This window comes from Sesamum indicum, linkage group LG6 (assembly GCF_026168435.1).
Source record: "Sesamum indicum cultivar Baizhima isolate 11 linkage group LG6, ASM2616843v1, whole genome shotgun sequence".
Classification (NCBI taxonomy): Eukaryota; Viridiplantae; Streptophyta; class Magnoliopsida; order Lamiales; family Pedaliaceae; genus Sesamum; species Sesamum indicum.
In genome coordinates this window covers 18,617,889-18,748,165 of record NC_142662.1, presented here as the reverse complement: position 1 = coordinate 18,748,165, position 130,277 = coordinate 18,617,889, and the positions used below count along the sequence as shown (strand labels likewise).

Below are 130,277 nucleotides of genomic sequence, written 5' to 3'. Positions count from 1 at the left end.
TTTTTTAAAAAAAGAGTCTTTTTCTATATTATAAATGAATACGATTAAAACTCATGGTAAATGTATACTGTATATTACAATCAAACAAAATCAATACGAAAATTTAAATTTTGACCAGCACTAATATTTTAGCTTTACTTGTACAATGACTAAAATTGTTATCTTGATTAATTGATATTCACCCTGATTATTTTTTTTATGACCACAATAAATAGGGATGATTATATTTGTACTCCCTGACTTATGGTCTGTTTATACATACCATTTCTACCTTTTGGATAATTACATATACATTCATTAGAAGTATTTTTTGACTCAACAGGACCTGCTAGGAACCAACCATGCGTCAAGTCCCCTGTCATTAGGTCACCAATTTTCTTGATCTTCTGGACTAGGTAGGCGTCAGCCCTCATACATGGTAATTACGATTTTAGATGACCTGTATTTTTGGTAAACAGTCGCTCGAGCCTAGTCACTATGACCCCCTTTGTGGGGAGACACCCCTTCTCCTAAAGTTACGGGATCATTTTGCCTAGTTCCTCAAAGAGTTATATCACTCCCTTAGGTATTCTCTCTATCTACCCACCTATATCAGTTTTGGGTACAAGTATCGTTTTATTTAAAGGTGTTCGGGTTATACATATAAAATTGGTTCCAATTACCTAGTGCGGATTGATCAAACGGTCCATCCGAAACTGAAAAAAATCAATTGACAATTTTTTTTCAAAAAAAAAAAGGAGCTGAAAATCAGCCAGAAGAGGGGGGGGGGGATAGGTTTGCCCACTAATCACAATTTTTTCATCTATCTCAATTCTCAAACCCTCAACTAAAATCAAATTCAACTCCTTCTCAAATCTTAAAAGGTAATATCTTTCTTCCTTTTCAAATGTATGCAAATGAAAATAACTGGGATTGAGTTTATTACAATTTATAAAATTATAGTACATTTGACTACTTTTATTTAATTGTTTGTCTATTTAATCAAGATTTATGTTGAGCGTATGTACTTATTATGTTGAGTTGGATGTTTATTTATTTTAAATTTGCTTTTATCTTTTTTGTCTTTTGGTTTAATTAATTTGATATATAATGTATTGCTATATTATATATAAATATATATAATAAAGTCTGGGTCAATCATTTTTTTTAATTCGGTCCGACTGGTTGGACCAGTGACCCAATAGTTTTACTGGTTTGATTCTCAGTCCACTTCTGAAACATTGTCCACTAGAAACATCAACATTATTTACACAAATTACCCTTATTTTTTAAAAAAATACACATATACTCCCCAAAAACGTTAATATTATTACACAAACCACCCTCTTTTTTTTTTTTTTTTGCCATCAGAGGTGGTTTTCTGTAACTGGACAAAAATAATTTATATAAATAAATCATAGATCATGAAGTGTAAATATAATTATTCCTAATAATCATGTTTCTTATAAAGAGTTGCAATAGCTGCAAAAATTAAACACCTCTAAACATGGATATATATATAAAAAAAAAATCAATTCTGTCAACAAATGGAATCCATATAGAGACAACTTTAGGTCTTGGCATGTACACAAAGCAAAGTTCTTTTGTAGAGAATTTAGAACATCACAAACACGTCAAGATTACAAAATAAATTAACTGACAAAAAGAACTCAGCAAACATCTTATTTTCAGATACTACAATTAACAATTAAAAATGAGTCAGATCAGAAGAACTGATAAAGAAATTGTCAGCATTTTCACTTTCCTAACTCCTCTATATGCTTTAACCATGGACGTGTATCAATTTTTGCAACCTTTGAAACCTCATACCTACACCTCAAATAATTAAATCACAATTCATACAACAAGAATTGACACAAAACAGAAAAGACAAGAATCTACGAACTCTACCATCAATTAGCAGGAGGATGAGGAGGAGGATGTCTGTACTCATAATGCTCAATTATAGGCGAAGTTCTTGTCCCTGAAGCAGTAACAGCCCTCACATGTCCTACCATGGACACCTGCAAAGCCTCCTCCTCATAAGCCATTCTCTCCAACTCCTCCATTCTTGCTTTCTTCTTCGCGTTAACCAACATTGCGATCATCAGCAAACTCAGAAGAAAAGCCCCCAGTGCTGCTCCAATCGAGCTCCCGATCGCGATCTTCCACTTACTAACCTTCCGCCTCAATGGCATTAACGGCGACTCCACCACCAGCCCGAAGTGCCCGTCCCTCTTTGCAACGCAAACTCTATGCCGAGCTTGGTTCGATAATGTAACTTTCCCATCCTGATCGAAGCTCGCACATAAAGGGATGATCCCTGAATTCGTGTTTAACAACGTTGTGCTGCTAAAATCTATGGTGATCGGCTTTTTCCCAGCCTGGATTCCGAGCTCGGATGGAATGGTCGTGTTACCCGTGCGGCCAACGTTGTATGCTAGCAGGCCTAAGACGGGCGAAATGAGCTGATAGCCTGATAACTCGTAGTTATCGTAGTACAACGATGACCAGTTGGATCCAAGATTTTGTCGAACGAGCATGACCCTTTTCGTGCAAGGATGGACGTACGTGCCGATGTCTAAGTGGAATTCCTTGATTTTTGCTCCATATCTATGGAGACTGCCACAACGGAACCTTATCGTATCGACCTGTATGCCTGACAGGTTTGCTGGTAGATTGATCCTGTGTAGTTTCCCTGTCCTGAAATTCTTGTTGTATGATCGGAATGTGTAGTCCCTGATGACGAGATCAAGAAGGCGCGCCGATTTGATTACTTGGGATTCGACGTTTAAGGCCTGTAAGGATGCTAGTGATAGGAAAATCATCAGAGTGATGGAAGAGGGGAAGCCCATTTACAGATTCAGACAGGATTGTTGGAGTTAGCTGGTGATGTACTGTGGTGGTTTCTTCTTATGTTGTTTGTGGGATCGAACATGAAAATAGGATGTCGATTTCTTTGTAGTTAAGGCAGCTGAGTGTTAGTGGAAACTGCCTGATCTTCTTGTTCAGAGAGTAGTAGTGGCTGTTGGTGTGTTGGAGAATGAGGAAAAGCTAAAAGGAGAGAAGCTTTTCCAAGTTTTTATTAATTACACATCAAAAAATAGTTCAAGAATTAATTAGTTGGGTGACGATGTTAGATTTAAGACTAGTAGTTGCTTAAAGCTTTAGCACTAGACATTTGATTATGTCCGAATAATTAAGTGGTTCCATTGTGCTTAAATTGTACATCATCACAACCATCAATATCTAATCTATAGATTCTCTCATCAATGTGTACCGTTTAGACACAGAATTTTAGCAAATATTCAAGAGATCGAGTGCACACAAGAATTTCAATTTTCTTTCACCCACTTTAATTCATCTTCAATTTCTTTTAATACATTCAAATTTTGAGAAATTACAATTTTAGTTATGTAAGTAGGTGACAATTTGAATCATGTATGAATCCACCTTCTGTAATTTTATATATCCTGTAATTATAGAAATTTCACACATTGAAAATAATATTGACAAAAAGAGTTCATCCAATTAAGTGCGTTTTTTTGACTGTTTTAGTAAATTCCAGTAACTTTTATCCATAACGTACAAAATTTTTAAAATTATAGGACAACAAATTATCAGAATAAATTTGTGCAAGGCTAATATTGCCATCCCCATACTTACAGAACTAAAGTTGTAATTTCTCAGAATCTTTTTTTAAACATCCCAGTGCTTTATACAAGTATGTATGTATTAAATGCAATAGAAAAGGGACAATTATGTCGCCTTTCCCTGTGTAACTATACGTAGATTCCAGTGGTTTGAAAAATTATATCTATTATTTTTGGTGGTAAAAAAAATATATTTTAATTAAAATACTTTTATAAAGGCGAATATATGCCTCCTCACACGTATTAGTGTGTGAAAATATATAAGGATAATTTCATAAAAAAAGATTTGTGTGACCCGTAATAAATCAGTACTAAGTTAATGGGGGGGGGGGGGTAAATATAGATTTTTATTCATCTTTGTTTGCTAATATAAGTAAATTTGGTGAATTCTGATTACTGGTGACTATATTTGTTAGGCAGAGATAAACATCATACGTATTATATATAACTTTTCAATTTACATAAATTTACGTGTAATTACATCAAATTTCAAATAAGAGCCGTGCAAATTATCTAAAACAATAAAAAAAAAATCAATCCATTATTACATGTATGGCTTTCTTTCTTAATTGAATGCTTGCCTTAAAATGCAATATAGGTAGGAGTTTGAGAAACTAAGGATTAGAAGGAAGGGTTGGGGGGAATGATTTGTGGAGCGTGGGCTAGTGATGATAATTGAAGTCAAAAGATAAAAAGGTGATGATGGGCGTGCTGAGGGATGAAGCTAATTAATTAAAAGTACTCCTCTCTCCTATGTTTGGACATGAAAAATATACTCTAATTAATAATACATACATACTTGTGTTTGATTACATGTCTCCCACTCCAACCACTTTGTGGGCTAGCATGCATCAACATTGCTTGCTCTAACGGGGACCATTCTTCTCCAATTATTTTACTTGCATAATTATTTCACACCCCTCTAGAGCTTTTCCATTAATTACTTGTTTTATTTCATGATTTCTACATGTATATTTCTCGTGATCGATTATTTTGATTTATTTTCGTTGTATCCCCAAGAATCTTAAATTGAAATTTAAAGATTAATGTTTCAATATTTTTATAATTATAAATTGTGAGGATATACATCAGATTATATATTTTACAGTTTAATGGTATTTTAGTGACGTATGTGATATGATCCTTAGTGTACGTAGCATTTTTAATTTTTTCAGAATTTTGAAAAAGCAAATTGAATATTCTCATAATCTAATTAATAACAAAGCAATTAAAAGTTTTATTGAAAACACGAGGATTGTAATTAACTTCTTCGGAGGTAATAATTACTACAACTAGGAGAAATATATAATTACCATTTAACTATATATAAAAAGAGCCTTATTACACTTGGATTCTCATGATTCTCAAAATGACATGTAAAATTGTCACTTCTCTCCATCATTGAGACATTCCATATACATAAGACAATGAGAACCCCCCCCCCCCCCTCCCCAACCCCAAAACCCCAAAAAAGATATCAAAAAAACAAAAAAGAAAAACCCTTATGGCTTAGCCTACATGCCCAAAAAGCATGAAGAGAAGGGAGATAATAACTAGCCCACATTGATATATGATGATCAATGGAAGTTGACATTGGAGCCATAAGTCATGCCCACCTGCCAATTAGCCGGGGCGACATTGTAGGCAATGACAGTTTCATGGGAGGTGTAGGAGGTTATCTTGAAAGACAGGGACTGTCCGCCGAGAGTTGCAAAGGCCTGGTAAGAAGCCCCCCAGTTGTGGCTCATGCTTATCCACCCGGTCTTGCTCCCCTTAACCCACATGCTGGCTATGTCGCCGCCTCCTCCCACGTTCATCACGTACACCAGCAGCCAGTACCCGTTCCCCTGGAAGGTGAACCGGAGCCCGCCCTTTCGCACGCACGTTACTCTGCATTGTAATAATCAAGAAAAATGTTGGTAATTTTTATGACGAATACATTTTCATGATATAAATAGTTTGATCGTTTTCTGGTGTAAGTAAATAACGCATTCATACAGGGAGTGTTTGCGAGTTTTAGAAAAATAAATAATGTAATTTTTGTATTTAAATGTATTTTTATCCTATAATTTAAATTATTTGCAATTTTCGTCTTTTAATTTTGTAAGACAACATTTTTGGTCCTGCATCCTTTAAATTTCGTAATGTTTAGTCATTTTTTACATTAGCTTTACTCGTCAGAAAAATGGATGTGCATCTCACGTACATGACCTTTCAAAATCGGGGTTGTTGTTCCTATTGACTCATTTTTATCCTTTAAATTTTTAGTATAATATTTTTGTTTTGCATTTTTTTAATTATTTTTTGTTGGAATTCACCCTTCTCGCCAGTAGAAGTTTACTCCAACGAAGAAAAGAACTAAAATTACAAAAAATAAAAAAAAATATATCAAAATATTATTCTAAAAAATTATTAGACGAAAACGTCAAATGACTTAAGTATTAAACTGAAAATGCATTTACTTCTATATATTAATTGCACTAGAGATGTAGCAAAATTTGGAATAAAAAATTCAATTCGAATTAAGGAAGTACCTGCGGTACATGACGGGCACGATGCCGCCCTTCCACTGCGCAATCCTCATGAAAGCGGGCTTGGCCATGTCGAAGTGGGAGCGCGGCGGGTTGCACCAGCCGCCGTTGTTGGAGTCCTGCGACCAGTTGGGAGGGCAGAGATTGGTGGCGGTGATGGTGATGCTGGGCGACCCCTTATAGCACCACCGGGAATTCACGCACCGGAGCTGGAAGCACTGCCCGCAACTGTACCCGTTGTTGAACAGCACTGTGCTCAGCGCTGCCGTGGCCGTCCCATAGCCGTTGGTGAACAAGTTTCCATATCCACAAGCTCCACCTGCCATGTTCATCATGATTGGAAAACTCGAGTTAAGCTAAATTCAAATTTATTCAAAATAAATAAATAAATTTATTAGTTGAAATATTAATCATTTTGTCCAACAATACTTAAATCAAATAATTTTAGTTTTATTTTTAATTTTGCTCTTTGTTAAAGCCCATTTCGGCTATTGGAAGAAATTAAGAAGATCACAAGGATATATTGTTTTATGTTATATCATATATTACACTATATAATATTTGTTCAAGAAAAAAAATATTACACTATATAACATAAAACCAATGTTATTTAATTAATTTATTTAAAGAATAATTTATATATACATTTATTTTATTTTGATAAAATTTACCGTTGACAAAAAAAAATACTTTATATGTATGACGTTTGTATATACTATGCATAATAAATGTATTATCAATAAAATAATAAATAGAGAATTACATAAAAAATCGTTCAAGTCTAAAATAATAAACGCACCCATAGTAGCAGAAGCCGTCTCATCGCCATAAAATGTGGCATACGCTAATTTCCAAGCAGTAGTGTGAAACACAGGCGTCGAATATCCAGCGGCCATTGCCCTGCCGACAGCCGCCAGCACCATGATGAGGCTGAGACACCACGAATCAAGCAAAGAAGCCATGTTTTTCTTCTTGGCCTAGGTTTTGGTACTTACTTCTTAGCTCGTAATGTACGAAATTGCAATGCCAAATTGACTTGGAAATGCGATGTATATATACGTAGTTCTAAGGCTATAGGATGAGTACCGTACCTCTACGTGAGTTCACGACATGTCGCATTTTTCAAGTCAAACGCTTGATCAAATTTTATTAAAAGAGGTTGGTTTGGAGGGATAATTAGTTTATGTTGAGACTTGTTCCACGTAGTTCGACATAACATTTGTTTATATGTCCTAATTTGTATGAAAACGTGCGGGCAGGTCTTGAACTTATGTTTTCGGCTACACTAAGTAGAATGTTCAATGGATGGAATTTATAATTAAAACATCAATTGATGCAGCCTAATAATTGAGGTCGAATTTGTCTATTCATCACATGAGTTTGAAATTTTGTTGATGTGTTTAGGGGAATTAAACGTACTTCATGATATGTGTGTTGATTTTCTAACGTAGTTAGCTCTAGATTTTTTATAATAGTAGATCAGTTATAAGGATACTAGCCCGTATAAATGGCCATTAGTCTACCAAAAACAAAAACTAAATAATCTATGACTAAAACTGTCGACTGTGTTTGTTGGCTTGGTTGATAAAATGAAACACTTTCAATAATACAGTGTGTGGATACTCTACCGATGTGACTAGCCGGCATAAATAATGCAGATGCAATCCTTCTTTGCGGATTTGTAGAGTGTCACCCTTATTACCAATAATAAATAAATAAATAATAAAAAGTAAATAGGAATTTATTCAAACTATCGAGATAGACTGGTATTTGTGGTTCAATCGGTAAGAACAAAATATTTTTTAATAATATAATTATGGGTTCAATATGCTTTGCTGATGTGAAAACTATGCTGGTGATTAATTCGTAAGTACTTTTATAAACAATCTATGGTTCCAAAAATATGTCTTAATCTGCAGCCACCCAAATTTTATATAACCCAGAAAAAATTATATATATAAGTTAATATTTATTAATTTTGTTGGATTAGTTTTAGATTATATATTCATGGGAATAATTATCATGTCGGCTCTCAGTTGAACCTAACCCAATTTATATATATTTAATTAAATGCAAGCTCTAATATTTAGGAACCAATTCATGCATCCACCACCTGATCAATGCAATATTGGGACTTTTTATTAGAGTTGAAAATGAAAAAAGAATATTATAATTGAGTTAATTTGGAAAAAAATAGGATCAAAGTCAAGCTCCATTTATTTATATATGAACTCAAACTCAATATAATTATAGTATTTGAATAATGTGATTAAAATTTTCAATTGTTCTAAGTATAAGTTTTAGTATTTTCATTGTTATATTATCATATAAAATTAAGATATAAGTTTACTTATTTATTATATAGTATAGAATAATAAGGATAATTGAATATATTAATGAGGACGGTGGTTAATCGTAAGGAGATTAATATTGTCATTGTCCTTAATATTATTATTAATCGCATTAAATATGGTATAATTTAAAAAAATACAAAAATAAGTGAAAAAAACAAAAATAAAAGCTCACAAAGTCCTCCATTTGACTCATAAGTACACTAAATTCATTTTAGGACCCTATTCTTTGTCATAAACTTAAAATCACCCCATTAATATTAGAAATTTTAAGACCTACTTTTATTTTGTGGATGGGAAAATCATTATCTAGATCGTTTAATTAAACTCATTAAGGCACCAACTTTCTTGATAAATTTATAAGTATTTAGTTTCTTTCAAAATAATCCAGCTTCAACTTTTTTGATTTTTTCTTTTTGTTTCGCTTATACTTTTATTTTTAAATACTTCCAATTTTTACTACTGCTAAACTTGCGGCAACGCCTTTTTAGCACTTCTCTAAAAGTAAAATGCCCGGAAACTATTGTTCATGAAAGCGGCAATCAATTTAGAGAATGCGATTAATGGTTTCTCCAGGAATGCAAATTTTAGTCTCCAAACAATTTCAGTTTCTTATGATGTAGAACTCTCATAAATCTACTATACATCAATGGTTGTAAATGTCTAAACTTCCGCCCGCAACCAGAAATCTTCCAGATATCCTCTAAGAATTATCCGTTTGTTTGCAGAAGAATCAAAATCTGTTGTGTGCCTATATCGCACGGAGAAATGTACAACGGTGTGCGAAAAACTGAACAGCACGAGAGCGAGTGTAAAATATACAGAAAATTTTCCATTCAAACAAGTAAAGCATCTCTCTTCAGTGCCCCAACATGTATAAGTATACATATGAACACAAACACACGACAAAGAACCATTTATGCAGAGTACAGAGCTGTCTGCACAGAAGAACTATTCTCTACATCCTCACATTTACACTAGTTATACGTTCTCTCCATCTTGACATCGACACCAGTGATCATCCATATCTGTATAAAGATCCTGCAGCCATAGTTAGCCAAAATTCAGATTAAGATACATAACTGCACACGCATCGAAAGTAGTTGCTGCTTAAAGTTATTCATTGATTGATAACAGAGCAGATGTGTTTATGGTGATTTTATTCACTTCATCGATGCCCTTCTGGAAAGGGGAACATTATGATACAGGTCGAGTTCACTCACTGCACCAGAATAAGGTTACTATTACAGAAGTTTATTTCTTGTCGGCAAAAAAGACAAGGACGTATTAGGGGCACAAACATAAGTACAAAGGTTGTTTTACTTGTTTAGCGTTAGAGGATTTAAGTTAGAGAGGGGGAAAGGCACCAAGTCGGCAAGTCGTGAGAGGTAGTCTGGGATTCTTGAACATCGAGGTAGTGGGCTTTTGCCACTGAAAGACAGGACAAAGAAAAGAACTTACAACCACTACTTACATGCAAAGGGCAGTGTCAGTACAAAATATAATGGTAATTACAAAATAGTGATTACGATAAAGTCGTCACTAAAGACATCAAGTGACAACAATTTGATTTTGTTTCAATACAATTATTAATGACAAAAACTGCACATAAAGTAGTTGTCCCTGTAGATAATTAGTAGAACATATATAGTGTTTGGTCTATTGTCACATACATGTACTGCATGCACAATTTTTTGCACTACGTATTGCTAGTTACAACTTTTATGCAATAATTGTCACTATTAAGACTGTGTAAATCAATCTAGTAACAAAATAAAATTTTAGTCAATATGTATTCATAATTCACACAACTAAGAGCATAGGTACCTGAACTCATCATGCCTCACTTCCTTCAGGAAGCGTAATCAGTCGTGTCTGGGAATCGTAAACCATCTCCGTCCCACAACTGTCAATAATGCCATGACAATCAAAATCATGGAAGAAAACAAAAGAAAACAAAAGAAACCAACAACTTAAATGCCAAACAGAGAAGCAACGACTTCGCGGAGAATGCCTTATACTTTCAAACTTACTTTGCACATTTCACGTTGTTGACAGAACCCCCACTTGATATTGACAATATGGTACCGAAGAATGAAGTGTTTTCTGTGCCACAGTTTGGACAGGGACCCTGAAACATTAAATGCATTCGTCAATTTGAAGGCTGTGCAATAGAACACTCAATTTCACATATGATTGACACATTTACGATAATTGATCTTACCACCAAGATCAAGAAATCTTTCACAATGAAGTTTGTAATCGTGAAAGATAACCATAGTATGAAGGGCAAAGCTGCAAACCACGTGAAAAGGAAACTGAACGGCTCCGGAAGCTGCAGAGACAACACCTTCGAGTTAATATTCTAAGATAAGATCAAAACAAGATGCAGATGATCAGTAAGAAATGAACGTTCACTTTGATTGCATATCGTTTAACAGTTTCTGGTGGAAGTTGCTGAGATCTTGTCACCGCTGATAGGGGACTGGACACTATTATGATTGTCACAAGCATGTAACATGGTACGCATAAATTTTAGCAGGATATGGAATTAAAACTCATGAAAGTAATATTACCTCTAGAAGATAGGTGATTTCGAATCCAGTCAAGTCATCAAGGAAGAAGAACCTGGAAAAGAGATCAAAGAAGTAAGATTTCTTAGGCCTGGTGTTTTGTGCTCTTGTCAATGAGGCTTATCCAACAAATAAAACAATGTCCAAATACAGTCCCATGGTTTGCTCTCATGACTTGTAGAACATCATGCTTATGTCAAAACTGGGTGTCACTTACAATCCTAATGCGACAACTGCAGCCGGTACATTGAGAAGAAACATCTTGAGGTAGTCGACAGAGAGGTCGCTATAGACCTGCGAGTTAGAAAAAAGAATGAGATTTGAATAGAGATGCACATATGATAAATTAATGGAACACCATGGATCATGTAACCAATAGAAGTAGTTCCATCCCCAAGAAGCATATGAAATCCATCTATGTATCAAATTTCCTCTGACGCATCTCAAAGGAAAATTCATTCCCTATACTTAGAAACACTGAACAATAAGGTATCTCTACCAGGAAACCGTTCAAATTCACTCTACAATGTAGTTATGTGCAAAACAGAGTTAGCTTAGACTTTGTTTAGTTTGAGTTCGTACTTGTATTCAGTGCCAATTTTCGCACGAAGATATTCAGAGGGTGTTTGGCTAAACTTATTTAAAAGATCTTATAAGATGTTTTTAGAGCTTATAAAATGTCAAATCTCGTTTTAAGAATAAGTTCTTGAAGTGTGTGGATAAAATAACATAAGAAAGAGCACAATGACAATTTTGTAATTACACTAGTTAAAATCTTAAAACAAGTTAGTAACTCTTTATTTTTTCAAAAGAGCTTATAAGCTACTAACATGTTATTCTTGGAGCTTATAAGCTTTTTTCCTACAAAACTTACCCACACTTCCTAACATGTTTTAAAGAGCTCATGAACTCACCCAAACACACAATTAATTATTGTCAGTATCATTATTCGGATATTACTTTACAAAAAATATTATCATGCAGGTGTGGGAATTCAAATTGGTGTCTAATGATGCCTGAATCAGTAGTAGAAAACAAAATAAACACCTTCGATATGTTTGCCAGGGGTAGTTGTTTTCACAGCCTTAATCAAGTTTTAAACTTTTAAGTGCCTAGAAAACATGCAATCCCCACAGGCAAGAAGTGACCAAGAAACATCAATTTATAAACATGAAATATTACTATTAAAGTGAAAATATAAAATAAGGAAGAAAACTCAAACCTTTCTACTGCGGAGACTGCATCGAGGACCCTCAACGACGATTTCACTTCCATCTATCTGCAATATACTAGTAAAAATTAACAAATGGAAGTTGGGAAAGGAAGGAAGAAAATGAAGACAAAGAATAAGGCAACAGAATCAAATAATAAATTACCAGACACTGTGAAAAAAGCATTCAAATCCTCAAAAATAGATGAAAAGTAGACATACAATACAGTGGACGCCGAAATGACGGATCACTCAATGATGATTGCTTTATATTTCTTCTGTGATATTTGAAAACAACATTCTTTACTTTCTCGAAGAACTATTGTTTTTCAAAAAGATCATGGAATATTAGATATACTCTCATCATTCATGTACGTCATTTCTAAGTTATCTCGCTTATACTATCCTCACCTACCTTAAGTTTCTGTTTAAGTTTATCAAACTCTTCATCCGTCATAATTGGATTTCCAGATACATAAGCCATTGAAGCTTCCAAGAATCTCTGTTCATCAGCACCTGAATTGAAAAGATCAAGTTACAGGAACAGCAAATTCATCTTAAATCTAAAGCCTTAAAAAGTCAGCAACATTAAAAGCAAAGGGCTGAAGTTGTGTGAAACATTCTTACTTAGCATTACAACACTGCTTCCCTCCCACATTAGTTCTTCCTTGAGATTATCAAATTCCTCATTAGACATGATAGCCTTTCCTTCATAGTAGAAAGCCTGTAATAAAATAGCAGCTGAGAACATTAAATATTGTACAAAAGGTAATAGCCTATTTTCCATCTAAGTACAAAATGAAGATAACTGTCGAGAGTCAATAGTTGCCAGAGACAAATGTTATAAATCAGAACATAGATGTATGTAGTGTAGAGAAAAATTACCTAGCAGAGAGGATTAGAGGACTTTCTATTATTACCTGAAGTGCCTGAAGAAATTCTTGTTCCATCTCCCCAAGTGACTTTTTTTGTTTCTTATCTATGCTGCAATAGGGCAAGACATTGCTATCAACAACTTCATCTTCTTGGACCTGACCTGAATAGACATGGGCTGAATGTCAGTGGGACCTAAAGTGATTGCTGACTTAGTTCATTTTTAAGTATGTCATAGAACAAAACTTTCTCTAGACAGAAAATGACAGCAGATTTGGTAGTGTTACCAAGGGCCAAGGCTGGCACCTCAAGAGTCTTTCATCCTCAAAGGCAAAATATGCATACACGTGGTTGATCCAATACTTCGAGTGTAATATGTGCTTCTTCAAAATTAAACAATTTGTCGATCAAATCAATTTTCAAAGTTTGAGTTGAAGGTTGTTACAAGCCTTAACTCATGAAACTTTGAGAATAGGATGTTACAGGTTGTGTCGTCACTGACCATGTTCACTAACATTCCAAAGACACTCATCTTCATGCTTTCTTAAGTTCCGTAGTACTCTTTTTAATTCTCTTACATTTAAAGGGTATTTGCAATAAATTAATCTAAGTGCTTATCAGTTTCTTTTATGAAAATAAGCTCAAGAAAGTATTTTATTTACAGTATACTTTTGAACTACTTAAATGAAGTTTATTTAAGACAAAAATTTAAGTTTCTCCCCACTAACTTTTGTAGCTTATCACGAAATTATACATCCTATTAAGCTTTTCTCACCCGCAGAACTCCAACTTCAACTTTTTTTCGATTTTCACTTGTATTTTCTAGCACTCCCAACTTTCTGCAGCTAAAACTTAAAGTTCCTCAATAATTTACTCCGGCCACAAATTTTCCAGTTTTTCAGTTTTTCTTCTCTTAATATCTCATGATCTTATGCCCCTACCAACCGAGACACGCAAAAAACCATTCTTAAAATCCATATGATCGTATTCTCATTAGGTGATTGGGGCATGGCACAGAGAAACTCTCCCACAAAAACAATTTGAAGAACAAAAGGAAAAAACACCAATATTCAACTCTAGCATAAATTTACTATAATCAAGAACTACAAAGTAGTACCAGAAAAGTCATCCAATTCTACTAAAAAAGCTCCTAAGTTATCAAAAGAAGAATTCTAAAGATTATGATACTTAGAAACTACTTCGGCTTGATCAACATCAATTTCAGCAGCAGAAACAGTACCTGGCTGATCAGTGGTGGCCTTGGGAGAAAGAACCAACAGTCTGCGCCTAAAAGACAATTTCTTGGGACCAAACTGAACTCCAGGAGCGGAAGACGGCAACAACGAGACAGAAAAGAACGGGTTTCTAAACTGGACAGTGAAGAATCTCGGTTTTGTCACAGTTAACCCAAGTCTGGATGCCATTTGCGGCGGCGTCGCCGGCGGTGGCAGTGGAAGGAGGAGAATGGAGGTCGGAGTTTTGTAAATGGGTGCATTTAAGGATCTGGGCACACGGGAAATTTGATGGGTTTTGGTGGGAAGAGGGGACAGCTCAAAGATAAGGTAAGTGGAAATGTGTGGAGGGGAAATTGGGAGAAGTTCTTAGATGCTTGTCGTCGTCCTAAAACAAAATCTGTTCTTACAAGCATGTTGTAAATTTGCCAGGTCAGCGTTCTTGGGTTTGAAACATCTGAGGTGCTTACACGTGGACAACATACTTTTGCACGTGCTGCTCACGTGAGTTGGGAGATACAAATGTATAGGGAACATTTATTTTATTAATCACTTGCGTGTCCCGAGAAAACTTTCACTATGAAAGTTGCAACACTATCAGAACTGATTATCTATTCTGCTTATTACCATACGATCAGTTAGTAGGTACGGATGAAAATTGAACGAGCATTCTCAAATTTGTTCCTACATATATAATTAGTATAATTTAAAAATAGTATCAGTATTGTTTCTTATCCTTATTCCATGACAGGTGAACAAAATTAATGCATGTTTAACAAATGACATTTCTACATTTTATGATATTGTAGTAGACTCATCACTCATAACTTCATGTGCAAATAACTCAATTCAGTTGCCTCATAACCCGAAAGAGTAAACCACGCAAGGAAACATTTTATATATGCACCAGTTTATTTTTAGAACTTGGAACACATTTTCAGGTGGGAGAAGAGAGAAAACAGATAGGACCCGACGTGGGTACTGTTCCTCAATTGAATGAACTCAAAGTATGTACATTTATTTCATATGGAATGGGCAACATTACATCAGTCATTCTCCATATCTCCCTCAAAGGTTTATTCTAAACAAAACCTTGCAAGTTTTTCCTCTGTTGCAGAGAGAATTTATTGCAGTAAATAAAGTGGGGTATGGACTAATGCACATCATCTAAACAGGGCAATCCCCAAGTATAGATATCATGTATTTATGTATGAGACGCTTACTATCTTATCAATTGAGCTCAACTTCTGCCCGCAGAGGTTGATTCGAGAAGAAAGCTTCCAAGTTGCTGCGGACCAGCTCCTCAAGTGCTGCAAATGAATCCGGAGTTAGAACAGCCTTGTGTGGAGACAAGACGACATTGTCCAATGTAAGTAGCGGTTCGGGAACGTGAGGTTCGTTCTCGAAGACATCAAGACCAGCACCACCAATCTCACCCCTCACCAACAACTCAACCAATTCCTTCTCATCAATCAACGCCCCACGTCCAACGTTAACAATCACACCCATCTTTCCCAGTGCTGTCATCACATCCTTGTTTATTATACGGTGTGTCTCGTTTGTTAATGCACAACAAACAATCAACACGTCGACGTCTGATGCAAGGTCCTTGACGTTAGCATGGTAAGTATACGTGACGTGAGGCTTTTGCTTCCTTGAGTTGTAGGCAATGCTGCACCCGAACGCCTCAAACCTCTTGGCCACCCTAGAACCAATGCTCCCTAGTCCCACAATCCCGACTCGTTTTCCACTCACCTGAAATAATTTGATAACCACGTCAAGAAAACTAGTAAAATTTTCCTTTGATGCCCCACTATATAATTCCATATTGTGGTTTTCTCAACACCAAAAAAACCATCCACAACAGAATCAGTTTGAATCTTCTATTGCAAAGTAGTCAAGGATTTTATATTTCACTTCACACTAGCAAACCACGTAAAATATTTCAGCTTATATGGAAGGATTTAATGAAACCATCAAATGACCAAAAGAATTCAAAATCCATCAATATTGCACAAATCCTTCGTAATATAAGATTATAGAAACAAATTCAAATGATTTATTATTAGAAATTTAAAACTCGGAACTCCAAATTCATCATCCAAAGGCAATGTAATAGTTGCCAATTTTAGAATAAAACACCAGAATCAGAATACTTAGTAGAATTCCCTACCAATTATTATCTAACTTAATGAAAACTAAACCTCAATTCAGCTCATTAGTGAACTTTTTAAGTAGGCATCTCTGTAATGGTGGTTGATCATACAATTGAACTGCATTTGATCTACTTTCAGACCATACATAAGGAATGATCAAATAATGAACAGCAGATTAGAGAAGAATATGATAATCTATATGCGGTCGACCTTTGACCCCAGAGTATACTCATTCTGGACGGGCCAAGACCCAGCCCGAACAAACCGATCAGCAGCGGATACGCGTCTCAGAACATCTATGGTGAGCCCCACGGCGTAATCCGCCACGTCGTCGGAGTAGGCATCGCCGGCGCTTGTGACGCGGATGCCACGGCGGCGGCAGGCGGCCAGGTCAAAGTTGTTGATCCCGGCGCTGGTGCCGAGGACGTACTCTACGGAGGGGTATCTGTCGAGGTCCTCGGAGGTGACGGGTGTGGGTCCGAAGCAGAGCATGACGCGCGCGGACTTGGAGAGCGTGGGGAATGACGGGTCTGGTGGGTCGGCGAACGGGTCGAGGACGGTGTATTTGGTTTGGAGGAAGGGCAGAAAGTAAAGGTTGAAGCTTGGAAAGCGGTGGAGGAGAAGCAGCGGCGGGGATTCTGGTGTTTGGTGCTGATTGGCGGCGGCCGCCATAGGTGGCTGACGAGAGTTTGGGATTGCTGCTCAGTAACCGGAAATCCTGTGACCTGGGGAAGAGTAATCGAGTATACGACTTGGGTTCGCTGCTCATTCCAATTTGTATCCACATGAATAATAAATAGAGATATTACAATTCTCTCTCTCCTATAATTATACATAAATTTTTTTTAATTTTAAAAATTTTATTTAATATTTTTAAAGTTTATTTTCATCTAATAAATTAGTTCATTCTTTAGTCAATATTCACTAAATTTATCGGTATTAATAGAAAAATTGAATGAAAATTGATACATATATCATTGATTGATTTATTACTGACTTATTGTATATTGTATGTTTTTTGTCGAATTAAATAATTGATTTATTACTAATTTATTTTAGGTTCAATAATTTTTTTATAATTAAAGTATCTTCATACATCTTTACACTTTAATGCATGTGAAAATTTTCATTATTTTAAGGGTAATTTAATCCGAAAAACATGTTTGACCTGCAACAAGTCAGTAATAAATCAATTGATGGTAAATATCAATCTTCATTCAATTTTTTTTTATTAATATTAATATTTTCAGTGAATTTTGACTAACGAAAAGAATTGTTTGTTAGATGGAAGCAGACTTCATAGGTGTTAGGTGTAATTCCCAAATTATAGGAGGTTTACGTGTAATTACACCAAACCTCATAGGATGAAAGTGTAATTATCCCTAATATTATCTAGACAATAAATATTTAAAATAAATATAAAATATTATCATCATTAAGTTTATAAAACGATTATGTCAAAAACAATGTAAAAAAAAAAAGATAACTATGTAAAGCAATGAAAAAGTTAGAAGAGTAGGTGTACGTAAGAGTTAATAAATAAATTAATAAATTAAATTTGATATATTAAAATAATTAAAATATTAATTCACCTCTTTTTTAATTATATAAATATAGATTACATCATAGGTGATGTCATTATTATGTTTCAATAATTTATATATTACAAATATAAATTTTCCAACTACTCTTGTCCTTTTTGGGGGGCTTTAATTTTCAAATCCTAATTTGGTAAAGTTTCATTTTCATAACATTTTTATGGTTAATTAGTATTTAAGATTAATTATTCTTCTTAAATTATGCCTCTATTATATAATAAGGTCCGTTTACTTTGATATATTAACCTTTATTAAAAATGTTGGTGTTCTGGCGACCACTACCAAAATTAAAAAATAAAACTTCGGAAAAATTAGAGTTTAAGTGAGGAATTGCAAACCAAAAAAAAACCTAGGAACAAGATTTCGAGGAAGGTCGGCTTTCTCCCGAAAAGTGTATACAGAGGTACATTTTTATTGTTCAAAATATTTAATTGGGAAAAAACTTTTCATGGTGATATAAATTTGGGAAAGAATAACAAAATAGTAATTTTCCAACAAAAATGATAAGGAATTAGGAAAGTAGACATAGGATAAAATTAATACACTCTTTTCAAAATAATTAAGTAAACACCTCATGATTAATATATAATTTTTTAATCATTCATTTAATAAAAAACAGTCTCATCACTCATTTAATTCAATCCTCAAGGTAAATGGGACTAGAAATATTAAATTTAGTGTCATGTGTATACTAATTGGATGACCAGTTCAATTTCTTTGGATTTATTTACTTCTTCTTGTCCGAGCCTAGAATATATATATATATATATATACATATATATATAGACACACACTATATTTTATATATCTATACTAAAATAATATATATTTGGGTGAATAGCAATTTACCACCATGTGATATTAAAAATGAGCACATTATCTCCCTATGAAAAAAATATAATAATTTACCCCCTTATACTTTTTAAAATGAGGTAAATTGCTTCATTTTAAAAATTATATGGGGGTAAATTATAATATTTTAAAAAATATAGGGGGTAAATCATTATTTATTTTTGCATAAGAGGTAATTTACTCATTTTCAATATTACAAGAGGTTACTTGCATTTTTTTTCTATATATATATATACCATATTGGTAAGATTGTAAAATGTGGGTCCCTCCAAATAATGTCGTAATCTCTATTTGGTCCTCATTTATATCTAAAATTTCACTGATGGAGTAATTAATGATTTCTAGAAATTGTTTTGTGTGGTTCCATTAACTATGTGAGATTTTTGGTATTTTATCGGATGCCAGCTAATTTTTCTAAGTTTTCGTTTCTGTATACAAGTTTTTGTAAAGATTCAATCTTGTTCCTGCTCTGATGATTGCCTTAATATCCCATTGACATTGTTTTCTTTGTTTAATTGGTATTTTTTTTGGAGCGGATATTTACATATTTTTAAGAGTCTACCTACAGATAAAATGACGCCTATTTGTAATTATGTGATATTTCAATTAGGTAACTTAAATATTATGACCTAATTGTAGAATTGTAGTTATATGTCATCCTCAGTACAATCAGGTGTTATTTTGTTTCTGTATTAGGGAGTTTCACACTCTCACGTTATACTCCTGAAAATTATTTAGCCACATCTTTTTTAAATATTTGGCGCACTCATCCCATAAGGCGTGTTTGCTTCGTTGCATTTCGTATTTCCCCTCCGGATTCATTTTGGATTGTTAGTTGGATTGTGCCAAATGAGATGGAGTGCTTACCCGTTTACTTCCTCCGATAAACTTCGAATTGTATCCTTGCAATTCTATTTACCTGCATGGATTAAATCCACCATTTATTAGTTCTATTACCTTTTTGCCCCCTTCAATTTGAGAAATTACAGTACGCAGTTGCCCCCCTCCCCATCGTCTTTCCCTTCCCTCTCTTTCTCCAATTTCTGCTTTAACATCGTTCTGACGCGAAAGGGGAGCCTTCCCCCTACCCGTTCCAATCGGCAATTCCAACCACCATATTCTCGGTAAGTTAACCATTATCCAAACATTCTCCGCAAGCATGAACGTCATATGTGTACCGGTTGTATCTTTAGCCGACCCCTTATCTCGATTTTTAGGTTTTCTGAATTTTCGTATTCCCTTCTTGCAGCCGGCGACTTCCGTGGCTTCCTAACCCTTTTCGAACATATTCCCAAAGGTAATTGCTACTCTTTATTCATTTTGTTTACTCGCCTTTATATCCGCAGTTCTGATTTGAAATTTGTTGTGTCAATTTTCTTTAGCTCACCTACTACTACACTCAACACATACAATACTTTCTAACCTCTGTTAGTTATAATTTCTTCAATTTTAAATGCTTTGTTCTTTGTGAAGAATTTGTCTTACACCTGGTACGTGTAATGTTATTTGTGAAATGCGTTATTCCATTTACCTCAGAATGTATGATTTTCTTACTCTGACTACTGTCTAATTTTCCTCTGCGTCTACGTTAATTGCTACGGTACTTATCAATACAAATTACACACATTTGATGCTTAGCTTATCATGTGGTTCCTAATGTCCTGAAGTTGCATCCCTAAACTGTCACTCTCTAGGGCATTTCTAATGGAAACCCTTCGTTCCAAAAATGATTTCAGTAGTAGCGATTCCGAAGGTAGAACGGGTAGTAGGTACCGTTCTTCTGCGTCAACCGAATCTTTTGTTCCGTTTTGCCGCTGTGGATGTTGTCTTACGTGCCTTGTGGACTACCCTAAATCTGGGTCGAAGATTTCGCAGGTGCCTGGGTAACGAGGTTCGTTATTTCAGTACATACTTACTCATGTGCATACAATGTTCATTGGATAATTCGTATATGCTATTCTCAGCGTATACGAATCATTCCTTCACTGTTGCCCATTGCTTATGTAAGACATCTATATATACGCATCACATACCATTCTTTATAATCAGGGTCAGTACTGCGGCACGTTCCAATGGGTGGACCCCCATATGCCGCAAGTCAAAAGAGATCATTCCCGGACTGTTGAATCATATCTCCAAATATGAAAGTCAGATGAAACATTTGAATGATAGCCTACAGGCGGAGGAGACGCGCCGTTGTACATTAATAAATTATTTGATCGTCTTAATCATTGTTTGGCTAATAACTTTTTCTATTGCATTGAATATCTAATCTTGTTTAATCACTCCGACTGTGTATAATTTTTTGTTAGCTCAGGCACTTCATCCACGCTTTAGTTTATGCAATTTTTATTGTCACATGCACTGTAGTCTACAAGTAAGTTCTCATCAATCATACGGTCTAATTTTTATTTAACTATTTCTTCCATACTGTATATGCATGAAATTCCACTTGTTTTTCATAATTGTTTGTTTCCATTGCTTATTAATATCGATGTATTCAAGTTTAATAATGTGATCTTACGGTGGTTTACCTTATCTGCAACACATATGCCATTACACATTCTTTGCATTCCATACGTTATTACATTAATCCAATATATTACCAAAAAATCCAGCTACTCTTGATCTTCCGGGTTAAATATACCTTGTGCCTTATGAGTACAATGCACAATTACAACACTTCACTTTGCACCTACGACTGGGGTGTTCCATTGTATGGTGATGTTTGCATTACTTAATCATATGTATTAAAACATCTGCACCTGTACCTTTTGCATTCAGACAGAATATTCCCACATCTCTCATTCAAATTGTGTAGTGCATTCATTCATCCAACTACCCATCCACCAACTACTTCATTTATTGTGAGATAACTTTAAGCATTAATTGGGGAGCTGCAGTTGTGAATAAATTTGATGCGATAGGCTTAAAATGCCAGTGGCCTACAATGGTTTATATATCTGCTGCACATTCATTTACTGCTAATGCCCGTCATATCCTACACCACTGCCACACTTTGCGATTAATTATTCCCATCTACCTTAATGTAATGCAACATGACGTTTAATTACTAGGGAGTTTACACTTTGTCATACTGACGATTGTACAGTGCTTTCCATCCATTGGCCAAAGCATCAAATCATTATCCCCAACACGGCCTATAAATGTGACTGAATTTTCCATTTTCGATTTGCAACATCCTTTTCTTACTTTTGTACACCCCCCAACATACTTTTTCTGGAAATACCGAATGATGTGGCCCGACGACTTCTACTACCAGCGCTACATGTTCTATTGTTCCAAGTGGACAAAGGATATGGAGAGAACGTTTGTTAGTAAACTGCTTAATCATGCGAAGAAAGATCGTTTTCACCCCGATCATGAGAACAAGTTCACGATAACTGATGCGTTGGAAGCGGTCCATAAATGTCACGGCGTGAAGATTGACCTTGGTTGGGGAAAGTACGTCGTCAAGTTCCTACGCGAGAGACACGATGTGTGTGGGAAGCCGATTGCTTGCCGGGATGTTATCTGCAACACTAGGCTACGTTTCGTGATAGCGTTTGACTCAACTTGGAAGGAGTTCTGCGAGGTGATTTATTTTTTTAAATTTTTTTTCTACATGTTGTTACATTAGTATATTGCGGACAACCATTACAATGTGCACTTATATTGTTTGTGATGTATGACTTTGTATTTGCAGGAATCCCGCGTCGGTAAATGCTACATGAATGCTTATAAAGACATGTGGGACGATCTCTATAAGCTCTTTGCCCAGCCGGTAGACTCAGACTCCGCTTCTATTGACGATGCCAGTCCTGAAATGAAAGAAGGGGATGCCAAGGAACAATCCGATCATACTGTCGCCCTTCCACCTTCCGGGCTATTGGGAGTTGCACCAAAAAATCTTTGCCCGTACGGCTATGTCTTGGATAACCCTACTTTGAGCTCATCCCTCTGGAATTTCTTCGATGATCTCTACGGGTGCAAGGATGACGCCGACTCCTTGCAGCCACTGTCGGGTGCTCCAAGTGCCGGCCAGAAATGCTCAAATATCAAGTGTGGGAACCCTGGCGCTGCAAGGTCTGAAGGACAAGCCAGCTCGTCCCCGTCCAATCGTACTCCCGTGAAGAAGGTTGACTGAGGCATGAATGCTGTGAGTGAGATCTGTTGGAGGTTTCTGTTGAAAGGGTTTTAGGAAGGAGGTTCTGTGGGATGTTTGCCATTCATTCATGCATGCATGGGAAGCTTCATATTATATTATCTAGATATACATATATATATATATATGTAGATATTAATGTACGTATGATTTAAAAGATTGCGGACTTTTCCTTGGGATTGATGTTGTCTGTTGCCAACATTTTCTCATTCCGTCGTAGCTTATTTAACTTTCACCTTTAGAATGTCTATAAATGCTTTTCATTGTGTATAAGACTGTAGGGCACTAATTAGAACTGTCATATAAGGCAGGGAATGTTTGTTCGTCACTGTTGCAGGTTGTCCTTTTTGGTCTCATATGATCGGCTGGGTTCCATATGTTTTTTGTGGACCACCTGCACGTGTTAATCGTACTGTCTGTACTAAAGTATAAATTCTGTTAATTAATCAATGTACGGATGGTTTTATGTACGTAGCCAAATTTCATTTACTTGTACTTTGCAATCTCCATTTCTGTATTCTTGCAAAATAATTTTTTGAATGTGTAATTTGCAATCTCCACTTCTGTATTGTTTTCCATAGAACTCTCTACTAAATACGTAGTAACTCATTATATGAAGGGGGATATTAAGAGCTCATTTGGCTGTTTTTTCATTTTCATTTTCAGTTTTCAACAATTGGAAATGTGTAGAAATGCTTTAATGATTTTTGTGCGAAAACTGAGAATATGTTTGGATTAGTTGTTTCCAAATATAGGTATATAGGTATGAGAATGTTGAATATATGTATATGTATTTTTTATGTGATAGAAAGACAACTATGACAAGCCCATGTGACCTATATAAATTTGAAATTGAGAATTAAAATGGGAATGCATTCTCACTAAAAATGGCTTGACTAAACAAATTCTCACATATACAAATAGTGAAAAGTGAAAAAAATCTCATTGAAAACACAACCAAACAAGCTCTAACTTTTTTCCTTTGTTGTAGGAATGTAAGATGAATCTGTAATTAATTACAACATGGACTTCATATATAAGGTTACTGCATTATCAATAATTTGATTTTATGTATCCACACTTAACCGTACAGTCCAAACACATTTGATTACAACGGCACTATCTATTGATTTCCAATGCAGTCTTAAGTACGTAGTTAATTATGGCAATGTGGCCATTTCTTCTATCATCCAACCCGTCTCCAATACGCGCTCATTTAAAAGGCATGTCTCCTGCCTTTTCCTGTAAAGTCCATCCATCTCTTCACAAACCCTATTCACCTTCTTCCTCCATTCTTTCTCTTCACCCACCGGCATACGCTACTAACGTCTCTATATGCCTCGCCGCAAGTATCCCATGGGTCAAGCGCAGTATTTTTATACCCCCATTTAGACCAAGAAAGTCGACAACGCGTTCTGCACCTACCTTCACATCCATGCGTTTATGGGCAGTCCACAGTCCAACCCGTTACGCCCCGATAACTATGCGTAGAAACTCTGCAGATCGGTGAACGAGTATGCTGGCCGCGCCTGGTCTTACGATTTCTTCCGATCCAGACTGAGCCTTCTGCGTTTGCGATATGATACTTTCGGGAAGCTGCTTCAGGACACTAACATAAGATGGAACGAAGACGTATTTTTGGACACTAACACTGGCGGTGCTCGTTAGCGTATTTTTGGATAGTCGAACGTCAGGAGAATCGATTGTGTATCAAAGGATTCTAGGAGTAATAATAACAGAGCAGGTACTTTTATACTCCAACATGGACCAAAACGGTAGACGACTCATTCTGTAACTATTTGTATTATCACGCTCTTATGGGCAGAAACCACACCGACCCTTCTAACCCGGATTATGGCTCGTTGTGCACCGCTGCCCAGGCCATCAGGGAGTTTGCGGGGCGTTATGGAATTTGGATTTCTTCCGAGACAGACTGAGCTTGTTGCGTCTGCGATACGAGACGTTTAAAAAGGAGCTCGAAGAACTAGGCATCACATGGAACCAACAAAGCAACAGGATGACCAGCGGTATGATCGAGTGGAGGGGGCTCATACAGGTATGGTTTTAGCAATGCTTATTTTGTTCGCATGATGTATTTACATATCATCGTATTTTACTATAAATACGTCCATGTACAGGACCAGCCTTTCGCTAAGGCATACTTCTATTTCGGGGAGCCGAAATGGGAGCAGTTGGAGAAAATTTTTCGTGGGCCTGCGCTTACCCCTTTGCAGACAACTTCCATGGAGATTGATGAGTACGAGCCCAGCGATAAAGAACCAGATGTTGTCTTTTTGGGGAAGAAACCAAGGATTGAGCTGGATGTGATTGATTTGGTGACAAGTGAGGACGAAAGTTAATCATAAGCCTGGGTGGATCAAGCGTTCGGTGGTGGTTGTCTTGTTGTTCAATGTTTTATTTTTTTGGTCTTGTCGTAAGGGAAGGGAAAACATTTTCTATGATCTGTACTGGAATAAGTTTTTAATGTTTTGTTTGTATGAAATACTTGTGAACATCTATTCCATTTTATACTTTGTTTAAAATCATATGTGGTTTTTTTCTGATGATGTATGGAAAGTATTTGCTCCAGTCTTACAGGCAATGTTTGCTGGAAGGGTCATCACAAAGATGCCAGTTTTCAACTGAAAAAAAACGCATTTGTCGAAGGTGCTGATCTGATGCGTTGCATACAGAGACATAAATGACTCTTATACGTCTTTTTTATTAGTTTTGAGGTGGTAATTTTTTTTTTAAAAATTAACTAAAAATGGCTTTCAACGGTCACATTGCTTGACACATGAAGGCATACGCGGCTTTTGGACGTGAGGCTTCTAACCATCTACTTGCTGCTATTGCTTCACAAACATCAGCAGATTACTCTGTTGCTGGAGCTGGTGTTGTTGCAGATCTTATGGATCGAGGATAGAATGAAAAGAAGAAAAACAGATCGTGGTTTGTATAATATAGGCGCATTCACATTTTACTTCATTTTGTTGGTTATTTGTACAGTCGAACTACACATCATTTATTCTTCATATGATTGGGCCACGTCGTATGAGCTGGCGCTTGATAATTTGTTAGAGAGTTTGTTGGTAGAACTTGAATATTTAAGCACACTTCGTCTGCTTCTTTAGCTCTATAACAGAACACAAAAACAAAATGCAAACCATGGCTTCATTCAGTTTTTTATATGAACTCTCTTGCACTTTAGTTGCTTTCGGAAACTGGATATTGTACAGTGATTAGCCTTAATCTTAAGGCTGTCCGCATGCCAGAGCTTTTGGCTTGTACGCAACAAGCCAAATTAAAGACTGGTGCATCAGGCTTTGTGTAAAGGCAGCCGCGACTAGCCTTTCTTTTAAGGTTGTGCCCAGCAAGCAATGGGTCACTCAATGAGACCCATCACTGTAAATTTTACTACAAAACCTATAAAAAAATCACCACCCAACCTTTATAAATTCAGCGCATGAGGCTTTCACTTCTCACTTCACATTCACAATGAAACTTTGTATTTTACTTCCGTTGACACAACTTTTCTTCGGATCATTTGTATAAATATTTCTTGTTGGGGTTCACAAGTCTTTTTTCTCATGCAAATGGGTATACGCTTTGTGTACGACCCTCGTGACGGAAATGTATTATATCAAGAAGCCTAACATAGGTCCAATGATATTCCCGAAGGTGACCTAGGCGACATAATGAAGATGTCTATGGTGGATATACCACTATCTCATGGAATCGTTAGTGGATATACCACTATCTCATGCGATCCTTGGTGGATATACCACTATCTCATTCAATCTGTCGCCAAACGTGCATGATAGTATGTCCATGGAAACATATTCACCCAAACATCTTGAAACTTCATTACAAGTTCAGTTTGGGAGAATTGGTTTCAGCAGTACGATCAAAGGTACTACTAATCTTGCCAATGGATCGTAAAGGGGGGAGATGAAAGAGAATTAAGCTAGAGACGTATAATCGATCGCATGTCAATTTCCTTATAAGTGATGAAATGAGTTTTTCTTGTCGGCGAACTGGTCATCGAACGGTCAGTTCGGTGGCGATGAAAATGAGGAGCAAATTGAGATAGTGCAAACTGTGGGCAAGGTAATAAGGAGAAGTTGGCGTCAACGCATCAGACGCAATTGTAAAATGGGTGGACATTTGTCCCCTTAATTGTAATTATTTAATTGAATGTCATTTCAACATTATAATATTTTTGGCCTTTATTATACTGTTAAAAATTATTTCTATATACGTGTGTGTAAGACTGCAAACTTTTTTCTTCCCAACGTAGTTGTTGCTGGTGGTAGTGAGGTGAATTGGTATACGTATCACGTCGTTCACACAGTGCTGTAATACCTTAAGGTATGTATACATAAGGCTGCCAAAACGACTGCTTGTTGGAGTGGTGAAAGCAGCAAAAATACATGAAAACTAAAGCAAAAACAGACAACACTCTTGTTTTTTTCCACCTCCAAATGAGCTTATGTGATATCCTAATGTACGTATAGGTAAGGCTGCCAAAACGGCTACTTGTTGCAGTGGAGAAACAACCAATAATACCCAAACAAAAAAATAAAAACATACATCACTGTTGTTGATTACCACCGCCAATTGAGCTTATTTTGTGACAGTTGGCATTGAAAGTGAACGAAGCAATTATAACCTGAATGAAAACGGACACAAATGAGGTGTTTTTTATGTACCTGGTCACCGCCCTCATGTAGCCGTCCATTAGTCTCCTCCGCAACCCTTACCCAAAACACCCGCCCTTTCCTTCCTTCCTTAACACTAGCCCCAAACACAGACGTTTTTTCCTCCACCGGCAAACGGTAAACCTTATTCAGCCATGCCGAGATGGAGAGTTCCAATTGCACAGAGGAGGTATCTTTACACTCGGACATGGACTAAGAAAGTGGACCAACTTTTCTGCGACAGCCTGTATTACGACAGTATGAGGGGGATTACCCATTCGGACCCCATGCACCCGCATGCACCTGGAGAACGAGTCTTTGCAGAGTGCTGGCGATGTCGTTAACAAGTTCGTCGGGAGATCATGTCCATGGACTTCTTCGGAAAGAGGTTGAACCTGCTTCGGCTGCGCCACGATACATTTGCAATGTTGCTGGAGGAACCCCACATCGCATGAAATAAGGAAACGAACTGGATGTCGGGACGGAGACATTATTGGAAGGATATCATTTGGGTAAATTATTCCTGAATCCGGCTTGGTAGTATTTTTTTATGTAACCAATAGTTTTTGTTTGTTGGAATTTTTTGGTTCGTAGGCAAATCCATTTGCGAAGGCGTACTACTACGTCGGTGAGCCAAGATGGGACCAGTTGAGTGAGATTTTCCTTAGGGCCCTGCTTTCACCTTGGCGTTCGATGAGCAATGACATTGAGCCTATTGAGAATGGTAGGAATGTTGCAGATTTTGAATTCTTGGGGATGAAAGATAATGTGGAGCTTAATGTCATTCAGGCGGTGCCCAATGATCAGGAGAAGTGAAGGAGGTGGGATGATTTTTGTGTACAAGGATTGATGCCGGTGGATTATCGATAGAAGACGACAAAAATAAAAAAAAAAATATTTTGTACAAGAAAGGCGTTATGTATGGTCATGAAGTTCCTTTTGTAAGAATGTATTTGGGTTATGGAGATTTCAATGAATATGCTTGCAACAATGATCTCTTTCGAAAGCCTAACATGCATCAAACCCTATGTTGTGTTATATATGAATTGCATGATTTGTTTTAATTGATATTTGATGTTAATGAAGCTTGTCCCAGTACAAACCACCCACGCACGTAAGGAATTACAGAAATCATACGGGACGTAGAGTAGCACTAAATAACCGTTGATTACTAATGCACGTAATGATAGTCTGAATCCTCATCAGAGACGCGCCTAAAGAGTAATAATTGCTCGGCCTTGTTGCAGCAGTGAGGGAAGTTGGGCATTCTTCCAATAAATACGGCATTCCATCGCATACCGCGTACTAAAGCAACCCCAACCAATTTAAAACTAATCGACACTTGAATCTGGAAAAATTATTCTTCAGTTTTTGAACAGCCATTGACATAAACAAAATGCCGAGACGCGGACATATGGGCCAGGGGCATTACTTCTACAGTTCAAGGTGGACGCGAAGGTTGACGACTTTTTCGTCGACGCACTCGTATACCAGGCTTCCCTGGTCTCACGAGGCGCCTATCACACAGCGCGTCGTGTGGCTAGTAGTCCGCTGACTACGTCCGCCAATACCTCCGCTCGGCACAAATGCAGCGCGCCGAATATATCAGAGTCGAGAGGAACAAATCACAAAACAGTAAATTGCGCACGCGGATTCAGAAAACCAAATTGCATTGAACTGAAAATGCGTATACAATGATCAACGATGCTAGAGCAAGGGGTTCGCCTTGAGGGGGACTCCAACACGTCACTAAACCAAGCTTCTTGAACTCATTCCCCCCTATAATAGGCTTAAAAAAATAAATCCTATTGTCTACACTAGACACTAGAAAAGCTGAAATTTGCAACTCAAGAGGTACAACGTCCCCTTGAGGAATCTAAACAACAGAAAGCAAATAACAAAGCAGTAACAAAGCAATAAAATGCCTACACCTAGGACTCTAAGACTAGTTGGTTGTCCAGCGTCTGTCGATGAAGGCTGAGTGGTCGGCCATGTAGAACGGTTGAGTGGCCGAAGTGCGCGTCACGGGGCCTAGTGAATGGGCAACCCGTGACATTCTCCCCCACCTGAGATAGCGACGTCCCTGGCGCTACGGAAGCATGGTACGCTTCGACAAGAGGTAGAAACGCCTTTAGGTTTGTCACTCGCTCCCAAGTGTTCTCCTCGCTGCTGCATCCCCTCCATTTCACCAAGTACTCTGTGTGGTCTTCCTTCGCGGTACTCGTCACTCGGTGATCTAGGATTGCTTCAGCCACCTTCTCCTTCGTCTTCTTCAATTCGAGTTGTGGGCGGCTGGGTTGATTGCGGGTATCGTCTTCCTTGTCTGCTGAATACTTCTTCAATTGGCTGACATGGAAAACGTTGTGGATCTTCCACCACGGCGGCAACTCCACCTTGTACGCCACCGTCCCAATACGCCTACGGACAGGCAAAGGACCAACATATTTCTGCATCAACCGAGGATCTCTCCACCTTGATGACTTTGACAATTTCGGATTCGGGACCTTCACCAGCACCAGGTCTCCCGCATTGAACTCAATGAAGCGGCGATTCTGATCTGCATACTTCTTCATCCGCTTCTGAGCTGTCTCCAGGCAACTTCTAACGATATCAACATTCTTCTTCCACTCCTGGTAGAAACTTCGAGTAAGAGGGGATCTCACACTTTGTGGGGTGTCAAGAGTGTGAGGAAGGAGCGGCTGCTGCCCAGTAACGATTTCAAAAGCGCTCTTGTTGGTGGTGGAAGAGCTCTTTTGAACATTGAAATATAGCTGAGCGACATCCAAGAGCTTCACCCAATCCTTCTGCGTACCTCGCACAAAGTGCCGAAGGTAGTCCTGCAACATAGAATTAAAGCGTTCTGTCTGACCATCGGACTGTGGATGATAGCTCGAGCTCATGGAAGGTGTGGACCCGAGAAGTTTGAACAACTCAGTCCGGAAGACGCCAGTGAATCGGGAGTCACGATCACTGACAATATCTTTTGGCAGTCCCCAATGCTTGACGATGTGCTTGAAAAAGAGATGATCTGTCCCTTCTGCTGTAACGTGTTTGGGTGCTGCGATAAATGTAGCATATTTTGATAAACGATCTACCACGACGACGATAGAGCCTAAGTTCTCGACCTTAGGTAATCCAGAGATGTAATCCATGGAGACGCTCTCCCATGGACGCTTTGGGATGGGAAGTGGTTGCAGCAGACCGGCCTTCTTCTGATGGTCTGCCTTGTCCTGCCGACAAATTAAACAAGTGCGGACATGCGTCTCGACATCGTCCCGCATCTGTGGCCAATGATAGGCCCTCCGCACCGAAGCAAACGTGCGCTCCTGTCCTTGGTGTCCCGCCCAAAGTGTGTCGTGGCATTCGGAAAGAAGTGATTTCCGTAGGTCCCCGCCTCTCGGAACGTATATGCGGTTTCCCTTGGTCATCAACAATCCATCCTCGATCCAAAAGTGTCGAGCCTTGCCCTGCTCGACAAGCCGAATCAGGCGTCGCGCCGCGGGATCTCTCGGTAGTAACTCCCGCACCTGATCCTTCGTAGAGATAGCAGCCGCGCTAGAAGAGAGCGCTGCTATCGACTCCAAGTTCGCCAAGTCCGCCCTGCGGCTCAAGGCATCTGCTGACTGCTTCCTAAGCTCCACAAGCTTAGGTTGCGGTATTCTGTACGGTGCCCTAGCGAGCGGTCTCGTGCCAGGCACCAACTCGATCTCGTGATCCACTGCCCTCTTCGGTGGTAGCTTCCGAGGCAGCTCGTTTGGCATCACGTCTTCAGACTCCCCCAATAGTTTCTTACTACCGCCCGGGGTGGGCCCTGACACCTCTTCCATCTCTTCAAAACAAAGGGTACCCAAGTAGGAGATCTCGTCCTGCTTGTGCCCCTTCTCAAACTGCATGGCCGACAAGTTTTTCTCTCCAGTACGTCCGGCCAAGGTAGGAATGACACACGGCTTCGCCCCCAACATCATCAGCGAATCGGCATGAGGTAAGACAGCAGTGCGTGTATCCCGTAGAAATTCAAGCCCAAGGATAAGCTTGAAGTCGTCCATTGCCATAACAGAAAGATTGGTCTTGCCCTCATAAGCACCAACCTTAATCAGCACAGACTTGGCTACACCGGCAATGGGTTGTGCAACCGAGTTGATCGCCTTCACACGCCCAACTCCCTTCTCCAGCACGAGCCCGAGTCTCTCCACTTCGGCGCTCGCAAGGTAGTTGTGAGAGGCTCCAGTGTCGATCATGGCTCGAATCGGCTTGCCATGAATCTTCACATCAACGAACATCAACCCTTTCTTCCTAGGAATCCGGGGCTGAACTTCTTCTTCTTTCTTTTCCGGCTGTTCCACAGTAAGAGCCGGGATGGTCTTTTTCGCAAGGGGTGGCGCAACTCTCTTCGCCGCCACCGTAGAGAATGTGTTGCACCATTGGTTCACGGCCCCCAAGTTGTCCTCATCCTCCTCCGTGTCATTCTCACCACCTGCCTCTGCTTGTGGCTCCACACTCTTTGAGGACGACACCTTGTCGGTAAAGGTCGTTGCCAATGCATTCAACACCTGTCTCTTCGGGCAATCCCGATACATATGCGGACCATCGCAGATCAAACACCCTCTCCTCCTCTCGGGTGCTCCCTGCTTGTTCTCCTGGGGCCTGTTCCTGTCTGAACTGCCCTGTGAGCCATTCTGAGAGTGGGGCCTCTGGTCTCCCCCACCTCGGCTGAAGTTATTTCTGAACGATTTCATCCCATTCCACTTACTCCGCTCAGGACTAGGCGTCGCTTGCCTATCCTTCTGAGTCTCCAGGTTGAAATATGCCAAGCGTTCGGCCGCTATAATAGCCGAACTCAAATCAGTCACTCGTTGCCTCTGCAACTCGTTTCTCGCCCACTGTTTCAAGCCTTCCATGAAAGTGAACAGCTTGTCTGCCTCCGACATGTCTCGGATGTTCAGCATCAGCGCTGAGAAAGCTTTGACATATTCCCGCACGGAACCTGTATGTTCAAGCTTTCGCAATGCCCTCCTGGCATTGTACTCCACATTCTCGGGGAAGAACTACTCTCTGATCGCCTCCCGTAGAAGAGCCCACGTGTCGAGCTGTATTTGATGTGCCTGGATCTCCGCAAACTTGGTCCGCCACCACAGCTTTGCGTCACCAGTCAGGTACATGGTCGCAGTCGCAACCTTCCTTGCCTCGTCCCGCACGTCTGCCGCAAGGAAGTACTGCTCCATGTCGAAGAGGAAGTTCTCGACCTCCTTCGCATCACGCTCACCGCTATAGGCCTTCGGTTCTGGTATTCGAAGCCTAGCACCGGGGTCGTGAGCAACCATAGGCGTGCTACCCACTGCACGCTGGAGCAACCCAATCTGAATGGCCATTTGCTCCATGTCACGCCGCATATCGGCAATGCTGTCGTTTCCGAAGACGCCAGCCATCTCCTGAATCACCTGCCGACATTCGTCCAACTCCGAATTCAGCACCGTGATCTCAGATTCTAGGGAAGAGACCTTCGTCTCCAATTCCACCAACCGGGAGTGTCCGTCCTCCGGGTTCTCAGCTCTCTCGCTGGATGAAGCTGCGGCATGTCGCGGGCTTTCCGGATCTTGCCCCGATGCCTTCGCAGCAGTAGCGGTGCGCCTCGGCCCCATCGTGGCACGAGGCTCTGATACCACCTCTCACGAGGCGCCTATCACACAGCGCGTCGTGTGGCTAGTAGTCCGCTGACTACGTCCGCCAATACCTCCGCTCGGCACAAATGCAGCGCGCCGAATATATCAGAGTCGGGAGGAACAAATCACAAAACAGTAAATTGCGCACGCGGATTCAGAAAACCAAATTGCATTGAACTGAAAATGCGATCAACGATGCTAGAGCAAGGGGTTCGCCTTGAGGGGGACTCCAACACGTCACTAAACCAAGCTTCTTGAACTCATTCCCCCCTATAATAGGCTTAAAAAAATAAATCCTATTGTCTACACTAGACACTAGAAAAGCTGAAATTTGCAACTCAAGAGGTACAACGTCCCCTTGAGGAATCTAAACAACAGAAAGCAAATAACAAAGCAGTAACAAAGCAATAAAAGGCCTACACCTAGGACTCTAAGACTAGTTGGTTGTCCAGCGTCTGTCGATGAAGGCTGAGTGGTCGGCCATGTAGAACGGTTGAGTGGCCGAAGTGCGCGTCACGGGGCCTAGTGAATGGGCAACCCGTGACACCTGGGCAGGTCCCAGTCGGATCGACGACGGACGAATATGATGTCGTTGACTTACGCTGCCGCCCAGGTGAATAGGTTCGTCGGAAGACAATGGCTGATGCATTTTTACAATAAAAAACTTCGCCTCGTGAGGTTGCGATACGATACCTTCAGAAAAGTTCTGGCGGATCGGTGTATAAATGGAATGAAACACGAACTGGATGAGTGGCAACAACTATGACTGGAGGAGAATATTCCGGGTATGTGTTTCAAACTTCGCTTTACAAATCTGTATGTCGAATCGCTACCATACCAACGACTTTGTCAAATGTACTGTTCTCATGCCATAACCCGACCAACTTAGGCCACACCATTCGCTAGGGCATATCGGTACGTGGGCGAACACAGGTGGTGGGAAATGAAGGAGATTTTCTATGGCGATGACATAATTGCATCTGACGCAACCACGTCTGAAGACGGGGATGAATGCAGCCACGGCGGATCTGGGTCACATTCGAGGAGAGTGCAAGTGGAAGGGGAGATTGAGGTAACTGATTTGGCGACAAGTTCGGAAGACGAATGACGATCGCCGATAAAGGGTGGAAGGCAGAAGATGGCCGATTGTTTAGGAGCGAGGCAAATTGCGTAACCCATATTATGTGCATGAAATTATGTCTTTTACGCAAACGTTGAACAATATAAACGTTATCATTACGCAACTCTGCACTTGTATGTACAGTGGTTGAGGGTTTTTGCTTAACACTTGATGCCTCTGATGCATTTTGGTTTAAAAGGTATATTAGTATGTTGTATATTTCGAAATGACATCCCGTACTCCATAAAGATGGTGGTACCAGAGTTACGCGTGGGATGTATTCCCACAAAACACTTTGAACAAGTGCCAAATAGATAAAAAAAAAAAAAAAAACGGATGCTTCTATATTGTAGGATGCACGCATAACAAATGAACAACAAAAATCGCCGAATACATTAGTCATAAGCGTCGGTTGCACCATTCTGCAAATATTGTTTAATACATAAATGCAGACCAAACAAGAAGTAAAAGTTCAAAAGAAATAGAAGGAGGATGCTAAGTTTGTGCATAGTGAGCGATGGGGTATATAGCATAACATAGTGACATTTATAGCCATCCAACCCATTCCAGCCCAATAGGACGTTAGGACAACCTGACACAGACTGGATATTCTTCAACTAGGTGAACCACAAGCATGCATGTCCGGAAGAACAATTCCTGAAGTTACAGAGACACAAGCGTTGGTTAGAATAAGATTAAGATATGTTGATATATAAAAAAGTAGCTTCTTTTTAATGATAGTTGGTTATTCAATATAGTGCCATAACTAGGACCAAATGGAGTTTTGGGATCAATTACCCAACCATCAATATATGAAAATGAAAAAAAATCTCCATATTTTACTTCAATAAAAGATTAAGCTTGTGCGTCAAGGACATGTTCATGAATACAAAATGGAGAAACACCTCTCAATGTCACTGGTAAAGATACACAGTCCAATGTCCCTTCCATCTGGGATAAACTCCTGGAAAAAATTGATCCAGAATTCTTTGTGGGGAAGCGATTGAAAATGAAATACTCTAGGCATTTGCTTTGAAGATTCATAGATCCTTTTATGAACTCAGGCAGGAGCATGAGCTTGAATTTGATATCTAGCAGACCATGTCTACAATCACCCTGGAGAGCTGAAGCTTTCCCAAACAAGTGGAAAGGAAAAAGTCATTATGCATGTGAGAATGCAAACCATAACAATTTATTTGCAAACTTCAAACATGATTGGACAATATGCGGGATGTCTCCATGTGACTCGTCTCTCACATATTTTTCCCTTCTAGCACAAGTTTTAAAGATGACTTAAATGATGTTCACATGCATAATTAAATGAATCTAGAATTTTGCAACCAACTCAATACAAAATACTTAATAGAACCAAATAAAACTGAGTACAACTAAAAAGCAAAATTGAACTGAATACCGAATTTATATAAAAGTTAAAATGGAAATCAAATGTCTTCACTCAAGTTTCAATACATACCAAATTTTATATTGCTCTTCGATTTGGTTGATTTGTTACATTGTGAACTAATTATAAGGTCAAACAACATTATTTGGGTAGACTTATCTGAGAAAGTGGAGCATCCCACATTATACTTTCATTATTATCTTTTTAGATGCAGACTGTAGAAGTTCTCCAATCTCAAACTTGGAAAACATATACTCATCCATAAACCCATGAGAAGAATTATAGTTGCCTTAGATCCAGTGTTTAGCAACTCAATCACACTTTCTCATATAGTGATTATCTACAAAATCTGCAAGAAAATATAGCCTATGCAGCTCCTTCACTTTCTACATTATAGAAATTACAAGAACTCTCTAATTAGCAGGGGCTAGTTGCATTTTACCTCACAATGAAAACATTAATAGAGATCAAAACCTTTTTAACCAAAACAAAACAAAAAAATGGTACCACAACCCCTAAACTTTTGAAGAAAGCTCACTATCACCCACATCAGGAAACAAATAGAAGAAAAAGAAATAGAGAAAATTTTGTCACACACCTTTAGCACACTTCCACATTATCCAAGAAAAATGAGATTATCCAAGAAAATTCTATCACACAGGCCTTTAGCACTTACATTCTGAGTGGCTTGCATCTTTAGCACCATAAGAATGCATCAGGCTCAAATAATGTTACCAATAATCCCCACAAGAGCAAGATCCATCTCTAAAGTGGGGGAATCTGTTGATATCTCTTATAATGATTTCTCTTGATTCGATCTTGCAAATGTACTTGAATGCTGAATGGCAATCCAAACAAATATGAAGGTTCTTTTTCACCCTAATAGGAGCTCCTGGTGGAGTAGCAATCAGTCTAAAAGCCACTGCGAGTTTTTCACTGTGATATGAAAGAAGCAGCTCCTTTTCTTGCTTTTCAACATCATGCAGGTCAACCTCTAATTTAGGAACATACCCAGCCTTGACCATTTGTTCACCTAACTTCTCGAGTTTTGCATATATCTCTTCTAGAATGGCTTCTGTCTCCGACTGTGAATGTGTATATGCTATCTTTTACCTCCATCCAGCTCATCCCTGGTTCCTTTTTCACTTTGCTGTCTTCATCAATCTTCGCACCTTTGCAACATTTTCCCATAATCATGCTGAAGCATAAATATTTGCCAGACGAACATGGGTACCAGATTTTTCGGGTTCAAGAGTATATAGTATCTCGGCAGCACGTTGCCCTATTTCTACATCCTTGTGAATTTTGGCAGCTCCAAGAAGTGCCCCCCAAACCATGGAATTAGCTTCAAATGGCATATTATTAACGAGATGCATTGCCTTATCCAATTTCCCAGCTCGACCAAGGACATCAATCATGCAAGCATAGTGCTCTTGTGTCGGTTCAATGCCAAACTGCTCTTTCATTGTCTCAAAATACCATTCAGCTTCATTAACAAGACCACCATGATTGCACGCACTAAGGACACTGACTAATGTTACATGATTGGGAGAAATACCATCTTTCAACATCTCATCGAACAAATGGAGGGCCTCTTTACCATGACCATGTTGTGCAAGTCCACCAATCATTGCAGACCATGAGATAACAGTTTTGTCATAAACCTCAGAGAAAGCACGAGTAGTGTCCTCTATGCTCCCACATTTGGCATACATGTTAACAAGTGAATTCCCAGCAAAAACATCTGACATGAACCCTAGTTTTCAATGCATGAACATGGATTTGCTTCCCTTGTTCATAAGCTGATAAATTTGCACAAGCATTAAGAAGAGAACTGCAAATAAAAGAATCTGGCTTAAGATCCATGTCTAGTAGCTTCAGGTAGAGCTTCAATGCTTCATCACCTTGTCCGTATTGAGCATAAGCTGTCATTATTGATGTATAAGATGGTAAATCATCAATGGGGCATTCTTCAAAAACTCGAGCTGCTTCATGAAGCTGCCTGCATTTTCCATATGAATCAACAAGACTGTTTGAAATGAAATTATCACCGTGGTAACCTGACTTCACAATAAGTGCATGAATCTGTTTGCAGATAGTAATAGCGGCCAAAGCAGCAATTGCATTAAGCACTGCTAGTAAGTTGCCTGGTCAAATTCCATTCTTTTCTTGTACATCTCCACAAATAGGGTTATGGATTCTCTATCCTCGCCATTCTGTGTGTGGCCAGAAATCATGACATTCAAAGCAACCAAGTCTTTTTCTGGCATCAAATCATAAACTGTTATGGCATCTTTCACCAAACGACATTTGCAATACATGTCAATGAGGCCAACACTAACAAAGGGGTCCTTCATTATCTCCATCTTTATCAATTTGGCATGAAACTGCTTACCCAATTCTTGGACACCTAATGCAGCACAAGCTTTAAGAGCACTTGATAAGGTGAACATATTAGGATAAATCCCAGATCTTTTCATATGATCAAACAGTTTCAAGGCCATCTGATGATAATCATGAGATACACAACCAGCAATGGCAGCATTCCAAGAAGCAATATCAGATTCTGGAATATCATCAAAAACAGTTAGAGAATCTCCAAGATCTCCCACTTTTGCATACATGTCAACTAGTGCATTCAATGAGAACGGGTCACGCTCATATCCAAGCTTTATCAGATAGCCATGGACCTTCTTTCCCTGACCAATATCTCCTAGGTCTGTCGCAGCATTCAAAATAGTCGACAAACTAAACTCATCAGGACTAATTCCACTAGAAATCATTTCCTGAAATAACCCCATTGCTCCCCAAAAAAATCACTTTGAGTATAACTTGTCAATAAAGCATTCCAAGAAACCACATCCCTTTCTGGGATATCCTCAAACAACCTCCTCGAATCTAGAAAATGACCACATTTTGCGTACATAACCACCAACGTATTTGCAACAAAAACATCAGACTCAAATCCAGTTACCACAATAATCCCATGAACTTGTGTCCCTAGCATAAAATTCTTTGTACTCGAGCAGGCCTTAAGCACGCTGGGGAAGGTAAACTCATTACACTTAACACCCAATACATGCATCTCCTGAAAAGCCAAAAGGGCCTCTTCCCCAAGTTCATTCTGAGCATACCCAGATATCAAAGAGGACCAAGAAACCAAATCTGGTTCATGACTTTCTTCAATCAGCTTGCGGGCATCAGAAAAAACTGTACACTTGGAATAGAAATTTATCGAATGGTTCCTATGCTTCAGGTCATGGGACAATCAAAGTTTAATTAGATGGGCATGGATTTGTAGGCCTTGGATAAGGATTTGGTTCGGGGTAGCTGTGACAAGAGCTTTGAGTAGGAAATATAAGTTGAGGCAAACTTCGAGACTGCCGGAAAAAGCATATACTACAATTTCCCCAAACTTCAAACTTAATTCGTTCTCAGACCTCGAAGCAGAATTGAGAATACAAAATGATGAAAATTCCAATTCCTCCTCCCCACCATCCCTGATTTTTCCACCCGCAAGCGAAAAGGATACCTGCAGAGAAAATCATTCTACGGTTTGACTTCTTCCACAACATTTCCAAGCAACGCGATCGGCCTCGACTGCTGACATGACACTGTCGTTATCGGCGAATCACAGCTCAAGATCGTCGAAAGCCGCCGTCTGTGAAAATTGGACGACGACCAAGAAGGTGAGGACTGAGGAGGCTGATTGTTTCAGCCGCGTATAAATGAAGTGGCCGGAGACTCTTCAAATGACTCGGCCAATATTTCAGAAGATTCGATTTACATCCGGCTGCCACTGTAAGCGATGACTCAGAGAATGACGTGCCCTGTGACTCATAGGGAGTTGTCATGTGGTAAATGACTGGTTCTAATGACGGTGGTGACGCTGACGAGGTTAACGACTCAGCACGCAGCAATGACGTGTAAGCAGACTCAGCAAATTGGGATGACGTGTGAGAACAACCACCGATGATTAAGCAATATGGGTTGACGTATTATGAATCAGTTGTTAGGATGACGTGCAATATGACTCAGCAAATCCTGGATGACGTGCACAATGACTCAGCAATACTGATGACATGTTCGATAACTCAGCATATTCCGATGACGTGTCAGCTGACTCAGCGGATGGGATGACGTGTCAGATGACTCGACGGATGCGATGACGTGTTGGATGACTCAGCGGTTCGATGACGGGTCAGATGACTCAGCGGATGGATGACGTGTCCGATGACTCAGCGGATCGGATGACGTGTCCGATGACCCAGCGGATCGCATGACGTGTCCGATGACTCAGCGGATCGGATGACGTGTCCGATGAATCAGCAAATTCCATGACGTGTCTGCTGACTCAGCCGATCGGATGACGTGTCCGATGACTCAGCAGATTCCCTGACGTGTCGGATGACTCAGCAGGTTCCATGACGTGCACGATGACTCATCAGATTCTGGGTGACGTGTCGGATGACTCATCAGATTCCATGACGTGCACGATGAGTCAGCAGATTCTGGGTGACGTGTCTGATGACTCATCAGGTTCTATGACGTGTACGATGACTCAGCAGATTCAGTGTGACGTGTCGGACGACTCAGCAGATCCATGACGTGGCTGATGACTCAGTATATTTTGGTGACGTGTACGATGACTCAGCAGACACCATGACGTGGCTGATGATTCATTATATTCTGAGTGACGTGTACACTGACTCATCAGAATCAGGGTGACGTGTATGATGACTCATCAGAATCTGGTGACTTGTTTGATGACTCAGCTGATTCAGGGTGACGTGTTCGATGACTCATCAATCTTGGAGTGACGTCACTGATGACTCATCAACTTGTACTGACGTGTGGGATGACTCATCATTTTGGAGTGACGTGTGGGATGACTCATCATTTTGGAGTGACGAGTCTCCTGACTCATCAACAGTAGGTGACATATATATGAGTCAGGCATTGCTGATTCAGCAGCTAGTGATAACGTGTGCGATGACTCAGCATGCTTCGATGACTGAGTGGTTGAATCAGCTTATACGGATGACGTGTGGGCCTGACTCAGCTAAGCTTGGATGCCGTGTATGATGACTCAGCTTATTGCGTTGACATTTGTGCTGACGCAGCATATTATGATGACGTGCCGCAATGACTCAGAATACGGCGTTGACGTGTAGGGCGGACTCAGCGATTCACTATGACGTGTTAGGTGATGCCTCAGCACTGGGGATGACGTGTTAGGTGATTCAGTAGAAACGACGGCGTGCAAAGTGACTCCGCTCCTCTCCGCCGGCGCAAAGAAGCCATTTCTTCTTCATCTCCTGTATTTCAATCACTTTACTTTTACATCGATTGCTCCACCCAGTAATGGCATCCCACTTTCCCCAACTTCCAAACCCTAATTCTCAATTCTTTGTCGCTCAAACAATCGTTAAAGAATAATCATAATCGTGTTGTTCCTCCCATCCAAACTCTAACTCTAGTTCCACAGCCTCACCGTTATAGACGAGGGTGGCTGCGTCGGCGAAATCATGGAGCTGCGTCGGCGCCGTCCAGAAATCATGGAGCTGCGCGATCGCCTCGACTGGTTGCAGGCTGTTCCTGGCCACGACCCCATGCTTATTCGAGACACAACAAAGCTCAAGATCTAGGAACCCCGCCGGCAAGAAAAGCTGGAGACTCCGAATGTTGTCCTCTCCATTTGATCGTCTTTTCATGAGATTTATATATTGAAGGTAATTGTATGTACTTTCTATTCATATTCGAATAGAAGAAAGCCCATTAATCTGAAAACAAAAAAAAAAAAAGGCTCTTGGCGAGGTGTGCGTCTTCATTTCTCTCCCCACTTACTCTCTTATTTTTCAACAGTATTTTTCCTCTTGCAACCTTGTTGAGAAATTCAAGGTTCACTGAAGAACACTTTCTACTTCAGCTTTTTTATATTTCTAACAAGGCCTAAAGCGACACAAATTGAAATTTTGTATAGAATTACTACAAAGAACATATGTTATGCTCCTGTGTGGACATAATGAGGAATCTACTTGGAAGCGAGCGTTGTGAAGCTACTCACCAAAGAAGCATTACACTATTTAACTTGCATCAATTAGCTTATCGTGCAAATGCCCAAATAATCCGATGGACGTGAGATCTCATCCCTTTTATATTTTATTTTGTCACTTTCATCACTTATTCATGTCACGATGTTATACCGATTCCTTCATAATGATGAACACTTACTACTTAGAACTCTTGAATGGCATGTCAAATGAACACAATGGAATTTTTAGTACACAAAATTATTCATATGTTTCTTTTGTTTTTCTGTCCTTCCTATCCTGTTCCAGTATTCTCCAATCCAGCACAAGCCTCCATTCTGTCCTAAAGTGTAAAACACATTAGTTTAGCTAACTATAACTAAACACCACAACCAAATCTTCACCTATTATCAACTATTTGCAACCACTATGCAAACTACATGCTCTAACAGTACTTCGTGTCCTGCCGAACAAATTTTATAACATGGCGAAGCTTATGGTACATATAGACACATGAAACTTAATGTTAGCAAACATGCTCAAAACAACACACATCGTAAGCCAGAGCTTCATCGGTAACTTCTGTAACTTGGAGTGTACATGCAGCTTTCAGCATACTTAACCAAGTCAGCAGGTCGAGGCAGCTGTGTTGCCAGACCTAACGATACAAACACCTTGTCAAAAAGAAAATATACGTCCTGAGTCAATAAATATACAGTAAAAGGGTAGGCTACAAACCGAGTTCATATGCTTTAGCAGCTACATTTGCAGCAATGTGAGCTGAGATCTTTCTTATATTGGACAAAGGAGGATAAATCATTCCCATATGACAGTGTTCGTCTGTTACTTGACCAGCCAAAGCTTCTGTTGTTGTGCAGAAAATAGTGATGGTTAGTACTAAAATGAGGGTATGTCAATCAAAAGAACTATTAAAGCAGCTTTGATATATAGTGTTTAATGCATCATGGTTCCCTGTAAAAGAAAGACTAACACAAGATCTCAACTTTCAGAAAAAAAAGGCAACACGGTTGGTTCCCTGCTTGGGTGGTAAGGGAGCTTCTTGTTCAAAAGTTCAAGGGTCTGCTATTTCTTTTAATTTTTTGGTTGAGGAGGTTTTGTGCCTATTATTATTTGCACAGAAGGACAAAATGCAATTTACCCTAGGAGAAAACTAAAGAATGAGGAATGTCTTAAGCTAAATGATGGCCTTTATTAGATACATTATTTTCTGTTGTATACTTACAAGCTGCTAGAAGCATATCATCATGCACACGAATAGCACCGGAAATGACCAGCCCAAAACCTAGCCCTGGGAATATGTATGCATTGTTGGCCTGATTCCACACGTTCAGGAGACGCTTAATGAGTACAGTTTGATGATTACCAAGGTGTCGCATGGGAAAAAAATCAAGTGGAAAGTAGGAACCTGGCCTGGTACAAAACGCTTTCCGTTGAATTCCACAGGATTGAATGGACTTCCACTTGCAAAAATAGCACGGCCCTTCAGCAAAACAAGGATAACGGTCGAGTTGATTTAACTAAAAAATGCAAGGGTAATAGATTTACCCATAAACTAAAAGACATCAGCATAACATATGTAATTTAACATTCTTTCTGCTCATCTGACCTCAGTCCAAGTATAAGCTTCTTCAGCAGTGCACTCAGATTGTGAGGTTGGATTGGAGAGAGCCATGATAAGAGGTTTCTGCAGCATTAACTCTTGATGAGACTTGTTTTCTGTTCAGTTATTGGGTGGAGAGAAAGCAGAGAGAATACCTGATTGAAGGAGGCTATTGCCTCAACCACCTCCTTTGTGAATGTTTTGCCAACACCAGATGTTCCAATCAGAGCTGTTGGCTTGATAGCCTAGTAAAGTTTGAAATAATTAAGATAAGTATATTAGAACTAAGTTTCTGCAGTGAAAAAACCAGGCTAAATTCATCTGACCTTGACCGCATCTAAAAGATTGTGAACAGGTACATGCTCATGAGCCCAAGGTTTCTTTAAGTGTTGAAGAGATTCTTTACGAGAATTTACGATCAAACCCTGCAAATCATACAGACATGTCATTGAATTGGAAGACACCAACTAGATTCCTGCTCCACACATATACTCACATAGATATACACGTGTGTGTGTGCATATATAAGCGCTTACCTTTGAGTCCACCAGCCAAATCATTTTACGTGTTTCTTCCACAGGAATTTTACTCTATGCAATAGAAAGACATCTTGGTCAGAGAATTGCGTATGCAAAGAATGCAATTTCTCATTCATCAAGCATATCTCACCTGCTTTGACATTTCAATTGCTATTAGCTCGGCTATACCAGTCCCCGCCTGCAATTACAAGAGTACTCCAAGTAAGAAGGCGAAACACAGAGTCTAGCAGAGACAACAAATGATTGGAAGGGACAAGGTGAAGGTAACAGAGAGAAGCTAAATGTCAAATAACCTTTTCAACATTATTCTAGTTTGTTTCTAATATCTATCTTTGCTCTCTTCATTTTTCTCCCTCATATAGGGGAAATGGGTCATGTTTTTTCGCACATATTTATGTTTAGATTTTCGTTTGCCCAAGTTGGTCGGGACATATGATGGATTCTTGGTCTAAGAGTTATTACAAGAAATAAGGAGACAGGAGGTAGTGTTTGATCTTCATCTTTTTGAGAAGCAGATGGCACTTATTAGTGCATCATTTGCCTAAGACATTAGATCATCAACAGGTTAGCCTGGTCTCTGTCATGCTGATTATTCCTCCTTCTGTAGAGGCTAAAAGTTAGAGGACAAACAAGAGAAAATCAGGAGTAGAGATGTACTTCTCCAACACCAAAGAACAAGAATCTGTAATCAGCCAAGGTACCGCCAAGCAGCTTAAGTGATGCAACAAGCCCAGCAAGCACAACAGATGTTGTCCCCTGCATAAAAAGGATCCAGAGCTGCAGCATAGGCAGAATTCATGAAACAGAATCAGTGTCAACTTACACATTACCTGTATATCATCGTTAAAGACCAAATGGGTAGTGGCATATCTGGCCAGCAGCTCAAAAGCATTATGGTTAGCGAAATCCTCAAACTGCAGTCTCAGTTTAATTTCACTTACTGTTAGAATACTATGCATCTGAATTGTTAGAGCAGTAGGTAATAGGAATCACTAACCTGTATGAGAACTTTCTCACCGTAATTTTGCTTCACAGCAGTCATGAACTCATGTAAGAAGTCATAATATTCCTGAAACACAATATAAAATCAGCTTGTCATTTTAATAAAAATTAGGAGGAAGTTGCATATGATAGATCAGAGGCGAGCACACAGAGACGACATATAACCTTTCCAGTCGCCCGTTTTTGTTTAAGCCCAATGTAGAACTCATCATTCAGTAGCTGCTCATTGTTTGTTCCCACATCTATTGTTATCGGCAAACACTACAAAGGTAAGTCAAAAACTCGTTTTGAAGGATGATGCACCAATAATGGTTTCCAAGTGGTTTTTAGACATCTTATGTCTGTTACCATAAGTATATGCTTACCCCCGAAGGCCTCACTCCTCCTAAGGCAGTGTACAAAGCCAATTTCCCGACCGGTATCCCCATGCCCTGAAACATTATACCACAGTGATAGCCAAGAACAGAAATTTAAACTCTAGTTAGTACAGTAATGCACTTAGTTAGAACAGCTTCTAGGGAAATAGGAGCGAAACACAAGTGCAAGGACGACACCTGGCAGCCAAGATCCCCAAGTCCTAATATCCGCTCACCATCGGTCACAACAATGACTTGGATTGTTCTCTGAGGCCAGTTTCTCAAAACCTCGAGAACTTTTCCCCTGCGTGAATTGAATGCAAACTGCCAGTTTAAACTCGTTCACATGGTAGGCTCAGAGTATAGTGCAGCTAAACAAAACAAAAAACGTACTTTTCTTTTAAACTTATATATAAACCCTGAGGACGTCGAAAGATGCTTCCATATTTTTGGCAAGCTTCACCGACAGTCGGAGTGTAGACAACCGGGAGGAGCTCCTCCACATTATCAATAAGAAGCTTGTAAAACAACCTTTCATTTCTCTCCTAAACCAAGAAAGACAGAAATATGAAATGACAAACAAAAAGAATACACAAAATGAATTCACTTATTCTGCATTATCTACTATCCAATAAAAATCTCCAACTTCTCCCCAGCTATGTTAAGCAAACAAAAATTGAACAATGGAGGGACGCAGAAAACACAACAGTTGGAATCACAAGCAGCTGTCATTCAGCATCAACACGAAGGAAAATTCTGCAAGTTTTAGAGGTACCTCGAGTTCCATCATAGCCATGTATTTGTGCAGAGGAAGGTCATATTGCCGAAGACTGTGCAATAACTTTTTCTCCTGATATAGTCGGATCATGATCAAAGTAAGCTGCCGGATAGGTGAACTGAATAAAAGCAGAGGACATTCGAACCATTGATATAATGAGTCAAGTACCTGAAGCTCCTGGCATATAATAGCTGGAGGAAGAAGGCCACGCAAGTAATGAGCATCTCTCTCTTTCTCATTGAAAGCAAGTCCTTTGTTGTGATGAGGATCTCTCAGCAAACTATACCCGCTATTTCACACAATGGGCGAAATATAAATATCCTACCTCACAAAACACTTTAAATATCTACCATTTTTTAAGAAGTGGGCAACTCTTGATAAATAGGAGAAACCAAAATGTTATCATAAACCTTGCGATCTTAAGGCGCAAATGGAAGAACAACAGAAACTAAACACAAAATTTGTTCGTATAAACAAAAGAAACCAGCAAACATTTCTCATATGCAATTCATCTCAAGATCACATTCATAGAACTTAACTCATAAACAGTGCATTAGCAATTCAACAATCAGAAATTTAAATCAAAGCTTCATTTTTTGCTTGGTATGAAAATAAACCAAAACAACTGTGCAATCCAGAGACAGAGCCAAGGGGACTAGCCAGGCCTGCCCCACAAGTCATATATTCTTAAATATTTTTATGTAAATTAAACTAAATTCAGATTTTTCACTCCTTCAAGTTAGGTAATTACTCAGAAGTACAAGTTAAAATGATCTATTTAGCTAGCCACATTAGGAATCAAGCTCTTTTCTCTACACTGCACCATCAACACATAATCAAACCACCACAAATGATGAAAAAACTTTCATTTATGTTCAGAATTTTCCCACAAAGCAGAAAGAGAACCAGCAAAACTGCCAGAAAAGAAAGAGAAGCAGCAGGCAATTTCACGAATACAACGTTCTGAGGGGAAAACAAATTCAGGGGAGCACAGGATATGATACCTAGCAACGGAGACAGTCCAGGGAGTGACGAGCTGATCCTCCGTTGCACGATCCTCGCCATAGACATCTTCAACTCCTCCCCCTACCGTCCATCTTGGACTCAGGTCCAGCACTGACTCCCCTCCCCTGTGCGCCTTCAGTACACTCTCCATTCTTTCTCCCTCTCACATGCACACACTTTACTAGGTGTCTGCTTCTGGGGTTGGTGATCTGCAGTACAAGCTTGCATATATAGTTGTACAAGTTTTTTGAGGTTAAGGCACAGAAAAGGTGACGAGTCAAGATATACACATGGCGGGCTCCCCTTACATGCTTAGACAGTGAACATGCGAGTACAGTACACGCTCACACTCACCACATCGTTATCTCAATTACATCTACTTTTCTTTCTTTCTTACTATCCGGGTCGGAATTAGCGATCTCGTGAAACAATCTCAACACAAACGACTACCTCCTCCTAGATCAGATTTTGGGCTCCCTGAGAATAAAACACGAACCGTGAGCTCGTCGGGCACGTCCCCGACAATGACCCTCCGATGCTCAAGTTAGGTTGATCGAGAGAAATGTATACTATCTCAATGTTCGATCTCAATAAATGCGTAATAGTTACCTTAATAACGGCATTTCGGGGTCTATTTATAGAGCACAACTGGATACTGTTGACTGGGCCACGTGGCCTTATCCTGCTGGCTTGCGTTCTGATCGAACGGCTGTCATTGTCCGGGTTTTCGGTCTGTTTGTGCGATCCGGGTCGGGTCCTCCGCGACCCGCCCGTTATAAAAGGCGCGGATCTTGATCGTGAAAGGACTTTAATGCCCTTAATGAATGGTACTTTGGTCTTTTCGCAGGGGATAAATGTGTACTCCCATCATTACTCCCTCACTTTTTCAAAGTGCAATGTCGTTGCCTTTGAAGAAGTCGAATAGTCGCATCCGTCGATCGGTTAACCAGGCGGGCACGTGGCAACATCTTGTCGACTGACCCATGGCGCGCATCTCCAGAGGGGTTCGTCTATAAATACATCGGCCATTCAAACCTTTTCGCCTGCCCCACATATAGACTTTCAGCGACCCGTGCTCACAACTTGAAGTTCGCATTCGATCTGTAGCTTCCAGAGCCATCCTGTTCTAAGGTACGATGTCTTCCAGCTCTAGTTCGAACTCTAAGTCGCGCCCTGGCTCGGGGTCTTCTGCGACCCCTTCTGAGTCTGCGTCTGGGTCCGCGTCTAGGTCTGTGTCTGGGTCTGCTTCTGGGTCCGCATCTAGGTCTGTGTCTGGGTCTTCTCATGGGTCTTTCTCTACCTCCCCAAAAAGGAACAAAAAAGGTTCCCTATTTTCAAACTCACTGATGAACAGGCCGGTCCTTCTACTCTTGCAAAATTCCAAGATAGGCTTGCTAAAAACCCCGTAGTCAGTAAAGTTAGGACGCCCGTTCTTAAGATTAGGGAGAAATATCACATACCCTCCGATTACGACATTATCATTCCTGCTACTTTTGATCGCATGCATCGTCCTCCCGAGGGTTTCAGCGCTTTTTCTATCAAACACCTCGATGCTGGCCTTCGATTTCCTTTGGCTCCCCCTATAGCCTCGATTTTGAATAAACTGGGGTTGTGGCCTATGCAACATCCCCCAATTCTATTTCTCATATTGTCCTTTTTGTTGTAATAATGCAATTCCTAGGTATAGAACCCAGTTTTGATAATTTTTGGAGTTTGTACTCTTTCACTACTTCGAAATGATCCGGTAGTAGAGGTTTCTTTTATCTTTCGGCCAAGCCCGACTGTGGATATCTAAGTGCCCTGAAGTTGAATGTAGGGGTCTGGTTAGATCGCTATATTTTCATTCGATCTCCTAGAGGTGTCTGGCCCTTTAAAAACGAATGGACCAAATATAAACCCATTCCAAAAACAAGTGGAGGGGGGCTGGAGGGCGATCAGATAAATAGCCTAACGGCTTATAAATACGACCCCAAGAAGCTTCTCACTGAGAAGGTTTTGCAACTTCCTGGGCTCTCTCTAGCGTCCCTCCACATCGAAGAGTCTTTAGGTGATTTTCTTTTCTAGCACTGCTTTTGTCATCCTGTTCAAACTCGCTTACACGCTTTGATTTTTCTTGCAGAGAGTATAATCATAAGTTCGCGTAATGCTCTACGAATAAAGGCAGCCGCGAATAAAGTGGCCAAGGCCAAGGCCAAGGGAAAGCAGGTCGCTCCTGCTAAAGATCTTCCTGCTAAGGACCTTCCTCCTGTACCTGTTCCTCCACGAGCCCGCGAGCCAGCGAGTCCCGCTAATCATCAGCCTATCCCAGTTGATAGCGAAGAGACTCCTTCCCAACCCCTCCTCGGATATAACACTAGCGACCTAGAGCTGAATTTAGACACTACTAGCGGAGACCAGGGGGGTGAGTCTAAGAGACCAGATCGCGATAGTGGGGAGAAGTCGAAGAAAAGAAAGCGGTCCTTGCAAAAACACGGGCAGGGGGAAGCTTCGAAGGGGAAAGAACTGGCGGATCCTTCTGGTTCTTCAAAATCCAAATCCCAACAGCCTAAAACTCTGAGCAGGATGGCTAGGGAAGCTGCATACAAATCTAGCCAAGAGGACGAGCGAGATAGGTTCCTGAGGTTGGAGCAGCTCGCTTTGCATTGGGAGGAGACTCGGGGATTTGTAAGGGGTCCTCAGTCGCAGTCTTCTGCACCTCAAGGAGATGGAACACCTAGGAGGTGGGATTGCTCTTCCAGCACGGTGCTTTTCTCGGAAGCAGGGGGGGAACCTTTCGACCTGTACAATTATTTGACCTCCCTTCGCGACCAGAGTTCCTTAGTGATGAACAATCCTGTTCGGATCGAGCAATATGGGGCTCATGCCATGCTGCAGGTAATCTCTTGTTCTTGGACCGGTTCGCATGTTCGAACCCGAATAACTTTGCGTGATTTTGTAGGGCTTAAAATTTCTTCGGAGCTTGTCCCTGAAGTGCACATCCTATCGTAAGAACTACATCATGACTGATAGGAAGGTGAAGGAGCTCCAAGCCCAGCTGGTAGAGTGGGATAACCGAGATCTCAAGCACGCAAACGACATGCTGGCCCTCGCAGAAAAGATCAAGAACTTGGAGAGCGAGCTCGATGTCGCTAAGAAGGAGAAGGAGATCGCCCTATTTGAGAGGGATGTTGCCTTGTCTGAAGGCAGGAAGGAACGATTCGAGGCTGGACTAGCCGAAGGCCATACGCGAGGTTTTGAGGAAGGCCAGTCCGGTCGCATCACTCTGGAAGAACACCAAAAACTCCTGGCTGGTTCTCGAATGGCTATCGTCCGCGATTTCTTGAAGACAGACACCTTCACGACTGCCTTGGAACTCAAGTCTGCTGACTTATTCGCCAAGGGTTATAAGACCTGTGAAGCTCAAATCGAGAAGCTTGATGGATTCCAAGAGTCCTTTGATCGCAGCCAGTTGGACATCACTCTCGATGGCGATCTCCAACCTTATCCCCCCGACCCTGATCTGAAGGATGGCGAGTTCGCTGCTTTGCGCGCAGAGTTTGAAGCTGAGGCTGAGGACAAAGATGATGATGTGATGCTGCCTGATCTCCCCTCTTTTTTAATAGGATTTTGATCATATTTTGTATGACCCGTTCTTCCCCCTGATACTTTGACAACATTGACTTGTAAATTTGGGGAATTGACCCTTGGGGCATATTCTTGTGATGAGACTTGTAAATGAAACTTCATCAATGAACTCATTTTTTGTCATCTAGCGTGTTTACTTCCTTCTATTTCCTTTCACTGCTTTCCTTCATTTGAAGATTGCATCTCTTTTCATATCGCATGTGCAGAACGCATTTCAGTTCGCATAACAAAATGCTTCTTTTTCAGTTAGAAAGAAGGATGCGTCTTTTTCGGATCGCATAGTTGGACGCGTCTTTTTCAGTTCGCGTTTAGTTGGATGCGTCTTTTTCAAATCGCATAGTTGGACGCGTCTTTTTCAATTCGCGTTTAATTGGATGCGTCTTTTTTGAATCCCATAGTTGGACGCGTCTTTTTCAGTTCGCGTTTAGTTGGTTCCGTCTTTTTCGGATCGCATAGTTGGATGCGTCTTTTTCAGTTCGCGTTTAGTTGGATGCGTCTTTTTCAGATCGCATAGTTGGACGCGTCTTTTTCAGTTCGCGTTTAGTTGGATGCATCCTTTTCAGATCGCATAGTTGGACGCGTCCTTTTCAGTTCGTGTTTAGTTGGATGCGTCTTTTTTAGATCGCATAGTGGGACGCGTCCTTTTCAGTTCGCGTTTAATTGGATGCGTCTTTTTCAGATCGCATAGTTGGACGCGTCTTTTTCAGTTTATGTTTGTTACTTTGAAAACTTTGATGATAGATAAAAACAAAGGCATAAAAAGTACGCATAAAATTGTAAGCATAAAAATGTATGCAGTTTTATAAATTTGCTTCCGGGAAACTATAGTTTGTACAAGTTTCTACAAGCATTGATGTATGCAGTAATTACTATATCCAATATACAAGATGCGATCTTCCTAACCTTTACACAATTGGTGGCCCTCCACAGGCTCCGGAATTCGACCTACTTGAGGTTGATGGCCCTACACAGGCACCAGAATGCGATCTCTTTGTTGACCTTTCACAGGCACCAGAGTCCGATCTCCTTAAGATTGATGGCCTTTCACAGGCACCATAGCGCGACCTCTGCGTTGTTGGCCTTTCACAGGCACCAGAATGTGGTCTCTTCGTTGTTGGCCTTTCACAGGCACCATAGCGCGACTTCTGCGTTGTTGGCCTTTCACAGGCACTAGAATGCGGTCTCTTTGTTGTTGGCCTTTCACAGGCACCAGAATGCGATCTCTTCATTGTTGGCCTTTCACAGGCACCATAGTACGACCTCCCTGTTCATGCGTAGAACTTCTTCAAGTTCTGTATATTCCACGGGCGCGGCAAGTCTCGACCCCGCATGTCTTGCAGCCTGTATGTACCCTTCTTCCTGATCTCGATCACTTTGTACGGTCCCTCCTATGGCGGCTCTAGCTTTCCCACATGCTTGGAGGCTTCTACCTTTTTCAACACGAGATCTCCTACTTGCAGTTGGCGTGGTCGAACCCTGCGATCATAGCTCTTCATCATCAATCCCTTGTGGTGCAGGATTCGGGCATACGCGACCTCTCTCTTTTCTTCGATTACCGTGAGATCGAAGCTTCGCTCATCCCGGTTAGCTTCAGGATCATACTGCATGATTCTTTGGGACTCCTCCTCAATCTCTGCCGGAATGATAGCTTCTGTTCCGTATACTAGGCAGAAAGGGGTCTCGCCCGTGGCAGATCGCGAAGTTATGCGGTATGCCCACAGAACTCTAGGCAGTTCGTCAACCCATGACCCCTTGTTCTCGAGGTGTGTCTTCAAGTGCTGCAAGATCGTTCGGTTAGTCACCTCGGTCTGTCCGTTCGCTTGAGGGTTCGCCACTACTGTGAAGTGCTGCGCGATCTTTAGTTCCTTGCACCATTCTGTAATCTTTCTTCCTTGAAACTAGGTGCCATTATCAGATATCAGTATTCTAGGTATCCCAAACCTGCAAATGATGTTCTTCCAGATGAAGTTGATGACTTCCTTCTCGGATATCTTGGCCACAGCCTCCGCATCGACCCACTTGGAGAAGTATTCGACTGCCACAATGATGAATTTCTTCTAAGCTTGAGTGGGTGAAAAAGGTCCTACAATGTTAATTCCCCACTGATCGAACGAACATGCTATTCTGATAGGCTCCATTGGGGTCGCAGGCTGGTGTATCAGGAACGCAAATTTTTTACAGCTCTCACATTTTCTCACCAGGTCCTTGGAATCTTTGATCAAGGTGGGCCAGAAATATCCTTGTCGTATGATTTTTTGGGCCAGCGATCTCGCGCTCGAGTGGTTTCCATAACTCCCTTCGTGGATTTCTCGCATCACGTAAAGGGCTCTCTCATCGTCTAAATATTTCAAGAGAGGCCCGTCCACTGTTTGCTTGTAGAGCTGGCCGGCTAGTAAGGTGAATCGAGTAGCTAGAAATTTGACCCTCTTCGCAGCAATGGGGTCGACGGGCAGAGTACCATCCTCAAGATACTTCACAATTTCATCCTTCCATGACCCTGTCTCTGAGACCACCTGCACCTCAGCTCTGCTCGAAAGGGCCGATCGTTCGCGTACTAGGGCTGTGATCTTGCGATCTCAGATTCCATCCATGGCAGCTCCGAATTTAGATAAGGCGTCCGCCTTGTTGTTTTAGCTCTAGGAACCTGCAAAACAGAACACTTCTCAAATTTTCCCATTAATCGCTGAACGATCTCTTTGTACGATGTCATCGTCCTCTCCCTTGTTTCGTACGTTCCTTCGATCTGTAGGGCAATCAATTGAGAGTCTGTAAAAACCTCCAGGTCTCGGGCGCCGGCTTCATGTGCGAGCTCTAGACCCAGTATGAGTGCTTCATACTCTGCTTCATTGTTCGTCACTGGGAAAGATAAGCGAGCTGCAACTTCAATCTCTACTCCCTTTGGCCCTTGAATTAATATGCCTGCTCCTCCATTATTAGCGTTAGAAGATCCGTCCACATGTAGCATCCATTTCAGGCAAGACTGTTCGATTGTTTCAGACTCTTTCTGATTGCTGGACAACTCCATCACAAAGTCTGCAAGCACCTGTGCTTTCTGGGCCGTTCTAGATTGATAGTCAATGTCGTACTGCCCCAATTCGACCGCCCACTTAATCATTCTCCCGGAGGCTTCGGGTAGCGACATCACGTGCTTGAGAGGGTGGTTCGTCAGCACCACCACTTTATGCGACTGGAAGTAAGGTCGCAGTTTTCGAGCTGTTACCACCAATGCCAGAGCCAGCTTTCCATCTCCGAATACCTGGACTCCGCACCCTGAAGCATCTTGCTGACATAGTAGATCGGGTTTTGATTGTTTCCTTCTTCCCTCACCAGTACCGAACTGACTGCATTTTCGGATACTCCCAGGTACAAAAACAGCGTTTCTCCTTCCTTAGGGTTTGCGAGCAGGGGGGACTTAATAAGATATTCCTTCAATTCCTGTAGCGCATGATCGCATTCTGTGGTCCATGTTAAGTTTTTCGCTTTTCTCAAGACCTTGAAGAAAGGTAAGCTTCTATCTGCCGATCGAGATATAAACCTGCTCAGCGATGCTATCTTGCCCGTAAGTTTCTGTACTTCTTTGATCGAAGTCGGTGACCTCAAATTCATTACAGCTTGGATCTTTTCTGGGTTCGCTTCTATTCCTCGTTCGCTAATCATGTATCCCAGAAATTTTCCTCCACTTACTCCAAATGTGCACTTGTCTGGGTTGAGTTTCATTCCATGCGACCTCATTATACCGAATGCCTGAGCAAGATCTTCGAGATGATCCTGCGATCTTTTGCTTTTTACCAGCATATCATCCACATATACTTCCATCGTCTTTCCAAGCAAGTCCCCGAACATCTGGTTCACGAGCCGTTGATAGGTCGCACCTGCATTCTTCAGCCCAAACGGCATCATGTTGTAGAAGTAAATCTCTTTATCCGTGATGAACGAAGTCTTGTCCCTATCCTCCTTCGCCATGTGGATTTGATGATACCCTTGATAAGCATCCATCATTGAAAATATTTTGAACCCGGCTGTGGAGTCGACCATCAAGTCAATCCTCGGCAGATGATACGGATCCTTCGGGCAGGCCTTATTCAGATTTGTGAAGTCAACACACATGCGCCATTTCCCAGAAGATTTGGGGACTAACACGACGTTAGAAAGCCAATTCGTATATTGGATCTCGGATACGTACCCGGCTTTTAGTAACTTTTCGACCTCCTGTCTGATTATTTCGTTCCTGTCGCTTTTGAACGACCTCTTCTTTTGCTGCACAGGTCGGGCTTTGGGGTCGACATTTAGGCGATGAACAATGACTCAGGGATCGATCCCTGTGAAGTCCGATGGACTACATGCAAATATACCAGCGTTCCTCTTCAGAAATTCTATCATAGCCATCTCCCCATCCATGCTTGCCCCTATTCGTGTTGTCTTGTCGGGTTCATCTGTACGAGTTGCACCTTCTTATACTCCCCGTTGGGCTTCATATGTTCTGCTTCATAAGGCCGAGGTTCGGCATCCTCTTTGACCCTTCTCTTCTTCTGACTAGGTTCTCCTTTGAGCGACAGATTATAACATTTGCGCGCCTCTATCTGGTCGCTAGCTAGCTCCCCCGTTCCGTTCTCAGTTGGGAATTTCATCTTTATATGATAAGTGGAAACAACAGCTCTAAATAGATTCAAACCGGGTCTACCTAGAATTACGTTGTATGCGAAGGGGGTATCGACCACTAGGAACTTGACCATCAACGTCTTTCGCTTAGGCACTTCTCCCATTGATACTGGCAATTCGATCGTGCCCAGCGATGCAACCTCGCTACCTCCGAATCCGACCAACGGAGTTCTCACGGGCTCGAGACGGGCATTCTCCAACCCCATTTTATCGATCACGTTCTTAAATATGATGTCGGTCGAACTCCCGCTGTCAATCAGCACCTTATGAACAGTGAAATTTGCGATGTCTAGTTTGACAACCATGGGGTCATTCATGTCTTCACTTCCCTTTGACCTGTCCGAACTGTCAAAAGAGATGGCTTCCTCTTCTTCGACCTTGAGGATGAATTCTCTTTCCCTGCTTGATCCTACAGTCCGAGCGCATCTTTTCCGTGTCCAACCTGAATCTCTGGTACTCGAACCCCCTGCGGTCGTGTATATCACTCCCATGGTCGGTGCATTGCTCCCTCCGGTTAGGGCTCTATCAGTTTTTGTAGGGCCCGGATTTTGATCTCTGCTCCTCGATCGGCTCCTTCTTGCTTCCCCACTGATTTTGCAATTTGGGGGGACTCGATCTCTGAAATATCCTTGTCTAACCAGCCTTTCGATCTCATCCTTCAGTTGGAAGCACTCTTCAGTGTTGTGTCCCCTCTCTCGATGGAACCTGCAATATTTGTTAGAAAATTTTTTGGAGGGAGTGTACCTCGTGTGCCTCGGCCACTTAAGGACATCGGCATTCTCGACCATCATCAATGCTTTCTCTCGCGACATGGCCAGTGGAGTATAGTTGTGGTATTTGGGTATATACTTGGGTTCCTTCTGCTTCTCTGGTTTTTGCTTGTTACCACTCCCCTCTCTGTTTTCATACGGTCGTCTGGGCACAGGCTCGCGCTCCTTTCGTTCGGAGTCTTTCATCGCGTTCATTTCCTCTTCGTCAATGTATTTCTGCGCCACCGCCATCAGTTGTTCGACGTCATAGGGCGGGTCGCGTGCGGGAGCAGAGGCAAAAGGTCCCTTTCGTAGCCCATGGATGAGGATGCTCACCATCATATCGATCCTCAACTCCTGCACCTCCAGCGTTTCATTGTTGAACCTTCCCATGAAGTTCTTCAAAGTTTCATCTTCTCTCTACTGAATATTGAACAGGTGAGTTGCCGATCTTTTCTGTTTCTTCTTACTCGCAAAATGAAAGTTGAACTTCTGCACTAGCTGATCATAGGATTCGATACTTCCTCGGGGCAGATTTGTAAACCATTCTTGAGCCTTCCCTGTGAGTGTAGTCGCGAATAATTTTGCCATGATCGGGGCTGGCTGCCCGTATAAATTCAGCACCATTTCGAACGCGGCTACATGTTCTTGCGGATCCTTCATTCCGTCATATCTCCGTAAGTCGGGTACTCTGAAACCCGGTTCAACCGTCTGAATCAGAATGTCATTGCAGAAGGGAGAATTCTTGTTTTGAGACACTATCTCCCCCTGTTTTTTCAGCTCATCAATCTGTTTGTTCAAGCTGTTTATCTGTTTTCCCACACTCTCGACCTCGGCCCGCGATATTATGGGCTCCCTTTTTTTCGCGCGAACATGGCTACTGGAGCCGGCATCAGATGATGCGGGTCGCTTACTACGTTGTTTCTGCTCTCCTTGCACCCTCGACTCTCTCGGTGGTTCTGCATTTTCGAATAACTTTCTCCTCGCCGTTTCTTTGACCAGTGGAGTAGCAGTTCTTCTCTCATACTCCACAATGGCATTTCGACTGGCTTCCTCTATCATTCTCTGGAGTTCATCCTTTGTGATCTGAACAAGTGCTCCTCCCTTTCTTGGTGTCTCCTCTTCTCCGGCGTTTCTCCTCGATGAACCTTCCATGGCAATAAGAAATTCTCAGACGTTCCCACAGACGGCGCCAATTGATCCAGGTCAGAATTAGCGATCTCGTGAAACGATCTCAACACAAACGACTACCTCCTCCTAGATCAGATTTTGGGTTCCCTGATAATAAAACACGAACCATGAGCTCGTCGGGCACGTCCCCGACAATGACTCTCCGACGCTCAAGTTAGGTTGATCGAGAGAAATGTATGCTATCTCAATGTTCGATCTCAATAAATGCGTAACAGTTACCTTAATAATGGCGTTTCGGGGTCTATTTATAGAGCACAACTGGATACTGTTGACTGGGCCACGCGGCCTTATCCTGCTGGCTTGCGTTCTGATCGAACGGATGTCATTGTCCGAGTCTTCGGTCTGTTTATGCGATCGGGGTCGGGTCCTCCGCGACCCGCCCGTTATAAAAGACGCGGATCCTGATCGTGAAAGGACATGCCCTTAATGAAAGGGAATTTAGTCTTTTCGCAGGGGATAAATGTGTACTCCCATCACTTACTTATTTTCCTTTCTTTCATTTTTGTTTTTTCTTTTGCAGTTAATATCACCGCAGTAAGTCCGAGTCAAACCGCCCACACGCGAACTAAATCTTTAATCAGAAAATTGTCACCATTTAAGCAAAAATGCGCTTTTAGAATCTGGCCGTTTGATGGGGGTGAAATCAATTTAAAGGGCAAAAGATGTCGTGGCAAATCAATTCGGGCAGGCGGTAAATTGGGGAAGAAGACGACGTCAGCTTTGAGGCCGACAAAGGGGAGACGTGGCTGAAGGAGAACTTTTGACAAAAGGGGACGCCTGCAACTGAAGGCTTTCCTTTTTTGGAAGAACCAATTTGCAAGCTTGTTGAAACCCAAGATTTAAGTTTTGTTTTGATAGGGAATTGTAATTCTCTTTTCAGATTTTTGTTCAAATTTTCAAACAATTGTATTTATGGGTTCTGTAGGACAATTTGGCGCTCAATGAAGAATGATCTAATTTTCTGAAATTTCCGCTCAACCCCCCTTCTCTTTGTTTCTCCCACCTTCCCATCATTGCTCGAATCAAATTTGGTAAACTTTAAACAATTGATTTTTCATTTTAAGGAGTCTGAGTTTTTCCATTTAATGAACATTAGATAAGGAGTTGAGTTGTTCCATTTAATGAACAAATTGTGCAGAGAACCAACATATAAGAATTCTTAAGTATCTGAATAAAGAAACTTCATACCTACCAAGCTCGAGAGTCCCTTGAACATTGCTGCTTACCAACAAGGAGAACCATTTAAGAGTTTCCATCCGAACAAGGATGTAGTCGATGTCAAGACATGACACCACACATCGGCAAGCAACCGGTGCTCTGGCCCCATATGTCGGTTGTGTCTCCGCACTGATTTCATACTAAAATCACTGTCCCTGCTTAGTGTCCATCATATATTTTCACCACGTTGGCAGCAAACAGCAGTATGGCAAGCTACCACAAAGATTAGTTTCCTCGAAAGCTTCAGCAAAGTTTCACTGGGAACACCTTAGTAGTGTCAACCAATGTTATGTGTTGGTTTATGAATTTTATTCTTTTGTATAATATATCTAACATAAATAATTATTTATTATATGTACCAAAAAACAAAGTACCACAATTACTAATAATAACAAAAAAAGATATATTTCAAATTGAACTTTTAAGGCTATTTTCATCTGTAAGACCTCTTTTGCTTTGTTGGAGTTGATTAGATTCGGATAAATTAACTTGTGATTAAAATTAGAATTAGTAGGAAGTAAGGCGATTACCACCACCACCTTGGCTTGGATAGGAATCATGCCACAATCGGGTGCTATGACGGGCTGCATCTTATCACGCGCTCCATCGAAATGAAATAACCAAAATATTGTACTTGATTGATATGGATATCAGACAGACCAACACTCCCAAGTAAAGGATGCCAAAATACATGTTTCTAAACATGTAAAGCTCGAATCAGTTCATAGTTAATGTAACTATAAATACTCAAGTCACCCGAAGTGATAGCTAGGCAAGCATAGGCACAGAGAATGACATATGATACACAGAGAACACATAGGCATGCATACAGACTGTACAACAAAGATGAGGATAAGGCTGCATTTCAGTACAAGCACAGCCATGCTTGCCACTATTTCAACAACTCGCGAAGAACAGACGGTAAAATTGCAATCGGCTCCTCCTTTGGACCAGCTAATTTCCAGGCACACAGATCACACAGTGCAGACCCTGCTACTTTCCATGCAAAACTGCATCTCGTCACACCATGACGCATTGCATAGTCGTACACCACATGATATATAGCGACAGATTCCTCATAGATCTCTTCAGTATTCTTTGCACTTTCTTCCATACAAGGAGCTTCATACAACAACTGCATTTTCACAGATCGTTAACATGACAGCTCCATTTTTTCGTGAAAACTACACTCAAGGAGCAAAGTTTATTACCTGCTTGTACTTGTGGATAACATCACGTGCAGCCAGATCCTTAGATTCGTCGCTGGATTTCATGGCACTTGTCATTTCTTCTCGGTAATCTTTATACCTAGCCTTCCACTTGAGGTATAGCTCAGGGTTTGGATCGTCAAGGCACGGCAATTTCCAGATTTCTGGAGAAGGTGCAGAGTAGTCAAGTTAGCACTGTCATCAGCTAGAATTATTGACTTGAAGTTGCATCAGTATTGATGAATGACTTGCATGAATTGTTGATTGCGATTCAAGTTACCTTTTCCGGGCACAGCCTCGTTTTTAAACGCCTGTATTGTATCGTATATTCGGCCCAATATAGAGGACGAGTGGTAGCTAAACTCAGCCCCCCTTTCCATGTGATGCGGATACATCTCCACTCGCAACTCGTTAGGAACTTTAACCTGTGAGTACCGGAACATGTAAGTAGTATGCTGGTAATATCTTCCATATTACCAACATATGAATGTGATTATTTTATTTATAATAGCAATTCTAGCCATAAAACATGACAATCGGGCAAGTAAACTACACTGGTCGTGTATCATATTCGACTGCAAATAAATATATGTTCATCAAAATTGTATCATATTCAAAGGATTGATGATGCAAATGAATTTTTAAACAAAATATATAAGTTAAAACTACTTACAATCAATAATAATTTTCTAATGATATATGGTTGTAGAATGTATATAATAAGGTAACTGCGTATGTGGATTTTAGTAAGAAGGAACAAATTTTCTTTAAACCTTCTAACTTTTGTTTAAGTCAAGACACATTTTGCCAGCCCAAATTAGTTAGTATATGCCCTTACTTAATTTTAATAGTATAGTATAGATGGTGAACGGCAGAAATGGGTCATTTTAAAAGATGAGAGCTCACATAAAAATATTGAAAACAAGCAAAAGTAACCTTTTTCCCACTTTCTGGGGCGTCTAGTGCGTCATAGTAGATGTCAATCAACTGAATGATCTTTTTCTTCAAAGAATGCTTCTCAGAGGCACAATCATCACCTAACGTCAAGAGCCGATCCATAAATGTGAGCCAGCTATCTGCTGCCAGAGTGATAAAATGCGAGCAAAAACAACTTAAGGAAAACAAAAAGAGGAAAGAAAAGAGAGCCAGAATTAGGCACATTATGTACCATTGAACTTTGACTAGTCTGCATGAAAACTGATAAATCCAACCAAATCATGGAATCATTGCAGAAAAAGCTCTAAACAAACCTATTGAATCTATGTTTTGATACAGTTCAAAGGTTGCACAAGTTTTCATAACCATTTCTGGAAAAGCAACAACTTGCGTTTGACAGTGTCATAGACATGAATATAATAAAAAATGCACTTGCTGAAGACTCCGGAGGAGACAGTCTCATTACATGTTTGCAAGGACAAATCCCCATGTTTTACTCCTCTTGAGCGGTCACTAGTCCTAACAGTATTGATTTCCCTAGAAGAAAAGTTGCCTCTTCTGTAATAAAATTCATAAATAAATGGGAAAGTAACATCAAGAGAATAACATAGAAAATAAAATACATAAGGTATTTAATATAGATAAAAAGAATTAAGGCAAATTTTACTTTTATCTGAAGGATGATTTTGTTAAGTTAAACACATGAAATAGTCGGTTGTTGCCATTTAGATTCAGAAAGCAGATTATATTGTAGAATGCTTCAGCAAATGATATATGCTCCGATCAGAATTTAGACCAGTTTATGGATCATTTTATTAGAAGCACAAGTTATCCAAGAGTGCACACGGAGTACCTATCATATAGAATTTATTTACCAAACATACATCAACCAAGATACTTAGTTCATAACCAAAAGTGAATGCCTTCGTTCCCGAGCTTCTTGGAATAACTGAAAAAGTTCATGTTCCAACTCCATATCCGTGGATTTCTTATCTTCGAATCAGCAGGTGTTGAGTAGAAGCGTTTCCATGGTTCACTTGCTTTAAAATATTTTAATAGCTGAAATGTATGAGAAGCATTCCACCTTTAAACAAAAGATGTATATATATAAGGAAGCATTAGAATGCAATTCCAGAGCAATCATCTTTTTGTTGAATCGAGTTCAGCAATTTCTTCCCGTAATCATTTCTTACATGTTCAAAAATTCACACGGGATATGAATGACCACTGAAATTGTAAATCAAACAAGAAATGAAGCTGTTTTACCAGGTACTGTACACAGCTCTATATCAAATGGACAAACAACATGATTTCTTGCATTCTTCCTCTTCAATTTTTTCATCGTATTGGTCTTAGATAATCAAGGAAAAGAAGCCTTGCTAGGAAAAAGACAACTTTGAGATTTATCTCCATGTGATGTGGGATGATAGTACACACTGAATGTCATAAACCCCTAGACGAGCGACTTGGAAAGCACAATAAGATAGAGAGACTTGATGAAAGCGTAACAAGTAGCAATTATCTGCAAGCTAAATAAATTTGCTCAATCATCTTGACTACTCTAACTGAAGATGTTTATTAGGAACTAGAAATGAACCAAATGTGATAAAGATTCTATGTTTTTTTCAGAAGTATAGTTCTCCATTAAATCATAAAAACAAAGAACAAAAGAAAAAAGTAAACCAAGGGATGCCACATAGAAATCACGTAGAGAAACTCAGTGTGCCAGGGAACTTAAACATTAGATCAAAACAGATGCGATGGTTCTGTCACTACTGAAGATACACTTCAAGTCTCTCAACATTTAGAAAACATATAGATAGACCCCACATCAGCCAACTTGTACACAATCAAGTTTTTCCCCCACTTTTTTTTTTTTATATAAATAAAAGAAGATATCAATAAATTTGCATTTGGATTTACTTCCATCTGAAGCTCTTTGGAAACAAGGGACAGTTAGGATTTTACCCTGAATTTCTCCAGTAGATGAAATTTAAGGTGTGAGCCAAAAGCAACATAATGGAGCATAAAACACTTACACAACTACATAAGCATATAAACAAACAGTTTGCACAATTAATCTCTGATCCGAGAGATGCTAACCTCAGGGTTTCTTGAAACCCAATACATGTCTCCATCAAAATCACCAGTTGCCATTTCATAAGCTGCAGACCTTTTCCCTTTGGTTGAAAAGAAAATGCCATATTTGGCATTGCCAACCACCTCTTCCAACTCCTCCTTGTATACAGCCTCCATAACATGAACATCCCCAAAATGCATGCCAGGATTCCGATACACTAATACCTTCCCTGAAATTTGACCATTGTCACTGCATATTCAGCAAGATATCGTCAGCAAGACACAGGTTTCTTATTTCGAAGAGAACTCATTAAATATTTTGATGGCAGTTGAGGATTGGGAAAAATGAAATCATAAACAAGGAAGTTTAATATGTTGATATTTTGAAGTGTTTGCGGTGGAAATACAAATACAAAATGGTTCATGTACATTGCAAAGGATTTGATATACAGGTGATAGACAGAAGTACTCTACATTCTCAAAGATCTTTTATGAAAAGAAAATAAAAAATCCCAGGGAAGAAGTGAAATTGCTCAAGCCTGCCAGTTTTGCCTATATTTGGGCCATCTAAATTGAACTTTTAGCTCCATAAGATAGGAGGTTAAACACTTTTCGTCCTCTGCTCTGTGAGATTTTCAAAATTGTCCCAAAATCAGAAAAACTCGACATGGATGTGGAAGAAGTAGTGTGATGCATGACTAAATCATAACACCATAACTTTGATACAAAAACTTTTAACATGTAACGCCACGCACTATGGTAAGTAGACCATCCTTGGATAGAAGCTGAGACGCCAAAGTAACAAGAGAAGGACTTTCACATACAGGATAACACAGACTTCATGGTTCTTTAATACACCAGTAGGATCTGCTGTCCCCATCAGGTAAAAGCTTTCACTGACTGGTATCTTCCCTTGTTTAAGTTTGATTTTCTCGCCACTTTCCAGACTTGACAGACAATGCTGGAGATATGGTTCGCTAAGTGGTATTCCAGAAGAAATCATTCTTCGTTCCACAACTCCAACTTCTAGTCCATCATAATTGGAAGCAACTGCAAGAAGAATATGTTTCCAAGAAAAGATAAAATCAAACTTATGCTGAGATAAAAATCAAGTGGGAGTAGACTGATATTCCTGGTCTGAAAGTTTCTAGGAACCAGTTAAGGAAACATTAACTTTTTCTGAAAATTCAATGCCCCGAGAGGAGGGAGACTGATATTACCATAAGAACTTGTACTAGGAAAAAGAAAGGAACCTCTTGGAGTACACATGTACTGGAAACCAGAAATCAGTAGAAAATAAAATAAAAAGGGTAAATTGCATTTTTTTATCCGAACTATATGTGTTTTCATATTTAGACATCTAAATTTTTTTATGTCAACTTGTCATCTTAGTTCGCGAAATTTTTGCCAAATAAGGCTATAATCCAACCGATTTTTCTGTCGGAAAAACATCACATGCACTGCACATGACATATTTAAGGGCAATGTATGGGTAAAATATCACATGTACTGCACATGTGATGCTTCTCCAACAAAAACATCATCCGGAAAACGGTTATATATTTTAAAGTGTAAATTTAGCAAATTTTATATGGTAACTTGACACAGAAAAAAGTTTAGATAGCAAAGTGTAAATACGGGTATAGTTCAGATGGTAAAATGCAATTTTTTTTTAAAAAAAAAGGCACATACTATGAAGAGTTGCTCTTAGAAGTACCTGTTAGTGCTGCAGGCGTATCAGAGTACACATTTCGAGTCTCTTCCAAAGCATTTGTAAGCAAGTTGCAAAAGAATTCTTGAGGAACACCCCCATAGCTCAATAGAGCAATTAAGTATTTTGAAAGAGCATTTCTGCCTGGCCTACGACTGAAAGATGAAACCATATTGCATTGATTGATATGTGAGTCTTGTCATATCATCAAATGGAACTCTTGCCTTCCAGTTTTCATATTTTGTCATGGCAAGTATTACTACGAGATAGACTTATTGGCGATGTTAACTGAATCATATCCTTACAAAGCAGTAATGGAAGGAATAAGAAGAAGAGCTTCCTGGTTGATCCTTAAAGTAAATCTGAGATGGTTATTGGCTAGTAGACTTGCAAAACAAACTCAGATCAGCAAAGTGAACAGCATGATTGGATGCATATCTTCGTGAGAAAAAAAAAAGTCAGTATGTGTTCCAAGACCTTGCCCAGATATGCTAATATACATAGTGCATTTCACCTCTAGAGGTTTGTCGTATATTCAAGTAAAGAATACCTTCTCTATCCATACAGTCAAATGCGAAAGGTTGAGAGTCCAAAGCATTACCAAAAATGCCGCTATGTAACTCTTGAAACTCTTCACTTAGGCAACTTAAACACTCATAAAGCAAACTACTGTTGCTCAATCCAGCATAGAAGCAAAATAAAGGGTTGTGGCTCACACAACCAATGAGATGATGTGCTCAAATATTTATTTGGAGAATTCAAATTCTCACATGATGAGTTGTTACTATGATTATTGATAATCAGATAGTTATTCATATTGCAAGCAATCTAATTTTTCATGAAAGGACTAAACATATTGAAATTGATTCTCATTTCATCCATGAAGTCGTTGAGCGGAAAATTTGTACTCCATTTACCTTTAATATCGGTTTTAAATATTCATTAACTTTAGGTCTTTTAAATACTTTATTCAAATATTATTTTTATTCGTCGTATTTTAATATCTTAAAAGCTTATCAAATCTTTAGCCACATCTTTTTAAATATTTGGCGCACTCATCCCATAAAAGTATAGAATATTTGATCAACTCACCGACTTCTAGATTTGAACGGTCACGTCAGTACACCCTTAATTCTAGGATTCCTGATCAGATAAAATACCTTCATAGGTTAGTTGTGTGCAATGATCAGTCTTGTCTTAGGAACCTATGTATGGGTCGTAATGCCTTTGGTTGTTTGTGTTGTCTATTGGAACTTTCAGGTGTATTGTCCTGCATGAAGTTCGTGACCGTCTCTAAAATAGTTGCCATTTTTCTTAATGTTAATCTCTCACCACAAGAAAATTGGGTTGTCAAGCACGAGTTCATTAGGCCTGATCCTATAGTTAGCAAACATTCCATGCAGTCCTTAATGCTGTCATTAGGCTCCATCGGGTTTTCCTCGTTTGCCCAACACCGGTTGCTGCAGATTGCCCTGACCCCAGGTGGAGATGGTTTAAGGTATCCAGATGAGTTGACTAGCCTCCTAGGTGGGTTGATTAATTGGGGAGAAACGGTACTTAATGACGGGCTTTGGCCACAAGCTGGACCTCCAACTTTCCAAGTAACAATGGATAAAGTTGTATTAGTTTCAGCTATTAATTCAAATCCCAAAAACAAACACCCCCTAAGAACTATATTTACTCGGCCGCATGAACTATTTTATCCAAGTCAATCAAGTCGGCTACACAATGATTTGGTTCGTCACATGTGTTGGATTAAGTAAACTAACTTGTCACATTGTCGTATAAAAAGTTATATGATTCAATTTCAGATTGAGCTCTAAAAATTGAATATGAATTTCATCCCCAAAGACGATTTCGAAGTTCAAAAGGCAAATTATTCAGGGTAAATTATATTGACTTTCAGATTAGATTAAATTACACAAACACTCTCTATCTTTTATAAAATTAGCTACACTTTTTGAAAGGTGTTAGTATAATGTTTTTTTGAAAGAGTGTTTGTGTAAGTTTTGCATTTAAATAAGAGGTGTAGCTGTAATTACAACTATAAACTCAGAGATATAGCTGTAATTTTATAAAAATAAGGGGTGTTTGTGTATTTTGACTTTACCTCAGGGGGTACTAATGCAATTTATCCTATAGATTATATATTTTCTATTATGAGGTGGAACCCCGACTCAACCCTTTCCATTTGTCATTCCTAGGTAAATAAGATAATAGGGTCAAAACCTATTATGCAGATGCACACTCTATCATAGAGTGAGATAAAAAAACCACGCACATTAAGTAAAATCGAACTTATAATGTTATATCTGTTCATCAAATTTCAACCCCAACCACTAAATCAAGACCTTATCATTACAATTTATCTTACTTTCCTGACCAGCAAAAATTACTAATGTTGAATTCTTTAGCATTTTTTATTCAATCACTTCCTCAATTATACAATCAATTTAAAACTTAAAGTGTATATTTTTTTAAGTTTTGATACTCTCAATCACATAATTGGATGATATCTCACATCAAACCTGTAACCTACTTTGTCTAAATCCAACGATGCCTCATTTAGCCTTTTCATTTGGAAAGTCCTCCATAACTGGATACCAGTGGACAGCAGACTCAAACAAAAGGGCATCTCTTTGGCCTCTAGATGTGTTTGTTGTTTGAAGGAGGAGGAGACTATCCCTCACCTTTTCCTTCATAACAAGGTTTCCCTTGAAGTTTGGAACTTCTTTGCCTCGAAATTTCAACTCAACATTCCAATCACAGACAATTTTTTCATGATCCTGCAAGCCTGGAGAAGCAATATTTCTAATCAACTTCACATCAGAGATATTCTTCCCCCGTTGATCATTTGGTACATTTGGATTTGCAGGAATGCAGCCATATTTGAGGGGGCTCCTTTCAAAGCTAATCGTATCATCTCTCAAACCGTCAATTATCTTCATCTTCTCGGTAAAACCAACCTCATGAGAACTATACACTGGAGAGGGGACAGATCTGTTGCTTCTCTTCTTAAAATTTCCCTCCCGCCTCATACGATATCATCCAAAATCTCTATTGTTAAGTGGATTAAGCCAGATAGGGGATGATTCAAATTGAACACAGATGGGGCCTCAAAAGGAAATCCAGGTGTGGCAGGAGCAGGTGGAATCATCAGAAATCATCTTGGTCAGGCCGTCTTTGCATTCCAGGAACACCTTGGGCTCAGCTCCAACACTGCAGCTGAGTTAAAATATATACAGAGGTGTTAAATTGTGCATTGATAGCAACATTAGAAAAATTTGGGTTGAAACTGATGCCAACATTGCCATCAAGCTCATTTCGTCTCCCCCCCAAGGGCCATGGCACCTTCAAAATTTGCTGCAACAAATTAGAGAACTTCTGTCCCAAACTAAGTTCAAGATATCACACATTTTTAGAGAGGGTAACCAAGTGGCCGATTACTTTGCTAACCAAGCATGTTTCAATCAACATCTCAGCATTCTATCCCCTGATAATATCACAGGTATTCCTAAAGGTTTGATTAGACTTGACGCATGCTCCTTCCCTGCTATTAGAAGTAGAAGTTCTAGCACCTTTAATTTCAGTTAAATTTTTGGTTTTCCAATTAGGGGTACTTCATTACTGTTGTTTCTTTGCTGATACGTGTTGTGACCAACGTCTCTATGGAAACCTTTGGCCTATTACTTCTGTTGTTTGCCTTTGTCTATTTGCTTGTTGTTATATCTTTTGTAGGTTTTTTGAACTCCTTCCACAGGTTTAAAGGCTGCCAGTCATACAAACTTGATCTCCGCGTTAATACTAATGTTCATTATTTATCCTTTTGGAACATTACACACTCTGGTTTGGCCTTCTTGTACAGATTTATTTGCAGGTGTTGTGCGATTCATGATGTGGTGGGATAACAAAAAGCTTTTTGACTCGCCATAGTTTTACTAGTACACCTGTCTTTTGTTGTAAGGGAGTAGTATTCCTCGTTCATTGTTGCTCTATTTGTAAGGGGGTAGTACTCCTTGTTTATGGCTTTGCTAGAAATTTTAGGGAGGTAACTCTCCCCGCTGTAAGTATTTTGTGAATTTTAATATAGAAGGACTGGGGACTCCGAAAAGTTCCCCCCACCTCTAGGTGGTTTTAATTGAAAAAAAAAAAAAAAAGTAGGGAGAATCATTAATCTTATTTATTTATTTTTTAAGATTTTATCAACAAAATTAATTCCTCAAATTTTATCTATTTTTTTTTATCATTTGAAATGAAATCAACTCATTGTTGTGACATTTTAAACTCTCACCTCTTTGTAAATGAGGGTTTAGTTTAGTTGGTAAAAGTGAAACTAAAATTTTATGATCAAAAGGTCATGAGTTCGACTCTCATCAATATATGGATATTAATATATTTTAATAGTAATTGTTGATATACTGTAATAGTAATTATTAGTTAATTATACATATTTGATATTAGTAATTTACGTATATTTAATTGTTTATCATTAAAATTAATCTCGCTTCTGTATGATATTTTTCAAGTTATTCGCTGTCGTAACAGCTTTAATAACAATGATCTACATATACTTCAAGAAATTATAACAAATACTTATTCATTCAGGAAATTCAATTAAATTTTTTAATATTAATTGATTCAATATTTTTTTTAGCATTGCATCAATTCATTTAACTATAAAAAATTACAGTAATTTATATAAAATGAGACAAATATTTACATAAAATTATATAAATACCCACACATTCGATGGGATTAAACTTACATTAGAAAAAATATGATTTTCTGCTACGGATAATTACTATAGTCAAAGAAAAAAACCGTGGCAAATACAAAATCAAACACGGCTTCATAATGGCCATTAGCCGTTGTTTTTGTAAGTATGACCAATATATTAGCCATGTTCAAAACCATGGCAAATATTTTGTCCATGGCTAAAATACATGGCGAATATTAATTAATCGTGGTAAAAATTTAAGTTGTTGTTTTAGTTTTGTTTAACGTAGTTAATAGATTTACCATGATTTTTAATCCATTGTCATTTTATATAATGTAAAGAAAACTCAATTTTTTGTACTATTATGACATCGAACTTGCTCATAAGACCACAACCTCGTATCAAACATTAGACTATGACATTATAGATGATTCAGAAAAAAGTATACATTATAAAATTTGAGAACTTTCTTGATTTTTTGTTGGATAAAATAATTTTATTTTTAGAGTTTCTTGAGTTTTTTCCTTTTCCTTTTATTTTCCCCCCAAATAAAATAGAATTAGAGAAAGTAGTTTGCAGATGAATTGTTTGGGTAAAATAGCTAGGGCAGATCTTATCAAAACTCTTCAGTCACTACATTCGCCCGTTTCTCTGTCTAGATTACTTACCCTCTCTCTCTCTCTACGCTAAGGTACGTCGCTACTTGTCTCCTTTCCCCCTTTTCAAAATTTTCCGCTCTATCTCTGTCGCATAAATGTCGTAAGTCGAAGTTGTGATTACGAGCAGACGATGTAGGCGTTTATGTTTTGTAGTTGTGTGTATGTGCGTACGTGGTTCTATTTTATTTATTTCGGTTAGCATTTTCAGTTTTCCTGAGGGTGTATAGTGGCTGGGAGTAGTTTCTGTTTACTGTCTTGTTGTGGGGCTTCCGAGCGGTAATTAATTGTTGTGTGAATGTTACTGAAAATGGGACTTCGCAAATATGGTAATTTTGAGTTTATTCAGTTTGATTTTTTTTCTGCATGTTGAGATTTCTAAGTCGAGGTGGTGAATTGGATGGATGGCAATTAATTTGTTTTTGTTAGTGGGCGGTTACTTCCTTTTTTGGGAATGATATGTTGACTGGGAGAGAGTGAAGCAACATTTTCGAAGAATGAAAAATAATTTTGGCAAAGGCGTGATACACATAGATGAGGCAGCAGACGTATTTTCCAGAATGAGAAAATTTCAGAGTGAGAATGGAAGGAATGAAGTTTTGAGACTGTCGGGGAAATTGAAAAAAATAAAAAGAACTCTGTGGTTGTAAAAGGGTACAAGGAAAAAGATGGTTTAAAGATAGAGGAACAAGATAGGTTTATATTATTGTAAGGAAATTTATCTATAAAATTAGTGGGGAGAAGATGCAAGTGAAGGTATATTTTGGTAAATTTTGAGTTTTATGCGTATCATTTTTGATTAGGTGTTTTCTTGTTTATTATAGGACTTTGAAATTCGTGACTTTTACATCCATAATTTTATGTTTGTTTTAGTTAAATGAATGTGTAATTGCGTGGGAGCAAGGTTGAGCTTACATAAAAGCAACTGAGAGGAAAACAGAATATGTACTTGTGAATATTTTAGATTTCTTTTTGGGAAGTGTTCACTAATTATCACTCTAAGTCTCTGATGATAGCATCTTTAGTCTGTGTATTGAGTCCGTATTCCACAAACAATGTTGGTGCATAATGGCAAGGATGTGTCTCATGAAACATCTCTGTTTTACAATTCTGGAGATATAAAACGCATGAGCATGTGAAGCAAAAGTTGCTATATACCTCTTTATTTGTTTTCAGCTTGGAACATAGTTCCCAACTTGAACAGATTTATGCTTTGTTATCGTGCTAAAACTCGATAGTTTCAACTGCATTTTTTCGCTTGCATTCTGATATTACTGCATTGAAACCTGCTTGCATTATTTCCTAGTCTTATTGGCTCCCTACTTAGTTCCCTGGTAAGGGGTTTTGTGGTAGAAATGGTTACCTACACATTTGCTTGTATGTTCAATTTGTATTTTTTAGGTTTTATTTTCAGTTTTCTTTTACTTGGTTGGTTGGAGTTTGTTGTTCTGAGTAAAACTTTGTAGGTCTCATATGATTTGCCTCTGTTCTGCCTCCGTAGTGTAAGGGCTACCAAGGCACGTGGTCTGACATTGCTAAAGAAATGGCATCTCTAGTTGAGTCATCAGTATCTGAATGCCAAAAAAACATGACGAACGTGCATGATTCAGGTAAAAATGTATCTTTTTCTTTCTCTTCATCAACTTGTGGTCTCAAGTACCGCATTCTAGATGTAATTTATTTTTACACTTTCAAACTCATGAATCATCGGTTTTCCGAGTTTATAGTTATTTGGCAATAAACATAGACTTTCAGAAAAACAAGAAAAGCTTGATCTACTAGCACCGCCTCTTTTACTTCTGGTACAAATATTGTATGCTGTAGTTTCAGTAATTGACTTGTTTCTATAAGTGTTATAGACTGTTTGCTTCAGAGTCCTTATGAGAGGGTCTAGCAGTCATACCAGCAGAGTAAAGTGGGCTAAAAATAAGAAAAAACAGATGCACGTAGCATTGAAGGTTATTAGTTGCTTCATGATCTTAGATCTTTTATTTATTTTCAATAGCAAAGCAGGAGGTTAGTCGAATTAGAAGTTTGAGTCAATACACTTGAAGACATAATTCTGGTCTGCTGTTAAATTGGTGTGGAAAGTCAAGTTAATTGCTTCAAGTTAGTTGTATATGGCCAACTTAAGGTGGTTGGATCTCCATTTCAGACTTTCTTTGTATATAGCTGCTGTTATTCTCCACAATCTATCTACTACATATAAAGTATCAGTTCTTCAGTTCACATTGATCTTCCTGCATATCTGAACTGTTGATTTGTTATTTCGTTTCTCAAAACAACTGCATTTTCCAACTCTAACACATTGCATTAAGAAGTCCAAAACTTAATCTTGTTTCTGAGTTCTTGCTTGGAATGTGGTGCTTTCTACATGTAATTGTTAACTGGGATTTAAAATGAATTCGTCCTTCCCTGTTTAGTTTATAATGGGATGAATAAACAATTCTTTTCTTTTATTTTCTCTTTTGTGGGAGTTGCAAGGACATGATTTTGTTGTGATTAACATGTTCAATTTAGTTTTTATTCATAATTCATGAGTTATTAGATGGCCTTTCTAAATAAAATATCTGGAATACTTTGTAGTGAGTCCAAGGGATAGATCAAATGAGGAAACATGTCGATCAGGGGCAGACGAGCAAGTGCATTCTTGTGACCGGGTGGGAACGTCAAGTGAAATGAAGAAGGATAAATTGAATAACACAAGATATTTTATTATCAAGAGCTTGAATCACCAAAATATCCAATTGTCAATAAAGAAGGGAATTTGGGCAACTCAAGTAATGAATGAGCCCATTCTTGAAGAAGCCTTTCAAGTAACATTTCTTCTTTGCTTATTCATGTAATATGATTATTAGCGACTTTGTGGACCTTAATGTATTGTTATGGGCATGGGCTAGATGACTATGCTACCGTCTAGACTCTAGAGTGCTAGAGTGATTTCCACCTAAAAATTGGCAAGAAAATGAACACACAGATAACACGACTTAAGTTATTATGCAGAATTCTGGCAAGGTAATTCTTATCTTTAGCGTCAACATGAGTGGATTCTTTCAAGGATATGCTCAAATGATGTCTTCCGTTAGTTGGAGAAGGGACAACATTTGGAGTCAAGGAAGTGGGAAAAATAATCCTTGGGGACGCAGTTTTAAAGTGAAATGGCTACGCCTGCATGACTTGCCTTTTCAGAGGACTCTTCATCTAAAAAATCCATGGAACGACTTCAAACCTGTCAAAATCAGTAGAGACTGTCAGGTATTTGCTATCCCATTGAAGAGCTTCTGATGTATGGTTATTAGTACGTAAAAGTATGACCAGGTATTTATTTGCCAGGAATTGCCGGCGGATATTGGTGAGGCTCTTTGTGAGCTTCTTGATGAAGGGAATGATATGCACCTTAACTTGAAAACGTATTTTTCAATCATTTATCAATATGTAATGTGTTCTTCTGCATATTAATTAGTTTTCTTCTCTTTTCTCATTTTTATTGTACAAATTATTGGATGAAGGGATGAAATCTCTGGGGATGATTTTTCAGCAAGAAAACCTTATATAGAGCCATTCCATTCTGTACAAGATGAGGATTTTAATGTGCCTCCAATGCATATGACACCTGTGCTTTATCCATCTTTACTGTATCAACATCAAGCTGAAGCAAGTAGATTTCAGTTCCCTCACCAGAGAGCAGGCCTAATGTTTAATAATTCCTCAAATGTCCCTGGGGCATCAAAAGTAAAACAGTCAAGACATTGTCTAGTAGATGGAAGCTCAGCTAACAGGACTGATAATTCTTCTCGAACTAATAATTGGGGCATGTCAGCGGAGGCTAGCCCCCTTATTGGCACTTTCACAGACGATGACATACTGGAAATGGTATTGGTGTCTCATTTTAAGCTCTATAGTGAAATACCATTTTGATGCATTAGACATTGACGCATTGTATTTGTCATTTGGGAATTACTTCAAAACTTAAGTTTTATATATGGTGAAGTAAGTAGAAGTTTGCAAATTAAATGTTATTGTTTCCTTTGGGTCATGTGTTGATTGGTCTGCTGCAGATCTTGCTCTTAACTTGCAAAATGTTCTGTGCTTTTTATCGCCCCCCCCCCCCCCAATGTTCACTACCAGAATATCTATTTGTCAAAATATCTTTTTATTTTAGCAGTTGGTCCTTGTTTCATTCTCTATAGAACTACTTTCGCTACCACAGCATGCTCTCCTATTGTTTTGCCGAATGGCAATGGTTTTGAGTTGACACTCGACCACGTTGGGGGTTTTGACCAAATTTATTATTATATTTCTGTGGTAAATACACTTAAAATGCTTGTAGTATGCCTATAATCACATTCATCCCTTGAAGTATATAGTAGGTAACAAAAACTCTCTTGAAGAAAAGATGTGACATTGACCTAAACAGAAAATACACCCCCTGAGATGTGTGCTATCACATTCACTCCCTTGCAAGCTGATCTGAGTGGTCTTTTTGAAGTTATATCTAAAAATAGATATCATTTAAAATTTGTGATTTTTGTAATTAATATAGAAATGTAGAGAAACTCCATAAGCTGACGTCATATTTTCATATGATTTTTGAAAACTTCACATAACATGTGTTTTAAATTGTAATATATCCACAACTTTCTGTATAATTTTTCTAGAAAAATAGGTTGGTTGGTTGTAAATTTTGAGCACTTATAGCATAAATATAAAAATGTGTATATTTTTATATGTAAAGGCAATTGTATATCATAGTGCCATAGGCATTATTTCATATATATTGTACTTATATTATTTTGTGTATATCAATACTTAAAGTAATTATATATGCTGGTCAAGTGATCTGTAACCTTTATATTATTTTTTTAATAATTGTGCAGAACTATTTCGAACTTACATAGGTGCCTAAAAACATATGGAAACCTGAATATATGATTATTCTATAAGAATATTCCAGATTTTTGTAAATAACTTAAGTATGGTATATTTTAAATAAATATTCATGTAAATAATATAATACGTAATTTTTATATAACATAAAATTTTATTTGTAGTTTATACCATATATTACACATTATCTACTTTTCTTGCATGAACAAATTTACTCTGTAAAAATAGTTGCATAGATTTTGTTTCCTTACATATTTCCATGTTATATGATTCATAAAAGAACTATAAGTTTTAAGTGTTACTTTCAAAAAAAATTTAAAAGAAAATTCAAATTCACTATAGGTTGTTTTTAGAGGGTGTTTCCATGGAACATACTTTGAGTCATAAAGAGGAGGGTGCTTTGGTCTTACAAATTTTGGTCAATCACAATGCATTTCTTCAGAGTCTTTTTTGAACCTTTTAAACCTCATTGGGGTGAATAGGACTTTGATGTGTAAACTATATTTAACCCTATTCTTGTCCTTTTATTCTCATTTTTATGTCCTGAAACTGATAAGCTAGAGAGAGAGAACATCTTCCCTTGCTGCCCGCTAAATATTTAGGAAGTCGACAAAATGCTGATAATGTAAAAGAGGGATTATGGTTCCCAGTAGTGCTTGTTTGTTTTCTTCTTAACCCAATCACATGGATGACCACTTTTGTAGGACATATTGTAATATTTATGTAGCTCCATGAAACTTTATCCATCATTGCATTTGATATTTAAGAAGAGATACATATGATATTGTACCATGTGCGCCCATGTGTCTAATGCATAGTAACATGAAGTTGAGTGATACCTCCTTGTTGATCAGTCCCAGTTCAGAAAATGGCTTTATTTCAGTAAGATATTTGAGAACAGGAGATAATTCTCAATGGTTTGTGCTATGAAGAAATCATGCATTGGTATGGTCTTGATGTTATGCTTTATTGTCTTCATATATGGTTTGCAATAATTGTAGTGTCTACGCATGGTTTTTCCAAATATATCTTTTCATGGATTATTAGAAAATAAAGTGAAAACTTTCAAGTAAAATACAAATGTGTCTGGTTTTATAATTGTTTCAACTAGAATAGACTTGAAAAGACTTAATCAACCTCATCAGGTCAAGCAATGTTCCTTAGGATACTTGGCAAACAAGAGCAAATTGATGATGGTTGACATGATTTGTGGCATATTAATGTCCATGTTAATTTCTGAGTGCAGTAAGAAAGATATATTACCGAGCATGCAAATTGAATGGTTTTTTCAACCTTTTTTCAGTTAAGGTGGAATTTTTTTTTTTGATCGATAGTTTATCACTTTTGTTATGTCATTGTGTGCCAGGTATTATTCTTTTCCTGATGAGTAACTCTTTAGCTGTGTATGGCCAAATCTAGGACCCCATTTATGCTTCAATCAGCGATTATCACCATGTATATTAATTATTTGCAGAATGATATTTACAACTATATTTTCTAGTATATTGAATATTGACTCAAGCACTACCATTTAGTTGACATGTCAAAGTGTTGTGCATATTTTGCTCAGTCAAATGTAAGAATTCCAATCCTCAAGTTCCTTAACTGATTCTCTTAGAGAAATGACGATGTTTGACCAAAGTGGTAACAGAAGCTAAGCATTTTGAAATAGGACTGTTATTTTTTATGATCAATTGGGTAGTTATCATTCTTATGGATTCTTGTGTAATTTGATTGATACTCGAATTAAAGTTGTTTATTTGAACTTTCCCTTTATAACGAATGTTGAACCTATACAGAAGCATCCAATGATGTGGATTGCTGCATATGATGGTGCAAATAGGAAACTCAGTTCATTAATCTTTTCCTCAGAACTGGCACAATGATTTTTTCTTATCCTCTGATCTATTTCTGAAGTTTGAGAATGTAGCAGTTCTTTGAAATCTTCATAAACCTGTCAATGAAACTTATGCTACTTGCTTCTAATTTGTGTGGTATCCTTATTTGAGAGATGTCTACTTTGATTTATTTTATATATCTAATTTTTGTCCTTGAGTTGATCATTATACCCTGCATTAAGGATTTTGGATGAAAGTTCTCCTGCTGATGATTGCATCTTCATTTCATGATGCAGACATATGAAGAATACCTGGAAGCTCATACTCGAGGCAGCAGAAGATTACACCACTCTGTTAGTATTACTATTTAGTACTGTTACTATCATGTAAATTGTTGGTTTTATGCACTAAACAACTGTGGAACATATGCTACCATTTAAAAGTTTGGTATTGCATAATCTTGAATTTATCCTTCTCATCTGGGAACCAGGATATATTGTGTTCTCTAGCTTTTGATGACATATATAGTTCCTTTATAGGAATCTGTTTCTGGAAGTGGTTGTTTTTAGGATCTCTTTTCCTCAAGTTCATTGCACTTTGTTCAAATTATTTGTGGGATTTTGAATACATGAGCCTTGATCTTGTTGCATGTCCACTAGTAAAGTGCCTCTATAGTTGATAATGTGGAATCAAAGGTTGGAACTAGCAATGTAGTGAAACAAAGATTAGAAGCTGGTAACATAGGTTGTTTCTCACTGAACACTATGTGTTGAACCTAAGATGGCCTCAAGATCTGCATTATAGCTTATTTAAGTGCTTTCAGTATTGAAACTATCCTCTCTTATATGGAATAGGAGCCATTCTTTTAGCTGGAGTTCGGGTGAAACTCAATCGAGATATAGAAATCTTGCGAACTGTGTCATACGGGTATTCAGGAGCAGAACTATTAAGGCTCTTAAGTGTCATTGCGATCCGAGGAAAGATTTGCAAAAAATGGTTTTTTGGCATTTTCAGAAATATATATCTTGTTTCCATACATAATGTTAGAATTTTTTTTTTTTTTTTTTTGTAACGATTCTCTTGCAAATTAGTAGGATGAACCATGCTCAATAGTCTGATAGTTGTCCTTAATAGAGCTAAAGGTCATTAACCTTTAATTTAAAAATTATACATGTACTTTTCCCCATCTGCATACAGTATAAACAACAATAGATTTAAGAAGTGAGGCACACATTAGTTCATGGTTGTGTGAGAATACCACAAGTAAATAGATGGCTGATTGGCATGACTGTTGCAGTCTGATGGATGCCATAGCCTACAATTTCTTAACAAATTTAGGAATGACCCTTTCTTCAAGGGATGTAATGGCTTGGGTACAAAATAGTACTTCTACTGTCACTGGATATTTCCAACTGACTTTCTGAAGGCCAATATTTAGTTAATATGGATATATTGCATTAATGCCATACTCAAAATCTTATTTCGGGAGATTTATGTTCGAGCTGACTAAGTTACTTGAGATTGATGCTTCTCAGGCTGCTGGGCGGTCCACGAGCTTGCAGAAGTCTTCATCTAGTAAAGAACGTTCTGATGATTCGTAAGTAAAATCACATTCCGTCTGTCACACACATATAATCTGATGAATGAAGGAGAAGGCGTATAACTTAATGATTGTATTCAACAGGCATTCAGCCAGCAGTTCAAAGAAAAGGACTTACCGCCAGTCACTTGAATGAATGAATGCTTCTCCATCCAAATGGAAGGGCTTTCATAAATTTGTTGATGAAGTTTGTATTGTATCATGAGCTGGTGTGGTTTCATTTCTCCACCAAGCGGCAGCTTAGAACTTCTTAACTGTTGAACACTTTTGAGCCCTGAAACTTGGAGTTGATGCTTAATTCTTGTATTCTTGTTGTACGTGTAGTATACTTCATGACATGTACCCATTAGTTTCCTCATTGTGGGTGGCTATGAACTTGTACATAAGGACATGTACATCTCCTTATCTGCTTTAACTTGCTCATCCACTTATTGTACAGGAAAAACATGTTGATGGTTTCCAAGAAACCACTGTATTGTTTATGTCTGTTGAAGGCCATGGCGTTTATGCGATGAAATTCTGGTCCAGATTCCCAGTTAATATCTGCAGAGTGCAGTCCTCTTAATCAAGTTTTGTAGGATAGTCTGAGTTGGTTCTCTTTTCGCATTTGTTTTAGAAGTTAAACACTTGGGATAACGCTTTGGGTTAATTGGTAAGGACAAAGCCATTTTCAATAGATGGTTGTGGTTTCGAGTCCTTTTTTATCGATGTGAGGCTGTATTGGTGGGTAGTCTAAGGACCCTTGTAAGCAAATTTTTGTGACTAAAAGTTATGAATATATAATAATAAATTTTATTTGTCCTGTATGATAAAATATTCAGTTAATAAGATCAATATTTTTCCTAAATATTTCCTGGGGCATTTTTGCTTCTTTATACGAATAAGTTACAAAATCTTATTATTAATTATTTGAAAAGTTCACATACTCAAAATATTGACTTTTATTTCAGTTTTCATCAAATATTAAAGAATGCATCCGTTCTCCATTTTCCATGTATGTGTTTGTGCCACAATGTATTTCATAGGCACAAACATGCCAATCTCATTTGTGCATCAAATGTAGATAATTCACTTCACGTGTGTATTTTATTACATATTTCATATATCTTGCATGTATATGTAATGCTGTAAAAATATCAACTTTGTGATATAAAATACAAACTGTTTGTTAACTACCCCAGTTAAAAATAAAAACTACAGCTGATTCAAGTTATAAGATTAAATCTCATAATAAAGATTATCACCAAAACCCCACAATTTGGAGATGTACATTCTGAGAGGGAAGACGTTAGGTAGGTTTTATGCAGGTCGTGTATATGTTAAATGTAATAAAAATGCAATGAAATTTGAATCAGTTCTATGCATGCCATGTGTATGTTAAATGTAATAAAAGATGAAATGAAGTTTAAATTAAAACATCTAATCCGCATCAAAGGCGGGTTCGGGGATAAGTCGTTGAGACTATTCTTTTGGAACTCACACATTTATCACCAAGATTATTTCGCTATTCTTTTTAATCGTTACTTATATATTATTGACGAGTGATTGTTTTATACCACACAAAATGTTTTATTATAGGTTACTTAAATAATTTCATCGTGTGCAGGATAACTTTATTTTTGTATAGCACAAAAAGAATTCTTGTACTTTTGTACACAATTTACTTGTGTTTTGCAATTCCTACAACAATTGATCCCTTGATTTAACTTTTAGCATTTCCAATAGTTGCCCCGATCCAATTCATTTCTTAATTTCCCTGAGGACAAGCAGACAAATACATCCACAAACCTTCAACTCAAGCTCCAACAAAGCAGGCCACTTTTGTCCAAATCTACTGTTTCAAGAAGATATATTTCATGCCAGCTTCTAACTTCATGACCTGCAGAAGCATACTATAAACTCTCCCCATTGATGTTTCTGCTGTATCACACATTGCTAGTTAAACATAGCTTGCATCTTACTTCTCTTAGTCACTTGCATTCTGAGTTTCTACCCTTCCATTGCTGCTGAAACATACGACCAAAACAGCTTAGAAACGTACATTGTACATGTGCATGTGCCTGAATCTTCTCAAGTCTTAGCAGAGTCAGGAGACATGGAGTCCTGGTACAATTCTTTTCTGCCAAAACCCACTGCAAACTCTGCTGATTATTCGTTGCGAATGATTCATTCGTACCGCAATGTGATCACGGGATTTGCAGCAAGATTGTCTCCGTTAGAAGTGAGCCAAATGGAGAAGAAGGATGGATTTGTCTCCGCAAGGCCTCAAAAGACTTACACTTTGCACACCACTCATGCTCCCAGTTTCTTGGGCCTTCATGAAAATGTCGGAGCTTGGCAGATTTCAAATTATGGGAAGGGTGTGATTGTAGGAGTTATAGACACCGGTATCAGTCCAGGCCACCTGTCGTTCAGTGATGAAGGCATGCCCCCTCCGCCTGCTAAGTGGAAAGGGAAATGCGAGTTAAATGGGACAATGTGCAATAACAAGCTCATCGGTGCCAGGAATTTTGTGAGCCATCTGTCTGGATTGCCTCCTATTGATCAAGAAGGGCATGGCACTCTCACTGCTAGCACGGCTGCTGGGAACTTTGTGTCGGGTGCCAACGTTCTTGGTAATGCTAATGGCACGGCAGCTGGAATGGCCCCGCTTGCCCATTTAGCTGTTTATAAAGCCTGTTCTTTGGATGTTTGTGGTGAAAGTGACATATTGGCGGCAATGGATGCTGCTGTGGAAGATGGTGTGGATGTGATATCTGCTTCGCTCGGTAGGGGCCCTATAAATTTCTCGGAAGACAGTGTTGCTATAGCTGCGTTTGGTGCAATTCAGAGGGGGATTTTCGTGAGCTGCTCAGCGGATAATGGCGGTCCAAATAGCTCTACGCTGGCTAACGAGTTCCCGTGGGTGCTAACAGTTGGTGCTAGCACTATTGATAGAAGCATAAGGGCAATAGCTGTTTTAGGGAATGGTGATGAGTTTGATGGAGAATCTCTTTTCCAGCCTAAAGATTTCCAGCCAACATTGTTGCCTTTGGTTGACCCTTCTGCGGGAGGTAATGAAACGGTGGCCTATTGTATGCCTGGATCCTTGAACGACACGGATGTCAAGGGAAAGGTGGTGCTATGTGTTGGAGGCGGAGGGGTTTCACGCATTGTCAAAGGTCAAACGGTGAAGGATGCTGGTGGTGCCGCCATGATTGTATCCAATGATGCGGTGACAGCCTACGACATTAAACCCGACGCACACGTCCTTCCAGCAGCACATGTGAGTTATGCTGCTGGGCAAAATATCAAAGCCTACATAAATTCAACATCTACACCAACAGCAACCATTATATTCAAAGGGACAGTAATTGGCACAAAAAGTGCTCCAATGGTTGCATCTTTCTCCTCGAGAGGACCAAGTTTGTCGAGTCCCGGCATCTTGAAGCCCGACATCATCGGCCCTGGTGTGAGCATTCTTGCTGCACGTTACATGTCCATGGATAACACAACAAACGACAGCACAAATGCAAATTTCAGTATGGTCTCCGGCACCTCTATTTCTTGCCCTCACCTTAGTGGCATTGCTGCCTTGGTCAAAAGCGCACATCCTGATTGGTCCCCTGCCGCAATAAAGTCTGCTCTTATGACTTCTGCTACTCAAGCCAACCTCAACGGCAGCCTCATTGCCGATGAGAGGCTCCTCCCAGCCGACGTTTTCACTGTTGGTGCAGGCCATGTCAATCCACCAAAGGCAATTGATCCAGGCCTTGTCTACGATATCAGCCCTGAAGATTACATCTCATATTTGTGTGGTTTAGGCTACACGGAAAAGGAGATAACAATCATCACAAAGCGCATAATCAGCTGTCGTGGCAGGGGTATACCGGAGGCTCAACTGAACTACCCCTCCTTTTCTATCCAACTCGGAAGGAATGGTTCCACGTACACGCGGACAGCGACAAATGTAGGGGCAGCAGAGTCGACTTATTATCTCAAAATAGAAAGCATTCCAGGTGTTGACATAGTTGTCAAGCCCAGAGTGCTTAGTTTCACTGAAGTGAATCAGAAAATGACATACCAGATTTTCTTTAGCAGATCAGCCGCTCCTGTTAATGCTACTTATGTGCAGGGATCAATTGCATGGATTTCTCCAAAGCACATTGTTAGAAGCTCGATATCTGTTAAGTTCATATGAGGAAGAAATGGAAGAGGATCAACAAGTGAACTTTCATTTAGCATGGCATTTGCAATACCCTCATCATATAAATCACCGTTTCTTATGTTGTTCACCTCTTTGGTTTAAGTATCTCAAAATGGGTTTTGTTGATGTCAAGGATAGTTCATAAGCTTATTGTTGGATAAGCTTTGTTGGTGTATGAAATCTTTACATGTATACCTTGCCTGATTTTCATCACACGAAATAGATGACATAATCTTTGTAATATGCCACATGCGTATTAAACGGAACTGAAGATACAAAACTTTGAGAAAAATGCATTTTTGATCCTAAATTATTTTTGCAATTTTGTCCTGTAATATTTATTTTTTTTTGGCAATTTATCATTTTTCAACCAATTTGCCCAAAAATTGCATGTGTTTTGCACAGACCTAATTAATTTGTAATTTTAATCTTGTGACTTAGAGGTGTTAATATTTTTAGTCCAGCACAAATTAATTTACAGCATTAAAGTTACAATTTAATTGAATCATGTGCAAGTGAATACAAATTTTCGGTCAAATTGGCAGGAAAAGAAATAAAATTGTCAAAAATTTAAAAATACATAACTGAATTGCGAAAATCAATTCTTCCAGAACCAAAAATATCACCCATAAATTAAAGGACTAAAATTATAATTTTTCATCAAAATATTACATACTTTGACTAGTAGAATATTATAAGAAACTTTGTGGGAGGGGCAAAATTGAAAAGTTACTAATACATAGTTTTTCTTCTTACCTTGACCTCCTTTCATTCCAAATCCTAATATGGTAGAGAAGTGTTTGTAAACATTGTATTTTTCGAGGAACTAGCTGTATAATTTTGATTGTTCAAGGGACTAAAAGAAGTCCAAGTAAACACTATTTGAGTAAGGCTGTCTGAATTTACAATCTTTCTTCAAAGTCAATTTCCATGTGAAAAATTCAGAACCCCAATCAAAATCAAGGTAATCATTTATCAGTCCGATGGTCTAGAATTATTTCACAAACATTAACACAAGTACAGCAAAAAAAACATGAAATCGAGATCTGAACAGAACAAGAATTATTTTACTGAATGTACACAAAAACCAGATGAGTAAATCAGCAGCAAATCACTAAACAATGAACATCCCAGGTTATATATCTATACTAATCACCGTTAACAACATCAAACAATTCATGAACAGTTTGTTAAACAGAAGGCATATTTTCGTAGAAAGATTCTTCCAGGTTCTTCAATCATCGGAGTATAACGGCAATAGGACTCCTGACAGAGCGCTTGGAAGAATTCCACTTCAGGTAACCTTGAACAAAACCAATGCTGGTGGTGGAGTTTAGTCGGCTGAATGTCACCTGATATTGCAGTTTCTGGTTAACCTCCAAGAAATCGAGCTTTGTGGGCTCAACAAGTACATCAATTCCAGGGGGTGGGACGATCTCGACAACGTAAGATGAATTTGGCTCGCCAACATTTGTTACTGTCCTGGTATATGTCTGAACAGTTGGTTGAAACACACCAAAAGTGAGAGCAAATGAAGGGTAGTTGAGCTGAGTTTCCGGTATCCTTGATTCGGCCGAGCAATTCACTCTGCGTTGCAAAATTGAGCCTACTTCTCGGTTCGTGTAGTTCAGACCACACAGATAAGGAATGTAATCTTCCGCTTGGAGGTCGTAAATGAGTCCTGGATCGTTTGCTCTTGATGGGTTCACATGGCCTGAACCAGTGGCGAATACGTTGGCGGGAAGGAACCTTTCATCCTCGATCGGGTTCTGGGCCAGATTCACGACGTCGGCTGTGGTCATGATTGCCGATTTGATGGCAGCCGGAGACCAATCAGGGTGCGAGCTTTTGAGCAGTGCTGCAATTCCACTGAGATGTGGGCATGACATGGATGTACCGGAGATGATGTTGAATGTAGCATTTGTGTTTGTGTTGTTCTCAACTGAGACAGGCCATGCTGCAAGAATGTTCACTCCAGGGCCTAAAATGTCGGGTTTCAGGATGTTGCGGCTCACCCAATTGGGACCTCTGGAGGAAAATGCTGCCACGACAGGCGCACGATCATCGCCAATGATAGTTCCTCTGAACACAATTGTGGCCGTGGGTGTGGATGTTGAGTTTATATAAGCCTTGATCTTTAATCCATCGGCATAACTAACATGCGTGGCGGGAAGGACATGAGATTCCGAAAGAGTAAGGTTCGCAAACCTTGCAGGATTTACCAGAATCATGGCGGCACCACCAGCTTCCTTCACCGCTATTCCTTTTGAAATTCTTGTTGTAATACCTACTTCACACACTACTATCTTCCCTCGTAAGTCGGTTCCGTTCAATGATTCTGCGGTGCAAAACTGGATATCAGGATCACTAGTATTGAGCATACCAGCATAAACAAGGGGCAATAGTGTTGGTGGGAAATCCATTGGTTGAAAGGTTGACTCGCCATCGAACGTTTGGTTGTCTCCAAGAAGGGCAGTTGCTCTTATTTTCCTGTCAATAGTACTAGCACCAACTGTGAGGATCCAGGGCGCTTCGTTCGACAACGAGAAGTTATATGGACCAGCGTTCCCTGCTGAGCAGCTCACCAGGATGCCCTGCTCCATTGCGCTGTATGCGCCTAACGCAATGCTATCGTCATATAAACTATTTGCAAATCCACCAAGTGATAGAGAAAGTACATCGACCCCATCATCAATAGCCGTGTCCATTGCAGCAAGTATATCGCTTTCAGAACAGAAAAGGGAGCATACTTTGTAAATAGCCAGATGAGCAAGTGGGGCAATGCCAACTGCCGTGCCGTTAGCATTGCCAAACACATTTGCACCTCTCACAAAGTTCCCAGCGGCAGTGCTGGCCGTGTGAGTGCCATGGCCATCATCATCTAGTGGGCTATCATCGAAAGAATTGAAGTATCTAGCTCCAATGATCTTGTTGTTGCACTTTGTTGTGAGATTGAAATCGCACTTTCCCTTCCATTTAGCCGGTGGAGGAGGCATTCCTTCGTCGCTAAACGAAGGGTGATCAGGAAAAATCCCGGTATCCAAGACTCCAATAATCACACCTTTACCATAATTCGACTCATTCCAAAATCCCATGTTCTGGTTTAGCCCCAAGAAGTTAGGGGAATGGGTCGTGTGCAACGACAATTTCCGCTCAGGACGTGCTGATATGAACCCTGGCATGTCCTCCATGGCTTTCACCTCATCTGCTGATAATCTTGCAGCGAAACCTTTGAACACATTACGATACGAGTAGATCCTCCGGTTCCGCTCGCCTGAGGCTACCGTGATTGTTGACAAGAATGTGTTGTACCAGCTATCTAAATCGTCTAGCCGATTCAGAACTCCATCAGGTCCATCAACATGCACTATATATGTTTCCAAAGGGCTTCCATCACTTGCAAATGTTTGGAAAAGATGGAAATTAAGCATGCAAATGAAGGTGAGAAAGGGCATGAAACCCATTTTCAGCAAACAACAAACCTATTTTTTCTCTCAAAGTACAAATGTTTTAGAACTGTACTGGATTCTTCTGATGGATTAATGTTAATCAGTTCTGGTTTCTTGAACTGTTTATATAAATCCTTCCACCTTCTGTTGTAATAACTTGGTCATGATTATCAACTTGGTGTGCAAGATTTAGGGCAAAATGCTTTTTTAGTCCCACAAAAAAAGTAAAATTTGTTTTGGTACCACGATTATGGCAGTTGTCACTTTTAGTTCCATAAAACTCACAATCACACATTTTTAGTTCTAAAAAGTCATGTGTGTTGTAGTTTTGGACTAAAAAGACGTGATTTCAGGGCTAAAAAATAGCAAAATTACATTTTTTATAACTAAAAGACGTAATTTTGAGATTTATGGGACTAAAAGTGTCACATGCCATAGTTGTGGTACTAAAAAAAATTTTGCCCTTTTTTTATGGGATTGAAAAAATATTTTGCCCCCTAGACTTACTAAACAAAATTGATTTGGTCGGAACGCGGGAAATTATACTTATTATTTTCCTACTCATTCATTCATTGCCATAATCACATAATTATTTTGATCAAGAAATGTTAACAAAACAAAAGTCCACACTTTTCTAAAAAAGCTGGATCAATATGCAATTTTTTAAAACATTTAAGCCGGCAAGTTATGACCATCTCAAGGAAAAATTATGGACATAGTCTCATTTCCAGTTGCAGAATATTAAGAATTAATGATAGAACATGGAGATTTACAACTAAAATCATATGATGATTCTTGAGGAATTTGTCAATCACATGTTCCGAGTCAAATTAGAATTAATAGGTTGATCTTGCCAAGGATGAAGAACTAGTTTTCGACATTATTATATGATGAGTTCCAGTCATAAGTTTATTTGATTTAAACTGTGTACAATTTTAAACATAGAAAGAAGTAAACGGCAGAGCTGTAATGAGGAGCAAGTGACATCTGCTACACATACACAATGTCCTACTAAAAGAGTCTTTCTTGTTGGAATCTTGCAGTGGATTCAGACCCAATGTATATGTGGTGTTTGCAAGAATTTTAGTTTTTTGAAAAGTGAAAAATCTTACAGAAGGTTGTACACTTTTGATATGGAAAAACTGTAATTTTAATCTTGTAAGAAAGAGAATGATAATTTTGATTATGATGGAATCAATTTTAGTAATTTGGTCTTGCAGCTAAAAAAAAAATAGCATTTGAGTTTTGGCTAAAAAGTCATAAATTAGCTGAAAAAGTGAATGTGTTGTGTACGTAACAAGTTGAATTAGGGATCTTCGATTAGAATTATCCTTAAATTGTAATTTTTTTATAGGTAAATTACAATAAGCTCCTTAAAATTCAATATAATTACGAATACCCTCTCGCTCGTTGTTTTGAAAATTACAAAAATACTCACTTGATGTTTGATCAAATTGTGTAATTCTTTGATGGAGATTTGAAATTGTCAACTTTACCCAATATATACTGCATTTAACCGCAAAAATATACTTTTTCACCCAGAAGTGGAAGTTTGGGAAAGCTATTTTTCGGATTTCAACTTATTTTTGCTTAATCTTGAACAAAAACTGTTTGTCTTTTCAATCATACACGATCATGCTTGTAGTGTTGTTTTTTGATCGATAAGGAACAACATAGCAACTATTTTACCTTTTTCTTCCAGGAACAATCCGATGATTTGAACTCAAAAACTTTTTATAAGAACTCTTATTTTCGAACATGTGTAAGCAACTATGTTTATCTCCAGTCAGCACAGGTACCCGCAAGGACTGGGTCCGAACAGTTGACATTATACTGTATGAGTTGTGATATTGGTACTTGATTTTAGGATGCCTCCATTACGAACCTTTTGGCGTTTGAAGCAGTTTCTGACTTAAAAATGTATGTCTGATTTGATATTTTCAGTTCTGGATAAGGCAAGAATATATCAGGTTGCTTCTTTGATAATTTTAAGGCTTAGTTTATACATGTTATTAAATTGACTTTCATGCCACTTATTTTTTGCTAGAATTTTTGTCTTTGGGTAGCATTACTTTTGATCTTGCATCTTGTAATTAATTTGTACAATTTTAGTCTTTTTTATTTTGCGAGTTCATCCTTCTTACCAGTAGAGGTGAACTCCGCAAAATAAAAGAGCGAAATTGAGAAAATTAAAAAGATAAAAACCAAAAATACTATCCGAAAAAGTTAAATGAAGAAATACCAAATACTTTAAGCCACGGAATAAAAATGCATTTAAGACTTACTCTTGTTTTTTCCCCCTTGAAGAATGAATTGTTCCAAACTGATCCGAGTATTTTATTCAACTATAATAATCTAATTTAATTATTCAAACGAGTTTTAGCAGAACTCAATTAAAAATGAAAGCATATTTCAAATAGAATTTTCTATAAAAAATAAAACTATATTATCTACTAATAATATTTATCTGCCTTTGATTAGTCAATTCAAACAAGAAAAATCACTCAATACTTTCTTTGCATTTTTTATTCCTTCGGATATTATAAATTATATTTATTTGTATCTATATAATTATGAGTCACATATTTTATTGTTGGAACTGTTTTATTCTGGACTGATGGTATCTGATCTTTAGGTATGAAATTTTTATATGACTTAAGCAGAATTTTAATACGTAGGTTTGCTTGTCAGTTAAGTCAATCAAGTATAACATGACATAATAATAATAATAATAATGTATGACATGACCTCACAACTGATTCTAATGCTAGTTATAAAAGACATATGGAAAATCTTTTGTATAATAGAAAGATATAATAATTACAATACACTGCCACAAATATAACGTTTAACTATGGTAAGATGACATAAATAATAAGAAATAGTCGTAATAAATAATTATTGATTACGGCCGTATAACAATTATTAGTTGTAGTTTTTATGAGGGTAGCTAAAACATCATGGTTTTTGTTTTTACCATGACTTTTAGCTGTACCAATAATTTTTTTTATTTTAAAAAAACTAACTTTTTGCTTCGATTTTATTTACTCGTGGTTAATATATAGTAGCTATTTACTATTTCTTTTAGCCATAACCATCGATATTGTAGCACTAGAAAAAAAATTACTATTAGCTACAATATTAGTGGCTATGGCTAAAAATCATGGTAAAGCGGCTAAGAGCCATAGTCAAAATATTTGTCATAGTTTTTAACTATGGTAAATATTTTAGTCACCCTCACAAAAATCATGATTGCCGTGATCAATAATTATTTATTACGGCTATTTGTTATTAACCATGATAATTAATATTATAATTCTTCTTGCGTAGTCAATAATAATATTTTTTTTGTAGTGATATGATTACATAATTTTATTTTATTTGTTAATTTTGATGTATTTTCCAATGTTTTGGATTTGTTGTAGTAAAGCTCTGGAACAATAACAGTATTTTTCAATTTGTTCTTTAACATGCATAGTTTCACTAAAATAACACAAAGAAATTTATTGTGATAGAATTTTTTTTTTGGGTTTACCAAAATTCATCTTATAATAATATTATTTTCAAGGATAATTGTGTAAAAACAATTCTTATGAACACATACTAATTACTTTTTTGATTTATTATTTATTCTCATTAATTATTTTTCACATTATTCATTGTACTTATTTACTCATATTAATCTTTTTATATATTATATTCATAAAAAAGTACACCTAATGAATTAAAAATTCTCTTATGATATGATCCGAAATGAGTAAAAAAAGTTATAAAAATTAAAAAGATTTAATACATTAAGAAATTATTTATGTAAATTTAAATAACAATTAGTTAGATCTATTTGATCTGGTGACGCCATCGCCCATAACGGAGGAGGGTGTATTGCCGCGCGCCCTAATGTGCGGGGTGGTGAAGTCACCGGCGCCATCCATTGCAACAAAACTTGATTTTTTTTTTAATTTATAAATAATATAAAAAATATTTAATATTTTTTAAAGTAAATAATATAGTTTTATTAAAATATATTTAAACTAAATATTCAAATTAATTAATAAAATTACAATATTTACAATTAATTAATATTTAATAATACAGATATTAATTTTGAAAAATGAATTTACTTTATTAATTATTGTATTGTAATTATAATTTAATTTTTCAATTGAAATTATAAATTTAAAATTTTTATATATTTTTAGAACTTTGATATTTAAATAATGTCCGAAGTATTAACAGCCATATGTTATTATATGTAGCTTTAATGTGCATAAGTTATCGAAAATTCAACCAGATAACCTGCCACATGTGCAGTCGGCTAGTTTCGAAATCTCGTCGAAGAATTCAATACAAAATTCTAATTGGGGACTAAATTTCATCAAGTTTGAAATTTAAAAAACTTAAAAACTTAGGTATAATTAGAATTAAAATTTATATTAGATATACTTAGCAAACTAAAAAAATATTTTTTTCAAATTTTGTAGTGTATGACAGTTTAAGAAAAAGTAATTGGACCTAGAGAAAATAATATATAGTTTTCACCACAAAGTTCCAAATTATAGCATGACGTGTCTGATATCGCACCACACAAACTTTGACAACAAATTGATGACACGTGGCCCACTGGGTAAAGTACATTTGGGCCTATATATACGCTTATTCCAGAACATTTATGTATGATTCATTTGTTGCTTTCTGCCTCGTTTATTGCTAGAGATCGTTTACATTACATCTCAAATTTGAACTGACTTGAACGTCGGAAGGTCTTAGTCTGGGACGCACTAGACTAACCTCACATTCTTGTATCTTTTTAAGCCCATTTCGATATCTGGGAGAGGTACTGCGACATTGGGACCTACAAGGGGCAGATCGCATATTTCTACCCGAATTATCTGGCGCCGTCCATGGGAAGCGTGGGAAGTCGCCTATTGAATTGAGATGGAAGGAACTTCAAGAGGGGACATGTGTAGAAGAGATTAATGGAAGAAGCAAGCAAAAATGTGCTAGTAGAATATGAGAGGAAGACTGCTACGAAGATAGATTGAGCGGTTGGGTAGGCAGATTGACGAGCTAAAAAGAAGAGGAGAATAATAGCCCAAAATAGAAATTCTCTCTTTTCAAACAAGATATTGACAGAGGTGGTAGACCCGAGTTTTAGAATGCTTGACTTACCTAAGTACAATGGAACGAAAGACTCTTAGGAGCACGTAGTTGTGCTCGAGTTGGTAATGAATTTGTATGGTCAGTCTGGTCCTATTAATGCTAAATTGCTTGTTACTACTCTTACAGGAAAAGATCAAGAATGGTTCACTAACTTGTCAAGCAGGAGTGTAGAAACATTCGAACATTTGATGCAAATATTTTGAGATAGTTTATTTATTGCTTTAGTATCAGTAAGTTGTCTCACTTTAGTGATGCTGCCATGTTATGTCCGGAATGTTGGGGCGTGACAATTTCGGTCAAGCATTCTGATTGCAACTTAATTCCTATTATTTGTGAAATCCAATTGTTTGCAGAATGTGCAGCCAGTCCATCTCAGTTCTACTGCAAGAATGTGCATTTTTTGCTCATCTGAGTGCTATTCTAACAGGGCGTCCAGTGGATCCCTGAAAGGTTGTGGAGAAAGCTTTTCATCCATCTTCAACAGGGATTTATTTTTCCTCTTTTTTTGCACCGACAGATTGCGATATTTGAAAACAAAATGTTTTGAAAATCTGAATAGTAAATTCACTGGCACCACGCAAACAACTCTGCAACAAACCACTACACTTTATTCAATGATGACATCAAATAATGCATAACAAGTAGTTAATTATAGAATAATTATTCCAGTGTTTGATTTAAAGATTCTTCCAGCATCTGTCACTGCAGTATAACTGCAATGGGGCTCCTAACAGAGTGCCTGGAAGAATTCCAGGCCAAGAAACCTTGAACAACTGTGTTGTTAGCGGCAGATGCCGATCTGCTGAATGTAACCTGATACTGCATTTTCTGGTTTGTCTCTGTGAAGCTGAGTGTATCCGGCTCGACAAGCATATCAATGCCAGGTGGTGGGACGACATCGACAATGTAAGATGAGTTAGGATCGCCAACATTTGTTACTGTCCTGGTATACGTCTGGGAAGTTGATTGAGATGAAAACGTGAGGGCGAATGCAGGATAGTTCAGTTGGCCTTCTGGTATACTAGATTCGAGTGAGCAATTCACCCTGCGTTGTAGAAAGAAGCCAACTTCTCGGTTTGTGTAGTTCAAACCACACAAATAAGGAATGTAATCTTTGGGTTGGATGTCATACACGAGTCCTGGATCATTTGCTCTTGATGGATTCACATGGCCTGCTCCAGTGGCAAAGATGCTGGCTGGAACGAACTGTTCGTCCTCAATTGGATGCCGTGCCAGGTTTACAACATCTGCAGTAGTCATGATTGCCGACTTGATTGCAGCAGGAGACCAGTCAGGATGTGTGCTTTTGAGGAGTGCTGCCACACCGCTAAGGTGTGGGCATGACATAGAGGTGCCCGAAATAATGTTGAATGTGGATTTCGTGTTGGTTTTGTTTTCCACAGAAGTAGGCCACGCTGCAAGAATGTTGACCCCAGGACCCAAAATGTCGGGCTTCAGGATGCCACGGCTTACAAAGTTTGGTCCCCTGGAAGAAAATGCAGCAACCACTGGTGCACGATCATCACCAATCACAGTCCCTTCAAAACGAATTGTAGCCGTGGGTGTCGACGTTGAATTAATATAGGCTTTGATCTTTAATCCAGCTGCATAACTGACATGTGTTGCTGGAAGGACATGAACTTCTGCAGACGTGGTGTTTGCAGACCGCTCATTGTTTAACAGGATCATGCCGGCACCACCAGCACTTTTTACAGCTTCTCCCTTGCCCACTCTAGTCATTCCTCCACCTAGTTCACACACCACAATTTTCCCTCGGATGTCTGATTCATTCAACGACGGGCTGCAATATGGAGCAAAAGGATCACTAGCATTAAGCATCCCTGCATAAACCAGAGGCAACATTGTTGCACGAAAATCCTTTGGTTGAAAAGCAGACTCGCCATGGTATTCTTGATTATTTCCAAGAACTGCAGTCGCCCTTATTTTTCTGTCTATAGTGCTTGCACCAACCGTGAGAATCCAAGGGGCCTCGTTCGCTATGGAGAAGTTAAATGGGCCAAAGTTTCCTGCTGAGCAGCTAACCAGGACGCCCTTCTCCATCGCGCTAAACGCACCCAACGCAATGAAATCTTGGTAGAAATTGTTGGTAAGTGAGCCAAGAGAAAGAGAGAGCACATCCACTCCATCCTCTACAGCAGCGTCCATTCCGGCAAGTATAGTGCTTTCAGAACAGAGAAAGCCACACACTCTGTAAATGGCCAGGTGAGCAAGCGGGGCAATCCCAGCCGCAGTGCCATTAGCATTGCCGAAAACATTAGCACCTCTCACAAAGTTACCAGCAGCAGTGCTCGCGGTGTGAGTACCATGGCCGTCATCATCAAGTGGACTTATGTCTTCGGTTTCAAAGTACCTAGCTCCAATGATTTTGTTGTTGCAAGTAGTGTGATTAAACTCACACTTCCCCTTCCATTTAGCCGGTGGAGGCGGCATGCCTTCATCACTAAACGAAGGGTGTTCAGGAAACACTCCAGTGTCCAAGACTCCAATGATCACACCTTTCCCATAGTTGGAATCTCTCCACAAGCCCATGTTCTGATTCAACCCCAAAAAGTTAGGGGTATGCGTTGTGTGCAACGACAAAACTTTCTCAGGCCGCGCCGAGACAAATCCATCCTTCTTTTCCATGTTTTTCACATCATCGGCAGTCAACTTAGCAGCAAATCCCTTAAACACGTTGCGATAGGAGTAAACGATGCGTGCTTCTCCATCGTTCGAGCTTGCTGTGCTTGCTGGCAGAAATGACTGGTACCAGCTCTCTAAATCCTCGGACTGAGTGGTAACTTCTCCATCAGGCCCTTCAAGCAGAACTATGTAGGTCTGTAAACTACTCCTTTCTGGACCATCAGCAGCAAATGCAGGCCATGGACTGACACAAAACATGCAAACAAGAATGATAAAAGGCATGAAACCCATGATTAACAGAAGCAATTTCTACAGGTTACAGAAATTAAACTCAGAATTCGTTTGCTCTGTGTTTGGTGTGGATCTCCCTAACTATTTATAGTATTAACGTTGTAGTAATGAATGGCCAGCGTCGTGAATTGCTTATCCTGATAGAGTCAACAGCCAAATTCGAAATTTCCACTCATACTTTTGTATATGTCTTCGCTTGCCAAATAATTATTGTAATCCACGAATTGAAAATTCATGCTGAAAAGTATAAGGAATTTGACAGGTTTGGCATTTTCTTGGTAATGGATCGGACTGGAACCTTTGGTCCCCGGAATGTGAATTATTTTAAACAACATTAAACGCGTAGCTAAAGGTATTTCTTGTCTAGAAGAAGATGGAATCCCTTTCCATGGATTCATACCTGAAGCTCATAAGCCCGAGTTGAGGAATTTATACGCTTTTTAAAATATTTTATATTATACTTGTAAATTTACATGAGAATAAGTGTTTGGGGAATCTTTTGAAAACTAATTTATAAGATTTAAATATAAAATTTGAAAAATTTATAAAATCTTTTGAGAAAATGTATAGAATTCCTAACTTCCTTAATTTAACAAATTCACTTAATTTAATTATAAAATTATTAGGTGAATAGCAATTTACCCCTGTGATATTAAAAATGAGCACATTACCTCTCTATGAAAAAAATATAGCAATTTATCCTCCTATACTTTTTAAAATAAAGTAATTTACCTCCTTATACAGGAAGGTAAGTTGCTTCATTTTAAAAATTATAGGGGAGTAAATTGTTGTATTTCAAAAAATATTGGGAGGTAAATCGCTATTTATATTTTTACAAGGGGATAATTTGCTTATTTCCGATACCACAGGGGGTTGCTTCAATTTTTTCCTAAAATTATTATTGCTAACAATTTTAAGAATTCATTCATCATCTTATAATAATCAAATGGTGAAGAATTTACTTTTAAAATAAAATCTAACATGTAATTATAATTTTTAAAAAATATTTTATAAGATGTATATGAGCTTATAAAAAAATTAAAATAAGCTTGAATTTGAACATCGAAATTGGACTCAAGCCGAGCATAAGTCAATGGTAAGTTTGGCTGGAAAAGATTGGATTTGAATTCTATATTGTAAAGAAATACAAAATCCTATATTAGTTCCAGTTACAGTGAAGTTCAAGGGGAAATAATTATCATTTTTCCTTCCGTAGTTTAAATTCTTTTTATTTTTTATTTAATTGGTTATAATATTCTTACTTTTGATTTTGAAATTTAAAAAAGAAAATATTGCGTTTTAGGTCTCATAGCACATTTCAGTTAGATATTTAATGAAAAAAGTCGTGTAACCTTAAGTGCATGAGAAGAAAAAAGCCACTTTTTGAATGTTATAAGACTTTCATGAGACCAAAGTGTAAATGCTCTAACAGTTACGTGCTAAGCACGTGGCATTTTTAATAAAAATATTTACCGAAAATGTGTCATGAGATTAATAGCACTACTTTTTAAAATTACGAAATTAAAACGAAAATTTTGTAATCAATGAAAGCAAAAATAGAAAGAGTATAGATTATGGGATGAAAAGTGTTATTTTTCAAAATTAGACTTGTTTAGAAGTTGAAGACAGTAAGTGTTTCCACATAATTTGTTATTTTCTCCCTTTTCCATGAATGTATAATATTAAATTAGGGTGAATTATAATGATTTTTCTTGAAATTTGGCATAATTATAAATATTTTTATATATTTTTTAAAATTATAAATACTCCCAAAGGTTTGTAATTTTTGACCAGAGGTCTAAAATATTGTCCATTTGACTTTATTTTTTAAATTATTGAAAAAACAGTCGAAGCAAAATTACATTGTTGCTACTATGTGTAAAATCGTACCAAACCTCTATCCACCCCTTTTCTTCTCCATTTGCAGCAAATTCTATTTTTCTACAAGTTTTATGTCCAACCAAAGCCCTTAAATCTCTTAAACCCCATTTTTTAAAGCATTCATCCGAAAATAAATTACTATTGGCTATAATATTAGTGACTATGACTAAAGACTATGGTAAATAGCTATTATTAAGTACGATTAAATAAAATCGATGCAAAAAGTTAGCTTTTTCATCATGAAAAAATTATTTGCCACGAAGTGCCATGGTCAAAACATTTACCATGGCTTTTAGTCATGGAAAATGTTTTAACCACTCTCGCAAAAAGCACGGCCAATAATTGTTGTGTGGTTGTGGTGAATAACTATTTATTACGACTGTTCGTTATTAACCATGACAATTTTAGTGTTCATTTGTGTTTAGGTTCTTGTATTTTGAAGTGAAGAAGGTATTTGAAGGATAAAGAAGTGATTTCGTCGACTTTCACTGAAGAAAAGCTACGCATGCTTCCCTCCCGTGCTATGATCGTTAAACTTTCTAGTGGTTTTAGTTCATTCAAGTAGGATTTCTTTATTTTTACAACAAAAATCATATTTATTTATTTATTTTTGTGTATTTTGAAATTGAACCCAATATCTAACTTTGAGGATTTTTTTTTAAGTTCTTTATTCTTTTTTAAAGAAATTTATGCGCGATTAATGAACTGCGGATGTGAGATGTCAGATGTAATCCTGAGAGTACACTTCTTTAACCCATTTCATCAAAAGGGTGACCCACTTTTTCTTTTTTAAATTGAATCATTCGGGAGTTTTTCGGGTCCTCGTCCCTTTTTTTATTAAAAGTGAAAGAAAATCAAGTTTACAATGGGGGAGGTGTTAATCCTAAAAAGCCATAAATAAGGAGTACTACTCACTTACAAAAAAATCATCAAAAATATAAATAAAAAGTATTACTCCTTTACAATAATTAAAGAAAATAGAAATAAAGAGTATTACTCTCTTACAAAATCAAGACATAAAAAGTTGAAGACCATAAAAAGTTGACTCGAGCAAGGTGACCCATTTGTTTGTCCTAGAGTTTGGCTCTCACCCTATTTTTATTTGGAATATGGAGTTTTGTTAAAGAGACGACAAATTTGGTTTTGTATACTTTGTGCTTGCTTTGATTATTTTAGAAAAATATTTTTGTCTTATGTTAGTGGGCAAGCTGTCTTTTTTTTGTCCTGTCTTTGGGAACTTTTCTTCATCTATTGATGAATGATTTATGCACTTGTAATTTCAAGTATATATGAATTATATAATAAATATATTATATATAATTAGTTTAATTATTATTAATTTTAATAGAATATATTCGCTGTGTGATGAAAATTATATTTATGAAATGAAAGTCAGATTGTTAGCAAAATATATTAATAAAAGTGAGCCAATTTTTAAACATTAATTCCAAAAAAAAAAAAAAACTGATTTGTCGCCCTCAAAACCACTGCCACTTTCTCTCTAAAATTACGGCGTTGTCACGGCGAGTTATAGGCCACCAAATATATCGTTCGACTCTTCTTGATGAGATCAACATTTCCCCTCAAACAATTTCAAATTTTATCAACTGTAGACAATGGACTTTTAAAACGACCATTGCACCTTTCCGCCATCGATTCGTCGCCATCGGAGCGACCCACGATCACGGACCACCACCACTGGACTCGCCTCGACCTAAGGGTTCTAACGAGACCAACCTAGCTCAATTTTATCTAGTATTTATTGAGATCTAAAAATTTGAAAATTTTTCGAGCTGAAGTTGTTTGCTGCCGTTTCTCTGCCGTCAGGACGAATCACAGCCTGAGACCACCGCCATTCGAATCCTCTCGTCCAGACAATTTCAACGACCACCAAACTTGCTCATTGTCGTCAACGTTTGACTGAGATTCGAATTTTTTAACTTTTCACTATAACTTTTTATTTTTAATTTCTGCTAAGATTCTTAGCATTCTTTTTTTAATTAAAAAAATGGCACCGCGAATCGCGGTGTCATGAAAGAATTTTTTTAAAAAAAAAAAAAATTTGCGCGTTGATAGAACGCTGGGCGGCTTAAAATCTTAAGAAAATCAAAATCCACTTTATTTCTGTAATCTTTTTTAGCATTTTTTAAATAATTTTTTCAGAATATTTTCGATTTCAATTGTTCAAATGTTGATTTTACATATTTTTCATTGTTTTTGTTTATTGATTTAGTTCAAATATAGATTTACAATTTTTTTGTTCTTTTCTTTTTTTTTTTTTTTAAACAATAACGAGAAAAAATGTGTATGATATGGGGATATATTTTAGGGACAAATATAAAAAATTGAAATAATAAGAAGCAAGAACAAGAATGATGATATGAAGCCTGCACACAACAGTGATCATATCCAATTTTTTAAACAAACGATGTATTTTAGACAGTTTAAAAAATGTTTTAATAATGTTTTTAAAATTATTGATGTTTTTGGGTGTTTGCATCTAGACTGACATTTTGAATTATTTATTTCTGGGATATTTTTAATGAAACGATGTGTTCTTTTTATCAAGTTAGTCGTGAATTAATTTTATTATTATTTTCGGGTGCGTAATATTGCTAATGAATTAATCTATTATGATGTTCAATTAAACTCAACTAGATTTGTTGCGATTACAATCATCCACTCATTTTATCTTAATAAGAAAATATTACAATTTCACCTAACATTTAACTCTGTCGAATAATTACAATACTTACATCAAGATCCATAGGACATTTCTGTCCACAAAAATTCGGAAAATTTTAAAACTTAAACAAAAATAATTCAATTTACATAAGAGCATTTTGGTCAATTCACACATAAAAAAAGATGAAAAATTAACTATTTGTCAGACGATTTTAAAACTTAGAAGGGATATTTGTAATTTACAAAAAAATACCCGTAATTATACTAAATTTAAAAAGACATCATTCTGATTTAATATAACACCTAAAAACGAGGAGTATTCATAATTAGGAGTCGTGGACAGTTTTTCCACATGATTTGTTATTCTCTCCGTGTTTCCAGGAATGTATTATATTATTAAAATAAGTGTTAAATTGAGAGTAGAAAGTGAAATTTGATAATTGCTAGTTGACTTGAGTCAACTGGATGGTGTTTGTCCACTTCTAGAGAATGATACAGTTTACTTAGTCAATATTTGGACCAATTTAGCAATATGTGTTAGTAAAATGTTTACATTGATCATTAGTATTTTATAAGTATTAATAGAAAAATCCGCGGCGCAAACGTATAATAAAAATAACATCAAATAAAACATAGGATAAATTATAACCAATTCTAATCAGGTTTGGCATAATTACAAATCTTAATTTTAATAGTCGTCCAACGTCTATTTCAATCCGTTAGTTTTCGATAAATACTAATCCATTTTCTATAGTGAATTAATCAAAATGTCCTTGTAGACTGTAATTTATAATTTTATTACGTTTTAGAATACTTTTTATGAAGAAATTGGAGAAATCTTTTTTTTTTAAATAATTTTTAAAAAATAGAAAATACAGCGAAAGAAAAATTGATAATTTCAAGTTTTTATATCAGGATTACATAATTTCATTAAACACTAGAGGTTATTGGTAATTTTTGAAATGATGAGGGAGTCTTTATAATTATGTTAATTCTCAGAAACCCAACTCGATTTTGATTTTGATATAATTAATTATTATATTGAACTTATTACATTTGGAATTTTGTGCCCCACCATATAAAAATAATAGCATATATATATATATATAATAAATTTTAATGTCTATTTAATTAATTAGATACAGTCATTAGAGACCGGCATCTCCCAATGAAAATTCTTGGTCCTTAACGCCGGAAATTAAACATAAATTTTATGTCAAGTTCCTCTGATTATTATGAATGTTTATGTATTACTTTGATCTTAGTCCAAGATTTGAAGATATCAATCAAAATACTTTAATGCGACTGAAGGAATCGTGTTTCTGGAATCATGTCGTATTGAATGACTTGGACACAGCAAGAAAAACACAACATATTCCTAGTCGATCCCTTGAGGGAATAATTTATGTTTTCTGCAAAATATGTCATCATGAGTTTGTCGTGTCGACGAAATTGGTAAGATTGAGTCACAAAGATATGTAGGTCTATTTTTACAGTAGCTTATTATTTATTTATTTATTTTTATTTCGCTGATGTATTGATATTCAAGATTCACAAGTCTAATGTTGGTTTTTTTTTGAAAATGTGCTTTCTTGAAGAAAAACTAGTAGCATTGGCTCTAACTAAAATATACAATATCAAACGTTAGGACATCCCGTCAAGATGGCCTGACGCATGTCCCATCATTTGGGGCGGCACTTGCCTCTTTAGTTTATCATATTTGACAGGAGCGTAATCTACGAATCTTCCAGAATATTTTGTGGGAGTCGCGAGTTATAGTTGAGTTAGTCATTAAGCAAGTGCAACAGAAACTATTGATGCATTACACTCCTGTCTCTTTAGAAATTGTTTCTGTCTTTCGTATTTGGAAGATTGCTTGGTAGGATTGTTGTTTCTAGTTGTGCTATTTAGATGATGGGCCGTTTATATTTATGAAATTTACTTTCAACAAAGAAAAAAACAAAAAACTAGAAAAAAAGAAAGGGATGTAGTCTTCTTTCTAGATGCAGAACAATTAAGTTCAACCTTCACTGAACTTTTCCAATATGTTTTCTTCAAGACTTTTGGCATTCTAGAATCTGGATTACATTTTCTGGCAGAATTATTGTGTTGATCTAGCAAAAATTAAGAAAAAATCAAACGACGGAGTCGTTCTCGATCGTCAAGAATCGGATTTCTTATTACAATTTTTAGCTATTGCATCTTTTATTCTATTTTACGTATCATACATATCAAGTGTATGAAATCGTTTTTTTGAATAAAATTGATGACGTAACTTATATACACGAAACACTTTATTATCTGAGGAAGAGAAAATAGGCCCAACTTGAATTGGATTCACAGCACTAAGTAGAACAACACGAAGTTTGGCGATTAAACGGACACATCAAAAACACCGGTGAAAAAGAGTTTGGGATGCAAGATAGAAAATTATTCCCTGAAATTAAAAGTTTGCATGTCTTGTTCACTAATTATTAAACATGGTTTTATATTAAAATCAATTAACACGAAATTATTTTTTTAATCCTTTGAATTTATTCAATATTAATTTTAATTCTGTATGTATGATCTTTATAAATTTAGTCCTTCAATTTACGAAATTGATGAAATTTAGTCATTTGACCACCGAAAATTCAAGTTTTGTCCAGAATGCGTGACATGGCAAAACCCTGTTGGGCATTTTTTGGGGGGGTTTTTAATAAACACAAACATATGTTTAAAGCACATTTGTTTGAAGCAGTCAATGTAATTCATTAACGCATGCAATTGCAATCTTCAGAGAAAGACAGTGACTTGATTTCTTTGTCATCATGCTTCACAAAGAATGCATCATGGACACATCAATCTCTGGGTTTTTTTTTTCTCTTTCTACAAATCACGTTTTGCTTCGTCTGCATATGCAGCTCAGATGAGTTTCACTGATATGACACTCCTGACAGTGTGTTTTGTGGAAACCCACAGCAAATACCCTTGAGAAAATGTATTGGAAATGTTACTGCTGCGGCTGAATGTCACAGAATATGTTGCTTTCTCTCCCACCCTTGTGAAAGACAGCTTCGCAGGCTGGACACTGATGCTTACTCCTTGCGGTTCAACAATCTTTACTGTATAGTATGACACTGCCTCACCAACGTTAGTCACTGTCCTAGTGAAAGTTTGAGATGATCCAAGTGTAGCGGAAAACGAGGGGTAGTTTAGCTGTCCTTCAGGGATTTTCGATGTGCAATGGACTGATTTATGTGCGATTATCCCGACTTGTTCGTCTGTATATCCCAGGCCACACAGGTAAGGAATGTAGTCGTCTGCTGCGATGTCGTAAACTAGTCCAGGATCATTAGCCTTTGACGGGTTAACATGGCCGGCCCCTGTTGCAAAAATGTCTGCTGGAGTTAGTCTTTCATCGACGATTGATGTGCCTTTAATGTTAACGAGATCAGCTGTAGTCATAATAGCTGATTTTATGGCTGCCGGGGACCAGTAGGGGTGGGCGCTCTTGAGCAAAGCTGCCACGCCACTGAGGTGAGGGCACGACATGGATGTGCCTGACTCGACGTTAAATGTCAGTTTCGAGTTTGTGGATCCGTCCAGGGGAAAGGGCCATGCAGCTATGATGTTCACGCCTGGACCAATGATGTCTGGTTTCAGAATCCCTGGAGTCGCCAAGCTTGGACCTCTTGAGGAGAATGAAGCAACAATGGGGGCTAATGGATCTCCAATTACTGTCCCCTTGAACAAGATTGTGGCCGTTGGAGACGTTGTTGAGTTTATATAGGCTTTGATCTTCAGTCCAGAAGAATAGGCCACATGCGTGGCAGGAAGAACGTGAGCATCAGCAGACGTGCTGAAGCCATCGGACTGTTGGTTGGCCAGTATCATGGCTGCACCACCGGCATTTTTCACTTCTCGGCCTTTATCCAATCTTGCTATTCCTCCTCCCCTGTCGCACAATACTACCTTTCCTTTGACATCAACGCCAGACAAGGATCCATTAGCGCAGAATGCAGAATCTTGTTTCCCATTAGAACCAGCGTAAACAAGAGGCAATAGCGTTGGAGGGAAGTCCTTGGGCTGGAACACAGATTCACCATCAAATTCTTGGCCATCTCCAAGTTTTGCCGTGGCTCTGATGCTTCGGTCAATAGTGCTCGCTCCAACTGTGAGAATCCAGGGGGCCTCATTGGATATCGTCTGCTGAGAAGGGCCAGAGTTTCCTCCTGCACAACTTACAAATATTCCTTTCTGAGCAGCTGCAAATGATCCTACGGCTAAATTGTCGTTGTAAAATGGAGTTGACTCCTCCCCAAGGGATATAGAGAGTACATCCACACCGTCCTCAACAGCAGCATCAAGGCCAGCTAATATGTCACTTTCAGGGCAGTCTGGTCCAAAGCAGACTTTGTATATTGCCAAGTGAGCTTGAGGTGCAATCCCAACTGCCGTGCCATATGCATTTCCAAGAGCACTAGCATTTTGGACAAATCCACCTGCAGCTGTGCTAGCCGTGTGCGTTCCATGTCCATCGTCATCAAGTGGCGTCTCCGCCTCTAAACTTGAGGCATTTGCTGCTAAATTAAACGATCTTGCACCAATAAGTTTGTTGTTACACTCCGTTGCCTTAAATTCACACTTTCCCTTCCATTTAGCCGGTGGAGGCGGCATATCTTCACCACTAAATGAAGGATGACTGGGGAAAATCCCAGTGTCAAGCACTCCAACAATAACTCCCTTACCATAATTGGATTTTTTCCAGAATCCCATTTCTTGGTGCAATCCAAGAAAATTGGGAGAATGGGTTGTCAACGGACGGTACATCCTCTCTAGACGTGCCGAAATGAAACCATCCTTCTCCTTCATGGCCTCAACTTCTTCAGCAGTCAGCCTTGCTGAGAAGCCACTGATCACATTTCGGTATGAGTAAAGTAATGGTTGACGATCAGCAGACGAAACTGCAGTTCTAACAGGCAGGAAAGACTGGTGGTAGCTCTTCATGTCGTCAAGTTGAACTTCCAAACGGCCCTCCGGCTTCTTCACGTGCACAATGTATGTTTCCAAGTTGCCTTTTTCGACAGTAGGACGAAGTTCATCAGCAAGGGCTAGCGTACAAAAGAGAGAAAAAACGGCAATAAGAGCGTAGAATAATTTAGGCAGAGCCATGACAATAACTAGCTAAGACCGTGGCTTGTGTGCTTGTTTAACTTGTTAAGTTCAAATATTTATAGCCTTGTGCGGAGAAGAAACGGCCGGCCGTACATCTTTCAGACACGCTTATTTATAGAAATATGATTTTTCATTATGGCTAACTATTATAATTAAATATGAAAATCATAACTAAATATTAATTACTCACGACCACGTAACATCTATTGTCGTTATTTCTCCATTCAAAGCCAAATCATTAGTATAACTCAAGCCTCCAGCAAGTGTTTTTGCATAGTCATGACAAACATTGATCAACAATTGTTGATTTTTAAGTTTTCGAATCAATTTTGTCGGACTGTAAGTATAAAATATTAATTTTTTCTAATTTTTAAATCGTAATTATTTATAATATAGAAAATAATTTATTATTGATTTATTAGTAGAATAATTTGTAAAATGATGGTATATGCTCCTCAGGCGGCAAGGGAATATAAGCTAATGGATGTGAAGGAAAGTGACGAGTATATGCTAACAAAGATAGGGAAGAAGTGTTGAATTTCAAATTCTGATGCTTGTACAGTATAATATCTTGCTATCTGCCAACAGTCCTCTATCAGTATAATCAGTCTCCCAACACCATATATATATATATACTGAAAATAGTTTGGATAATTAATAAATATATCACAATTTGTCCACAATAATATAACAAGAACTGGTAGCTGATTAATTGCAGCACGAGCTTAAAAGATATAGTGCGTGTCTTTATTGCAAAATGCTGTTGCATCTTGTATAATTTAATATATCCAGATTATGTTATTTATATTGTTCCAAATAAAATTCTTATTGATATTGGTATATATCCCATATCGACTATAAACCAGAAATTTTAAATGATTTAAAAGTTTCAATGATCCTTTCCTAGTGAAATTTAGGAGATATATATCCTTTCGTGATGGTTAATTATTAAAAGCGAGAATTCTTAATTATGATTGTAAAACGGCTATTAGCTCTTGTTTCTATGAGAAAGGACTAAAATATTAACCAAAGTTAAAGATTGAGGCAAATATTGATTAACTGTGATCAAAATTTAATTTATATAAAGTATAAATTCTTTTTAAGCTCTTGTTTCTATGAGAAAGGACTAAAATATTAACCAAAGTTAAAGATTGAGGCAAATATTGATTAACTGTGATGAAAATTTAATTTATATAAAGTATAAATTCTTTTTAAGCTTTATTCATTTATAATATAGGGAATAATTCTTTTTTTTTTTTTTGTCGTGAGAATAAACTGTGAGCCCTGTATGAAGCCTTGTGTAACGGGGCAGCAATCGCATTGTACAACGTATCATTCCCCTCGTCTATATAAACAAGGTCATTTGTCTTTTTCAAGCCTGGTTAAAAAAAATTTTCTAATGCACCCGTGTCACACATTGATATCAAGCCTACTTGTGTGTTGCAATCTCGCTTTAAGTTATGATTTGAAAAGAATGCGTGTCAAGTGTGCCATTAATGTGTGATACGAAAATGTGATAGAAAATATGCGCTTTCAAATTAGGGGTGTAAACGAGCCGGCTCACAAGCTTTCGAACACAAATATTTGGGCTTGAACTCGGCTCATGAAGGAGCTCAAGCTCAAGTATACTCAAGTCGAGCTCTTATCAAGTCGGCTCACGAGAGGTTCAACTCATCTTGCATCCTTAGTTCAAATCTCTCATTTGAAACTAATGACGTTATAAGTCGGAGTATTTTTTTAAAGATAAATAAAATTTAAATAATCTATATATTTGAAAATGAATTTGTAACGAGAGATTCGGTTTATTAAAGAAATGCCAAAAACCATTTGAAAGGTTCCACATCGGAATGATGACAATTGGGAGTTGTTTTCACAAAATATTAAAAATGTCCATATGGGTTGCAAAAGGTTTTTATCACGGACATATATATATGCTAATAGACAGGGTCGAATGCCCTGATTGAGTGTCACACGTATACTTCTTTTGTTTTTCGGGTCTAAACTATATATTATAATTACTATTTGTAAAGGATTATAATTACAATTTGTAAAGGAAGAAAAAAAAAAAAAAGATAAACTAAAGGTACGCATCATAAAGTTTGACATAATTATAAGGTAAAATTGCAAAATTGTCCCGTAAGTATAGGGGGTCGCAAAATTGGAACCGTAACTACAAGATTGACAATTTTAGTCTTGTAAGTATTGATTTTTTTGGCAATTTTGATCAGAAGGATCAAAATTGCCCAAAAACGGGGCGGAGAGATTTGAGACTTAGGGTTCCGACGTCCAAAATGTCATTAGCCACGCAAGCTACTAGGTGTTTAAGTTGCGCACATGGACGTCGGAACCCTGAGCCCCAAATCTCTCCGCCAAAAAATCAATACTTACAGGACTAAAATTGCCAGTCCTGTAGTTACGGTCGCAATTTTGTCACCCCCTATACTTACGGGACCAATTTTACTATTTTGTCTTATTATAATTACTCCCTTATTATTTTAAAATTATGAATATCATCCCTCAAACAAAAAATAATTATTTAATCCTTAAATGGTGAGGTGGAAATTACTAATTTACTCTTATTAAATATGTTTTGTTGCCCCTACTTTTCTTCAATTTAAATTACAAAAAATAAAGTAAAATTATTTGAGTATCTGATTTTAGATACCTAACTTTAACGGGTACCCAATTTTATCAACTAATGAGTAACATAATATACTACCCAATATGCTATCATATTTAACTGCATTTAGTTTCACTAGTTCTTAATTAAGTTGTTTGTTATTATTTTGAATTTATCTCAATTTTGTAATTAACTTATATTGGTCCACCTTTTGAACAAAATCAAGAACGTATTTTTGGTTTCAATGATGGTAAATTTGCATAATCAAAATTTTGTTTTATCCACTAAAAGCTCATGAAACTATTAATAAATTAATTTAGTAATATATTCTTATAATATCGATGCAGAATATATATGAATTGCTCGAACAACATATAGAGAAATATATTTATTTTTTTAATATTATATCAATTCAACTAATATATCAATATACTAAGGCAACCTTTATTTTGGCAATTAGTCATGATATCATGGTTAATCACCCTTTATTTTTTGTTTATTTTATTTTTCGTCAATCCGTGAAAATGCCTCAAGTCCGATACATAATGTGATTTTCCCATGATATGAATCAAGACTCGGATAGGTATTCAGTTGTCACCATGACCCACCAGATGATGATAGAAATTTACGTACCGAAAATGTCCTCATGTTCTTATGCAATTTACTAGATTTGTCCCCACTTTTCAATTGATTCTCTCAGCAACTTTAGACATAACTTGACATGTTAGTCAACTTCTTGAAATTTGAAATTGCTTTGGCAACATTCTTCCTACCATCTTCTATAGAACGGTGCATGTCCTCTCCAATGACTACTCTCCGTGCGAATTCACTTCAGGTAGTATCGCCCACTAGCCAATCGATTTGAGGAGAGTTGAAGATGAGTTCAAGAATGGAAGGAGATGTCTTTGGCTAATGAAGGAGGAAGATTAACATGTTTGACATTTTTGGCAAAGGGTAAAAATGACTTTTCCATCTTTATCATGGTGACAATACCTCAAAGAAAACATCACATACGCTGATAAATACCTAATTCATATTTGTAATACTATGAAGTAAACTTTGTACAAGTCAATAAACAATCTTGTTATCACAATTTTAATTACAACTTAGTACTTTTCATTTTAATCACATCACCCAAAGTAAAGATGGCCTAAAAACAATAAATAATAAATTACAATAACTGTCCACTCAATCAGTACATCTATATGATTATAAACAAATTATAATGATTTACGTAAAGTGAAATAAATACTCACCGGTCTCATAAAACTCGAACCCATGACAACGAACTTAGTCACGAGACCTCATAGTATGTAGAGGACAGTGTTTTGACCAGATGACTGTTAAAATTTAGGCTAGCTGGTCTGAGGACACTCAGGTTCTCTCCTTGCTTTCCAGATCAAAACAATTCTGATTTAATCCCACATGACTATCAGTTAAAGATTATGGCAAGAAAATAAATAATCAGATCACTCTTTATTTTCTACATTTATCAAAGCATAGATGAATTCAGCAAACACTATAAATCATGAAATCATGCATCGAAAAAAATCAGGTAATTAACCTTTGTGATTGTCATTCTACCTCTTCTCTTCCAACCACTCATCAAACTAGTTTCACAGAAATCGGACTTCTAACGGCGCGCAACCAGCGCGGGGCCAAGCGCCAGACTACAGCTCCTTCAACAAAAGTGGCATTGGCAGGGGTAGCAGACTTGCTAAAGCTTATCTCATATGTTAGCTTTTGGTTCACCTCACTGAAAGAAAGTGTAGCAGGTGTCACAGCTACATCAACACCCTGAGCCGAGTCGAGCTCAATCTCCACCATATATGTTGAGTTTGCCTCGCCTACGTTTGTCACTGTCCTCGTGTACGTTTTCTTGTCGGCCCCAAGTTCGACAGAAAATGAAGGGTAGTTGAGCTGTGCCTCGGGTATGCTTGTTACATTCGAGCATGTTACGGGATGTTGCACGATGATTTCAATTTCGTTGTTACTGTAGCCTAAGCCGCACAAATAAGGGATGTAGTCTTCGGGCTGTAGGTCGTAAATAAGCCCTGGATCGTTTGCACTTGGTGGGTTCACATGGCCGGCTCCTAAGGCAAATATATCAGCAGGCAAGTATCTTTCATCGAGAATGGCGCCACCGTGGAGGTTCCACTGAGTGGCGGTGGTCATGATGGCAGACTTGATAGCGGCAGGGGACCAATCAGGGTGCGCACTTTTGAGCAGTGCCGCAATGCCACTGAGGTGAGGGCATGACATTGAAGTCCCCGAAACCACATTAAAGGTTGCATTTTCGTTTGTGTAGTTGTCCACGGATACTGGCCATGCGGCTAAAATGCTCAAGCCGGGGCCTATGATATCAGGTTTCAGGATGCCTGGACTGGCCAAACTTGGTCCTCTTGAGGAGAATGATGTAACCATTGGAGCCAATGGGTTGCCTATAACAGTGCCTCGGAATATGATGGTTGCTGTAGGGGTTGAGGTCGAGTTTATATATGCTCTGATACTCTCTCCTGCAGCATAACTCACATGAGTTGCTGGAAGCACATGAGGATCAGCAATGGTGCTATATCCATCTGGCTCGGCGTTCATCAGAATCATGCCAGCCCCACCAGCATCCTTCACCGTTTGACCTTTGGCAATTCGGGCTATCCCACCTCCTCTCTGGCAAAGCACAATTTTCCCTTTAACATCGATGTTGTCCAACGAGCCAGGTCCACACATTGCCGCGGTTTCGTTACCGCCGGCACCAGCATCAACCAAAGGGAAGTATTTGTCAGATGGAAAGTCACTGGGCTGGAAAAGCGACTCGCCATCATATTCATCTGTGTTTCCTAATGCAGCTGTAGCTGCTATGTTTCTGTCAATAGTGCTAGCGCCGACTGTCAGAATCCAGGGGGCTTCATTGGACAATGAAGCACTAAACGGCCCGGAATTACCTGCTGAACAGCTCACAAAAATACCCTTCTGGATAGCAGCGAATGCGCCTATAGCAATACCGTCTTGAAAGAATTCAATCGAACCTCCACCTAAAGAAAGGGAAAGCACATCAACCCCATCGTCGACAGCAGCATCCATTGCTGCCAATATGTCGGCATCAGCACAGCCGTCAGCAGAACAAACCTTGTAAATGGCCAAATGAGCACGAGGAGCCATGCCAACGGCTGTGCCACTAGCCATGCCAAACACGTTGGCGCCTTGAACAAAGTTTCCAGCGGCCGTGCTGGCAGTGTGAGTGCCGTGGCCTTCATCATCGACAGGTGGCCCTGGTAAATCGCTGACGAAATTCCTGGCGCCTATTAGCTTATTGTTACACATTGTGCCGGTGACGAACTCGCATTTCCCCTTCCACTTCGCCGGTGGAGGAGGCATATCTGCATCATCGAAAGATGGATGGCCTGGAGCAATGCCGGTGTCCAGGACTCCAACAATGACACCTTCGCCATAATTTGAGCCCGGCCAAAATCCCAAGTTTTGATGCAACCCCAAGAAATTAGGACTATGAGTTGTATGCAAAGGTAGCTTTCTCTGTGGCCTTGCAGTAATAAATCCATCCATCTTTTCCATTTCTTCAACTTCTGCCTTTGACAGTTTCGCCGCAAAACCAGAGACCACATTGCGGTACGAGTGGACTAATCGGCTGGAGCCCTCATCGTCTGTCGTGGTTCTTGGCAGGAAGGAACGGTACCAGCTCTCCAGCTCACCGGAATCGACCAAAACTCGGCCCTCCCGCAAATTTACATGGACGATGTAAGTATCTAAGTTGCTTTTTGGTGCATTTTCAATTGTGATATCCTCAGCCATTGCAGGATAGGAAATCATCATGTAAATGAGAGAGAACATACACACGATTAGAGCCATGTTCGAGAATGATCTGAACATGTTGCTCTCCATGATTATGATTGAACAATTAGCGCATTGCATCAACATATATATAGTAAGAGGTATCAAGCAGTTGCTGGCCGGCGATCAAGTGCTTGTGATTTTAGAGATCGAGTTGGTAGTTCCGCTGGACGACCACAACAAGAAAAAGAAAACATTGATCGATCATCCTTATGTTAATTTATGCCTGTTCTTATATGTTTTCACCTTGTTTAATATAACCTCGGAGAGAATATTGAATTAATGCTTCCAAATGACGAGAACAAAAGTTCAGTGGGTTTGATTGGTTCATATCTGGAAATGAAAGATAACATTTAAGGGAAAAAAAATTATATTTTACATTGCTCAAGTTAGTTTTTTTGAAATTTTAGTCTCGTTATTTTTTAACTCACTATATTGAATTTCATAACTTTAAAAAATTTATAATTTTAGTATTAAAAATCCTGTTAAATTGTTGACGAAAACAACATGTGTATGGCATGAACTCCATTAAGTTTTGAAAAAATTAAGACTGTTTTCATTTTAAATTTAACATAATTAAGATTTGAAATTACATTTATAATTTTTTTGAAGTTATGGGAAGCAGTGAATTAAAAAGCAATAAGACTAAAATTAAAAAGAAGGTAACTTATGGCGCGAAAAATATAATTTTTTTTTATTTTTGACCATATTTGCATCTGAGTTCTTTGATGTAATGTCATTTTGTAACATTCAAGTCCACAGTTTATTCAGTTTATACCTTAGTTTGATTGTAATGATCAAAATGCTAAAATTTGGATGAGTTTTCATTCATTTCTAATTTCTCCTTTTTCTAATTATGCATTTATTGTGACAAAATAATTATATCAAAAGTGTAAATTGTCATAAAATAATAATATGATTGTACATGAAAGGAAAAAAAAAAAAAAATTGTCCCACCCGAATTAGATCGCCAAGTGCGATTTTCAAAATTATCTGATTGGGCTTGAGCTAAACTTTTTATAAATCACAATCATAAGGTTGGATAAAAAAATTATTTAACTTGGCCCAACCCGTACCGCGTACACTTCTAGCTAAGATTAATTGAAAATTTTATTATGTGATGATAATTTCAATATGTGGAGTCGTGGACACTAAGAAGGACTAATTTGAGACTAAAGTGAAAAAATAAAACTTAAAATGATCATTTTTTCCTCCAACAAATCTATTTTCCAGCCATTTTTTGACGGGAAATTATTTGGGGGACCAATCTAAAACAAAAATTAAATTTTAAGTATCTAAAGTCAAAAAATAAACTTGATGGACTAAAGTAATTTTAAACGAAAATTTAAGGGAATAAATAACGACATTTACCCTTTAAAAAATTGTGTCACTTTCACAAACAGTTCATATCACAAAAATTATACAATGCACGAATTATTTTATTGATGAAGGGAAATACGAGGCATAGATTCCCAGTAGTATACAAAGTTGTGTACTGAACATTAGGATTTATTAACATTGTTTAATCGACCATGATTGCAACAATCGGGCTTCTGACAAAGCATTTCTCTGAAGTCCACATTAGAAATCCTTGACTAAAGTTGGAGTTTCCAGCCGATGGAAGTCTGCTAAATGTTACTTCATATGTCGCCTTCTGTTTTTGCTCCATGAATTCAAGCTTCTCAGGTTTAACAGCAACATGGACCCCTGGAGGGGGTGAAATCTCGACAACGTAAGACGAATTTGCCTCGCCAACATTAGTCACTGTCCTTGTGTATGTCTGAACTCGTGATCCAAATAAAACTGAGAATGATGGATAATTAAGTTGTGATTCAGGGATCCAGGATATCTTAGAACAGTTCACTTTCTGCTGTGTAATAATACCAACTTCTCTGTCTGTATACTCCAGTCCACATAAATACGGAATATAATCATTGGGTTGAATGTCGTAAACAAGTCCCGGATCATTAGCCCTGGAAGGATTCACATGACCTGCACCTGTGGCGAAGACGTCTGCTGGCTGAAGATTCTGATCCTCAATGGGATTATGGGCAAGATTGACAACATCAGCCGTAGTCATGATCGCGGACTTGATTGCAGCCGGTGACCAATCAGGATGTGCGCTTTTGAGCAGTGCTGCTACCCCACTGAGATGAGGGCATGATGCTGAGGTACCAGAACCAATCAAGAATCCAAGTTTAGTATTTTTGCTGCTTTCAACCGAAACCGGCCAGGCTACAAGAATGTTCACTCCAGGGCCAATGATGTCCGGTTTCAGAATTCCAGGGCTCTGCAAGCTTGGCCCTCTCGAGGAAAAGGAAGCCACTGTTGGAGCATGATCGTCTCCAATTACAGTCCCTTTAAATGATAATGTGGCCATAGGTTTTGATGTGGAATTTATGTATCTTTTGATCCGCAAACCATCAGCGAAACCGACTTGCGCTGTTGGCAGAAGGATAGGCACCAGCATTTTAGTGACTCCTGCGGACTCTTGATTCATGAAAATTATAGCTGAGCCACCGGCCTCCTCAACTTCTTTGACTGTCTCTGAAAGTGATATCGCCACGTCCAGTTCACACACAACTACTTTTCCTTTGACATTGATGCTGGTTAATGACCCTGAAGTGCAAAACCGGGCATTAGGATTGGTAGTACTTTTTCCAGGGAACACAAGAGGTAGCAGTGTTTGCGAAAAATTATTTGGCTGGATGATTGCCTCGCCTTCTATTTCCTCCTTGTTCCCAAGAATCACAGTTGCTTTTAATTTTCTGTCAATGGTGCTTGCGCCTACCGTGAGAATCCATGGGGCCTCATTCGACAACGTCCCATATTCCGGTCCGCGATTCGTGGCGGAGCAGCTCACAAAAATACCCTTTTGCACGGCGCTATAAGCACCAAGAGCAATGGAATCAAACGTAAATGAAGTCGATGGCCGACCTAGAGAAAGCGAAAGCACGTCAACACCATCTTCAATTGCAACATCCATAGCCGCTAGTACATCACTTTCCGAGCAACGTCTGGATCCAGAACAAACTTTATAAACGGCCAAGTGAGCAAGAGGGGCTACACCAACAGCAGTTCCATTGGCTTGCCCGAAGAAATTGGCCCCAGGCACGAAATTCCCAGCAGCAGCGCTTGCAGTGGAAGTTCCATGTCCATCTTCATCCAGTGGAGTCCCATTTCCGAATGTGAAGTATCTTGCTCCAATCAGCTTATTGTTACAGGCAGTAAAATTGAACTCACACTTTCCCTTCCACTTAGCAGGTGGAGGCGGCATGCCTTCATCGCTGAACGACGGGTGGCTAGGGAACACCCCAGTGTCTATCACACCAATAACCACACCTTTCCCATAGTTGGAGTCTTTCCAGAAGCCAAAATTCTGATGCAGGCCGAGGAAGTCGGGCGAATGAGTCATGTGTAGGGGAAGCTTTCTCTGAGGCCTTGCGTGGACGAATCCCTCGTATTCTTGGATGAGTTCTACCTCATCAGGTGATAGTCTTGCAGCAAAACCTTTGATCACATTCTTGTATGTGTACACCATTCTCGGCGATCTGTCTGAGCTTGATGTACTAGTAGTAAGAAAGGAATGGTACCAGCTCTCGAGTTCTTCCGAATTTTCGAAAACTTTTCCATCCGACGCCTCCACATGCACGATATAAGTTTCTAAATCACTCTCTTCATTTGCAAATGCAAGTGATGAATGCAAACTGATCAGCAAGGCCAAGAAAGCTAGAGATGACGAGAATAAGCCCATAACAAAATTGGGATTCTTTTTTCTCGTTTTATTGATGATTTTCATATCTAGGGAAGATATTTTAAATATTTGTGTCTGAAATTTGAAGTTGATCATGTGCTGATATATATATATATATATATAGTGATATTCCCTCATAATAATCTTTATAGCGATGGAATGTTTCCACCGAAATGAAATTGCGACCAATTTCCAAACACAAAATTCCATTGAAAATTTGACGCAAAATTTTGTCAGCCCAAAAATATCGAAAAATATGCAGCAAAATTTATTGCGTCCAAATTTTCCAATGAAAATGATTCGTCTAACGTATTTTCCAACGACTTAATTGTTTTCCCTATACGGTTAGGCTTGACGCATGACACCATTGCAAATTTATTGCTAAATGTTAGTAAGTAAATTCTTATATTAAAGAATATAATTTAAAGAATTTTACTTGCTAATTATCTTGATATTAATTTTTTTTTTTACTATCTAATTATTTTCTTGTAGTGTTGATAAAATAAATTTCTATAAAATTAAAGTTGTCTCTCTTTATACTTATAAGGCTAAAGTTGTCAGTCCTCGTATTTACAAGATTAAAATCGCAATTTTTCTATTTTGAATTATCAAAAGTCATGGAAGAAACGTTCTACAGCAGTTATCTATTATTCACTATATAATATTTGAATTTGGTTCGTTGAATGGTAAAACTTGGTAGAGTTCAATTAATATAATTATGCATGGCTGAAAGTCGCAATATGAACTATATAATATTCAAAGGTGTTAGTTTCACACTGCACACAACATGTTGGAATATTATTGGAGCATACGTAATCATGAAACATGTTATAAAATGCTAAAAAAATTTAAGAAAATCAAAGATATCAAGAAAAAAGAAAAACATAAATGGTATAATTACTACCATTTGATTTTCTGCAAGTAAAAGTATATCAATTGTGAAGCATGTTTTACTCGAAAAAAATATAATATTAGCAACAAAATTTGAAGTGAAAATTTTTAAATTAATTAATGTTACAAATATATATTAAGTGATAATAATTTTTATATTGTCATTATATAATAATTAATAATAAAAATTGTGTGTAAAGTTGTTATTTAAATATAATTAGTGACACATGTATAGTGACGACTTAGTGACAACATATATTATTGTCACTATATTGTATTAATGTCACTGTAAATGTGCCACTAGTTATATTTAGTTATAACTTTGTGCATATTTTTTTATGATTATTCATGCCAATAACAATTTTTACTAAATAATATTAATTATTAAAAGGGTAAAATACACTTTGCCCGCCTGGACTATTCTTGATGTAACATTCACCCCCTAAACTAACAAATGTAATATTTACCCCTGTAATTCAAATTTTGACAATATTGCCTTTATATTATATATATATATATATATATAGTTCAAAGAATTTTTTCCCAAAAAATTTGCATTTTAAGTTTGATTAAATTTTTTTAATTGAAAAAAGTATCTTTTAATTATAATAAAGTAATATATAATTAGTGAATTAAATAGTTTGGATTTTATTATATTTTATAACTCAAAGTTATGTAACGAATGAGAATAAAAAAAATATACAAAAAAAAATCTATGAAAATACTTTTTTAATTAGGTAATAAATTAATCTCATGAGGTATTAATGTAATTTACCCTAATAATAAGAAAAAGTATGATAATAATAATAAACGATTTTTTTTCAGATAGGTTTTGCAGGAAAGCTAAAAGAAAGACTTTGGAGGGTTTTGACTTTTTTAACCTTATCTATAACTCATATGATTAAAAATTATTAACTTGGATATTTTTATTATATTTCTAGATGAAATATGTTTAACAAGATTTAATCATAATTTTTTATTTTTTTTGTAACTTCCAGAAATGGAAAAAAAGTTATTTTTTTAAGTTAAATAATATTTATTATTACGTTCATAAGAAGTTAAAGTTTTTATTATTCGTTTAAGATAATTTATATCATATTCAGCATACAAAAATACAAAAATTATTTTTTCATCTAAAAAATAATTAATTTGATAATTTTACAAACTTAAGGTATTAAAGTGAGAAAAAAAATTAAATTTATCTTTTTACCCTCCAGAAGTCAAAATCTTAGCATATTTTCACCAAAAAATAGTTAGAGGGACCAATTGAGACAAAAAACTAAAATTTAGGGGACCAAATAGTCAGACGGACCAACTATACTATTTATCCAAAAATCAAATATAAATAAAAAAATTTCTCTTAAAATTGAAAAATGCATATATCAGAAGTATATCCAGCTACGTGCATAGATAGATAAAGTTCAAATTAAAATCAAATTAACTATTAATGAATATTAAAAGTTCATTCATATATTGATGAAATTCAACATCATTGATTAAAATGTATTCAATCTTGATGATCTTGACTTATGTTCAATTGGGGGAAATAGCACTTTTTGTCTCCTAATTTAGAGCCTTTTCACTTTTGGTTCTGTTAGTTATGGGATTCTCGCTTTTGGTCCTGTAACTTTTAGAAAAACAACACTTTTGATCCTATAAACACATTTCTATTAATATATTAATGGAAAATAGCATATGGTCGTTAGAGTCTTTACATAGTCTCATATGTTATTCGATTCTCATTTTTGGTCCCATAATTTTAAAAAAGTATCACTTGTGGTCTCATATACTTAACAGCCATGTGGATTTTCCGTTAGACATTTAACGAAAAGGTGTTATGGGATCAAAAATGCTTCTTTTTTAAAATTATCAGACCAAAAGTGAGAATATTATAATTAATAGAATAAAAAATAAAAAAACCCTCATTTACAGTACGAAAAATACTATTTTTTCCTCTTAAATATGATTAAAGTGTGCTATTTCAAGTCTAGTTAACAATCAAATATACATGTCAAATAAATGTGATAACATAATCAAATTAATGAGTACTCAAATTCTTGGAGTTCAAAATATTAGCTTAACCATACAACATATGAAGCTTAAAGAATTTCACAGATATATATAAAGAACCAAGTAAGGTGAGAGGACTAAGTAAATTATCCATCTGACAGAAAAGTTCTACCTGTAATTTTGCATTTTTTTTAGAAGATATAGTTATATGATTACGTTAATATTTCAATAAATTGAGTAATTATAGGGAATAACCCTTCAGTGGTATTTCTTTAACAATAAATTAACCTAACCAACTATTACACTGAAATGGAGTATGAAACTCTTTAAAACTTACAGGCTGAATATGAAAGAAAATTATTACAGAAATAATCAGAAGAAAAATTACAGTAAATGAAGAAGATAAAACCTGTTTGAATATGGCTCAGAAGATAGAGCCGGATCCAATATACTGAGGGACACGGTCACAAAATACCGGACCCAGAAACCCAACACATACCACGGTTGCTCCTCCACCGACTGTACCCAAACCGAAACCAGATCACAAAGATCTTACACAGATGACCGATCACCACAACCCACCACTCAGGAAAATCACACAGAGGTATTTCAGAGGAAAGGGGAAGAAGAAAACAGATTTCTCTCGCGCATCGTGGTGGGGGAGAATGGGGCTCCCATTTATAGGGTTCGATGAAACGGCCGGAGCATCAATCCGTTAGGCGATTTTTGGAAAAGCCATCGGTTGGCTTTAGGAAACCGCCGGCAACAGGTATGATGAAAGGGTGTAATTGCCATAGTCGAGTGTAGAAGGGAGAAGAGGGAAAGCGGCGGAAACCGAGTGAGAGAGGGAAAAACTTATTAGGGTTAGAAAAGTGAGAGACATATATACCAAATCAAGCCGGGTCGGGTCTTGTGGCAGTGGGTCGGGTACCGGGTAGAGGGCCTCCCAAGTGGTAATGAGTTTGAGTTGTGGGCCTCGGATTTGGGCCATATAATTCTAACAGTAATTAAGGAATAAATTAATTCAATCAATATATTAATACAATAAAATATCATAAAATAAATAATAATAAATTCACATAAAGTGAGATATAAACATCCATACGTTCGTGGTTTCAAACCCATGATGTCAAAGTTGTCCGTTGAAACTCAGCCTTAAGCATTAGATTAAAACATCATTAGTGTAAATTTTATGTTTTTTTTTACTAATAACGGTAAATAAATAATAAAAGCTCATCTAAATACCTCAATATGGCTAATACTGATAAGTAAACTACAATAATTTATATAAAGTGAGACAAATACCAATATTAAGTGCAATTAATACCTGCACATCAGGCGGAAATAACACTCATGATCTCGAACTTGTTCAGGAATTTAAACTATAACTTTAATCTTAATTTTAACTACTGGATTAAGACATCATTAATTTGTAAGTTTAGATTTAAAAAGAGCAATATTTGTTTATATGGTCCCTCTTGCTGCCCAAACGCCACCCAGTAATTGTTTTCTTACAGGGCTTCAATGGCAAAGAAAGTCGATCTTAATAAATAAATTGGAGTCTTTTTTTAATTCCATTAATGCCTCCTGGCTCAGGACAGCATATAATTACTATTATTAATCTATTTTCGTCAAGTGTACAATTTATTAAAAATATAAAAAAAATAATAAAAATTATAAAAGGTATAAATGACAAATTACTGTTGGTTATAGGTACAATTACAGAATTAATCTTGTATGTACAATGGGTGAATAAATTAGTTCCGTAAGTATTGGACTGACAATTTTAATACTGTAATTTTTAATTTAGTGACAATTTTAGTCCTTTCGATTGTCTATTGAAACTAACAATTGTCTAACAAATACCTTTTATAATGCACTGTTATAAAAAAATATTTGTTAGCTGCGTTTCTATATCAAATGAATATTTATTATTTTTTAAATAATAAAAAAGTTAATAATTATGACCAATTTTAAAAAATCTCTAAATTAAGTTGCATTTTTATTTCTACGCCTAAAATTTAGAGAGAGAAAATTCAATGGAAATAAGGAAAACAGCACTATGCACACTTGCACAGCGAGTAGACCTCCAGATTCTAGAGCGCACGAGGCTTGGGTGTGGGAAAATAAAGGAAAAAAATGGCATTTTTGAGGTCAGTGGTGACCACAAAAACAACAGCCATAGCAGCCACGGTTGCGATTCCAGCTGCCTTTGCTCTCTCTTCCGTCTCCCCCTCTCCGTCAACTTCACACTCTTCTGCTTCCTTCCAAAGGGTATTCAAGAACTTGGGTTTTGGCTCTCTCAGTTGCTCCTCGAATCCGATTCGCGGACTCGAAAAATCGGGTCTTGTGAAGAGCTTTGCGAGCCCGTCTTCGGCTGCTGTTGAGATGGATCAGAAACCAGCAACCCAGGTGATAATCTTTCTTTGAGATGTTAAAATTGTCTAATTTTGATCGTTTCTTTTGTTGTTTCTCCGGGTTTTATTTTTCAATTTTTGTCATTTCATTTTGGGCGTCAAATTGATTGCTTCTATGGGTGTTTTCTTGATTTGGGCCTGCAGAACGGTGCGGTGCTGCCGGAGCTGCTGGTGAGTTCTATTCTTCTTTTGAAATATGGATTAAACTGTTTTTGCAGCGTAGTTTTTAACTTGTAGTGAATTTGGAATTGAGTTTTTGACAGTTTTTTTAAACTTTAAAAATTGAAACACGAAAATTTTTATTAGTGATGAAAGTTGATGCTGGAATTTTATGAATTTGCTGCTGGGGAATTGAAGTTATAGGACTATTGTCAAGTTGCATTTCTATGAGTTTATTTTCTTGGTATAACTTTTTGTGAAATTTTGCATCACAATTTCTGGAAAGTTCTGTGTATTTCTTAGTGGAAAGTAAGTCGAATAAGTCTCTAAGTTGAAACTTTTGCTCAGGACCTAATAACTATAAAGTGTTGAATTGTCCAGATTCTATGACGAAATTAATGTGTTCTCTAATATTAAGTTAATCCTTAAATATTAGTTGCGAATTGAAGTTAACCGTCAGACTTTTGTTCGAGTGTTTGTGCATGAACAATTATATAATCTGTTGTGTGTCTAGGCACGTTTGTCTTGGCATCAGGTGAAACATTGAACATTTCAAGCTTGCATTTTTTTTTTGTATCGATCTCGAATATGTGTTCACTGTTTAGGTAATCTTTTTTCTTTTGTTTTCTGGGATCCTTTTTTTCTCCGGATAGGGTAGGGGAGCGGGATTATTATTGGGGAGATGGGAGGCTGGGAGTGGGGAGAAGAAAGTTGGCTAATTTTGTTAGTTAATATGTTTCAAGGTTTCCATTTGATCATGTGCCACTATTTCTTACTCTTTGGTATATCTGGACAGACTGAATTCATGGTGGATATGAAATGTGAGGGCTGTGTGAATTCAGTCAAGAACAAGTTGCAGACTGTTGATGGTGAGGCCTCGAGAAAGTAATACTGCTTTTTATTTTCTGTAATCACTATAGTATTTCCATTCTACTCTTAGAAAGAAACACTGATTATATGTTCGACTTTTAGGTGTTAAAAATGTGGATGTGGACCTGGCCAATCAAGTTGTACGAGTTCTTGGTACTTCGCCTGTGAAGATCTTGACTGAAGCCTTGGAGCAGACTGGTCGAAAAGCCAGATTAATTGGACAAGGGGTACCAGATGGTAAGCCATTCTCTGTTCTTTCATTTATCCTCTTGTATATTGCTCTCTCCCTATGATAATGCTTCTGTCATGTGGCACGGGAAACCACTTTGTAGATTGTTTATTTTGTTTTTCCCTCCTGAAATAATATATGCTTTTGATTTCTAGTTCGTTCTAATATCTGAAACAAGAAAGTATTATTGAAGAAGGGATAGTTGTTGTCGTGTTTATTTTGCTAGTCTCTCCATGAAGTATGGGTATTTGTATTTCACATGGCTGTGACGATGTGTGGTGCAGAGTTTCTAGTTTCAGCAGCTGTTGCTGAATTTAAAGGTCCAGCTATATTTGGAGTTGTTCGCTTAGCCCAAGTGAATATGGAATTGGCCAGGATTGAAGCTAACTTCAGCGGTTTGCCTCCTGGAAAGCATGGTTGGTCCATTAATGAATTTGGTGATTTGACAAGAGGGGCTGCGAGCACTGGTAAAGTGTTTAATCCAACTAAGGATGAAAAAGAGGTTGGTTTCATGTATCCCAACTTTTTGGCTTCTCGTAATTTCTTTCTCCAACTTAAAATTGAGTTGTACTGCTGAATGAAGGATCTAGAGAGAGCTTATTTGCTGCTTATTGTAGTCTGACTATTTTGACATTCCGACCTTTTGCTTTATATTGTATGATTGCTACATCCCTTAATCCAAGAGTTCAATCTTTCAGCCACTTGGTGACCTGGGAACATTAGAAGTGGACGAAAAGGGTGAGGCATTCTTTTCCAGTGTCAAAGAAAAGCTGAGAGTTGGTGACCTTATTGGCCGATCCATAGTGGTATATGGGACTGAAGATAAATCAGACGAAGGTATTGCAGCTGCAGTGGTCGCTAGAAGTGCAGGAGTCGGTGAGAACTACAAAAAGCTTTGCACTTGTGACGGTACCACTATCTGGGAAGCAACTAATGCAGATTTTGTCACCAGCAAAGTTTGAGCACTACAGGTCTGGGCACAATTTTCTGCTGTAGAGTTACACTGTACTGTTTCAAACATTTATGCGACACTTAAAAATATCATTATGAATAAACGATGGCGCTGTCATATTAGCTGACAACGGTGTAGGCCAGAGAATTTTTATGTTGCCATCCATCACGAAATCGGTCAGTTGTGATTATTATGTTCTGATTGTTCTTACTTCGGCATTTGCTCAAAGCTCCGTATTTATGGCACTATATCCGATCGAAAACTGGAACCGAGATTATCAACTGAGATTGCTAGAGTACATCTTGTTGCTATGCACTGAGTTGAACTAAGGGGATGTTTGCAAACATTTATTTTAAGTTTTTATTAGCTTATTGTTGAAACTACGCCGAAATTTGTTTTACAGTTTTTGCTCTTGAACCGTTTAAATTAAGTGAATTCAAACATTCTACCAACTTTTGCAGTTTATTAGTAAAATTGTAAGTACGAAGCTGTTTTTCCATAGATTCCAACTTCAATTTTTTTTTTTTGTTTTTTTGTTTCAGTTTTAATTTTTGTTTTCAACCATTTTCAACTTTGTCCTAAAAAATTGTACTATTTATTTTGTTGTGGTCCTCAAATAATTCGAAGTTACAATATTAGTCCTCAAAGTCTCACTTTTTTTTACACTCTTGTTATTTTTCGTCAAGTGTTTGTCAAATCTAATAGAGGAGGTTACGTTTTTTAGTTCCACTTTTCATCTTCAAATTTTACTACTGATTTGACTTTGGTTCTTTACTAACTATAGGTCACAATTTTGATCTTCAAACTATTATTTATTTATTTTTAATAAAATTGTTACTTTCCATTAAGTGCAAGTTAAAATACGACACAAAGACGTTTCAAATTTAGCGGGAATTAGTTGAGGATTTGACTTCTTATCATATTTATCCGGGTATTGTCGTTGCATATGCTCCAATCATGATATTTGTAAACACGTCTGTATCAGAGTATTTGTGCCCTTTTCATTTTAGCCATTAGTGTCAATTATCGAGGATTTTCTGATATCTATATCCATATTATATATAAAAGTGTGAAAATCTCCTAAGTGTTTGTTTCCGATTGTGAAAAGACATTCATATCCTTAAGTAACATTTTTAATAAAATCAAATTAGTTATATAAAAACAAGTTCTATTTAAAAAGATAATTTAATATTTCTAATACCTCTAAACTATTTAGACAATGCTAAATATATCTAAATAGTTGAGAGGGATTAGAACTACTAAAGAATCTCTCTTTTAATTAGAATTTGTCTTTTTAAACTAACTTTTATTTATTATTAAAAAGAGAAAGAGGACAAATGCTTTCTCATAAATATATAAACTCTTTTCTTTTTTTAAACTAAAGATCAATTTAATATTTATAATAATCCTAAAGTCAACGATGATGTTTCCTTACAAAACTTTGTTACAATTTTGAATTTAAAAGATTGATACATTTTAGAGGTAAATATATCATTTATGGTTAGCTATAAAAAAAATCTTAAGTTCATAAAATTGTATAAATAAAACTATGATTAAATATTTTTTGTAGCTAATAAATAATATAAATTCCCTCTAAATATATATTTTTATACGTGCAACGCACGCAATACGTTCTATTAATATATAAATATTGTTATAGAATATTGAAGAAGAGAATCCTATAGAGACCATCCATTTTCAAAATAAAAACATTACAAATACATCCAGCGACACAAGGGGTAAATTTTATTTTTTTCGTTTTACGAAATGAGGGGTAAAATTGAAAGTTGACACGTTCAGTGAATTTGCTTTGGGATCCTCTTAGACAGAGCGTAAACGGATAGCAAAATCAGCAAAGTGAGGACGATGGATCCAAACAGGGCGACGGAAATGGAAGCCGAAATGTTCCGGCAGAAGTAGTCGTATACGTTGCAGATCTTAGCCCATTGGACGTGGGAATTGCCTTTCAAACCTGTGTATCCAATTGCACCTGCTGCTCCTACTGCAGCAGCCACAATCCCTAACAACAGCTGATCAACAACATACAATGTCAAGAATCATTTTTCAATCCTATTACGTTTCCGGGTTTTTTCCCATTTTTCAATCAAATTCCAATTCACAAGGAAAGTCGTTATCATTAGACTTTTCTTTTTGACATTTCTTTGTTCATTGCATGAAAATAGATTTTTCTTATCTCATAAATGATTACTAGAATTTAAATTTTAACTGTGATTAATCAAAATTAACCATGATTTTAGTTTTTTGGCCAAAATATAGGCACGGCTTATGTCTTGTGTCATGTTTGCAAAAACAACGACTAATAGCAATTTTCCACAAGGTGTGGTTAATAATTTATATTTGACATGATTTTTTACTTTTGACCATAATAATTAATCATAACAGAAATTATATTTCTTCCAGTATTATTATATTCGGAGTTGTTACACTTAGACCCCTCTAAAGTATAAAACTACACTTTTTTTCAAAAAAGTTCTAAAATTACACTTACATCCATTTTAAAAATTTATTGTTTATATCTGACTTTTTTGTTAGAATTTGAACGAAAAATATTGACGTTTGTAAAATAATTTACATAAATTTCAAATTTTTTCCCTTATTTAATATTCTCATGTAATAATTTTGTACTTATAGGGGATGTAATGATAACCCCAATCCACATATATATTACATTTATTCTTTCATAAGTATAAAAATATAGATGAGAATGTTAAATCAACAGCAAAATTGAAAGATAATGTAAATTCTTTTTTTTTTTGCTAACGACAGCATTTTTCATCAACACCATAACGTAGCAGGGTAACTGGCAAATTTTTTAAAGGGATGCAAGTGTAATTTTAAATTTTTTTTATAAAAAAATATAATTTTGTATTTTAAAAGAACTCTAAATGTAATTAAGCCCTATTTATATTGAAAATTTTAGATGTGTGAGAGCTTACCACATCAAAAATGACAAAATGAGACAGCACTCTTGGAAAAGAGCCAGGCCTGAGGAGGGCATACAGGGATATGAGGGTGCTTATAACTCCATAAAACCCTGCAACTGAGATTGCTGCTATAAAATATCTGCATTATCAATTATGAATTTATTAATATTTTTAGTAATTTAATTTAAAAAAAATTAAAAAGATAATCATAGGGTGTGACCTCTGACTTAGGTCATATGTGAGAGGTAATTGCTAAGAAGAACTTCATTTATGTTTTTATTTCCAAGAATTTTTTTAGCCAAATTATGTTTAGGGCCCATGATAAATAGGTCAAGCATCTTTAATCTTTAATTTTTAATTTTTTTATTTTTATTTAATTAAATAAAATAGAAGAAAAATAAAATGGTTAACTAATCAAATTCCATAAATATAAATTAACTTTAAATGTAGATGAATAAAAAGTTATTGATATAATTAATTAATTAAAGAATAGTAATTTATGGAAGACATAAGTATAAATAAGAATATATTAGTCAATCCATATTTTATTTACCAAAAATAATATTTGTAAGATCTTGAACCTTAATATGTAGAATAGTATAAGATATTTTTGCTAGAGGTCATTTTACAACAACAACACCTTATTAATTTTGCCATACCCTAAGTCAATAAAATAAATTATGTGGAATAACACTATAGTCAAATTGCCAATTTTCAAGATTAGGATATATATATATATATATATATAGAACTTCTAATAAGTACACTATATTTGACTAGATTTTTTATCAAACAAAAATAAAATGAAATATTAAACTATAATATATAATTTTTTTTATATAAAAAAAGAGTTCAATTGAAAGATGATGAAATTTGAAAATAAGGAATTACATGGCTAAGGGTATTTTGGAGATTGGAACTTCTTTTTAAGAAAAAAAAAGACAACCTTATTGTCTTTTTCATATTTTATCATATTCCTGATAATTTGAACTAAACACGAGATATTTATCAGGGATAATTATATCTATATTTCTAAGCTATGGTATATTTATAAAAATTATTCATTTTTTTTAAAAAATTACACATATAGCTACTAAAAACATCAAACTCATTTACACAAAAACACCCTGTTTTTTTTGTAAATTTACACACACACCCCTCGAAAACATTAATAATATTATACGAACTATTCATGTTCTTGGCTGTCAGAATAATTTCTGTGATCACGTAAAAAATAAAAATATATGTTATATATAAACAACAGATAAAAAAAGTAAATATAATTATTCATATTTTATTATTCATCTACTATTTATTTTGTCATTTCTATTATTGTTAATTGTACCTTGGTGGAGCCAGGGGATTGCTTCGGATAAAAAGGGGCAGTTTGTCTTCTATGCAAAATAATATATATAATTATATATATTTCACGTGATATATAAAAAAGTACATAAAACTCGTATACTTATATATTAAAAGATTATTTTATACATATGTATAAGATCTTAAATATCTTATAAAATATTTCAAAAAAAATTATAAACTCTTCCAAACACCGTGCAGCTATAATTAATTAGTATTTGTAATAATTATTTACTTCATATCACGATGATTAACAATAACGAAAAGACATATTTTGTTTAACGAGCGACCATATTAGAGCTCCAAGAAGGTGCATATGAACTATCATTTACGTACCTCAAGAAAATGAAACTTCAAGAAGCTAAGGTACACATATATATACATAAAGTACTTACATTAAAGCTGGTGCTTGAGTGAACTTGGCTGTTCGAGAAATGAGGTAAGGAGGAGCCGGTATCGGAATAAGTTTTGTTTGGTTGCTTGTGACCAGCAGTATAACAGCCACCAGAGCTGAAGCAGACAGCAAAAATCTCAGCACCACATCGCCCAAGCCAAACAAACCACTAAGTGGTTTCTCCGCCGGGGCTCTCATCTCCGGCGGTGGCGCCTCCTTCACGGGTTCCGGATGAGTTGCTGTATATGTGGATGCCATGGACAGTAGTCTGTGTGTGTGTATGTGTGTTCTCTAAATGTTTTTGAGTTGTAAGCTGAGCATTAGGGAATACGAATGTGATATATATAGAGAGAGAGAATAGGATTTTTTTTTTCTTTAGAATGATACATATTTGGTTGAATTTCACACACCATGAAGTAATTTATTAAGTGTAAGTTGCATCAATACATCTTAGGGTTACGCCATCCAAAATTTTGATTATTTATTACACTCTAAATCATCGTGACTTATAAATTGTGGTAAATTAGTACTATTTACTACGACCAAATAAAATCGATGCGAAAACTTAAATTATGAATACGGTTAATTAACATTCGCTATGATTTTACCTATAGTCAAAGTATTCACAAATTTTAACTACAACAAATATTCTGACCACGCTTGGAGGAACAACGGTTAATAACCGTTGCACAATCGTAGTTAATTAGTATCCATCATGATTTTTTTATTTTTAACTATAATAATTAACTACAGTGAAAAACGTACCGTAGTATATATTTACATCTAATTACATAATATTCCTTATCATTTGCAAAATTATAGGTACACCCCTTGACAGGGTGTTAGTGAACGTACCTCAGGGGTATCTGTTTCATGCTGAATAAGAAGTGTACTTATAATTATAATTACAATATGAAATATCTTATAATTGTAATTATAATGTGAATATATGAATAATTGTTCCCCTAATTTTGGAGCATTGATTTATGAGAGGTGGGATGCTTGACCTGCTATTGTGTTCAGTTGAGTCAAAGGACCAATATAATACGGCAAAAGGTTGGAAAATGCAACAACGACATGTGTGATTGACTATTGCTTAATATATGTGGAAAAAGGGATGATTTTATTTTTAAATATTATATATAGGTGGAATGGAAGGTTGTGATTTTGACAAATTTAATCATATGGGGTTTGATATTTTCAGTGAGAGGGTATTTCTGTCATTTTATAATTCTTTGAAAATATCTTATCAGTAAATTATGTTGATATCGTGTAATATATAATAGGTCTAATTATAAAAATATTTTATATCTTTTGTATAATAATAAAAATATTTTATATTTTTTGTAAAATTATAAAAATACAGGCCTTGAGGACAGTGGTTATGTATCGAGGATATTTTTGTAAGAGTGTGTGTGTGTTTTCCAGATGAAATGGTTATATAAATTATAATTACAACATTAAGATGTGGACTTATAATTTTGCAAAGCGCATAAATGTTTGAGTAATTAGATTTAAATTTAGGGATGTGGATGTAACTTACCCGACCTATCGTATAATATGTTTGAAAGATTATAAGATGTTGAAAAATATTTAATAAAAATTTAAAAGAATGAAGTTATAAGATCAAAAAACAAGACTGTTAGGAGCTTATAAACATCTTTAGAAAAGTAAAGAGATTCCAACTTACTACCAAACTTCTAATGACTCTTCCATTTTCAGCCATATTTATTACAAAATTGTTAGGGATATTTACGCTCTCATCTATTAATATTTGATGTAATTATACGTAAAATTTTTGTAATATAAAAAATTATATTTACTACCCTTGAGGTTTGCTTCCGATCTAATAAATAAGTCCATTCGTTAGTGAATATTCATTAAATTTGCCGATATGATGAAAAAAATTAGATAAAAATATATATATTCACCCCCGATCAACTTAATAGTGATTTATTACAAGTCAAATAAATCTTTTTATAATCAAATTATCCTTACATATCGTCACATGTAAATGGAGGTATATCTTTATCATTGTAAGAGTAGTTTAGTTAGAAAAAAATTATTTAACCTACAATAAGTCGGTAATCAGTCAATCAAGAATAAATATAAATTTGCATTCAGATTTTTTGTTAATATAATCGGAGGGGCCTATTTGTTAAATGGATGCAAACTTCAGAGGTACTATATATAATTTTTCAAACCACATAGAGTTTAAGTGTAACTACACCAAACATCAGGAAAAAAAAAATATAATTATTCCAAGTTATTGTTACTAATATTTTATAAGCTTTGTAATTTTATTTGTTCCAAATATTTTAAACAATTATTTCTAAAATAAAATTTAATATTTTATAAATTGATAAAAAATATGTTATAAGATATTTTTAAATAAACGCCCACAAAATAGGGTTTCTTAATTACACAAGTTGAGAAATGCGTTTTCTTGAACGTCAGCAATCGTTGACAATTTATTTAGAAAAGAGAGTTTACTTTTACTAATCTTGCTGATATTCTTAATAATGTAGTCTCGTGAGGTACATGACAAATAAAAAGTGTTTTAAGATTAAATAAATAGTGAAAAATCATGTTAGGATCACTCAGGCCCCCCCAACTATTTGCTGTCTATGCTATAAATATTCAAACAGGTCATTTGGGATATAACAATTACATCTTAAATTTAAACGAGAATTACGATGAATTCTCATTATATTTGATAAAATTATATAATTCTTAAAAATTAATATGTTATAAAAAATCGGGACGATCTGTATGGAAATTTTGAAAAATTGCAAAAAGAATATTATTCACTTAGTCCATAATTTTTTTAAAAAAAATAAGTAAAATTATAATTTATAATCTATAAGGACATTTTTGCCGGTTCAACACAAAAAAAAAAAAAAATGGATCAGAAATTAACAAAGACTAATGGATTTAACTGATTTTTAGACGTCTATTAAAATGAGCAGGTATTGATAATTGTTTTCAAATAATAAAGGAGTCTTTATAATTACATCGAATCTCAGAAGTATTTGCCGTAATTTACTCAAATTTTAATCATCAATAATCATTTGCCCATTTTATATTTGATAATCATCAATAATCTCGAATATTTTTTATTTCTCATCAATAATCATCAAAAAATATATAAAAAATTCAAATTTACCCATTTCTTTCTCTCTCAATTTTTCTCGTTTCTTCTTTCTCTTTCTTTCCCTCTCTCTTTCTATCTCCATTCTTCTTCCTCTCTCATTTCTTCCCCGAACCCATCTCCTAAACCCCTAGCCCCAAATTCATGGCAACAACTTGTTTCTTCTTTCTCTTTCTTTCCCTCTCTCTTTCTATCTCCATTCTTTCTCCTCTCTCATTTCTTCCCCAAACTCATCTCTTAAAACCCTAGCCCCAAATTTATGCCAACAAGGACGACAACTCGGCAACGAGTACGGCTTCCATTTCTTCTCTGTTGCATCTTATTATTCTTTTTCTTGAGTTTGGTTGCTATTTTCTATAATCAAAACAAGTTGAAGAAAGGGTGAAAGTTCATGACTGTTGTAGCAGTTTATATGTAAGATAAAAGTCCGATGTCTGTGCGAATTTCAGTTTCAGATGGTTGTCTTTCTCCTCCATATCTGTTGAAGCTCTTTAATTGTATTCTGATGGTGTAAATCCAAATGCAAATTGCTCGTCGGCTCAAGAAATCGTTCTCGAGCTCGAAAAATTGAGCTCAAGTTCGAGTTCAAGAATACAGTGTCGAGCTCGAATTGAGCTCAAGTTCGAGCTCGAGCTCGACTCGTTGCCAGCCCTAAACGAGGCTGCGATAGGGAGGGAAAGATGGGGGCAACAACGAAGTTAAATGTAATTGTCTAAATAAAAAATAAACCTAAAACTGAGCGCGCATGTATCACAAATACTACC

The 130,277-nt window shown here is 37.3% G+C and overlaps 15 protein-coding genes, 1 non-coding gene and 4 pseudogenes across 21 annotated transcripts; 4 read left to right on the top strand and 16 right to left on the bottom strand.

Annotated features, from left to right (window-relative positions):
• Nucleotides 1-1,470: 1,470 nt before the first annotated feature.
• Nucleotides 1,471-3,192, bottom strand: LOC105164164 (uncharacterized). Its single transcript, XM_011082757.3, has one exon. It carries the CDS (start codon nucleotides 2,832-2,834, stop codon nucleotides 1,893-1,895), a length of 942 nt encoding a protein of 313 aa, XP_011081059.1. The 5' UTR covers nucleotides 2,835-3,192; the 3' UTR covers nucleotides 1,471-1,892.
• Nucleotides 3,193-5,209: 2,017 nt separating this feature from the next.
• Nucleotides 5,210-7,171, bottom strand: LOC105164248 (expansin-A18). Its single transcript, XM_011082862.3, has 3 exons — nucleotides 6,963-7,171; nucleotides 6,167-6,482; nucleotides 5,210-5,522 (listed from the first exon to the last, which is right to left on the bottom strand). The coding sequence occupies exons 1-3, from the start codon at nucleotides 7,123-7,125 to the stop codon at nucleotides 5,210-5,212; spliced, it is 792 nt and encodes a 263-aa protein (XP_011081164.3). The 5' UTR covers nucleotides 7,126-7,171.
• Nucleotides 7,172-9,324: 2,153 nt separating this feature from the next.
• On the bottom strand, nucleotides 9,325-14,740 carry LOC105164165 (PGR5-like protein 1A, chloroplastic). Its single transcript, XM_011082758.3, has 11 exons — nucleotides 14,411-14,740; nucleotides 13,218-13,333; nucleotides 12,925-13,021; nucleotides 12,713-12,813; nucleotides 12,310-12,366; nucleotides 11,305-11,381; nucleotides 11,091-11,142; nucleotides 10,739-10,849; nucleotides 10,548-10,645; nucleotides 10,342-10,420; nucleotides 9,325-9,555 (listed from the first exon to the last, which is right to left on the bottom strand). The coding sequence occupies exons 1-10, from the start codon at nucleotides 14,592-14,594 to the stop codon at nucleotides 10,351-10,353; spliced, it is 963 nt and encodes a 320-aa protein (XP_011081060.1). The 5' UTR covers nucleotides 14,595-14,740; the 3' UTR covers nucleotides 9,325-9,555; nucleotides 10,342-10,350.
• Nucleotides 14,741-15,394: 654 nt separating this feature from the next.
• On the bottom strand, nucleotides 15,395-17,343 carry LOC105164166 (glyoxylate/hydroxypyruvate reductase HPR3). The gene is made up of 2 exons (XM_011082761.3): nucleotides 16,769-17,343; nucleotides 15,395-16,157 (listed from the first exon to the last, which is right to left on the bottom strand). Exons 1-2 carry the CDS (start codon nucleotides 17,228-17,230, stop codon nucleotides 15,633-15,635), a joined length of 987 nt encoding a protein of 328 aa, XP_011081063.2. The 5' UTR covers nucleotides 17,231-17,343; the 3' UTR covers nucleotides 15,395-15,632.
• A 2,501-nt stretch (nucleotides 17,344-19,844) lies between these two features.
• Nucleotides 19,845-23,561, top strand: LOC110012082 (uncharacterized). 3 transcript variants are annotated; one of them, XM_088881039.1, is made up of 5 exons: nucleotides 19,845-20,132; nucleotides 20,258-20,305; nucleotides 20,748-20,899; nucleotides 21,058-22,603; nucleotides 22,715-23,561. In XM_088881039.1, the coding sequence occupies exons 4-5, from the start codon at nucleotides 22,262-22,264 to the stop codon at nucleotides 23,153-23,155; spliced, it is 783 nt and encodes a 260-aa protein (XP_088737165.1). In that variant the 5' UTR covers nucleotides 19,845-20,132; nucleotides 20,258-20,305; nucleotides 20,748-20,899; nucleotides 21,058-22,261; the 3' UTR covers nucleotides 23,156-23,561. The 3 variants fall into 3 exon arrangements, with proteins under 3 accessions (XP_088737165.1, XP_088737163.1, XP_088737164.1); XM_088881037.1 differs by having other exon boundaries at nucleotides 20,745-20,899; XM_088881038.1 differs by having other exon boundaries at nucleotides 20,703-20,899.
• Nucleotides 23,562-29,044: 5,483 nt separating this feature from the next.
• LOC148787883 (uncharacterized) lies at nucleotides 29,045-32,801 on the bottom strand. The gene is made up of 2 exons (XM_088881430.1): nucleotides 30,063-32,801; nucleotides 29,045-29,221 (listed from the first exon to the last, which is right to left on the bottom strand). Exons 1-2 carry the CDS (start codon nucleotides 32,799-32,801, stop codon nucleotides 29,045-29,047), a joined length of 2,916 nt encoding a protein of 971 aa, XP_088737556.1.
• Nucleotides 32,802-35,023: 2,222 nt separating this feature from the next.
• LOC105164249 (pentatricopeptide repeat-containing protein At4g14850) lies at nucleotides 35,024-40,170 on the bottom strand. Its single transcript, XR_016065706.1, has 3 exons — nucleotides 36,732-40,170; nucleotides 35,559-35,783; nucleotides 35,024-35,310 (listed from the first exon to the last, which is right to left on the bottom strand). It is a non-coding gene; the product is annotated as a pentatricopeptide repeat-containing protein At4g14850 (transcript).
• Nucleotides 40,171-42,546: 2,376 nt separating this feature from the next.
• Nucleotides 42,547-47,623, bottom strand: LOC105164167 (NADP-dependent malic enzyme-like). Its single transcript, XM_088881040.1, has 19 exons — nucleotides 47,388-47,623; nucleotides 46,552-46,672; nucleotides 46,381-46,455; nucleotides 45,999-46,150; nucleotides 45,804-45,909; nucleotides 45,615-45,680; nucleotides 45,415-45,510; nucleotides 45,245-45,316; nucleotides 45,078-45,161; nucleotides 44,905-45,003; nucleotides 44,378-44,425; nucleotides 44,245-44,298; nucleotides 44,035-44,133; nucleotides 43,864-43,953; nucleotides 43,715-43,792; nucleotides 43,514-43,588; nucleotides 43,331-43,421; nucleotides 42,826-42,951; nucleotides 42,547-42,745 (listed from the first exon to the last, which is right to left on the bottom strand). Coding segments are annotated over exons 1-18 (1,560 nt in total). The 5' UTR covers nucleotides 47,540-47,623; the 3' UTR covers nucleotides 42,547-42,745; nucleotides 42,826-42,949.
• Nucleotides 47,624-52,251: 4,628 nt separating this feature from the next.
• Nucleotides 52,252-55,119, bottom strand: LOC148787882 (uncharacterized). The gene is made up of 5 exons (XM_088881429.1): nucleotides 54,548-55,119; nucleotides 53,657-54,353; nucleotides 53,211-53,525; nucleotides 52,569-52,910; nucleotides 52,252-52,488 (listed from the first exon to the last, which is right to left on the bottom strand). The coding sequence occupies exons 1-5, from the start codon at nucleotides 55,117-55,119 to the stop codon at nucleotides 52,252-52,254; spliced, it is 2,163 nt and encodes a 720-aa protein (XP_088737555.1).
• Nucleotides 55,120-55,418: 299 nt separating this feature from the next.
• LOC148787881 (uncharacterized) lies at nucleotides 55,419-56,813 on the bottom strand. The gene has a single exon (XM_088881428.1). The coding sequence runs from the start codon at nucleotides 56,811-56,813 to the stop codon at nucleotides 55,419-55,421; it is 1,395 nt and encodes a 464-aa protein (XP_088737554.1).
• A 2,732-nt stretch (nucleotides 56,814-59,545) lies between these two features.
• LOC105164250 (putative RNA-dependent RNA polymerase 5) lies at nucleotides 59,546-64,935 on the bottom strand. Its single transcript, XM_011082863.3, is given in 9 exon segments — nucleotides 59,546-59,964; nucleotides 60,041-60,201; nucleotides 60,318-60,462; nucleotides 60,974-61,125; nucleotides 61,886-61,966; nucleotides 61,969-62,032; nucleotides 63,077-63,302; nucleotides 63,877-64,102; nucleotides 64,770-64,935. Coding segments are annotated over 9 exon segments (1,464 nt in total). The 3' UTR covers nucleotides 59,546-59,721.
• A 5,082-nt stretch (nucleotides 64,936-70,017) lies between these two features.
• Nucleotides 70,018-78,978, top strand: LOC105164168 (YTH family protein). Of its 4 annotated transcripts, none has more exons than XM_088881757.1 (9): nucleotides 70,018-70,171; nucleotides 71,638-71,746; nucleotides 72,723-72,952; nucleotides 73,140-73,391; nucleotides 73,470-73,546; nucleotides 73,646-74,009; nucleotides 77,158-77,214; nucleotides 78,397-78,458; nucleotides 78,546-78,978. In XM_088881757.1, the coding sequence occupies exons 2-9, from the start codon at nucleotides 71,680-71,682 to the stop codon at nucleotides 78,595-78,597; spliced, it is 1,161 nt and encodes a 386-aa protein (XP_088737883.1). In that variant the 5' UTR covers nucleotides 70,018-70,171; nucleotides 71,638-71,679; the 3' UTR covers nucleotides 78,598-78,978. The 4 variants fall into 4 exon arrangements, with proteins under 4 accessions (XP_088737883.1, XP_011081070.1, XP_011081069.1 ...); XM_011082768.3 differs by having other exon boundaries at nucleotides 70,045-70,171; nucleotides 71,603-71,746; XM_011082767.3 differs by lacking the exon at nucleotides 70,018-70,171 and adding an exon at nucleotides 70,217-70,239.
• Nucleotides 78,979-80,676: 1,698 nt separating this feature from the next.
• LOC105164170 (subtilisin-like protease pseudogene) lies at nucleotides 80,677-82,641 on the top strand (annotated as a pseudogene).
• Nucleotides 82,642-83,694: 1,053 nt separating this feature from the next.
• On the bottom strand, nucleotides 83,695-86,209 carry LOC110012133 (subtilisin-like protease pseudogene; annotated as a pseudogene).
• Nucleotides 86,210-91,844: 5,635 nt separating this feature from the next.
• Nucleotides 91,845-94,357, bottom strand: LOC105164251 (subtilisin-like protease pseudogene; annotated as a pseudogene).
• A 7,252-nt stretch (nucleotides 94,358-101,609) lies between these two features.
• On the bottom strand, nucleotides 101,610-104,015 carry LOC105164252 (subtilisin-like protease 4). Its single transcript, XM_020694483.2, has one exon. The coding sequence runs from the start codon at nucleotides 103,908-103,910 to the stop codon at nucleotides 101,661-101,663; it is 2,250 nt and encodes a 749-aa protein (XP_020550142.1). The 5' UTR covers nucleotides 103,911-104,015; the 3' UTR covers nucleotides 101,610-101,660.
• Nucleotides 104,016-108,138: 4,123 nt separating this feature from the next.
• Nucleotides 108,139-110,406, bottom strand: LOC110012112 (subtilisin-like protease). The gene has a single exon (XM_020694368.2). The coding sequence runs from the start codon at nucleotides 110,395-110,397 to the stop codon at nucleotides 108,139-108,141; it is 2,259 nt and encodes a 752-aa protein (XP_020550027.2). The 5' UTR covers nucleotides 110,398-110,406.
• Nucleotides 110,407-111,786: 1,380 nt separating this feature from the next.
• Nucleotides 111,787-114,220, bottom strand: LOC105164254 (subtilisin-like protease pseudogene; annotated as a pseudogene).
• A 4,877-nt stretch (nucleotides 114,221-119,097) lies between these two features.
• On the top strand, nucleotides 119,098-121,854 carry CCS (copper chaperone for SOD1). Its single transcript, XM_011082770.3, has 6 exons — nucleotides 119,098-119,446; nucleotides 119,596-119,622; nucleotides 120,407-120,479; nucleotides 120,583-120,717; nucleotides 120,994-121,211; nucleotides 121,408-121,854. Exons 1-6 carry the CDS (start codon nucleotides 119,174-119,176, stop codon nucleotides 121,669-121,671), a joined length of 990 nt encoding a protein of 329 aa, XP_011081072.1. The 5' UTR covers nucleotides 119,098-119,173; the 3' UTR covers nucleotides 121,672-121,854.
• Nucleotides 121,855-123,325: 1,471 nt separating this feature from the next.
• Nucleotides 123,326-126,712, bottom strand: LOC105164255 (CASP-like protein 1). The gene is made up of 3 exons (XM_011082867.3): nucleotides 126,364-126,712; nucleotides 124,619-124,745; nucleotides 123,326-123,691 (listed from the first exon to the last, which is right to left on the bottom strand). The coding sequence occupies exons 1-3, from the start codon at nucleotides 126,618-126,620 to the stop codon at nucleotides 123,458-123,460; spliced, it is 618 nt and encodes a 205-aa protein (XP_011081169.1). The 5' UTR covers nucleotides 126,621-126,712; the 3' UTR covers nucleotides 123,326-123,457.
• Nucleotides 126,713-130,277: the final 3,565 nt, after the last annotated feature.

Bases quoted from the DNA above. Each gene is read 5' to 3' on its own strand.
- LOC105164164 (XM_011082757.3), bottom strand. From the start codon at position 2,834: ATGGGCTTCCCCTCTTCCATCACTCTGATGATTTTCCTATCACTAGCA.
- LOC105164248 (XM_011082862.3), bottom strand. From the start codon at position 7,125: ATGGCTTCTTTGCTTGATTCGTGGTGTCTCAGCCTCATCATGGTGCTG. The intron at 6,483-6,962 runs GTGCGTTTATTA...TGAACATGGCAG, and splicing joins GACGGCTTCTGCTACTATGG to GTGGAGCTTGTGGATATGGA. The intron at 5,523-6,166 runs GTACTTCCTTAA...ATTACAATGCAG, and splicing joins GTGCCCGTCATGTACCGCAG to AGTAACGTGCGTGCGAAAGG.
- LOC105164165 (XM_011082758.3), bottom strand. From the start codon at position 14,594: ATGGCATCCAGACTTGGGTTAACTGTGACAAAACCGAGATTCTTCACT. The intron at 11,143-11,304 runs GTAAGTGACACC...TCTCTTTTCCAG, and splicing joins GCAGTTGTCGCATTAGGATT to GTTCTTCTTCCTTGATGACT. The intron at 10,850-11,090 runs GTAATATTACTT...TTGTCTCTGCAG, and splicing joins AAATCACCTATCTTCTAGAG to CTTCCGGAGCCGTTCAGTTT.
- LOC105164166 (XM_011082761.3), bottom strand. From the start codon at position 17,230: ATGGCGGCCGCCGCCAATCAGCACCAAACACCAGAATCCCCGCCGCTG. The intron at 16,158-16,768 runs GTCGACCGCATA...AAATTATTTCAG, and splicing joins AGTATACTCTGGGGTCAAAG to GTGAGTGGAAAACGAGTCGG.
- LOC110012082 (XM_088881039.1), top strand. From the start codon at position 22,262: ATGATGTGGCCCGACGACTTCTACTACCAGCGCTACATGTTCTATTGT. The intron at 22,604-22,714 runs GTGATTTATTTT...TTGTATTTGCAG, and splicing joins CTTGGAAGGAGTTCTGCGAG to GAATCCCGCGTCGGTAAATG.
- LOC148787883 (XM_088881430.1), bottom strand. From the start codon at position 32,801: ATGTCGGAGGCAGACAAGCTGTTCACTTTCATGGAAGGCTTGAAACAG. The intron at 29,222-30,062 runs GTGAAATGGAGG...TAATTTTTCCAG, and splicing joins AAGACCACACAGAGTACTTG to ATTCAAGTGTCGATTAGTTT.
- LOC105164167 (XM_088881040.1), bottom strand. From the start codon at position 47,539: ATGGAGAGTGTACTGAAGGCGCACAGGGGAGGGGAGTCAGTGCTGGAC. The intron at 45,681-45,803 runs GTGTCGTCCTTG...ATAATGTTTCAG, and splicing joins TTGGGGATCTTGGCTGCCAG to GGCATGGGGATACCGGTCGG. The intron at 44,426-44,904 runs GTACATCTCTAC...TTGTAATTGCAG, and splicing joins TGTTCTTTGGTGTTGGAGAA to GCGGGGACTGGTATAGCCGA.
- LOC148787882 (XM_088881429.1), bottom strand. From the start codon at position 55,119: ATGTGTGTTGACTTCACAAATCTGAATAAGGCCTGCCCGAAGGATCCG. The intron at 52,911-53,210 runs GTGAGAAAATGT...AATGGCACCTAG, and splicing joins TCAAAGATTCCAAGGACCTG to TTTCAAGGAAGAAAGATTAC. The intron at 52,489-52,568 runs GTAATCGAAGAA...CTATGATCGCAG, and splicing joins AGCGAAGCTTCGATCTCACG to GGTTCGACCACGCCAACTGC.
- LOC148787881 (XM_088881428.1), bottom strand. From the start codon at position 56,813: ATGGGAAGGTTCAACAATGAAACGCTGGAGGTGCAGGAGTTGAGGATC.
- LOC105164168 (XM_011082764.3), top strand. The intron at 73,547-73,645 runs GTATTTTTCAAT...TATTGGATGAAG, and splicing joins ATGCACCTTAACTTGAAAAC to GGATGAAATCTCTGGGGATG. The intron at 77,215-78,396 runs GTTAGTATTACT...GATGCTTCTCAG, and splicing joins GCAGAAGATTACACCACTCT to GCTGCTGGGCGGTCCACGAG.
- LOC105164252 (XM_020694483.2), bottom strand. From the start codon at position 103,910: ATGGCTCTGCCTAAATTATTCTACGCTCTTATTGCCGTTTTTTCTCTC.
- LOC110012112 (XM_020694368.2), bottom strand. From the start codon at position 110,397: ATGGCTCTAATCGTGTGTATGTTCTCTCTCATTTACATGATGATTTCC.
- CCS (XM_011082770.3), top strand. From the start codon at position 119,174: ATGGCATTTTTGAGGTCAGTGGTGACCACAAAAACAACAGCCATAGCA. The intron at 120,480-120,582 runs GTGAGGCCTCGA...TTCGACTTTTAG, and splicing joins CAAGTTGCAGACTGTTGATG to GTGTTAAAAATGTGGATGTG. The intron at 121,212-121,407 runs GTTGGTTTCATG...TCAATCTTTCAG, and splicing joins CAACTAAGGATGAAAAAGAG to CCACTTGGTGACCTGGGAAC.
- LOC105164255 (XM_011082867.3), bottom strand. From the start codon at position 126,620: ATGGCATCCACATATACAGCAACTCATCCGGAACCCGTGAAGGAGGCG. The intron at 124,746-126,363 runs GTAAGTACTTTA...TTGATAATGCAG, and splicing joins ACTCAAGCACCAGCTTTAAT to ATATTTTATAGCAGCAATCT. The intron at 123,692-124,618 runs GTAAGCTCTCAC...GTTGTTGATCAG, and splicing joins ATTTTGTCATTTTTGATGTG to CTGTTGTTAGGGATTGTGGC.